The sequence below is a fragment of the Anopheles stephensi genome, chromosome 3, assembly GCF_013141755.1.
Source record: "Anopheles stephensi strain Indian chromosome 3, UCI_ANSTEP_V1.0, whole genome shotgun sequence".
Taxonomy (NCBI): domain Eukaryota; kingdom Metazoa; phylum Arthropoda; class Insecta; order Diptera; family Culicidae; genus Anopheles; species Anopheles stephensi.
Window position 1 is genome coordinate 44,649,790 of NC_050203.1, and position 121,896 is coordinate 44,771,685.

The 121,896-nt window shown below is 43.5% G+C and overlaps 13 protein-coding genes across 18 annotated transcripts; 5 read left to right on the top strand and 8 right to left on the bottom strand.

The window, feature by feature from the left end:
• The first annotated feature begins 16,501 nt into the window (after positions 1–16,501).
• Positions 16,502–18,130, top strand: LOC118511037 (proliferating cell nuclear antigen). 2 transcript variants are annotated; one of them, XM_036053628.1, is made up of 3 exons: positions 16,502–16,658; positions 16,757–17,259; positions 17,337–18,130. In XM_036053628.1, exons 2-3 carry the CDS (start codon positions 16,764–16,766, stop codon positions 17,621–17,623), a joined length of 783 nt encoding a protein of 260 aa, XP_035909521.1. In that variant the 5' UTR covers positions 16,502–16,658; positions 16,757–16,763; the 3' UTR covers positions 17,624–18,130. The 2 variants fall into 2 exon arrangements, with proteins under 2 accessions (XP_035909521.1, XP_035909522.1); XM_036053629.1 differs by having other exon boundaries at positions 16,505–16,658; positions 16,735–17,259; positions 17,337–17,670.
• A 350-nt stretch (positions 18,131–18,480) lies between these two features.
• Positions 18,481–21,473, bottom strand: LOC118511036 (DNA replication licensing factor Mcm6). The gene is made up of 4 exons (XM_036053627.1): positions 21,235–21,473; positions 20,121–21,154; positions 18,817–20,033; positions 18,481–18,727 (listed from the first exon to the last, which is right to left on the bottom strand). The coding sequence occupies exons 1-4, from the start codon at positions 21,324–21,326 to the stop codon at positions 18,620–18,622; spliced, it is 2,451 nt and encodes an 816-aa protein (XP_035909520.1). The 5' UTR covers positions 21,327–21,473; the 3' UTR covers positions 18,481–18,619.
• A 3,501-nt stretch (positions 21,474–24,974) lies between these two features.
• On the top strand, positions 24,975–43,221 carry LOC118511038 (short neuropeptide F). Its single transcript, XM_036053631.1, has 6 exons — positions 24,975–25,359; positions 39,343–39,433; positions 40,544–40,701; positions 40,780–40,965; positions 41,081–41,305; positions 41,743–43,221. The coding sequence occupies exons 2-6, from the start codon at positions 39,346–39,348 to the stop codon at positions 41,794–41,796; spliced, it is 711 nt and encodes a 236-aa protein (XP_035909524.1). The 5' UTR covers positions 24,975–25,359; positions 39,343–39,345; the 3' UTR covers positions 41,797–43,221.
• A 13,202-nt stretch (positions 43,222–56,423) lies between these two features.
• Positions 56,424–62,943, bottom strand: LOC118511039. 2 transcript variants are annotated; one of them, XM_036053632.1, is made up of 12 exons: positions 62,275–62,943; positions 61,088–62,149; positions 60,878–61,015; positions 60,315–60,788; positions 60,136–60,250; positions 59,796–60,061; positions 59,484–59,720; positions 59,008–59,049; positions 58,427–58,622; positions 57,521–58,363; positions 57,273–57,448; positions 56,424–57,202 (listed from the first exon to the last, which is right to left on the bottom strand). In XM_036053632.1, the coding sequence occupies exons 1-12, from the start codon at positions 62,414–62,416 to the stop codon at positions 56,664–56,666; spliced, it is 4,230 nt and encodes a 1,409-aa protein (XP_035909525.1). In that variant the 5' UTR covers positions 62,417–62,943; the 3' UTR covers positions 56,424–56,663. The 2 variants fall into 2 exon arrangements, with proteins under 2 accessions (XP_035909525.1, XP_035909526.1); XM_036053633.1 differs by lacking the exon at positions 59,008–59,049 and having other exon boundaries at positions 56,555–57,202.
• Positions 62,944–63,048: 105 nt separating this feature from the next.
• On the top strand, positions 63,049–65,860 carry LOC118511040 (protein disulfide-isomerase A5). The gene is given in 8 exon segments (XM_036053634.1): positions 63,049–63,224; positions 63,361–63,795; positions 63,860–64,080; positions 64,155–64,305; positions 64,307–64,594; positions 64,668–64,809; positions 64,878–65,356; positions 65,358–65,860. Coding segments are annotated over 8 exon segments (1,905 nt in total). The 5' UTR covers positions 63,049–63,197; the 3' UTR covers positions 65,520–65,860.
• A 210-nt stretch (positions 65,861–66,070) lies between these two features.
• LOC118511047 (60S ribosomal protein L24) lies at positions 66,071–67,191 on the bottom strand. The gene is made up of 4 exons (XM_036053645.1): positions 67,061–67,191; positions 66,908–66,983; positions 66,540–66,787; positions 66,071–66,393 (listed from the first exon to the last, which is right to left on the bottom strand). The coding sequence occupies exons 1-4, from the start codon at positions 67,063–67,065 to the stop codon at positions 66,258–66,260; spliced, it is 465 nt and encodes a 154-aa protein (XP_035909538.1). The 5' UTR covers positions 67,066–67,191; the 3' UTR covers positions 66,071–66,257.
• A 222-nt stretch (positions 67,192–67,413) lies between these two features.
• LOC118511046 (transmembrane protein 138) lies at positions 67,414–68,808 on the top strand. Its single transcript, XM_036053644.1, has 3 exons — positions 67,414–67,653; positions 67,764–68,011; positions 68,096–68,808. Exons 1-3 carry the CDS (start codon positions 67,520–67,522, stop codon positions 68,200–68,202), a joined length of 489 nt encoding a protein of 162 aa, XP_035909537.1. The 5' UTR covers positions 67,414–67,519; the 3' UTR covers positions 68,203–68,808.
• A 172-nt stretch (positions 68,809–68,980) lies between these two features.
• LOC118511042 (Krueppel homolog 2) lies at positions 68,981–73,475 on the bottom strand. Of its 3 annotated transcripts, none has more exons than XM_036053636.1 (5): positions 73,299–73,475; positions 71,641–71,802; positions 69,980–70,229; positions 69,775–69,908; positions 68,981–69,686 (listed from the first exon to the last, which is right to left on the bottom strand). In XM_036053636.1, exons 2-5 carry the CDS (start codon positions 71,799–71,801, stop codon positions 69,440–69,442), a joined length of 792 nt encoding a protein of 263 aa, XP_035909529.1. In that variant the 5' UTR covers position 71,802; positions 73,299–73,475; the 3' UTR covers positions 68,981–69,439. The 3 variants fall into 3 exon arrangements, with proteins under 3 accessions (XP_035909529.1, XP_035909530.1, XP_035909531.1); XM_036053637.1 differs by lacking the exon at positions 73,299–73,475 and adding an exon at positions 72,375–72,658; XM_036053638.1 differs by lacking the exon at positions 73,299–73,475 and adding an exon at positions 72,297–72,412.
• A 775-nt stretch (positions 73,476–74,250) lies between these two features.
• Positions 74,251–75,185, top strand: LOC118511044 (protein-lysine N-methyltransferase CG9154). The gene is made up of 3 exons (XM_036053641.1): positions 74,251–74,529; positions 74,596–74,749; positions 74,809–75,185. Exons 1-3 carry the CDS (start codon positions 74,323–74,325, stop codon positions 75,171–75,173), a joined length of 726 nt encoding a protein of 241 aa, XP_035909534.1. The 5' UTR covers positions 74,251–74,322; the 3' UTR covers positions 75,174–75,185.
• On the bottom strand, positions 75,166–75,874 carry LOC118511048 (prefoldin subunit 1). Its single transcript, XM_036053646.1, has 2 exons — positions 75,671–75,874; positions 75,166–75,589 (listed from the first exon to the last, which is right to left on the bottom strand). The coding sequence occupies exons 1-2, from the start codon at positions 75,689–75,691 to the stop codon at positions 75,224–75,226; spliced, it is 387 nt and encodes a 128-aa protein (XP_035909539.1). The 5' UTR covers positions 75,692–75,874; the 3' UTR covers positions 75,166–75,223.
• A 311-nt stretch (positions 75,875–76,185) lies between these two features.
• On the bottom strand, positions 76,186–77,716 carry LOC118511043. The gene is made up of 3 exons (XM_036053640.1): positions 77,577–77,716; positions 76,995–77,338; positions 76,186–76,885 (listed from the first exon to the last, which is right to left on the bottom strand). Exons 2-3 carry the CDS (start codon positions 77,324–77,326, stop codon positions 76,456–76,458), a joined length of 762 nt encoding a protein of 253 aa, XP_035909533.1. The 5' UTR covers positions 77,327–77,338; positions 77,577–77,716; the 3' UTR covers positions 76,186–76,455.
• A 151-nt stretch (positions 77,717–77,867) lies between these two features.
• On the bottom strand, positions 77,868–79,175 carry LOC118511045 (mitochondrial import inner membrane translocase subunit Tim23). 2 transcript variants are annotated; one of them, XM_036053642.1, is made up of 3 exons: positions 79,004–79,175; positions 78,673–78,925; positions 77,868–78,598 (listed from the first exon to the last, which is right to left on the bottom strand). In XM_036053642.1, the coding sequence occupies exons 1-3, from the start codon at positions 79,059–79,061 to the stop codon at positions 78,304–78,306; spliced, it is 606 nt and encodes a 201-aa protein (XP_035909535.1). In that variant the 5' UTR covers positions 79,062–79,175; the 3' UTR covers positions 77,868–78,303. The 2 variants fall into 2 exon arrangements, with proteins under 2 accessions (XP_035909535.1, XP_035909536.1); XM_036053643.1 differs by having other exon boundaries at positions 78,673–78,922; positions 79,004–79,164.
• Positions 79,176–80,199: 1,024 nt separating this feature from the next.
• Positions 80,200–110,016, bottom strand: LOC118511041 (insulin gene enhancer protein isl-1). Its single transcript, XM_036053635.1, has 8 exons — positions 109,088–110,016; positions 89,009–89,198; positions 88,772–88,902; positions 88,455–88,670; positions 85,500–85,620; positions 82,966–83,128; positions 82,655–82,867; positions 80,200–81,551 (listed from the first exon to the last, which is right to left on the bottom strand). The coding sequence occupies exons 1-8, from the start codon at positions 109,230–109,232 to the stop codon at positions 81,345–81,347; spliced, it is 1,386 nt and encodes a 461-aa protein (XP_035909528.1). The 5' UTR covers positions 109,233–110,016; the 3' UTR covers positions 80,200–81,344.
• Between the last annotated feature and the right edge of the window lie 11,880 nt (positions 110,017–121,896).

Below are 121,896 nucleotides of genomic sequence, written 5' to 3' on the forward strand. Positions count from 1 at the left end.
AATAACTGCACAATGTCTCGGCATTCCACGATCAAAGGGTTGAGCCGGGCGAGCTATTATTACAACTTAACTATTCTACTCCTCCATTCACAACGTGCACCGGTGCTGGTGAACCTACCGCGAACCATGCACAGCGAGCGTAAACAATTCATTCACATTACATTGATAGCGAGGACAAGACAACTGATTGCAGTAACTCATACCGGCAACAGTCTGCCACCGTGCCTTTCCACGCGTCGACAGCGATCGGAATTTCTGTTACGCCAAAAAAAAACGCCACTATCTGTCGGAAATAGACGGCACGGATCTGACTGCCTCCGTGTGGTGCTGGCAAACCTGGGCGACCTGCCATCACCGGAGTTTGTGTAACCTATCGCTGTTTGCTGCTTCCACCGACGGCTGCTTCCACAATGTTTGTGTTGGGTTTCGTCTGTTTTCTTCCCAAACCCTGGCCCCTATTCGGCAAACGGTGAAAACTTCTCCTCAACAGTCGACGTGCAGCAAACCATTTCCATTCGTGCCAATCCGAACCGCAGTCACTCACCCTCTGCACACACACACACACACACATACATACTCCAACCAACGTTAGCATTTTATTTCGGAATTAAATAATAATAAATCTTCCACCAGGCAACAACATTTGCGCGCTTTCTCATCGCATTCAGTGTGGAGTGAGCTCCTTTTCTTTCCCCCCTCTTCGACAGGACAACCGCAACAGAGGGAGAGGGAAAAAAACTTTGCAGTACTAATATCAATATCGGAATACTTAAGACCTTTTTGTTGGCCTGCCGCAAGGTAACATTTAGGCGATCGTCACAAAACCAGACGGGGGAACGAAGGAATTTTCCGAGAGTCACAATTGGCCCCAAAATCCGTTCACAGTTGATCCAGAACAAACCCGAGTCCGGATATTATAATAACAATTAATAGGTGGAAAGTTGATTTTGCTGTCGCCCTCGCGCCCCAGCTCCTGAAGCCATTTTGGCCAAATCTTCTCAAGCGTTGCTAATATTGGCAAGAGGGATGCAAAGTTAAGGCTCACCCGCCAGCCTGCTAGCACCACGGAGAGTAAGAAAATAAATAAATATTTTAATGTCTTAATGCCTTAAGTGGCGATTAAGTGGAGGAGTTTTCGTACTGATTTCATGAATAATGCATTTTGCATTATGAATCGCGCTTGCGGTGGAAGCAGCGATAGGATTAAGCTTCATTTTCAAAAATCCATGACCGAAATTCTTCTTTCGAGCTTCGGGTCGACCCAACTGTCTTATTACTCGCACTGACCAAGCCAACTCTGTGTTCGGCATTAGTGTCCCCAACAGCTTGCAAGATTTGAGTGAATAAGCTGACAAATCTTTCAGCATATGGATTCAATGCTAAGGATTCAACCAGCTGCCACTGGCCTCGTACTGACAATGCGATCCCCAAAACCCTAATGAATATCAAATACCCATTTACATAAATACACAGCTATCAGCAGAGGGTTCATATCACTCCGTTTTTTCGGTTCATCAAACAGTCAGCTGCATATGCTTGTTGCGATTGAAGCTTACGACAGTCTAGGGTGTCATAAAACAATGCACTGGTTGCAAAATTTACATTTTACATACATTTTGGAATAAAAACCACATTGGTTTACTAATTTTTTTTTTTGTTATTTTAAGATTATTTTGATGACACGTTACGAACGGCAAGGGAAAACCAGATTCGAAAGCTTCGGACGCTTCACCATTGAAAATCGATAATAAATCCGAATTTGAGCGCCACGCCAGCCAAAAACTGTGATTACTGAATTCCGCTTCTAAACACATCCTATGTAATTATATTCTAGTATTGTCAAATAATACCCACTCATTATTGGAAATGAGTGGGTAAGACTATTCCTCCCCGAAACGACTACGAGCAGCCGTCCACACACATACACAGGGTAATAATGTACATGTAAAATCAGCTTTTCTTCCATTTCATTTTAAATATTTATATAAAATCTAGGACATTTTATCGATTGTTTGGGAACTGTTCTTTTTTTTTGTAATCCACTTGCTACTAAATTCGTTCATGGTGAGACCGTTGCGCTACAATAAGTTAGGTTTAATAAATTGGGATTAATTATTGGAGGAGTACTTCGTACAAGCTATTTAAAGCATCGCCATCTTCCATCACACTTATTTAGTTGTACGTGTAGTGTAACATGTAACATCATAGTAAATCGAAAGCATTCCTAAGCAGTTTGGTTTTTGAAGTTTCTTTACTAACCAGGCCGTGAACCAGGCAAGCTACCGATCAATAAATACACTCACGCTAAACTACACATCACCGTTGTCGAAACACCAAACCACCGAACACCATTGCGGACAGCCAGAAATTATTGACCCCTTCTGGTACTAAACCTTCAGATTCAATGACTTCCGGATACGATTTTCCCCCTGGTGGCCTGTACTGCTCATTGCCGCGCAATCCTGCCCCAACCGACCGTGCTTAGGAATAAGCTGCACAGCTAGGCATTCTTGAAAGTTAAATCAAATGGAAAACGTTTGAACCATAGATTTGCCTGTCAATGGGGTCATACCTTTGGCAAAGAACACAGTTTTCATCAAGCTTTCACGCGGAAGCTCCGCATCGGTAAAGCTTTAGCGACACTTCATTTCCATCATGTGCGATTGACCAATGTTGCAATGCTAATTTCTCCTCCGAGCAGCATGCTACCCGGCGTTGTGTAGCTCAAGCTTCAGCCTAATCCTCACAGCCCGCGTGCAGGAAGGTTGGCAGCTCAGAACATTTTCCGTCACCAGTTTGCTTCCTGTTCTCCAGCTAAAAATGGGGAGAGGGGCGATTTAGGACGGCGGGGTACATTACCACATCGTGAACGTGAAACTATTTTTATTAGGTTCTGCTGGCAATCAACATGGCCATTTTCCGAAACGTCTTGGGAACGTCATCGTCCCCCATAGTGCACCAAACCGGTAGCCATAGCTGGTAGCCACCTTCTGACCACGGCCCGGTCGGCGTGTTCCGCGCTAGCCGATTTGATTCCCATTAAGGTTCCATTGTTTATTGTCCTTTTTCGCGATTTACGATTATTAGTGTCCAGTGTTGCTGTAATATTCATGATATTGCATATAAATCGTCCTTAATATGTTTAACTTCCCACTTTCTGCAATGAAAATCACCACACCTAGCATGGCACACAAATTCACCAAACAACTAGCCTTTGCCTCGCCGGTTGGTTGGTAACGGGTTTGTATGAAACGCTAAGACAACACACGACACCGGCGGTACGGCCTTCGGGGATTTACTCCATTATGTTCCGTGCAGCTTTAGTTTTAGTCCAAATAAAAGGAAAACAGCCATACATTTTCCGAATGCAATTGCGTTTCACAGTTTGTGCCATTAACAATGATTAGAAAATGGTGATCATTGTGGTGTACACATACTTTGTAGTTCTACTTAGTTTATAGTATTTTTAGAGTTTTTTTAATGTTATTTAAAAACTTTCCATTTTATATTCTACATCTCGATGCATTCAATAACGAATAATGAACTACGAAATAATTACATTATTGGAAGTATTTCATGCAGTATAGCATGCATCTCAATTTAGGTAACGTACACATTCAGTCATAAAAGTACCGGCAATTGTTAATTTTAAAAGCAAACGTAATATGTAAATCTTTTTTTTTCCTCTCTAGGATGTCAATACAACTGTACATCAATTAGTTTCGGGCGAAGTTCACATAAGTTACTCATACTGTAAATCATTCACATAGTGTGCGAAGTTGCCTAAAATTCGTGCCGCCCTGAACGACCGTCAATGTCTTGAACCGTTGAAAAACTTTAGAAAATCAAGAATATGTTGATTGAAACCAATCATTTGAGTTTGAGGATATTAATTTTGATCTGAGCGTATCTCAAGAAACCTTTCGCGAGATTGTAGCGGGACCATTGGGCATGAGACGTATGGTTACTCACCTCCTTCCAAGACACATGACTTCAAAACACCTTCTTCGAATAAAAAATGCAAATCAATACTGACCGTATGTTTATCCAGCACCTTGGCTTAGCCCCCTGTAACTTTTCCAAAAGAAGACAAATTTGCTGAAAGGAATTGTTATTGTTGTTGTGGACAACGTAAACTTCGATTGCTAAAAAACTATTTTAAAAATTGGGATGACCGTACGTGTAAAATATGTCAAAGAAGCCCGTAGTGGTAGGTAAAAGCAGCCCTTTTGAGGTTGTAGAGTCAAAAAAACAAATCAACACATTATTTTCCTTCTTGGAATACTCTTGGTAGACGTGTACAAGATATGGCCCAGGGTCGCATCTCTCCAACAACTACTGCATCCATTCTATAACAGGAGTCTGGCATATTATTATGCGCTCCAGCAATCAATTCCTTCCAGCTTTGACCCCCAACAGAATATCGCAAAACAGCCATTCCTTCAGCACACCCTAAAGATAGTCAGTCCTTGGCACCCACCGCTAGAAAATGACGAGTTCATTCTCGTCTTCTGTCAGCATACTACAGGACTCAATCCCGTAGATGATCACTAAAGTGTTAATTGAATCTTCTGGACTGCAGGAGTTTGTGGAGTCCATTTAAGGTACGATTTCCCTGAACAATGCGCCTTCGAATTTCGCAGCTTACGTTATCCAAAGTAACGATAGTGCAAAGGTAGTAACACCGCTCTTAGATCCCGTGACCGTCACTGTCAATTGATTCTCTGCTTCCAAGGAGGGCTTTATGCACGATCAGAGCCCCAGGCAAGCAGGTACTATGTCTTCGACGCATTGATCTTCAATCCAATCTTATTGGCCTCGCGTTTCAGTTGGGTATACGCCTCGCACACCGCCGCAGATGTCCGTCAGATGATGTCAATGTTATCCGCGAAGCCAAGGAACTAGAGAGATTGGGTGAAAATCGTGCTGCCTCAGACCATTTTTTAACCAAACCAAAACTTTAGGGTATCCAATATCGTCGTTTTACACATGTATAAATGCTAAAATTTGATCAAAGTGTCTTCGTAGTTTAAACCACAATATTATATATTATTAGTAGCCAACGTTTCTAATCAATATGGCGTTCAATATTTAGTCGAGTCTCTACACACAACGCGCCTAGTAGCAATCAATAATGGCATCCGTAATTTCCAGACTGCAAGGCTGTACAAACACTGTGCGGTAGTTTTATGTCGTGAAATTAGACACCCTGGACTTAAGGTAAAATCCACGCCACGGTCATTGATTGGAAATCAAAATGTTAATAATTCACAAACTCTCCTTCTTCCACCTGCTCCCTCATTTTTTCCTTCTCTCTCTCTCACTCTCTCTCTCTTTATTTTTCTCTCTTTCTCGGCCAGATGATAAATCAGAACCGAAGGCTATCGTGTGGCGTAGTGCACGTGGTTGCCATCTTGGCAATATACACAGTAGCATCTGGGATGCAATACGCGACACGTTTATTTCATTACGCTTCAGCTCATGCCTCTATTATTCATGGATTATGTGCTCGAGACAATCGAATTCATAACTTTATTAAATCGTTTTCTCCTCGAGCGAAGGCATACAAACATCAGGCCAGAAGGCCGGCGCCGATGCATTATAGGAAACGGCATCCCTTAAAACAATAGCAATAACAATCAACAGCTTCATTTGCAGGGAAGCGGTTGCTGCTGTAGAATGTTGCAACCACAAGCAAACAGCTCTGCTGATCTCTTATTTCATATTTTACCCCGTGCCCCTTGCAATTGTCCAGCAGCGCAACCTTTTGACATTTGTTATCTCATGTCGAAGAATGCGCTCCAGCGACGCCACTATTTGTGCAATAATCGAATTGACCCGAATCAAGTTCAATCAGCTCGAGTCTGACTCGGAATGTGAATTGATGGTAGAGCCGCCACGCAAAAGAACTTCGAGATAAGGTTGTGCCAAATATTTGCCACAACGCCAATTCGGTAACAATTATGTTGGTATCGTTCTTGGGTACGTCTGCAGGCGACGTCGAATTCAGCAGGGAAATAACCAACATTCTATTTCCAAAGGGTTCACTGAAGGGCTGAGCTCATAGCTTAGCCAGTTCAGGATGATTTTCTAAAAGCAGCTGTTCCTACTGCCACTATTATCCAACTTATCATACTTCTAGTAATAGAGCTTGAAATTTGAAATTATTTCAATAAACCAATTTACAGATAACGTGACGTACTTGAATCCACGGACTAGACAGTGCATAAAATATTACTATAATCCCCCATTTTTCTATTACTGTTCATCCTTTCGTCTCCTGAGCAATTGAATAGCTTGCAATTAACCGTACTGTAAATTCCTTAACCAGGCAAATTATGACCGTAGAGAGCGCTTTGTGGAACACATTCATTTCGAGTAGGAATTCATTCTGAATGCTGTTTTGTTCGAATACAGAACTCCATCGTTAAGTAAACATTGAAGCGTCCCCGTGCAAAGAGAGCAAAATGCTTTTAAAATAGCAACTAATGAAATAACTACAGCAAAAAACATGAAAAATTCCGTGGAACATGCTGTTGGCCAGCTTGTTTACAATTTTTTAACCTCCCATCACTACCCTGCTGCCACCCTGTCGCTTTCAATTCCGTTTAATAGTACTTTTTTGTCTTATCATAAATACGGTTTATCCTGTGCAACGCAATTATGCAGCGCTGAAGCGAACAGAGCACTCATCTTTGTCGTGCAAAGGAGATGATAGCACATCAAATCAGCTCCATCCGAAGGCTCCACGCCAACTCGTGCAGCTCGCCATGAATAGCGCGGACGATGGTAGTTTTCATCATAACGTTCTCGGCTACGATTGCCGATAAAATAGCTGTAATGCAGCCCTAATCCTGCCGCTGCACTACAAACACGGCCAGATTAACCAAAACGACTGACCACTCGCCGTTACGCAATAGCGAAAGGCCGCCTTCCTACAACCGGGCTGGCTAGTAATATCTTGATGGCGTTCCTTCGTTCATCAGCACATCTTTCTAGCTGGTGAAAGAGAATCCAAAAATCTCTCTAAAATTTGAGGCAAAACTCATCTTTCCTCTATTCTCTTTTAACTATTCCGACTGTAAGAAAGGGGAGAATCATAAGGTTTTACTAAAAAAAAAATGCATGGTCATTGCTGTACAGTAGTGCTTTTGCTAACTATAATTTTGAACAGGCTACCTTAAGTGCATAACTTTGCTCTGTGCTTCTTAATGCAATAAATCTTCCGTTCAATACTGTGATAACTGCTGTAAAAAGATGGAAGCCTTCCAACAGAGCCGGTGCTTGGAATTATTGTTTATGAAGCGTTGTGTTCCTTGTGTAACAACTATCTATCTGTAAATCAACATGATTTTGTCGCGAAGCGATATATTTTAACGAAACTTGTTCGATTTGTACACTGAATGTCTCCTAATCATGAACTCTGGGCATCAAATGAACACTGTGTTTACAGATTTAAAAGTGGTATTTGATTCCATAAAACATTTCTCGACCCGAAGTTATCGAATAGCTCACATCATGCCTAATAGGTCGGAAATATCGATTGAAAATAGAAATTACAACTTGCATCCACCATTCAGTAGTTTATTGGGTGTATCACAGGGCATTGATCTTTCTTCCCATATTATGGCGTACTTTCCCCATATTTAAAAAAAATTCAGTGTTTATACCAGACCAACCTTTGCTCATATACGCAGACAACATACAAATTTGCAGCATGATACATATTAGAAGCGCTTTCAAAAATATGAAACATTCTTTGAATAGGTTCTCTAAATGGTGAGCGTCTATTCTGTTTATGTGACGTACTGAGAAATGCAGCATAATTAGCTTTGTAATCATAAAAATAATTCAAAAATTAATTCAAATACACCCATAGGCGCGTAAAACCGAAATTCAAAACCCTGGAACCATTTTTGACTGTAAAATAACACTTACTGAACACTACAACACTGTGAGAGACCAGGCTAATCGAATGATACCAGAAATCCATAAAATGTCAAGCATCTAATGTGACTAACATCATTCTATGCCTAACTTACTCGCCCAACTGTAGAATTGAACTACTTGGCTTGGACGCTCCATTCAGCAGTCTTCAGGACTAAAAGACTGGAGTCGATTCAGCGTAGATATACTTCACTAGCGTTTTTAAATGCACCGCGATTTGGTCCTACTAATCGTGTAAGTTATCTTGGCCGCAGCTCACTCTTGGGCTAGTTTACAACCTCCATGTCACAGACGTCTTCTTCTTCTTCCTTGGGAGTACAAACTCGAGAGGTCTCGGCCTGCCATTTATGGTGCTCTGTAACTTGATTTTACTCGTAGCAAGGTAATCAGCCCTGCGTACGGGGAGGCGGTCTGGATGAGATTTGAACCTTGATCCTACCGTGTCCTTCGCCTGCTGTCACCTCGACCATCGGACCGCAAAGATTTATCATATGAAATTAACGCACCATATTTGAACCCAAATAGACCTACATGAACCTGAACGGATGCTTAAAGTAAGAGAGACCTTACGAATAACTCATGTGAATAGAGCTCATGCCAGCAACCGCTCTATTCAAGAATAACATGTTATCAGGTGAACCAATAAAACAGCAGAAGCACAAAGAATTAAAATTTAAACATGTAATGTGTAAATTTTATTATGCTAGTTAAACTAACCGGATATCCATTGACCGGAGTATTACGTATTATTATTTCTATCACGCATTTGATTATTAAGGACAGTTAGATTATTAGCATAGACAGTTAGAATTGTATACCGACCTAATCGTATAAGGATTAAATCCTACACGATTATCCATCGCGCAATAGTCAGTGCTTAGTATCGGCAAAATGGTTCTATCATTATTTGAAATTATCGGGCGTGTCGATACTCGTTCTTTAAAGACTGTACCACAAAGATACCTCAACTACTATATCAAAATCATTTGCACTCCAGTCAAGTGAAATAAGCTCAGAATCAACCACAAAGTTTAAAATTGGTCTTAATTAATATATGGAAAGAACTGCTGCTTCACACAAAGTAACAATTTAAAGGATGAAAAATATAGAAAATTCCTAGTTGAATGTTGTTATAAGGATTGCTAGGTGAATATAAAAGAAGGTAAAAAATGGATACAATCTGAAGCAAAATCACTAACTAAATTCCATTCCATCCATTCGATTGCTCCGTGTTCTACACTTTGCCTCAGAATTTGCCCTCAATATTTCTTCAAGTCCAATCAAGTTTCAAGTGCGTTCGCCACCTATTGAACTTTAACTATGATTCCTTTAAAACCCTGCCATACTTCATTTTCGACCGAAGCCTCCAAAAAGAAACCTACGGACCATTTTTTACCGTAATTTTCAATTTTCTTCATCACCTACGTTCTAAATATAATGCTTCGCTGCACATTTACACCACCCTTGCTGTATGCTACTGAACAGAACCGAGGCAACTCTACCACAACAAGTCACCAAAAACTGTGTCAGCCAGGAACAGACGGTGCAACGGTGGCCAAAAAACATCCATCGCTCAATAACTACTTAACACCGTTGAACCGTAAAAGCCTACGAAACATACTCCACGTATAGAAGCACGATCGATGTCTACACATGTGCGAATGAACTATGCTTTCGACTGTGGTCGTTTTGGGGCATGGATTATGGCTACATTATTGAATTCACTGCATCAGGCTCGTCGTTTTTTTGGAGAAACTACACGTTCCTTCCTTTACGTCCCAGGTTTTCCGTGTTACTGCCGGAATGTTTGTCAACATTTGTTAACGCCTTTTCCGATACGAAACCTGTACTCTTTGCCCTTCAATTCACTATATTTCCAATCACCTAAAGACTTTGTCAGAGAAAGCGAGAAACAGCACCGTTTGACCGCTTCAGGATTTTTCACCAATTCCAACTAACCTATGGGTTCAATCAGCAATATGATTTACGTTGTGAGTAATGTACAAGTGCATATGAAATTATTGTCAATGCTAGCAGTTATCTGATAGAGCGACCCCGATTCTCATCTGTAGTTTATGGTGCTCGATACTCGATTTCAATCAACCCTAATAGCAGGTCAGCTCGATCGGAGCTATAGGACGCGTAAAGGCCAAGATTCAGTCGACCATACACCATGCACATCACGTTGTGCTGCGCTAATGCATTGATGGTATCATGTTTTATATCTGCCTCAATGACGAAAGGACGATGAGACACCAAATACGGCAAAGAAATCAAAGCAACGTTGCATTCACTGCCCCCTTTTTTACTCCCCCTCTCATCCCGACTATCAGTGCGTGGACCGTGCGGCACACGAACGTGGCCACATTGAACGGTAGGTCGGACATGTTTGCGGCTGCCGTGTAATGAAGCAAAAAACATTAATGTATTGACTAAATCAAAGCCACACGGTTCAGCTACTTTTAACGAAATTCTACCAAATTCGCCTGACCATATCGTTATGCTCACTCCCGCCTCGCTACAAGGTTGCACAAATAACCGATTATGATAGAAAACGGGACGCTCGGCACACAAGCTGGACGGGAAGAAAAGCTTCAAAACGGAGATCACCGAGGCGAAGGAATTGTTTAGCAAAATCTGGTGCCTTGCACGTGGTGGACGCTGCACTCGCGCAAAATAAGCTCCTTCAGCAATGCCCTATAAATCAAACGGTTCATCTGTTTCTTGAGGTAAGATAGCATGCTTCTTTCAGCAAACTTTCCAAAGTGATGTATTGCTCCCAAAAGAAACAATCGAGCTAGTCGGAGAGATCGTTTGTAATATGGCCACAGTGTGTTCGGAAACACACACTGCAGCAACCGTACGATGACCAACCTTGCCGGGGTGAGTCCGGGGCGATGATAGTGCAAGTATTTTTCTTGTTGCTAGTAAACCAGCACCACCGCCAGTATCGCCCTTCGGAGTAAACCGAAACGCTCGCGGTCTGATTCCCGCTGGTCTGATGAAGTGCCGTGAATTTACAGGTTGACAGTGGCTAGATTAACAGATGATGATTATTTGCAACGTCGTTTTCTGCCACCTAAAGGGTTCAAATTGATCTTTTTTATTCTTTTCGGGTGAATACAAGACGCATGTGTTCTTAACCAATATTTCTTATCGTACTTATTGATAATGAAACGTAGTAAATAGTCTTTGGTGTTGAGGGTGTTGTTGAAGGACAATGTGTGGTAATAGTTTAAAAATTGTTTAAGAATACCTCTCAAAAATACGCTCGATTTATTCAAATCTTTACAAAAATTGAGAATTATTCCTTTCTTCTTAATAAGCATGTTTCATCCTCTGGTGGAAGACTTATCTCGAATACACAGCGCTCTTCATTAACCAAATTTTCGTAAGTAAACAGACACAAACTACTCACTTCATCGCCATAATAGATATTAGCCCAATTGAATGTCATTTTCTATCCTTTACTTTATACTCATTAATCACCATAGACAAAGCCAATCCGACAGTTCCTCCTTGTGACTATAACCGCCTTTATCATGTACACCTATATACATACGTCAACAAAAACCAAGCGGACCAAGTCCGCCAGTAACGAATCCTAAGGATTGTTCGGGAGCTCTACTGAGTAACTGGGCCATCGTTTTCCCCACACACTCAAGCTCGCTCACTCACTAACTTCCAGCGCATGCTTACAAGAAAGAAAAACACGTGTTTCCAGTGAACGTGATGACTCTTGCCACCGGCTTTGCGTGTGTTTTCAGTGCGATCCGGCGTGTAAAACATAAACCAAAACTTACCCCCAGAAGCGTTATGCTCCGGCGAGCTGCAAAAATGATTGAACGCACCGAGCTACTAGCTAGCGTCAACTAGAGGGATTACTTCATGACGCAAAATGCAACCTAGCACTAGCAAAACGGTAGCACAGTCGTAGTTGTTTTGTTTTTTTTTGCCATAAGTATAACCGATTAAGACAGCCATACTGGCATTCAGTTAGGTGCAACTACTAACGGACGATGGCGATGGAAAATGATTTAGTTCGCCATTTTCCCAACACGGTCAGAACACTTGCCTGGCACACATGTCAACGGTACAATCGTACGTCTGGTTGCAGTGTGCATAATGCACACCTCCACCTACCCAAAGGCGATGCAATCGACCAGTCTGGAAATGTAGGGCTTTAAGAAAACAATGCCTTTAGGCTATTTTCTAGGCATTTCTTGAACGTAAAACATATGCATAGAAAGGATGGATCTCTGCGTTGTATGGAGTATATAATCAGATGCAGCAAAACGATAGATTTTTAATTTCTTCTTTAATTTCTTGAGTTTGTTCCTGGGCATAACTTTAAATTGGACAATTTATAAACGAAACTCTGTGCTCTGTGCTGTTCTCTTCATACTTCTAAGTTCCTTCTTTATACTACCCTCGACTCGTATGAAGCCCACACATAAAGTTCGCACTATGCAGTGTCGAAAGCCGGACCACTCATCATTATTTACAGCGTATCCAACTCACGCCATAATGTATGGCCCAACCGCTGAAAGATTTCTGATTGTGGCGATCCTGCAAACTATCGATATATCAATTTTAATGGGCCTTCATTTAATAGTAACTCGCAATATATAGTTGTATCCGTTTCGTATTAAATTTGAATACTTTCAAATTGCTCCAGTACCATCCGTCATGGAGAGCGTTCTGTGCAGCCTACAGGCCACGCGTTTATAGCCAGATGCACCAGGCTGGACGCGCGTAGCCTTCTTTCGATGCAAAAGAGGGTACTCAACCATTTTCTGCACCACTGGTGTGTGAACAAGATTCCAGGCACCTTCACGCAAGCCATCAACACCGCCGAACCAAAAGGTTTATACATACGTTATACGCTCAATTATATGCAAATGAGACAACACCAATCAAATTTACATACATCAGACACGTACGCTGCTAGCTTTATAATTAATTTCTTGCTAAAATTTAGCTCCTTTCGCTCCTACGCTACCTGCCGCGGTTTCTAGCTGCATTCGGCAAGAAGCGTATTATCCTTTCTGCAAGTTCAGAGCCCGTGCCCCCTTACGTTTATTACGTTCGAAGGATTCATTCGTACATCCTATGAAGAATAGCCCCAACGCAAACCAACGCCATAGGAGCCCAATAATGGACATGACTACCGGCTTCACAGCGCTGTCTTGAAAATACGTCTTAAAAGTCAAAACGTCAATTATGGCTTAAAGCGAGTGATGATGACCCCAAAATCTATTGCCAATGTTTGTGGCCAGGACAATACACTTCCCAGGCAGAATGGAAAATATAGTGAATCACCATTCAACGCCAGTCTTAATTTATAAGTTTAGTGTGAGCGATAGGATTGGTAAAAAAAGTGGATAGGGCTTTAACTACATGCATATTAATCATTAAATTTATGATGTCATATTTTGCAACGATGAAACATAACTCATTTTGCTAGTTTTATAATCTTCATAAGGAAAAATCTAAGACAAAGTAAGACAAGCATTCTTCATAACACGGTAGCAAATATTAAATGATAGCTGTAATAAAATTAACAAACACTCTGAATTTTATGGAGATAGTAAACACCAAACGCTCGAAGGCTTCGTGTTAAAGAGGGAATCGCATTCTAAAAAAAAAACAAAAATCATACCAAAGAAGATCCTTTATTAAGTACTTGTCTTGGAAAGAGTTCGCCTCCTCTATGACGTTAGATCTACTTCGCATAGGAAGCTGCTTGAAATTTTGTTTGAATTTAGTTATTTGCAAGGCACACAGCAACGATTCGTAACGTACACAATCAGTACGATCGCTATCAAAACCTCTCTCTAGTGGCCTTATATATAGGCAGTAGCGGTTTAATTCCTAGGCTAAGGGCCTAGCAGAATAAGAGTTGGGGGCCTCTGTCTAATCAAATCTGATAACCCGGGAGCATTAGTGGACAAGGATTTTGGAGGACCCCGAGAGGAATGGCAGTTGAGGCCTCTCTAATTGTGACTCGTTTGTGAGTAAGACCAACAGGATTTCTCTCGCCGACGAGACCCTGAGCGGCCGATCCTTCCGCTCCCAGGTTGATCCGCCACTGCCCGGGAGACGGCCCGGGTGGTAAATGCGACAGTGGTTTACCGGTCTTCACACGACAGGACCCTCCGCAGCTGTGTAGTTCGCGTACCATTAAACCCGCCACTGTGTGAAAGAATAATGAAGAAGCCGCTACAATAATGAGCTTCAAGAGCTGTACGGTGGCCTCATCATCGTGCAGTGAATTAGACTCGCCAAACGCCGGTGGTTTGGTTATGTTATGAAAATGGCACCAGACAACTAAGCCCGTCAACTCTTTTTGACCGTCCACAAATAAAGCAAGGAATTGGTTGGCCCACGTCTGGATAGAGTAAAGGCGTTGATGCTTTCTCGAAGCAACAACGCTAGACCATGAGCAGCAACGAGGAATGCTACTTTTTGTCTTGGTCACCATAGAAGTCAAGAAAGTTAAAAAACTTTATAAACTCTCCAATTCAAAACACTCACTATAATCTCACTCACGCACTCACAACAACACTCAGGAGTATTGCTCTCCTTAACCGGATTTACTACAAAAAGCTCCTGAAAGTTATCAACAGCAGCTATCTTTTTAGTTTGGATCATCAATTTGGTCTTATACGATTTTTATACAATATTCTTATACGATTTGAATTGTAGGTAGAATTCACAGCATATGCTGTGTGTGTTTATTAGTTTTTCTTGTAAAAAAGTCGTAAAAGCAGATAATGTTACGTTATATACAATTCTTAAGGTATTTTAGATTTACATGTTGACGATACATCGGTACACGAAACGCATTTTTTTTAAATAAAAAGCGTTAAATATGTTGAAAGAGAGCAATTCTCTACCCCTCAACTGTATGACATATGTCGTGTCATATTCACATTTTGTCCAGCCCGGTAAAATATACAGGGTAACTGCTCCAGTTTTCGGCAGTGTACCTATTTTCGGCAGGTCGACAAAAATAGCAAAATTAATGGAAAATCGCAAAAGAAATGAACTATCAACTACTTTTAAAGGAATAAATCATTGTTTATTCTTAATATACGAAGTTTTGACGCATTTAGATCGATATTTACCGAAATATCGAATTATTTGTGCCGAGCTCAAAACATTTCGTCAAATTGGCTTTGTGCCGATAGTTCGGCAGTTCTGAGATTTAGCAAACTAGAGCTTAAAAAAATTGGGGTTTCGATTTTTCTGAACAATAAAATTAGTTTAAAATTTATTCGAAGCTCATTGATAATTTAAAAATCCAATAAATGATTATTTTTTCACTTTAAAGGCTGCCGAAAATAGGTACATGGAAAATGTTGATTTTTGACTGCTCAATCCAGTGCAATTTCAGAGCGATTTTCGAGAGACGTCAAAATCTGGCAGTTTCATATCCAAAATGGGCAACATAAAATTAATTATTTAACTACTTTCTATCAAGAATTTTAGCAAAGTAAGAGCAGAAAATTGTTTAAAATATTTTTCTTTAACTAATTACACCTATTCGAGTGTTTCAAATGCCGAAAATAGGAACACAACCTGCCCAAAATAGGAGTATTCTACCCAAAATAGGAAAACCAATGTTTGCATTATTGCTAATATTTCTACAAAACTGGATGTAATCAATAAATCATGAGTGCTGAAACATTCTTTGATAGTTTTACAACCAAAATAAAACCACCTTCAATCAAAATTATTGAGTTTAATGATTGTATTTATATTTTTTCTGATCAGCTACACTAACGTGCCGTAAACTGATACAGTTACCCCATGTGAATCATTACGCCAATGTTCTCTGTACAATAAACACGTGCTTAAACTGGATATCGCTTCGAGTCGTGTATTTCTCCCTTCTCCAACAAATAAACATAACAAGAAAGAATCAGAAAATATCAATGTTTATTCTTCAAAAAGGAAGTTTTGGCTCATTTGGATTTAAATATTTACCGAAATATTGAAATATTTGTGCAAGGCTGGCAGAGCACACATTCCGTCCGTTTTGCTTTTTGCCGATAGTTCGGCAGTTTCGGGATTTAACAAACTAGCGCCTTAGAAAAATGGGTTTGCAATTTTTCTGAGCAATCAAATCAAATTTGAAGCAAAGTTTTTTTAATTATTTTTCTTTAATGAATAATACTTTTAAGAGTATTTCAAATCGTATATTCGCCCTGCCGAAAATAGGAACGCAGTCATCCGAAAAAAGGCGCATTCTTCCTAAAATAGGAGCCAAACCAATGATTGAATTTTTATGAAAATACGAAAACATTAATTGATAGTTTAACAACCAAAATAGTACCACTTTCAACGAATATAATGGACATTAAATAGATGAATCTCATTTTCTGCTGATCAGCTATTTCCATATTATTTTCCACACGTAATCTAGCCAAAAACAACGCTGAATCATTATGATAAAAAGTGAATATGTTTTCCCAACCGAAAAATTAAAAAAAATGAAATGGCCTGCAAACGAAACTGTCTTCGACCACTGTGATGTATTGGCCGTCAAAATTGACACATTGCTGTTGTTGTTTCGCGCCTTTTTGTAAGCATCAACTTTGGTGCGCCAAAATTACAGAACTACACAGTTATTTGTCTTCACATCTTTGTCCTGTGCACACGCCAGCGAGTGGCTTCTAGATCCTGTTTTACATTTTCCCATTGAAGTGAGTAATTCAGTTTTATTGTTAATTTATACCCTCGATTCTGTTTTATTGTGTGTAGTTTAGCAACAAAATATAGTGTGATTTTGCACCACCTACAGCATCAACATGTTTGAGGCACGGCTGAACGCTAGCAACGTCCTGAAGAAGGTCCTGGACGCGATCAAGGATCTTCTGAATGAGGCTACATTCGATTGCAGTGATTCCGGCATTCAGCTGCAAGCGATGGACAACTCCCACGTTTCGCTCGTATCGCTATCGCTACGCTCCGACGGATTCGACAAGTACCGGTGTGACAGAAACTTGTCCATGGGCATGAACTTGGCTAATATGGCCAAGATCATGAAGTGTGCCAACAACGATGATACCCTTACCATGAAAGCACAGGATAATGCCGACACCGTCACTTTCATGTTCGAATCACAGAACCAGGAGAAAGTGTCCGATTATGAAATGAAATTGATGAACCTGGACCAGGAGCACCTGGGCATTCCGGAGACGGATTATGCGTGCGTCGTTCGTATGCCGGCAATGGAATTTGCACGCATCTGTCGCGATCTGTCCCAATTCGGTGAATCCGTCGTCATCTCGTGCACCAAAGAAGGTATGCGTTCAGAGCAACAGCTTATGAATGACCATGAGAAAGCTAATATATTTTTTATCCATTTCTTTTCCCCGCAGGTGTGAAATTCTCGGCTTCTGGTGATGCTGGTTCAGCCAACATCAAGCTGGCACAGACGGCCAGCGTAGACAAAGAGGACGAATCGGTCATTATCGAAATGCAAGAACCAGTAACGCTTACCTTTGCATGCCGCTACCTGAACTCCTTTACGAAGGCAACGCCACTGTGCAACCAAGTGCAGCTGTCCATGTCGGCAGATGTGCCGCTGGTAGTTGAATACCGAATTCCCGACCTGGGACACATCCGCTACTATCTCGCACCTAAGATTGAAGACGATGAGAATTAAGTTAAATAAAATAAATGTAAGACTATCCGTTTGTATGTCCAACCCCATTTCATGTTGTTGCTTCACTGTACAATCATACACAAAGGGTTTGGTTTGAGCTATACCAAATTGCAGATAGTATGAATCATCCTATGCTGAATAGCAGCGTCGACCGTCACACGTCAGGACCGGGTATCGAATCCCTATTCGCTATTCACATTCAGGCAATTGAGTCAAGGATGCAAGCAAAGGGTAGGCCAAGACCTTTCGAGGTTGTAGAGCGAAAACAAGATCATTCGAGTCGCAAATTACGTTTAAGCTAATCGATAAAAATCATTCAAATCAATTATGCGTCAACTGTTCCAGAAAAGTTAATTCCGTAAATTCTCATGCCTACGAAGACAATTCTGATTGAAAGGTGCTGTGTATCTTGAAATTTCATTAAGAGACACGCATTTAACAAATTACCACCCATGGCTACCATAAGTAATAAGCAGAGAATAAAAGTCGCTTATTTTGAAATTTTTATTGAGAATGTTTCGCCTAGAAATTAGAACGTTGGTGGTGCTTAAGAGAAGGTACGTAAAATTGCTTTTCCTTAGGTGAAAGCGAACAGAGAACGTTTTGAGGAAAATCCACAATATTCAACTACAAGGAAGCTAAAGCTCTAGGACACTAGCAGGAATCGGTTAGAGCCTGACAAAATGATATGTTTGATGGGTTTCCTTAGGCATACCTGCAATTGATTATTCTTTATCTTATTTGTTTGTATACTTATTTGTAGGGAAACTTTAATTTTTTCACAGTATTTGTAAAACATCTTCGTCTCTCTCGAACCCACGTCATCTCTGCATACAACATGCCTATTGTGCAGCAACTTAACTTACTGGCATAATTGTTAAGTTTTATTGTTCATATGGTATAAAAAAGCAAAATGAAACACGCTCTTACTTACTAGAAAACGCTAAACTAAGAGAGAATGTTGATGGACAAACCGATGCGTCGAGGCTCATGAAATTAGCTTTCCACAATGTAGTTAGGGTGAACCACCAGCAGCACATCTTCGTCCTCGGACGGTCCCTTTTCATCGAGTCCGGACTTCTTTAGTGGTATGATTACTTGATCCTGCCGGAATTAAAAAACACCCATTTTACTTCAAACTATGCCCGAAAGGATAAAAACAAGTCGTAAATCGGATCGTTCCCGATACTTACATGATAAATCAATCGATCGATCACCTTTTCGATCAAAATCTTGCGCTCCGTCAGTTCCTCCACCGATTCCAGCTGATCCTCAACCTGTCCAAGGTACCAGTTGATTAGCTGCGTTTTGCTGATTCCCTCCTGCTCGAGCTCTTCCGACTCAAAGCGACTCTCCTCGTTGCGCATGTGAATCACCAACATGTTGGACAGATTTTTGTACTCCTCGAAAGAAAGTGTCAGCTTCTTCTTCGTGACGTGCACTTCGTCGTGCCCGTTTTCTCCCGTTCCGTTCGTTCCTTGTGTATCTTCCTGCGTGTCTCCTGGTGTACTCTCACCAGTGTCCATAATGTTTTCGCCTTCCTCTCCTTCCTCATCGTCGAGGTGTATGTCCGGCTGCTCGACTCGGATGATCGACTTGTTCAGCAATCGGTAGGCTTCTTTCACGTGCTGTTCCGTCACCACCTCACTGCATTCCATTTTGGCCATCGCTTCACTCAGCCGAATCATACTTTCCAGCTGCCGGACAGTAATTCGCCAGGTGCTCTTGCCAGTCGTTCCAGTGTCGCGCTGTCGCAAGTGTCCGTAGTTTTCAACCAGCAGCTCCATCGCTTCCGGTTTGATTACGGGCTTGAACTGCCGAGCAAACATTATGTACCGCAGCACATCCTCACGCGAGTACACCTGCTCAACGCGGTTTTCGATATGCGAGTGAAGGTCTACAATCTTTCTTGCGATAGCATAATCGACCACCTCGTTGCATTCGTCTACCAGAATGAAAAACAGATCGAAACGCGACATAATCGGAGCCGTCAGCTGAATGTTTTGCTGCAGCGATTTCGACCGATCGTATCTGCCACCGATTGGATTGGCAGCGGCCAAAATCGAGGTACGGGCATTCAGTGTGGCTCGCACGCCCGCTTTGGCAATGGAAATCGTTTGCTGTTCCATGGCCTCGTGAATCGCAACCTGGTCGTGCGGGTCCATCTTGTCGAACTCATCGATACAGCAAATGCCATTGTCCGCCAGCATAAGTGCTCCGGCTTCGATGACAAAATCGAAACTTTCCTCATCTCGTACTACGGCCGCCGTCAAACCGGCAGCAGACGACGCTTTTCCCGACGTATAAACTGCACGCGGAGAAAAATCGGACACTTGCTTCAGGAACTGCGATTTTGCCGTACTTGGATCGCCCACAATGCACACGTTGATGTCACCACGAAGAGTCGTTTCTGTAATGTAAAATGTAAAATGTAAAGCATGGTAAATAAATGCTTATGTATTGTCAAATGTTTAAGAAACGTCGTTCGATCACTTACTCTCTTGCGTAGTTTTGGCGACCCCTCCGAACAGCATCAGCAGAATTCCCCGTTTCACCTCGTCGTTTCCGTAGATCGATGGGAACAGGCTGTTGATCAAGTGTGAGTACAGCCTGGGATCGCGCGACATTTCGTACACCTTTGACCATTCCGCATCGGTCATGTGCTTCTTCATGTCTTCCGACGTTACTTCGCTCATCGGCAAGTCGGTACCACCGAAGCGGGAGGATGTCACTTGCACCGAGCAGGCTAGGAAAGCCATCTTGTAGTTCAAGTCTCGCACACCCAGCGCCTTCAGCCCGCGCACACCTTCGGCGGCATTATCACCCTGCTTGTGCCGAGACCCAATCTCGGCCTTTGCTCCGGGCAGCTGCAGTGCTCCCACATCCGGTATGACGATCAGCGTTCCAGTAAAATCGTACCGATCTCCCGCCTGTACAGTTTCCACCATTTCTGCACGCAAAATCACCTCTACCGAACGCGGTATACACCCGCGAGGCAATTCCGCTTGCGTCTCCTGTATGCGAACCTTTTGAAAATCAATGAACAATGATTTGTCCACTTCCAGCATGAAACGGCGGCGATTGGCGCACACGGGATTGCGGCAGATAGTTGGATTCGTGAACTTAAATTGCTGCTCTACGTCGCGGATTTCCGTCTGACAATCCAGACACACGAATGTGCCTGACACCAGCTCGGGATGGACCGGGTGCGTGCGTACCACCTGGCCAGAGATGCGAATCAGCGTTCCAATCTTGGAAGTGCCGAGCTCACGAACCTTGTGGCGCGTAGGTACATCGACAAACGATACGTAGCATTCTTTGGCCTTTTTCAATTCTGTCCGATCGCGCACAAAATGTGAAACGGATTGGCACAGATAGGGAAAGATGCGATAATACTCCTCAATGATCGCAGTAGCCAATGTTTCGTTGTACTTCTCCAGATCTTCGAAACTGACCTCCAGCGTAGATCGGTCAGGATTCACCAGATCCACCACGGTTTTCAGATACTTGATCTCGCCATCCTCCTTGAACCTAAAGAACGACGAAAAATGTGTATAAGCAAACAACGAACACGCCACTACCATCAACCACCCTCACTGTGGTGTACTCACTCTTCGAGGAAATCCAGGAACAATTTCTGGCATCGCACTCCCACCTCATCGCGAACACGAAGCTGTCCAACATGCGCATCTGCTACATCCATGGTAATTGACTAAAAGTTTAATTGTTTCAGTTTAATAGCACTTTTCGTTAGCGAAGTGTCTTCTTTCACGAATCACAAACAAGCAACAAGCAAGCAGCAACAGCGCGCCAAATTTGTTGACATATTCTACCATCAGCGCCCCCTAGTGTTCATTTCACACACACACTGGGATGAGCTTGGACATTTTATTTGAATAGGTTAATTAAATAAATTTCAAACAGACCGGTATTCATGAACATCTAACCATTTTGAATTTTTTGCATTTATTTTCAATCAGATTTTTTTACTGATCGTTTAAATCAAATTTTCTTAATTTTATATTTGATTCACGCCTTGCCAATGCTATTTTCTTCAGTGAAACCACATTTTATGTCACAAATATGGTGGTGGCTAATATAGAATGAAAAGAAAATATTCCGTTAAGTCTAGCTATTCCAGGTATCACCTGGAACATGGATTAAAAAATATACAAATCCCTATACATTTCTGAACTAAACATGCATGTAAGCATCGTATGCTTACAGTCTGTGTGCATGAAAAGGGCGCCTTGTTTTAAAACCTTTGTAACAAGTAATTGTAAAACAAGAACAACAACGAATGTGGCCAAAAACCAAACACCAAAAAAACAAATAAACCAAAACCTATTCCATAATATGAGTATATGTATGAATATTGGGCTGGTAGATGTGATCCATATCGTAGGACCAGGAATCGCAGCAACGTTTCAAGGGTATAGTACCAAAGAAGAATAAATATTCCATCATGCCACGTAGCTTTAGTAGGAATATTATATTATTAAATGCACAAATATGCTGCCCTCATTTAATCTATCGACAAGTATATTAATAATAGAAATGTACAGGAATGTTCTTCAGATAATACTGGACGGGAACAAAAAGGTTAAAAATAAGGGATGGTTTCAAAAAGCCTACGATTAATACGACAAGTTGAAATCATAAATAAAAATAATATGAGCATTTTCTACGAGCCAATGCAACGGGATCTGTTACAATAAATATTACACTCACGCCGAACTCGGGAATAAACGAGTTTCCTCTACACGTTTAATAGTATCATGAAAAAAGATTGTATGCCCATTTTTTCTATTTAAGTTTTTTAATTCTAATTAATGTTCCGAGGCGGTCAGGTAGGCAGTAAAGATACAGTTACGAAGCAAACCTTTACATGACAGAACCATTTATTGAATCCCGTCCAGACCATCTTTAGTAGTATAGTGAAAAAAAATAGTATCATGAAAAAAGATTGTATGCCCATTTTTTCTATTTAAGTTTTTTAATTCTAATTAATGTTCCGGGGCGGTCAGGTAGGCAGTAAAGATACAGTTACGAAGCAAACCTTTACATGACAGAACCATTTATTGAATCCCGTCCAGACCATCTTTTCGTACGCATGACTAACTATCCAGCTTCTCAAGGCTTCTCACGACCACGAGTCAGGGCGCGACTTCTAGAGGTTATAGATGAATGAAAATGAATTGAAAAACTTTTATAACATAAATTGTACAACAAAAATGTGTGTCACAATTTTAGGAACTTTGTAGGGATTAAAATAATAACAACAATCTAGAAACATCTGTTTCGTCGATTTTCGAAAAGTGTATTGCGATAGCAAGAATATAACAAATATTGTAATGACAAGTAAAATTTCAAAACTTTTTTTTTAACTATTAAAACTTATCATTCCAAATGTTTACAATTTATTTATAGATACAAGTTTCAATATTGACCACAATTCCATCTTCAGCGAAAAGAAGGTTCCCCATTTTTGAATCTTTGTTATATGGGCAGTCCGGAGGCTATAGGCTAGGCTTATATATTTTGGGCAGTCTAGAGATCAATACATGGTTTAGGGTAGTCTAGGGGCGGCCTGGTGGTAGATGCGAAAGCGGCCCGGTCTTCATGCGGCATGTCCCGAGTTCAAATCCCATTAGTACCGTTCCCCCGTTGTGAGGAATGACTATTTATCTACGTGGTATCTTTAAGTCTAGTAAGCCAAAAATGGCAGGCATGGCCTAAGAAGAGAACGAGGAAAATCAATCAAGGGTAAGAGACACCGGTCTTTCAAATAGCAAAACTGTATATCAATCCCTATTCGAACCGTTCTAGCATAGCAGGAACTGACATAACGATTTTGTGATATAAATAGGTTCAGTAAGCCATTATTCGTCTATTATGCAAGGTAGATAGTTAGCAAGTGAACAGGTAGTTTACTCAAGAAGGCTGGTTACACATTTTCGACCATATTTAAAACAAGAAAATATAAAAAAAAACCTAAAACCCAATTATAAGTTCAAAGTTACATCATAACTCGTAAAGCGCTTGTAATATTCGACACATTAATCGACATTCGAGTTGAAGATGTCAGTCTACTAGTCGTCATGCTATTACTCATCATGTTAACCACAGCAATGCGGTGATCTGCTTAACCTCCTCTATTTTTTAACATAAAAATAAATTTTCCAAAGTACGCATATCAAACACGGCGAATAATCAATGACAAATCCAAATGACTTACAGCTTGCCAGCAATACAAAGACCCACCAATCATTTGAACATCGAATGAATTAGCTACTTACACTTCCCTATCAAACCGTATAGAATGTCAATTTAATGAGCTTTGAATGATTAACGCAATATTGAAGGTTGCCTCTTACTTCCACACCATCCGCTGCCCATCGAAGCTGCTCAAACGAATACCCTAGCATACGGCATTGAAAAGTACGATTATCCTCAATATTCAAATTCCAAACTTAATTTAAAGTTTTTATGGAAACATGGATCGACAAATGCATGATTATTCCACAATTGTACACCTCAGTTATTATTAAATTGCATCAAATCATTAAACAAAAAGTTGTTGCATACCTACGGAATCGGCATTCCTAACACTTTATACATAACAGGCATGTCAAACGTGTATAGAAAATTGTGATGTCTTACTTGCGACGTTTTACTCGTACTGTCTTACAGTAATGTTTTGCTTTTATAACATGAAATGATTTTACGTAATAAAAATATTAAAAACTTTTGCATATTGAAAGATGCAAAGTGAGGTTCAACGTTCCTGTATCAAATACGTGTTTGACACGCCTGATACATAAGATGAAATTGTTGCATGCACGAACTGTTCGAGCAACAAGTGAAAGATACACCGTTCATACCACGGCTCTAATACACAGTCCCACGTGGTTTTTGGCCGTTTTCTCCAATCGTGTAATTGCAGGTGATCCCGTAAGCATGACATTTGATTTTATTATATATCTTTTCTGGCAATAAATATGAACTAATTTACCACACTTGCACATCTTTTCAATCGTAAATCGGATTTTGGTATTGCAAAACATTGTCTATGTTAGTTTTTAGTAGAATTTTCAAAATAAATAGATAAGAGATTTTTTATTAATTCTCCCTATTGTTCCAAAAACTAGATGCCAAAGAGCACTGTTATCAGTTTGTTATCTGTAATAGTATCTCACCATGTCCCATGTCGTGACGTCATGTCTCCGCCAGCAACAGCGTGAATGTCACGTTTAGGCCTCGCAATGTAGCACACCTACCGCGTATCAGCGACGGAAAGACACAGCGCTCAGCTTCATTCAAACACGCTACGCCAGGAGCAAGCAACCGTTAAAGGACTGTAGCAAGGAATGCGCGTCCTGTAGCAAGGATCTGCGGATGCGTACGGTTTATAAATACGTGTGTACCACCGCTTGTAAGGACACTAAGTTTCCAAAGTGCGGCGGGACAACACGGATCAACCGCAGATGCTGCTAACCTGTAGTGTGGAAGTATTTAGTGACCAGTGAAACAGAGAGTGTGTTAATCATAGCTGGTGATCTTCGGCTCAGTGCTCTTGTGCCCTTTTACCACGTTGCTTCATCGAGTGATGTAGTGGTGGTTTTGAACAGTGTGCAGTAACATCATCAAGGCACTGCGTCTACTTACACGTACAGTTGCGTAAATTTGAAGTGCATTTTACATTTTAAACACAGCAGTGCTTATATATTGTTCTGGTGAGCGTTTTTTAGAATATATTATATTTAACGTGCTTTTAACGCCCTTTCAATCGTGTTTTAGAGTTCTGCAGAACAACATTTTATTCGAGACCTAGTTAAACTCACTCCAAAATAGTTACAGAAGCCTTATAATCGATTTCGCTTAAATAACACGTCGCAAAGAAATGTTCATAGAATGCAACGATCTGCGTACAGTCTCTAGCGTTTATCAGAACAAGTGCAATCATATTAATGTTGCGAGTGAATAGGCAGCAATAGCTAGAGCGCAAACAAAGTACTTGTGGAGCAAATTCCTCGGGAAAAAAGGTTGAAGAGAAGCGTTATAATGTTTCACCAATAACTACATGTAACAGTTGCACGGTGAAAATGAATTCAAAATTACCCGTCGATTTTTTGCTTTTTATTTGCTTCACGGCTATGAGTGGCACACGTGGCTGAAACTGGTGGTACACGTTTGATTTCAATCGACCAACAGGGTGGCTTAGGAACGTTTTTCTGTTACCAATAAATCTACTTGGTTTATGATTGTAGACTTTTGTTACGTGAATCTCAAAACACAATTTTAAATAACCCAAAAATGCTGAGTAGTTAGTTGAATAGTAGTGAAACAAATCAGTCTAGCTTATACGCTTATAAATTATTTAAGGGATTAGAAAGTGTGTTGCTTTGTTTGAAGTTGGTGTTTTGTTTCACATCCAAAGAAAACTCATTTATGTTTCAACTTCAATTAGACTCGTAAGACGCTTATGCCGTTTGCCGCACGCCGTTCGAAGCATCTTGCATAAGTTGTAAGGGCCAAAGTTCGGCTTACCATATTGCAACCTTCATCATCACATCTGCTACGATAATAAATATAGCATTGAGGCGTTCGAATCATTCATTCCTCAGAAGAGTTACTGCTAACTTCTAAGAAAACATCTTTTGTCACATTTTTGTCACCACGGTGAACCGTGCACCTACAGAACACGGCCGTAAGCTTCCAAAGCCTCTCAATCCACGGCTACGGCGTAGCAGCGTGGAACAAGTGAGGCGATGAGTTTAATTGGTGTAACAGGTGCTAGACCGTTTACTGGCACACATTTTACAGAACTTTATAAAAAATAATGATTTCCGATAGCGCGCTCACATGCGTTGCGTTGGCGTTGAAGATAGAACACGAACCATCACGAACCACTTCACCCTCTCAGCACTGGGTGTGCGTATGTGTGTGGTGCACAAAAATAAATAGCGTGCGAAATATTTTATTTTATCCCGAAAAGTCCCTCCGTAACTTCCCGCGTAACGACACAGAAATGCACTCACCCATTACCCAAACAAAAAAATGGAGGGGGGGGGGGGGGTTGAAAAACTGGGACGAGATAAAACATGTCCCATCAATCCGTTGACATGAACGATAATTGCTTTAAATCAAATCTGACAGGAATTCATTATACTCGCGACTGGAAACGCGCCACAATGCAACCTACGCTAAGGGGGGGGGGGGGGGGGGTGTTTTGGGTGTGAAGTGGGTTTTTGGCGGCCTTTTGGCAAATGCTAGTTCTCACGTAAAATAGGTAGTAACATCACACCACACAATGAACCCGATCGGTCCCGATTGTTGGTGAAGTATCCAGCAGAGGGACGTACGCTTCGCCGTGCCTAACCCAAATGTGCGCTCTTAAGGTGTTTTATTGTACCAATTAGCGGACCAAGGACTTATGAATTACTGAATGATTGGTTAACCGCCGGAACATTGGACGGAGTTGGGAAAGGATCCTTACTCACCCAAAACCCTTCGGTGCTGTCTACAAAGAAAATCCTTATTAATTCCCCATTTTCCCTCGATAAAGTGATGTTATGATACATATATGAAACGTAAGAAGCTTTGATTTAAAATTTGAAGTCTTGAGAATGTGGTTAGAGCTGCTCGGCGATACAGGCGATTGCGGCGGCGCCGGTCTTATTTATCGGTCGGTCGTTTTTGGTACTCATTTTTGCATTGCTTTCTTATAATTGAGGGAAAAGCATTTGCTTAAATTAGAACATTTTATTTTTCTTCTTTTTCTTCGGCATTACAACCCCAAAAGGTGTCGGCCTGCCATTTCTGGCTTTCTATGACTTGATTTTACCCAAAGCGGGTTAGTCAGTCCAGCGTACGGAGAGGCGGTCCGGATGAGTTTTGATCCCCAGTCCTGCCGTGTGAAGACCATCGCCGTTATCTATCCTAATTTTTTAGTATATAGGAGGAAGCACAGGTCTTACAGAGCGCTTGGTAAAATGAAATCAAGGTAAAGCCTTGGATAGTAGAAACAAAACCCTACACGAATAATATTCCAAAATTGACCAAAGTCCGGATTGATTTATATACATGTAGTGTAATCATCTAGTATTTGCATCCAACAGGAGGAAAAATTCTGAAAGTTTAGCTTAAAATGCGAAACAATTAAGCATTTTTTATAAGTTTTAATGAAAGCTTGGATAATTAAATCTTCGAAAACATTTACTTTAGCAAAATTACCTTGAGCGTTCATTTTTTCCATAAATTAGTACAAATTCCTTGTGACATTACATTTAAATTCACCTACTCTTACACCTATTGCCACCCAAAAGTATCACCAACTTATGTACACTATAATTATCGCTGTATCAAACTAAAAGCAAACTATTCATGTTCCGTAATCATCATACGCCACCCGATCAATGTCCCCCATACGCCGACAGGCATAATTTATTCCGACACCATCGATCGCATCAATTTCGTTGACAATCGAAATCGTTTCAAAACTCCTGTATTGGCTACGCACATTTGCGGTTGTGACAATGAGTTATGGTGGAACAGATTTAAAGTTTTATTAACGATACCCTCTTCAAAACGCCCCCAAGGACATTGCCATTGTCCCCGGGTCGGTACACGCGTTCAGCGCACCACTTCACACCGTCCCAAGTTTTGAAGGGTTCCGATGACCGGTGTATAAATCAATGGATCGGCTGCATGTATAGCAAATGAGCTACACAAATATTTTATACATTTCACATGCCGCACAGTGTAGTGCACAGAGGAACGGAGCCTTCATTAATTATTATAATATCATTCAAAGGTTACACCTGGCAGCGTTTGCCCTTTTGGCTTTGATGCCAAATTATCTTAGAATATTAGATTGACCTGTATGACGTTCGGCCGCGTGTGCACGTTTCGCACATGGCGGCAGAAGCGGATATGATAAGCCCTACTCCAGCTTCGAACTTCCACAGCTCTCTTGCGGATGTTTTATCAATATTATTTCATTTTACTTGATCGATTAGCCCTTCGCTCTTACCGATCCCGTTCTATAGTAATGTTAATAGCCTATAAAAACACTATTTTAAATAGCACGTCTTTCTCTCTCTCTCTCTCTCTCTCTCTCTCTCTCCGTGAAGGGAAGCGTGATTAGTGTCAGTTTACAATTTAACGATTCTCGATTAACGCTTTGTCCGCTTGGCCCAACCTACCGTACACATCAGCCGGGTGCTCGCGAAGGATCCGTTTAGTTAATTTTGTTATTGCTGCTTTCGATTTTCACCTAATTGGCAGCGCTTAAGCTTCACGCTTGAAACCGGAGAACGGCGAGCTTTTATATCGTACTGTGAATGCCTGATCCGTGCGTGTGTATTTCATACGCGTCAGCGAAAGTGTGCTTCCGCCGTGCAGATACACCTCAGACTGGCCATGATTTATGTTTCATGATTTTTCATCACATTCACACACTTGAAAACCCGTGGCGTGCGTATACGGCACGCTGTTTTTTATGCCTTACTCTCTCTGTCTTTCTTTCTCTCTCTCTCGCCACTCTTCACGCTTGAAACCCAGTTCCCTATTCCCTTATCGTATAATGAAGTGATAATGAATTGTGAAAACGTGCAATGATACACCATTTTGTAAACCATTAAACCATAACGTTTTTCCAGCTGGCCTGTGTGGGTAGGAAGAGTTGCTTTTTTTTCCTCTGTCGGTGCTCGTTTTAACACGCTACATCGAATTACAGCTTCTGCCGTGCTTCAACATCATGCCTTTGCCGATGCCCTTCGTCGGTTGGCAAAGATGTAGTGAAGAAGTTGGGGACTGTGTTGCAAAAACAAACTTATCTCATTTCTTACCTCTGTTCATCTAAAAGGGATAACGATGTGTCCATCATGTGTGTGAATTTGTCTTTCGGTTCCTTCCTGCAGCTTGCTCACAACCATTATCCGCTTTAAATTGATATATTTATCGACCATGAGTCAGTGGATTGCTGGCAAATAAACAACGATGAAGCAAGTGAAACAAACCCGAGTTCATTCAGGGAAACGATTTACATTGCCAGGTAGTTAACCGGGTTATGACGAAAACTAACTTCTTGCAGGATTAGCAACAGATACATCGCAGGTGGATTGCAGATTGCAACCTTCAGACTGAGCTTGCTTATCGGCCTTAAATCTCTGGACGGACTGGAGCCGCATGCATGGAGGCGTAGGAAATTTAATTTTCACCCAAAAAAACTTTTATGCACATCCGACAACCTTCCCGCCAAACACCGGCCATCCGCCGAGTGTGTTACTCATAAAACAAGCCCAAACCTCCTCCCTCGAATCCAATGCACCACCGATGAGCAATGGTTATATTTCATTCAAAGCGTACTCACGCCGGTGTACACCTGTCCAGCTTTGACTGGTCGGATGGAGGAGTTTGTTGAATAAATTATTTAAATAATTAAATTGTTTCCCTTTTCGCTCGCTAACGACGCGGCTGCTGCCTCCTTTGCTGCAGGTGACTATAACTTGCACCGTGGAATGTGTTTAACGTAAACAGCGCCCCGCTTGTGCACGATGGGAAGAACAGAGAAACCACCAAGCTCTCAGGGCAGGCAAGCAAATCTGAATCGAATGATGTCCCTGTGTGAAAATGGGAGAGAAAATTTGTTGAGCGTTGCAGGATACTTTCTGGGCCCCGTTGTGGCATTGGAATTTGAATCTGTTTTCCGAGATTTAAAAACAAACAGCAACAAAAATAACAACTAAGCGAACACTTTCCCATTTCCCATTCATTTGTTTTTTTTCCTGGTGCTGGAGAACCCGACAGCCCACGAACGGGCCCTGCCGATGCGAGATAGGATCAGGCCATCAGAATTATTTGAATATTTATTACCCGTAATGAGTGAAGCGCGGGAGCAGCAGTGGATACAAGTGCACATAATTCGTTAATGCGATGGTTAATGAATGGAATGCTGATCGATCATTGTTTTCCAACGATGGGAAAATTCCGAATTTTAAAATCCACTGCATTGCAAGTGATATGTTCATAAGATGGAAGGGTTTAAATGAAGGCGAAGTGCAATTTAAGAGCAGATGTGTTGCACTTCCCTAACCAGGCACTCCGTGAGGGTGTGAGTTTAGACAGTTTAAGGGACGAGTTCCATTGCATTCCTCTTGTAATGCGCTTCAGGAACCAACTTTCACGAAACATGAGTATCTCTCTCTTTCTCTCTCTCTCTTCGCTCTGCTACACAAACCCGTGCGGCGTTGTTCCCCGGCTCGGCAGAGTGCAAAGATAAAATTATACGCTTATCGTACACGGTTTCTGCTTATTATAAATGTCTCGTTCCCCCTTGCTGCTGTAACACGACCATTGTTGTAAAAAAGTACCTTAACAATAGGCAACACAATTGCAGCAAAGAAAGAATGCTCATTGTCCTGCACCGAGCCAAGCACTCTACAGCTCGGAATGTTGACAGGCAGCTCAAGTGTTGATGTAGCGAAATGTTACCAGCCAAGTCCTCTGACTGGAGTGACTGTTTGATGGAGAGATAGCGATGAGATGCAGCGCATCCATGCCGTCCTGGCAGCTGGCAGATCCGAATTAAGGGGTAACCTTGCGCAAGAGATGTGGAAGGTGTGAATTGCCTTCATGCCTGGTGGTACAATTGCACATGAAAGTTGTGCAAATCTGAGCTTAAACTGTAACGCACCGTTATGCGCCAGCACAGTATTGCATTGCGTAAGGCTCACGGCATTCTTGCCGTAGCGTCTGGATAGGAATGGCTGAATGGTTCCGGCCAAATATGTTCATTAAACGTGAAGCAACAATCTGCTGCACTGCAATAACGCCATTCCGATCACTCTATTGTTGAGGTTCCATCCTCCAATGCGCTCTCAATCAATGCTGCACCTGCTGGACGAGGTATCGGTTCACCGATCCTCAGGAACTACTCAAAGCTTTTACCCAAAAATTGTTATACAAATAGTTATGATTTATGGTTTTATTCCCCCAAAAAGATGCTGCCAAACTGACTGCTACTTTCGTAGGCGGCTAAGACCCTTTGCAGTGCCCAGGTACATCGCCGGGACAAAAAAAAATAATCCTTTTTACTAAACACATGTCCCGACATGCTTGTTTGCTGTCGTACCAGCTGCCCTTCGTGGGTTGCCCGCCGGCGTGTTTGTCGTAGTGCGTACCAAATGTGTCCCGGTTAATGTTCGATGGCCCCCGGTACCAGTTTACAGTGGTTTCCAAGCGATCCTTGCTCTCATGCAGCTCCTGTAGCCAAACCAAAAAAAAAAACCCCATCGTGTGTACCCTAAAAATGGTACCCTAGCTCTCAGAAACAACACGCGATGCGATTACTCTCACGATGATACCAAATTCAAACATTTGTTTTGTTTGCACAACGCGATTCATAATTTATGGAGTCGGTAAGCTTATTTTTCTGAAATTGTTGATTTTTACAAGACTGTCCTAGTGGAGCCAGCTTTCGGTAGGCTGGCCTCCGCCACCTTTTGCTGTCGTGCAGCTGGGTTTGTTTTTCCCGAGCACCCCTTCCTAGCGTGACACTCGCGGACAGTTCGATGATGATACCTGCAAATAATATAGCTTCAAAGCACTGGAGCAACAGACCGGCCGACCCACAATAATCGCCACCAGGTCGCGCGCGCTTGTGTGTGTGTGAGTATGTGTGAGTGTATCGTAAAAACGGGATAGCAAATGATAACTTTAGAGCAAAACTCGTTTCTAAATCGATTTTTTCGCGTTTTACCGCACCATCCGACCCGAGGGCGGCATTCGCCCTGTGGGACTTGAACGGATGAATGAACGGTACGGATACGTTCTAGAGTCACAGGTCGCTAGTCAACAAGTGCTATGGCTACGTACACGTTTGGTCGCGGCTATCGGTTAGGCCGGGTGTCACCAGTGGCCGGTTCGGAGTGGGTGAAATAAATTGTAATTAAAAAAAAAAAGGACGACGAGTACAGGGCCCCACATATGGTCAGCCTATGGTTTGCTGTTTGTTTAGTTACGTTGAATTTTGCAGTCCATTAACTTTTCTTCCTTATTGTGTTTCTGTGAGGTTGAACGCAGGCTAACCAAGCTTGGTATCCGCTTGGTACGCATATAAAAGCACCGGTAATATACAAATACAAAGGACATCCGATTACTTTTTTGCTTTGCATCCGTTTTCTATTAAATGTGATTTTAATTTATTTACATAGGTACATAATTAAATAAATCCCTGACACTGATCAAGCCAATTTAGAAGTCAGTATGATTTTAAACAACGCCGTATGTTTACTACATTTCTTACCTGGTTGTCCTTATACTTCTTCGAGATCATTTTGAAAATTGATTCACATTTAGTTGTATACAGTGACTCAAATGAAAATCTGGACTCCCCAAAATCGAACTATGATGCTAGACTTTGAGGACGATTTACGAAAATACAGCTATAATGTCGGTTGCCAGATGGAAAAATCGGACGAATCAGAATTCAATCATTCAACCACAAACTTTTCTTTAGCTTTTTCTAACTTTTAATAGAGTGTTGAAAGTTTTTTCTTTAATAATTGATGTACATTTTTAATGTACACTACGGCCAATCGTATCTTGTTCGAGTTGTTTGTTCCAATCTATCCGCACTTCCCCACATGATAACTTATCAATGTTATCGCTTATGGTTACAAAAAACGCGTAAAAAGAATATATCAAAATGTCCTGCAAAACATCATTTCCTTGCTCGGTCACAATCACGTATCCATTATCTCTATAATATTATGTCTTCGGTGTTGACGTCATCTGGTATCAAAGATTTATGTTTAGTAGTGTGGATCTTAAGATGGCATTATATGAGCCTCATTTCAATCGCATCGCATTTCAAACTAATAAATATCAAGTTCTGACATTTTAAAGTTAATTGATGCAATGTTATGAAAAATAACTATGATAAAAAATAGAAACGAATGATACTGGCCTGTTCTCCATTATTTGATATTTCATAACATAATAACTATATCAATCGCGTAAAGTTAAATTTGCTATACATTTCATATGATATTGTTAAAAATGCGGCTTTCTTGATTTTTGTTATATTGCTAAAAAATCTTGCTTGATTTGGTTTGCGAAATTCGTAATAGATCGGTACAACAAGAACGAAGTTTGTCCTGCCGTAGGTAAAAAAAAATCCTAGTTCCCAATTGTTCAGCAATTGTTAGAGGAGTCCGGATTTCCCTTTGAGTCGCTGTATATTGGTCACATATTATTTGCATCACATTTGTAACATCTTTCCTTATAACTGTTTTTTAAACCTTTCCTTAATCACAGCTCTTACGCACAGCTGTTGCATTCACTTCATCAATGGCCAGTTTAGCAGACCCCATGAAATTAAAGTCACATGTGTTGCCTATACCCTTAAGCAACTTGTTGCATGATCATAAGCCTAAGCCTAACAGCATAACTCCTAACACACCCAGCGCAGTAGAAACCAGAACTCAACACAAATGGAACAAAACCGATTTGTACTGGTGACTCTTTTCACGCGATAGCCTTTTCTTCTGTTGCATTAAGAGCCGCGGCCGCCATGTTTTAACTAATTGCTTAATGAGTAAACGTACCGGGAGAAGCTTTATATGCTGTAGGTGGTGCATGATACCGGCTAGCTACTGCTCGCATTTGCTGCTCGATTAATGGATCATGCTTTACTTACCATTAGCTCCACACCTTCCTAACAATGCGCACGGTCAACATTCACAGAATTTCAAACGGATAACACATTCTCTGTGTTTAATGAACGACTTTCGCTGGATATTTATTGCCCGATGATGGTAAACCCCATATCGCACGGCCTTGTTCATAAAGTAAAACTTGGGTGCTTACCGACCACCCATATGTGGACAGGATTACGCCAGGGTGTTGTACGGATTGCTGCAGTATCACATTACGCCCTCCGTTCTACGTATGCGATCTCACTGTACGTTTGAATAAGTATTTAGAAGTTTAGATTTTACTTGCTATGCTCACAGATGCTTTCCATTTGCAAATACCAACGCACCGAGCTTCTTTTTACGATTCGTTCGAGAAGCCACACCGCACTAATTTTACATTTAAATTGATATCTGCTACCAGCGCCAAGCGATAATCACGGTGTAAGTTGATAGACTTTCCTTGATACCGATCCGCTTAGCTCGGATGATTGCTTTCGAGGGTGCTGTACGCTTCCACAACACGGCGCGGTACCGGATCGGCGCGAAGAAAAGAACAACTTTACTCCTTCTAACTTTAGCCATGAATTGAATAATACCCTGCATGTGTGCCCTGCCCTATCTATTGCTGTGTGAATCACATTAACAAATCCTCTTGTACTTTTCTCGATAGACTTTTACAGTGATTACGCAAACGCTTTTATTCTTACCGAGTGGAAGTGAAATAACTGTGAAAGGAAAGGATTACTTCTCGTGTTCGGCTCGATATTTCAATGTGCGAGACTCGACTTGGAAGAAGGCTGTAAACATACAGATTGAGGTGAATCTCGATCAAATATAGCATGCATGTTGTGAGCAGACTGTTAAGTAAAGAAAAAAGTTTATTAACAATCATTATTCATTGAAACTCTTAACTTGGATTTAAAGCTTTAAAATACATAAATTAATGAATTCTCTTGATAAGATCGTTGGACAAGAAAAGAACTTATTAGCATTCGAGCACATTTTATTTTAAAGTTCTCTTAAGAAAGCAGCAAGTAAACGGTTCCTGTTGCTTAGAGAGCATTCGAAGACACAATTGTTTTGCATTTACCATAATCTATAATCGAAATTTATTACACAATATGTTATTGGGAATTATTATTGATTGAATATCAATAATAATTAATGTGTGTGTTTTTTCCGTAGGCCTGTGTAGACCTTTCATGGTCATCTGATAGAATTAGTATCCTGCCATACGTGATAATTGCCCAGAAGATTGATTGATTGTACATCGTGTTTGTGGACACTGAGGGAGAAATCATTCGAATAAAGCTGGAATTTGATACATCCCATTCGGATAGCAACTCGAAATGATTAATGTGGATTATGTTGAATAGATACACACAAACATCTTCCCTATACTGTTCATTCGAAACTGCAGAAGATGGTGATGATCATCTCACCCAAACCCCCGCATATATTTGCTCAAAATTATCCTTCAGGTATTTTTTCAACCTATGTTTAAATGAAATTTGATGTGTTTAACAATGGTTTTTTTTTAAATCCATAACAATGAATGAATGTTTGAGAACTCTAAACCAACTAGTGCCTCAGACGAAAGGTCACCTCCTGCCGAGTCCTTTTCAGTATTTAGTCTAAGTTCATGTAAAGCACGCGTGTTTTGAGGCTATTATACTCATTCTGAATATTTTTTCATTTTTACTAATTTTAGTATTATTGAAGATAAAAAAATATCTTCACCAAAAGTGATGTCGGTAATGGATTACAATTTTCTTCACAGTGTGTACAAATAATTCTTCTTAGTCTTCTTTGGCTCTACAACCTCCAAAGGCTTGCCATTTCTGGCTATCTGTGTCTTGATTTTTTCCGTAGTTGGATAGTCAGTCCTGCGAACGGAGTGGCGGTTCGCATGGAATTTTATCCCTTGCCGCTATCGCCTCGACCACCGGACCACCCCATAGAGCAGACAATTTCTTAGGCTATGATAACACATTTAGCCTTAAGGCTAAACTCAAAATCAAGGCAATTCGAATTTTCTGAATAAGTAACTCAATAAGTCAATAAAGAACACAAATAGGTTAATAGCAAAATAATAATCTAATGTATTTAATTACTTTCAAACTAGGTATAGTTTTTTATTTACTGAAACACGGCCAAACTAACATTTTTTATTTGCAATTTAAATAAAACTGTTTGGAAAATTTAAAAAATGTCATCTTTTACGACACCACTGCAAATCCATTTTGCAGCCCACTTCAATGATGAATATAACAATAAACCATAAAAGGATGATGCATCGAACATATGCTTATCAAGACACTAATCTACATGAAACTCTGGTGTGGGTTTATTCGTAGTTATTCCACACAATCGATGCACTTTTAGGAGTCAACATGAATGTTATTTTCAAGAGCTTTATTGCATTTAAATAAAATAAAAAAAAACGCTTCTCATAGATAGCACCGTTTGAGCTGTGTTTGTAAAGCAATTCTACGACATGCATGAGCGCTGGAACCTTACTTAAGCTTTACACCATTTAAAGTGAATATTACAATACAATAACACATAGTTTCTCCTTATCTCAAGATTGTTCTACCATAGAAAAAAAACCCATATGTGAGTATATTTATACTGTGTAGCTCGGCGAACCGTGGCAGTTTAACCTTCCACATGGTAGTTCTTCACCTAGCATTAAACTACCTATGCTCATTACTGTGATGAGTAGCAGCATCAGCTTACCGCGGTGTTTAGCGGCGTTTTTCTTGACTAATGGAAAACTGACTAATGATAGCACTAAACGGTACGTACGGTGTGTCGAACCACCCGAGCGTATTTGTTGCGCGGTTAGCGTTCCCCATCCCGTTGCAGCGTGCTTGCGCTTTGGCGCCAATATCACATGACAGATTCACCTGGCAAAATGAAAATTTGTGCTTAACAACTTATCCACAACAATGCGTTTGAAATATAATACAGAGTAGCGAGTCATAGGGAGGGGGGGGGGGGGAAGAACTCCCACCCAGCCAGGGAGTTTGGTATGTGAGGGCGAAGCCAGTTATGATCAATTCAATTTTCGCAACGTACACTATAACCATTTCATAACCGATACCTTCTGCTTGCTGCACGGTTAGATAGACACAAAAATTCACCATACAACAACTTTTTCTTTCATCTTCACTCCAGCGCTGGCCCGAGCGCTGCGGGAGGTTGATCAAAGTTTATGAAATAGCATCGGTAGCCTTGCTTCAAGAAACGCTTTCCCTCCCGTTATTGGCAGTACCCGCTAGTAGCGTCCTACCAACCCAACCAACCAGTGGTGTGAACGATAATTCAGTAATTTGCTTGCACGATTGCTTCACCAGCGAATCAGGGGGAAATTGTTTTGCATTGATTTAATTTGGTCTTAACGACTTACCTCTCTGTATTGCGTTTCATACATTGTGGGAGTAAATCTTTAATAAATGTGAAAACTTTTTCGTTCATTCTTCAAAGGTACATTATCCATGTCTTATGAAAGTATGTAATGTCCCTTTAAAACATTTTACAATTGCGGACAATTTGGGGTCACATAAATTAACAACAGCGATATATCCTTACAAAAATCGAAACTTTCGCACAGCTTATACCTGAACGTAGCGTTTAACGCGCTCGCTACGGGTTATTAATATTTTATTGATTTTACATCACTTCCACATTTCTGATACTGATGTTATCGGGTACGCTAAGGTTTTGCGCCTGATGTCCATATGCGCGCCTGTTCCAAGCCCGCCCAATGTGAAAGAATGTGATGCTCCGTTGCATTCGGGACGGCAGGCAGGACAGGCGGAAGGCCGTCCCGTGAACATCGACCCGTAGTGCATCGGCGGCAAGCAACGGAAGGAAGGGGCGACACAAACTTACCAGCAGCTCACCACCGTAAACGATGACAGAAGAAAGATACCTGTTGATTTTATATCCACCGGGATCGACCCGAGAGCATGTTTAGCCGGTTTCCCAGCTTCCTACACCGCACCTGGCCTCGACGATCGGGCGGTGAATTGGGTGTGTGTGGCTCGCTTTCCTATCGGAGCCGATTGTTTCTGAGTGTTTGGCATTTTGTACTGCGAAGCGGATTGCTGCAATACATAATATCAATAAAACGATTCAACAACAAACAAAAGCACACAAAAAGAAACCCCTGTGTAAGCACCTACTTACGTAGCTGAAGACTGGTGAGGGGGGGGGGGGGGGTTGGTAGAGGCAAAAATACATACAACATGCCCTGTAATCTACTCTAACACGACTATCGTTGGCATCTCGCGCCGAACACCTGCTTTGTTAACGATGGGTACGTGCCGTCCGTGAAAAATGCTGCGAATGATGATTGCAGTGGCATCGCACCTGAAAACGACGGAAAACAAAATCCCATCCAACCGGATGCACATAACTTTTCCGGCACCAATCCGACCGTACCCTGAGGTCCTTCTCGCGGAACCGACGCCACTGTGTAGGATGTAACCAATAAAAAAATAGCGCCGATCCTTACAACCTTCGTAAACCGGGCTGCAATTCAACTTTCCTAAACGTTTAATAGCCAACGCACGGGCAAAACTTCGTCTAGCAGGGCAGCGGGGAAAACCAAATGAAATGCATTGTTATTTTCCGCCTCACCCGGCCCCGTTAGGGCCATTGGGTCCATCGCAAATTTTACACCGAAACACATTTCCAGCAGCTTATGGCTGCAATTTTTATAGATAAAGCTGTGCGAAATGTGTCATTAATCTAGCGCGAAGGATAACCCTCTGGCACGGTGACAATATGCTTACCTGTTGAACGTATTTGCTTTTAAGACGCTATCGTTCGGCGTGATGAACGGATCTGAATTGTTATATTATTTTGGAACCCTTTTGCGAAATTAAATTAAGCATTAATTTCAACATAAAACACCGTTGCATTAAGCCGTTTTAAGCCCCATTTTCTGTAAAGTGCCCGAAAAGTGTTACAACTGCCTTACACCCATTCGCCTTTCTTTCGTTCCAGACTATGTATCGAATAAACCTTACCACGTTCACACTTCTTCTAGTACTAACGGTAGGAAGTTTGATGTCGGAGTCACTGCATCCATCAGACGGTAAGAAACAAATGTTTGGATTTGTTGTAGTTTTCTCTTTTTTGCTATTTACTCTAAACATGATTAGACGTCATCTTGCAACTGGACACCGCTCCCCGCAATGCTTCCGGATGTGGTCGGTAGCTTAATATGGGTCATAAACCATAAAAAAGGTACAGCCAATCATCGTGCTCCGGCCTCGGCCACGTACTGTGCCAACAATAGCTGCTAAAACATTCCCAACTACCAGCTCCAAAAACTCAAGAAGGCGAAAAGCAGATTAGGTCTTTAAGGTACCTCGCGCCACTCCGCCTCTCGTTCCGACCCACCACATCCTCCAACGTTGAAGTTAAGTTTGCAGCTTTCAAATTTTAGATCGCTCCCCAGCCGTAAGGGTAAGGGCCGGGCTTCAAAACCTCATACCCAACGGCGGTGACCGCACCAGCGCGGGCGGCACGGGAGTAAATTGCACAGCATCACCGGTTCGATCCTCTCTCTCTATCTCTCTCGCCCCTCTCCGTGAACCTTGAATACCCGGCACAGCGGGTAATGTTGCCTCAGGTGCCGTTGCGTGCGCGGGAAATGGAAGGAGAGGATGTGACGGATCCGGCCCGGCAAGGCAAGAGTCACGGTGGAACGGATCTTTTTGTTTGAGTTTTGGCAGCGTCTTTGAATTACAAATGTTGCGCGAATTTAACCCCAAACTTTACGGTGTCACCCAAGTTAAGTATTTACATCTGGCTCGGCATACCCGGCCACTCCGGGACCCGCTCTGTTGATGCGATCCTTTCCCGGGGCTGGGCGTCCGACTAGTGAAGCTGTAGGTGGTAAATACGGTGGGATTTGCAAATAAACACCAAATGGATTTTGCCCTCTCTAAAACCCCGACCACTTTCAACAAGTACAGAGCAAGTGCCCCAATCCGAGCGATACTGTTGTCACCTTTGAAAAGTTGGATCTGCCGCTAGATAGGTGTCGATTGACTTTGTGAAGGAAGAGGTAGCGGTTGCATTGAAAATTTTAAATTACGTCTCTTTGTGCTTTTTACACCCTGCAAGCCAAAGGAGCATGATACAATCGTTCAACTCAAACACGCAATTATGGCTGCACACATTAAACTGCTTGTTTCAGGTGCCATTAAAGATTTGTACGATTATCTGCTGCAACGGGAGTATGCTGCCCCCGTATCGTACGCCGATCATCAAATCAAGCGAAAGGCAGTAAGATCACCCTCGCTGAGGCTCCGGTTCGGCAGGCGAAGTGATCCGAGCGTCCCACTACGTTCCGAGGTATGATGACCATTGCCAGCAAAACAACCGAATTTTCTTATTATCGACACACATACACACTTTCCCTCCTCCCATCAGGAAGATGAGCTGATCGACCAGAAAGCAATACGTGCACCCCAGCTACGCTTGAGGTTTGGCCGTAACGACCCACTCTGGACATCGTTCAACGAAAACGCTTTGCTGGAGGAAAACTTTGAAAAGCGAGCACCGTCGCAAAGACTGCGGTGGGGCCGCTCGAACCTGTTTGGCAATCTCGTAAACCAGGTAAGATTCAAATTCAGCCAATCGGATAATGGGATAAGACGACCGTCATGAACGACGTTTTGCGCACCCGACAGCACCATAACCATTTCGTGTCGATTTCATTTCCATTTTCCAGTTCCAGCAGGACGATGTGATGCAGCAGAAAGCAATACGGGCACCCCAGCTAAGACTACGATTCGGCCGCACCGATCCATCCTGGGCGATGTACAATGAGCATCAGCTAGCACCGGCCGGTCAGCAGGCACAGCAGTTGGTTAACGATGCGAGTGAAAAACGTGCACCGACCCAGCGGCTTCGATGGGGCCGTTCCGATCCGGCACTGGCGAAAGATTCCTCCGAGGTAGGTCCCGCATTTTAGGCGTTGTTCAGCAATCGATTTAAACTTGATGACTAGGTAGACTTCCGTACCTTCGACACTACAGTTCAGAAGCTAAAAATCTCACATCTCATATCGGGGAGGACGAAGCCAATATCCAATATCCTGCCGTCTGTCTTACGTTGTTATCAACTAACATTGATTACGACAAAGCCCACATATGATTGACTGGGGACAACTAATCTAAATATGTTCCAAGATTAGCTTTAGGTTTATGCTACGCTCAGTACGCATGTGATTCAAACTGTATTATTTAAAATACCCCCAATTGACTAACAATTTACTAGATTCCAAATTATTTATATTCTGTACCGTTTGTCCCCACATCCCTGGACCTGAAGCTCCTTTCTGCACCAAATAAACTAATGAAATCACTGTAAAATGCAACATATTCCACACAGGATAAAGCGCTAGAAGCGGAGGAAAGCGAAGGCACCAACGTTGATGACAAGTAAACATCATGCTCGGTAACTACCTGAACCCCCATCCGGTCGTCGTCGTCTTCGCCGTTTGCACATTCTCGTATCCGGAACTCTCCTCGAAAAAAAGACAAAATAAAACGTGCTCCTATAGGAAGAAGAAGGAAGAATCCTAATGCCACACGGAATCTTTCACTACTCTGTTACGGGCGCGGCTATGGCTGGCACGAGATGCTGCCTGACACCAGAGGCCCCATTCATGCATACAAAATAATACCCAGTGTTGTCCGCAGTACCATATAAATGCATCCGGACATTTGTTGTTTGTTTAACCCCCGACCCCATCCCGATCAATGGCAATTGGTTTCGAGCGATCGAGATGTCGCGATCGTCTCGCAAGCAGCTAGCAAGTAGAACATTTTCATCGAACAATTACACGCAAACGCGCGCACACATACACACATACACATACATAAGAAAATCTACTAAGAGCAAGAATATATTTACCTATCGTGTTGATTAGGCGAGGGCTACCCGTTGTTACACAGTTTCCACAGCGTCGATTGTACATGATGGCAGATGACAACTTTATTGTAACCACACGCAAACACACCAGCAAACGTAAATCTGTTGGAACTTTCTTGTTTTAAAAGTGGAAAATGCAACAAAATTCCAACAGATTTCAAATCCGGTCAGCATAAAACAAGCAAGCATAGCAGAGCAACACGCTACGGCGCTTGATACAATGCGCAACCTTTAATCATGGATGACCATTACCTTACGGCTCTTGCGGTACAATTTTGCGTTTGAAAGCACCTGTCTATTGCATATCGTGCGTGAGTACGAGCTACATTCCAGAATATAGAAGAAAATTGTGCTTAAAACCGTTGCAACTGAAAGAAGCAACACAGAGTGAATCTTGTTTTTCTCCAAACATTTTCGCCTTGAGATACGCGCGTGCTAAAGCTTCCGTTGCTGAAGGTAAGGCGGATAAATAATATGCATGCCTGCAAGCACTGCTCTATCTACCACTACTGATCGCACGCACGAACTTGTCAATGGTTTGAAGCTGAATTTTCCAATGCACAGCAATGCAATAGAAGAAAAAATGCCACTTTCACTTTACTTACCTAACTAATCACACTCTGTGCTCTCAAACAAACATTTTATTCCGAACATGGGCATACAGAGAGCGCGGTATAATAGCTGTGTTTGCTGTAAGATTTCTGATAGCGGGCATGCGAATGCATTATGTGAGGGAACTTAGCTGACACACACACACACACAAATACACACACATACACACACACACACACATTATGAATAAAAGGAAAAGTCTACTTACATATTTTTAACGCATCTAACGCAGCCGATCGTGAAAGGATAAACTAAACAATGATCATGTGTATGTACATATATTATTTATAAACAAATAAAATATTACCTAGCGGAAACAACCAGTCGAGTGTTTCTGTGATTATTAAGTGTAATGCAACTAGAAAAGAGATGACATTTTTAAGAAAAAAAACTACCATTATTTTTTTTTGTTCTTAATTTAAATAATTTCTCCAGTCATTTTTTTACCCAAGTTTGAAATTCGCGTTTTCTTTTCAGAAATAATATAAAACAATTATTATTGTCAAAAAAGCATTTTTCCCTAACTGTTCGTTTTAAGTTCAGTTGCTGGTGGATTTTTTGAAATATTACAATTATGTTTAAAAATATGTAACAAAAAATAAAATATATGAGTTTTTCTAAGGTTCTTACTAGAACATCACTTTTGTCAGTCTCCTCATGTGTTTTATTGGTTTTAAAACAAGAACAAGTGTTTCGGAAAAAATTAAAACGTGTTCAACAATATTTGTGAAACATTCCAAAAAGCTCTGAAAATTCGTCAAAAACCGTGTAACAGAAGCAGAAATATACAAGAACATAATAGAAAAAGCACCAAAAGCCTTTAAATTCTCTCCATAGGCAGGATTGGCGATGTGTAGCGAGGTATTTACTTTTCACAAATGGCCAAATCAAACTCAAGGATGGCTAAGCAATTGTAGAATAAAGCATTTTTTTTATCAAACTTTGGTATATTGCTTTCACAAATTTCATTTATAAATATCTAAAATTAAACAATTGCCAATAAAATGGCAATTATAGTGCCAATGCTTTGCAATTTTGACTAAATTTTACTTCAATTCAACTGTCTAAAGGCAAACTTTTAAAAGATTTAAAATGTTTCAAATAAATATAGTGAAAAATAATGTTTTTTTTTTCAGTTAAATGGTTTTTAAAAAGATGCAAATGATTTTTTCTATTAATCAGGAACATAAAATAATGAAGCATGTTACATTTAAATTGGTATTTACAAGAGTATAATATAATATAATAATCAACTATTTCATCTAGTGTCAATTTTACACACAACCCACATGGCGGATATAACCTTCTTCGAACTGATGATGATTTTATGATGAAAAAACACGGGGGAAGTTAGACTTCACAACCCAGTTTTGTAGGTCACTCTATCGTTTTTTTTTTTTGCTTGACAATACTATTTTAAGATAATCTAAATGCCAACATATTTCTCATATTTTTACCAGTTCTGTTGCTTATTTTCTACTGCAGACCAACTTGCGTCGCATGGCAGCTTCAAAGTTTAAACATTTCGCGTTAAAACTCTTCCTACGCACGATTTACAAAACACCTACATCGATTCCCTTAACATAAGTAAGCTTTTTTCTTAAAGTCATAAACCCGTACATCGGCGTACTACATGAGAGAATGCGGTCATTACGACACACGGCAGCAGTTTATTTGTTTGCTTTGCCTGATTCTAGAAAGTATACACACGTGCAACATGCAAACCGCACGACCCGCGGACGGTTTCGAACGGTTGATGGATTGTGAAAACAGCGATAATAAAAACAGTATTTTAGAAACATGGAAAGTTCATATCGTTAGCAAACATTACTGCGTCGTGGACGTGATATAATCTTTTGCTTCTTCTTCGCACAACTTAGACTCACCCGACACGTGTAAGAGTGGAATGTGCATCATGTTAACGCAGTAGGAAAATACGAATCATCTTTAATCGCAAAAAATGAACAGGCTGTGAAGAACTTATACAACTGCAGTGAATTTCGATGTTGACCAAAACAAGTCAAACGAACTTCCCTAAATCTAATCTCAACTTATTTGCTACTTACAGCCAACGGCATTCCGTAAATAAGATAAAAGTGGCCTCAGGCTTACCATATCTAGTATTGTGATCACATCGCCAAAGGTCGAACAATACGCACGGTAAGGTAAGGTGAAACCTTCAAAAGTAAATAATTACCTTGTCATGACCAATCACTACCTATACCCCGAAGCCCAAACGGTCTCCGATGTGGCTGTGGAACCAAATCTTGTTTTTTTTTGTTTTATTCATAAAGTACGGTCTGACCGTATTGCTTAAAACTAGATTACAAAACAAAATACAATTCACATCGGACTGGAGACATTTCCTTCTACAAACGGTGAAAGGGCACTTTATTCCGGGTGAACTCGGTCCAAATTTTGTTCATGGTGTTTGCGCAAATGTCTGTAGAGTTTTCATTGCACTGCACACGAATGTCGTTTAAGACATACATTTTTGTTCATGTATCGAAGAACAGCTTGACCTTAAAACTTGATTTTAAAATTATTTTCTATATCAAACAGCACGTACACGACTTGTGTTTGTTTGTTAAGATCGAACTTTACAAATCATTAATTGTGCCTCAAGTTCAACAATTATTTTTTCCCACATAAATGAGAAGAGAGTCAACGTTTACAAAACTAGGCTATACAAGTTATGATAGGTTGTGTCCGATCAACAACCTTCATTTGCGATGTAAAGCATGCTTCAGAACATCTTGTCGAACAAAGTATAAAGAGGTACAGACTTGCACAAATGTAGGACAGCATTTAGGAAAGACGACGAGTTTTAATTCATTATATTTTATTAAGGAGATAAGAAAATTAATCAGCAACGGTCCGGTTGTCAAACGACAGGACCGGAATTCAAATCCCGTGTAGCCCGCTTCCCCGTACGCAAAACTGACTGTCAAGCTACAGGTAAAGCCAGAATTCAGGGGTGTAGTACCTCGGCAGAAGAAGCAGCCGTATTGCCATACAAATTTACAAAAAGTTAACAAATAAAACACAAACAATTACCGTTAGGCAATTTCTCCCTGATATTTTGCCTTAGGCTTAACTTAAATGCAGGAAACTTCTGCATAATAATATGCAGTACTAGACGGGACTACACTGCCAAGAAAACTCTTCTCAATGACCTTAAACGGGAGTTCTTCTCTCATGATTTTGCGGCGGATAAAATGTTCCAAGTCGTATTGAAAGGCTTGAGATTTGGCACCACCGACCTCGTCTCGGACTTATTAAAAGAGCAAAAGCTTGTTCGTGAGCTGAAAATCGATGGATCACGGTCCAAGCCTTCGAAAGCATTTGTGATTTCGTTCTCTAGAGGACACACAAACATGGAGATGCTTCAAACCATCCCACATATAAACTACACATAAATTAATTGTAGCAAATATCAGCCTAGACGCAATAAGGTCATCCAGTGTCAAAGGTTTCTGCCTGGGCTAAACCTCTCCACTGGATCAGTCAACCCACACAAATACAGGTACCCATTGTTCATCAATGCTCCTGTCCTGGGTGCCCGTGTACCATCAAACAACTACCAGTCCATCAGCCAACAATTGTACCGACGCAGCAGCAAATTCAGCATCAACTCCCTGAACATCCGAAGACATCAGCAGGCTGTTCCAACGACCAGAGCCTTCAAATACTGAAGCAGATGCAAAATCAGCAATCACAACAAAAGCAGAAATCTCTTCGGTCCCAACAAAACATTAGTTCCGAAGCAATGGATACATCCCCCCCCCCCCCCATGCGGAACCTCCAAAAACTCCTCGACAGCCAGCACAGGAAAAACTCGATCGTTTGCGATCAACCCTTGCTGAAGACTTGGTAAATGATGACAAGACAAACCATATGATGCTCTTTGGTCTCATAATTCGCCTCTGGGGTAAATTTCAACAAATCACAAAACAGCATCCCAGAGAACGGCATATTCTGATGCTAGTAAAAATGATAATCGATGAGCTCCCAAATAGCTTCTAAAGTTACTACCTGGAATGCGCGCTCCATCTTCAAGAAAAGGCTGAAGTTCTGGATCTGCGGAAAAACAAAAACGGCCAACTGCTCAAACAAGGAATTTCACTATCTCCTTTCCCTACCATCCAACCTACATCTGTGGAAGGATTGAGTCAACGCTGAACCTGTTTCTATCAAATATGTTTGATAGAATCGATACACCAAACACCATCATGGCACTCTCATCAGACCATCTTCCTGTGACATTGAACATTGGTGTGCAAGGGTCGCAGATCATGTGGCAACGGCCAAACTATCGCGAGACAGTTTGGACCACTTTTCATCGTCTAATCGAAGAAAACACCAGCTCCAACCCGCAACTTGATACTACTGACGACATTGACGCTGCCCTCTCATGCCTAGAAAACCGCATTAAAGAAACAGTAAGTACATGCGTCCCTATGGTTAAGATCCACACAAATCTTGTAAAATTAGATGAATGTACTAAAAACTCTATCAAGCAAAAGAATTCATTACGAAGACAATTCCAAAGAACCGGTGATAGGGCCTTTTATTCCGCATTGAGGCAAATGGCCTAATTGATAGAAAACAGCCTTAACAATATTAAAACTTAACAGTTTTCAGAAAAGATTAGAAATCAGGGCCCTTATGGCGCATTGCTAACGTTTTGAAAACCAAACCTAAACATATCACCCCTTTTAGAGAGAATAACACAACATATTTTACTCCAGAAGAAAAAGTACGTATGCTTGCATCACACTTTGCCCAATCCCATAGAGTTTTGAGCCCATTTGAAGAAGCTGTCTTCAACAGTGTTCAGGAAATTTCTGACTCACCTCCATCTTTGTTAGATGTAGACAGAGGGTGGTCCGGTGGCCGATTCGATACCGGCGCCAGCCTTCAAACGGCAGGACCGGCGTTCAAATCCCATCCAGACCGCCTCGCCATACGTAGGGCTGACTACTTTACTACAGGTAAAATTAAGTCACAGAAAGCCGGAAATGGCAGGCCGAGACCTCTCGATGTTGAAGTCCCAAGGAAGAAGAAGACAGAGTCACTACACAAGAGGTTCATAGGCTCATTAAATATAGTGCTGATTTTAAGGCTCCAGGCTATGACAACATGTTTAATATTACCCTCAAACATGTTGGTAATAGAACGAGCACCCTGTTAACCAATATCTTCAACAAATGCATTGTGTTAGGGCATTTTCCACAGCATTGGAAATTTGCTAAAGTGGTACCAATAAGGAAACCAGGAAAAGATCCTTGTCTCGGCACCAGCTACAGGCCAATCTCTCTCCTTTGTACTTTAAGTAAGATCTTTGAGAGAGTAATACATATCAGGATGGTGCATTATTTTATTTAATATAATACCCTGGCTGAAGTGCAGTTTGGATTTAAAAAGGGCCACCCCACCGGTTACAAAGGGTAGTGAACCTTATAAAAAAGCAAAAGAGAGTGAAAATGGCGCTATTGGACATTCAGAAAGCTTTTGACAATGTATGGCATCATGGTCTACTACATAAACACAGGATACAAGTGTTTCCTATGTAAATAGTGAAGATTGTACAAAGCTACTTGTGCAACAGAACATCGACGGTATATCTAGGACCGATACACTCAGATCCCTGCAGCAATTGTGCTGGAGTACCACTGGGAAGTGTTTTAAGCCCTCTCCTGTACTTTCGCTGGATAGAAACACTCATCTCTCACTCTATGCTGATGATAGTGCCTTATTTTTCTCACATATATTCCTTTCACGACTGTATCTGGGCTTGCAAAAAGGACTAGACAAATACACAAAATATCTTAGGGACTGGAAAATTATAGATAATAGCTCTAAGACTCAAGCCACTTTTTTCCCCTTTATAATCTTTGACAGAAAATTGTCCTTCAAAGAACATACTCACACAATAAAAACAAAAACATTAGGTCTACTGATGAGTCTCTACCCACTAATAAAACGTAGACCCTCTCTCTCTTTGTTCAGTAAGATGGTAATTTTCAAACAGATAATACTTCCAACAATTACCTATGGGTCAAATGTATGGGGCTTTTGCTTTCCCAATAACCTAAAATCAATACAAAGAGTGCAAAACAAATTTCTAAAAATGATAAATAACCTCCCAAATAGATTCCCTGCGTTAATTAAAAACAGAATCAGGCAAGACTTAGTTCGTCTACGCTCATCGTGTCTGACATCCTGTTCACCAATAATACAGCAATTGTTTGTATAATTTATTCACTCTCTTCCCTCACCATCATATGCCTTTTCTTATTCCAGTTTTCCTTTCCTTTAAAAACCTCCCACCCTGTAAATAGTATCCTACATAATCCAATAAATCCTTAAGTTAGATAGAAATGAACTAAAAGAACTGATTCATTCTTTATGTTAGTTTAAAGTTTTAGTTTATGGTTTTATGTCAAATAAGTTAGCATAGGAAACTTTCCTTACATGAAGGATATCCTCCCACCTTATGGTTGTATTCCAATCAAGAAAATTGTTTAGTAACAACACGCTCAAATGATTATGACCTTACGTCAAACCCATAGTGTAAACTTTTAGTGAAAGAAGGAAACCTATAAATAAGTACAAATGTATTTCACAAAATAATTATAAATATGAATAAATTCAAATAATGTTTAATTCTTACAAAAAAAAATCTGCAAAAGTACGTACTAGTATTAATATACTAGTTAATATGTTTTACTAGCACGTTTTAGTTAAGAATCGGTTGCCCTGTATGGAGCTGGATAGTCAATCGGCTGTGTATTGTTTGACTCTTTGTTTTTTTTTAATTATTCTATAGCACTTCAACCTCAGCAATGACGTATTGTAAATAAAGATTTGCATTTATAACTAGTTTGTCTTTCTGATAAGCATCAACAGGGAGAAGCTTTCTCCTCGCTATGAACCAACAGGATCTAATCAAAGTTTATACCTCTCAGGTGGCAGATAATCTCGGGCTGTGAATTGTCTTAGCTTATTGGGTTTGCTAAACTCATGTTATATTTAATTGTCACTATGTTCCGTATGTCTGACACAGTGCTTGGAGTCATCGCACAGTTTTTCCATTCCAGTCGGCAGAAGCCCACTGCACTGTCCTCTCCCCCTCCCATTGCACCTTTAATGGTGACGATTGGCCAACAAACCACCATTACAATGTGGTCGTCTAGCATACAACACTTTGGGGAGTCCTGTGTCTTCCATCACGGTCCGAACCGAAACCAAATCCTCCTGTCTGTGGACGATGCTATTTATTATTTTATTATGCTCGAGCGCTTCCTGCGTTGCTGATGAGACCAATGTGACACTGCAGCACCATAGCCGGCAGCAAATAGCACACATGTGCCGCTGCCTGAACTGAAAACTGAAGTTACCGAACTTCGAGTCCATGCAACGACTCGCTGTGGTCCGGACATCGTCCCCACCTCAGTTTCTAACCGTTCCCCTTGATTTTTCTGGCGATGATCGTTTGGTCTCGGATCATTTGGTCTGGTTTCCGTTACCGTACCGAGAAGCTGCGGCTAAATAACACATCGTCTCATATCCCTCCGGCTGGTCGACACCGGAAGCAAAGGTGACTTAGTCGGGAACTGCACTTATGCACACCTTTTAGTGATAATGCCTTACAGCGGGCACACAGGCCAGCCAGCAAGCGAGCAGTATGATGTGCGCCCACTGTCGGCCGCAGTCAACTTTTAATTACTATTTAAAATCTAATTATCACTCTTAACCTGATTTTTCGTGCACAGTTTTAGTATCAGATGGAAAGCAATGCTGTCGATGCAGATGTTCTAATTTATGTGTTAATAATTTTCTAACAAGTAATTTCAAAAAATAATTTTAAAATTTTTGCATTCACTCAGAAAAACTGATTTTAAACAGATTTTCTAGAAAAAGTCGTATCTTATTTGGAAGGCACTGTCCACTACAAAAATGGTCAGGAATGCTATCGATTACAGCTTGACGTCATCGTACTATCGTACCTTGTATTGTCGCTTTCATCGAATGCAGATTTCAAACACCCTACTTCCGGTTCAAAATCACATCATGAGTTCCTACAGTTCCATTTCTCATTGAACACGGTATCGCCAATCAAACCAGGTAGCACACACTATCTCGAACGGTAATTTGAACCAGTGATACATCTGCTGAAACAAGCCTTTCTAGGCAAGAGACACGTTTGGTGTTCGTCCGATGTCTACACACGATGGACTACACACGTTTTAGTGCCAAAGTTACGCGTGTAATAGTGCCGCCAGCTACAGCCATAGTCTAGAAGCAATTTCCGGAGAGGTAATCATTCACATTTCACTGACAAACTTGTATGGCAAACCGTGTCGTGTAGTGCTCTCGCCTCTGTCTAATTTCACAACTCTTTGAAATTTGAAATCACACACGCAGATCTAGCAAAATTAATTACAAAAAAAAGCATTTTCAGAAATTAGAAAGATCATAGTGCCGAGTTTCAAGGAGGCGCCTGGTACTTTGTACCATAAGCATGGAGCTGCCTGGTACTTCACAGTAATGTTAGTTTATTGTACCGAGTGCCGTAAAAATTGTTCGACCGCCTTGTGATGTGATGAATCATCATCAAGTTGGCCTACTCTTTTAAAGAGCACGTCGTCGTGACATGGCCTGGTCAACAATAGATTTCCAGGAAACTCGATCCCTGGCTGCAGCTTCCCATCCGTGTAGGCATCCAATCTCCGACAGGTCTCCCTTCACCTGATCCAGCCAACGACCTCGCTGTGCTCCCCGACGCCTCGTGCGGAACTGCGGGTCGCTGACGAATATCTTCTTGGCGGGGCATGAGTCCGGCATCCTCATAACATGCCCCAGCCATCGTGTCCTGCCAGTCTTCGCCACCGTCAGGATGTCCGGTTCGCCTATAGCTTAGCAAGCTCGTGGTTCATCCTTTTCCTCCACACTCCATGCTCGAACACACCGCCAAAGATGGTCCGTAGGAAGTGTCGCTCGAACACGCCCAGAGCGTTTGCATCCTCCGCTCGGATGGTCCAAGACTCGTGGCCGTATAGGACCACCGGGCGAATCGGTGTGCGATAGATCTCACATTTCGTGCGGTCTCGAAGTCTTTTGGATCTCAGCAGACGGTGAAGGCCGTAGTAGGCACGATTCCCCAGCACAATGTGTCTCCGGATTTCGCTGCTGACATCGTTATCCCAAGTAACGACAGTCCCAAGATAGCAGAACTCCTCTACCACCTCGAGGTTGTCGCCGTAGACTAACACGCTGCTTCCCACTCGGGCTCTATTACGATCAGAGCCCCCGGCAAGTAGGTATTTCGTCTTCGTCGCATTGATCGTCAGTCCAATTCTTGCTGCTTCACGTTTCAGTCGGGTGTACGCCTCACACATCTTCGCTGTCGTCTTGCCAACGATGTCTATGTCGTCCGCGAAGCCTAGAAATTGGAGAAACCGATAGAGAATCGTGCCACGGATGTCGTTGTCTAGTCCCGCGCCTCGTATGACACCTTCCTAGGCTATATTGAACAGTAGGCAGGAGAATCCGTCCCCTTGCCTCAGGCCTTTGTGAGTTTCGAACGACTCCGACTTTCATGGTGGCCCTTAACAACCGGATCAACTTTCCAGGAAAGTGGTGCCGCTGCATGATGTTCCATAGCTCATTTCTATCTATGGTATCGTAGGCCGCCTTGAAGTCGATAAAGAGGTGATGCGTAGGGATCTGGCGCTCTCGGCACATCTGGAGGTAGCACTTTCACGTTTCGATCACCTTTCGCTCGTCTGTCAGGAGATTTCCGTCTGCGTCCCGGCACATCGCAGTTTTAGGAGCAAATCCACTCCGTGCCTCTTTCAACCTCCTGTAAAACGAGCGAATGTCCCCCGACTGAGAGAGCTCCTCCAGCAGCTGTTCATCTAACTCTTCGAAGCGGCGCTTCTTTTCGTGGAAGAGCAAGGTCTGCTGTCTTTTCAGTCGTTTGTAGTTTTCCACGATCTGACGGGTTTCATGCTGTAGCATGAGGGCGCGTGCTGCATTTTTCTCGGATAATGCAGGAGTGCATTTTTCGTTGAACCATTCCTTCCGTTGTCTGCGTGGTAAGTGGCCACATTTTTAGTTCGGCTGCGGTGCTGATGGCTCGTTCCACCTTACGCCATTGTTCTTCCAGGGGCATTGCGGTGTTGTCGTCCGAAAGCGCTTCCCTGAGCGCTGCCGCATACCCCTCCGCCACATCAGCACGTTTCAGCCGATCCAGATTGAGCCTTGGGGTAGGCTTGCTCCGTTGGTTGTTGACCACGGAGAGTTTCTGGCGCAGCTTTACCATTACCAGGAAATGGTCCGAGTCGACGTTTGCGCCTCTGTATGTTTTCACGTCGATAATATCCGAGAAGTGCCTTCCGTCTATTAGAATGTGGTCGATTTGGGAATAGGTTTAAAGTGGTGATCTCCAGGTATATCTGAACCGAGGTGCGTGCTGGAAAAAGGTGCTGCGAATGCTCATGTGCTTGGAGGAGACAAAATTGATAAGCCTGAGACCGTTGTCGTCTGTCCGCTGGTGGGCGCTGAAACTTCCTAACATCGATTTAAATGCCTCCTCCCGTACGACCTGAGCATTAAAGTCCCCGATGACAATTTTGACGTCGTGTTGTGGGCATTTGTGGTCGTATTCCCTCTCCAGCTGCGTAAAGAAGAGCTCCTTCTCGTCATCGGTGCTCCCAAGGTGCGGACTGTACACATTTTTGATGCTCAGATTGGAGAACCTGCCACAAATCCTCAACCTGCACATTCGTTCGTTGACAGGCCACAATCCAATCACTCGCTGTTGCATAGCACCTAGCACCATGAACGTGGTACCGAGCTCACCACTTTGGTAGACCGTTTCTCCACCACTTTGGTAGATTGTGCAGTTGCTACGGTACTAGCGCTCATGGCTAGTTGAAGGGTACAATGCCTTCCAGCGCACCTCCTGAAGTGTTACTATCTCGAAGCCGCGGGTCTGGACCTCATCTAACAGGATTCGGGTGCTTCCGTCACATATAAGGGATCTGCAATTCCAGGTTCTGAGCCTCCAATCGTAAGTCCTTTTTCCATGCGGGGGTCTGTATCGATTGGTCCAGTGCGGTATTATCTGTTGTTGGCTGTTCGTTGTTTTTTGTTTTTCCTGGGGTGGCTCCTGTTTCGTCGGAGGGCCTACACATTCTTGCTTAATGTCCCTTGGGATGCCAAGACAGAAAGGGACAACCAGCCACCTCTAACATGGAGTACAGACGCTAGCCATCCCCCATCCCCCTCTCAATTTAGCCATATGACCCATCCTTCCAAGGGGTCGGGTTTCCCCGTGTACCCAAGCTCAGATTATTGGAGAAATATGTTACCGTTCTGTACGCCGTGGACGCATTGAGTCGGAGTAGGGAATGGAGATCCTATATTATCATTCAAGAGGCGTCGAACCATACCCGTATCAGTGCGGTTTTGCTACCAACACTGACAATAGAACAACATTGATCTGCAGAACATTCATCTGATCAGTTGAATACTTATCAACATTAAATTTATCGAAACAGTACAATTAATAAGATTTTGTATTATTAAATATACAAGAAACTTTATAACCTTTATAACCCATTGAAGAATTCGCGGAGTTTCGGATCGAGGTGTGTTGCAATATTTACCAAGCGTCGTGTTCAGATTCCAAATTCGAAGAGAGATATAATTGTGTTTTCTGCCCTATTTATAAACTTTCTGAGTGCCCCCCACGCGAGCGACACTCATCCTTACTCACTGTATCCTTGAAATATTTCGTTTATCAAAAACTTGACGAAACTAGCTTTCGTCAAGTATGGTGTGACGTCTAAGCGTAAACAAAACATCTAAACGTAAACATACTCCCCCCCATGACAGAATGTCATAACAAAATAACTAACACGCGGTACTAACATGTACACGCGAGTAGTTTTCGATGGTTCGGCAAAAACGTCGACTGGTTATTCGCTGAATGAAACGTTGCGGGTTGGACCCATAGTTCAGGATGAACTAATAGACATCGTTCTACGTTTTTGCACATTTAAAATCGCTGTTGTTGCTGATATAGCAAAAATGTATCGGCAAATCGTCCTGCACCCTGATGATCGACGTTTAGTTCGCATCTTTTTTCGATTCTCACCGGAATCGCCTATGGAATTGTACGAGCTGAATACCGTGACATACGGTTTGTCTCCATCATCGTTCTTGGCCACTCGTACTCTGTTGCAGCTTGCGGAAGATGAAGGTGCAGCTTATCCACTTGCCACACCTGCGCTTAAGCACAATTTCTACGTTGACGACTTCATTGGTGGAGCAAACAGCGTGGATGAAGCTCGGAGCCTTCGGCAGCAACTATCGGATCTGCTCTCCAAGGGCGGGTTCGAACTCCGAAAGTGGACTTCAAATTGTTTGGAAGTGCTCTCCGGTTTACCAGCGGAGCATATCGGTACACAATCCTCGCTGCAGTTTGTGCCAAACGAGAAGGTAAAGGCTCTTGGCATCATATGGAAACCCGAACTCGACGTGTTGTGTTTCGAATCACCAGCTGCAGTCGATACAACCACCATCACCATGAGATCAATATTATCGAATATTGCCCGAATGTTCGATCCCCTTGGATTGATCGCTCCGGTCATTATACGTGCGAAGCTGCTCATGCAGGAATTGTGGCTGCAGAAGATCGGATGGGACGATCCGGTTCCCGTTCACATCTATAACAAATGGAAGGCTGTTAATGATGATTGGAAAGATTTGGCTGACTTCAAACGTGATAGGTATGTGCTCTTACCAAACTCCAAAATACAATTCCATACATTTGCAGACGCGTCAGAGGTAGCGTATGGTGCCTGTATTTACGCACGTTGTGAAGACCAGCAGGGGCACGTTCGAGTTAGTTTGCTCGCATCAAAATCTCGAGTGGCCCCACTGAAACGCGTCACGCTGCCAAGACTGGAACTGTGCGCAGCCGTGTTAGGAGCTCATCTGCATCATCGTGTTCGACAAGCAATGCAAATCGAAGTCACCGATTCGTTCTTCTGGTCGGATCCTGGTCACGGCACCATGAAGAATTCGCGGAGTTTCGGATCGAGGTGTGTTGCAATATTTACCAAGCGTCGTGTTCAGATTCCAAATTCGAAGAGAGATATAATTGTGTTTTCTGCCCTATTTATAAACTTTCTGAGTGCCCCCCACGCGAGCGACACTCATCCTTACTCACTGTATCCTTGAAATATTTCGTTTATCAAAAACTTGACGAAACTAGCTTTCGTCAAGTATGGTGTGACGTCTAAGCGTAAACAAAACATCTAAACGTAAACACCCATGAACTACCTACCTGCAGGCCGCCTTAAGTAACAAATTTTATCATTGCAAATTTGTTAGCATTTTTTGTGTTTACAAATTGCTTGTCGTTAGTCCGTAATAATTAATTAATAAATAAATAATAAAATTGATTGTCGTATCAAATTAAGTCACCCAGGCATGAAAATTCCAGAATATTTGCTATTCAACAATTCTCGCTTTATTGTTCAGTATTTAAACCCGAAAGTCAAATCAATAGTTATAAAACAATAAATAAGAAATAGTTATAATAAGTGATAATGAGTAACAAAATGTAGTGAACAGACTATTTACGAGCCGTATCGCTAATATCACTTTTATTTTATTACTCTCCGTCATATCGTCAATTGCTACACTCCTTCAGCTCACGTACATTCAATACACTATAGTAAACATACTTAGCGAATATTGCTACTATTGTTGACACCGTACTTGTTACTCTTCGTATTGCCGTTGTTTTTGTCACTGTTACTGTCGCCTGCTGCCGTAACATCGTTCACCAAAGGCACGCCGAAGATTTTTTCCCACAAATGACAAATGGTATTCACGGTGCTTTCTTTCGCCGTCGGTGTAGCAAAGTCCAGACGCCACGTTTCATACTTGTCCTCTTGCTCGTCCATATAGTTCAGTCGACACGACAGCTCGTTCAAATCCTCCAGCTCGACAACGTTTGTCATGAGTTGAGAAAATTTGGGCTCCACTGGATAGGCCGAGCTTTCGTTCAACCACCTGATGTCGGGCGTCAGCATCAAGCGGCTCTCTGTTACTATCAGCGTGGACAGCTGCACGCTCTCCAGCTCATCGTGCACTAGCACGTCGCAAAAGTTGATTATCATTACCATCTTCACCTGCTCGTCCTTCGCTGCTTTCTTCAACTTTCCGTTCAACAAATCCGATGGTTGGTAATCGACGGTGCAATACTGCGGCAGAGGGTTTTCTGTAAAGCAGGCAACGATATTTTACAGTAAAATGTGACAAAGAAAACGAATTAACTGCTACCGACTTACCGTTAAAAAACAACATCAGCTTATCCGTGCGAAGGATGTCCTGCAGTATGATGTGAACTCCCCCGATTGCACTTATAATGAATTTTATTCCAATCTTCCATGGCAGTGATTGAGCTATTCCAACGCGATCTATCGTCCCGGAAAGGTGTTTCTTCAGCCACGTTGAAGGATCATCGCTGCAGATGGATCGAAAGACAAAAACATAACATTATTCACATTCGAAATGTCTTACAGCAACAGGCACTTACTTTTCAGCGGCAATTTTCTTCATAATGTAGAACTTGGTGGTCGACATGATGAACAATCCATCAAAACCTGATGGCCACTCTTCGACACGATTATCGTCGAAAATCACACACGAGACGAGCCATTTCAGCGATTCGTGAACATCCTCAAACAGATTCTGATACAGGTACAGCTTTAACCGATGATCGACGTTGGCAAAATCGTTGTAGCTGTACCGTATCGGTTCGTAAAACTTTTTCAGCAAACTGTCCTCAGATTTCCCTTTGGGATTTTTCGCCATGAGCATGTTGGTGGACTGGAACAAGCCCCCTAGCACGCTGGTAAGCACGGAACTGTCGGCCTTCGATGTACCACCACTATTTGCCGGTACAGCTTCATTCGCCACCTTACGATCGTCCACCGATCGGTCTTGCGATTGAGCGTGTTCTCCCAGCGCCGATTCCTTCGCGGCTTGTTTCAAAACCGAACCATCCGATGATATTCCTTGGCTGGATTCATAGGCCGTGCACACACTATCGGTTACCGAGCCGGAACTGGAGCTTTCCGTCAAATTTACGTTCGCCAAGAACGCTTTTTTGTTCGCGTGAGATGTCTGAAGCTTTGCTGCGTATGCACTTTTTGCCATCGTTCCATCATCCTTGACGCTCTCTTTAGCAGTGCCGCCGAACGCTTGCTTCAAGGTTTCATCCAAACTTGCATCCAGCTTAGTTCGTAAGCTGGCACCCACGTCTTCGTCGTCCTTACTATCGCTCGGATTTTGTCGCACGGCATCCACACTGCTAATATTTATTGCTTCCAGGCCAGAAATGACTCGTTCTTCTGAAGCCTTCCTGCTGGGGTGGTACCTGGCAATGGTATCGATCCGCTCAAATCGTTTGCTCATTATATGCCGCTAAACCAAGACTTACCCTCGATCGAGCACTTCAATGCTGCTTTGGCTAGGATTGCTCAGAACTTCTATATCACTTTCGTTGCCCAGCAAATCGGCATCTCGGTCACGTTCCGAATTGGTGCTTCCCGCCACGCTTTGGTTCGAATCGCACGAGCTTCCCGGAGGGGATATACGCGAAACCGACGAAGAATCATTGAATGATTCACTGGATTCTGAGCAAATTTAGACATAATAAATGATGTTAAAGGCTGATTCAACACTCGGAAAAGGCAATTTCATAACTAGATTTTTAATTAATTTCCTAACACTACAATTCAAATGCCAGTCTACATACAAATGATTATGATTTTGAATACTACTATTTGAGGTCAAGCAATACAACACTCTAGTTTTACTGAACAGGTCGATAAAATGTTAAAACATCTGTGTCTAATAAATGGTTACTTTTGGAAATATAATTATCTGTGCTGCAATTCCCAGTTTTGTTGAACTGAATTGAACCAAACATGCTTAATAGAGAGCACTATCGTGTTGCGGAATCTCAAAAATGATTATTCAACTATATGAAGTGATAGCATTTATTAATCGTGTGCTTACTCTGATCAGTTTTCACCGGTGATTTCCATACTTCCGGGTGCACTAGATTTGCATACACACAAGCACAAACACCGCATTTCAAATGTTCGGTCAGTATCATTAAACAGCGCACAGAAAATGTTGTTACAGTTGTTAATTTCAACCAAATTCCATTTGTTTTAATGTTGAAAGTTGTTCATCAAGTCGTGCAATTAAAAATAAAAACAACAGACAAATAAGACATTAGATAACTTATCGTACGTTGAACTACATTTTGTTGTAAGCCAATCTGGTTAGAGATATGCAACAGAATTTGTGAGTTTAAAGAGATTGCTAATAGAAGAAAAAGTACATCTGATACCAACAGTTGTTAGCAAAACGAATTAACAATAAGGTAAATCAAATTCTACAAAATGCTACCAAAGCAAAAACAAAGGGACACGAAATGCAATAAAGATTCGAACGCTAACCATGAAGTATTCAGCGTGCTTACATACCTAGGCTATTTTTTGAAGAACTGTTATGCATCATCGCAGAATCGAGTATGTGTGTACCAGATGGTCCGGGTACGGCGCTGGAGACGTCGCTGCTGGAACCTAACGTAGGTTGGGCAAATGATGTTTTGCTGCTCTCACCAACGCCTGAACCAGCGGCGGGTACTGCTGCATCCTTCTCTAGCTGCTGCTCCTTTATTTCAATACAATAGCCACCGAAACATTCCGGACATTGTAGATCTGCAAATGGAAACAAGGTACATTAGGCTACTGTATCGTAATTTTGCTACAAACAATCTCAACTCGATAGCGTACCATCGAACAGACGCTTGGCGTTCACTTCACGTGAAAATTTGGCATTGCATACTACACATTTGTAAAGGCGCTGGTTCATTTCAGACAGCGGACGCTGTGACAACATGTTGCGAAGTCGGTTCTCCAACAGTTGGCAATCGTGAGCATCCATCTCGTATACGCGTTCCCTTTTATCACGTTTCATTGTGTCGAACGTTAGTGTTATCTGTGAGGAAGTGGATCGTTCGCAAGCTTCCAACGTTTTGATACCCCAGCGCGTTTTTGTTCTGTGGAATAGGAAGCGTACGGTCATGTTAAAATCCAACGACGTAAGACAATACTCCAGCAACGTAACACCTACTTTCCAACCACATCCTTCTCCTTGATACTCTTGTCCGAGACTACGATCGACAAATCTGACCCATTGCCGCGTGTTGATACATGATACAATACTTCGTTATCTTCAACCTCAGATTCTAGAACAAACGGGGTTTAATTTTACACAGTCGGATCTACAACACTAATCACAAATGGTCTCACCTTCATCAACGTCCTCTTGATTCTTGTAGATATCCGTTAAATTCAACGATCCCTTTGTGCTCGTGCCTACCGTGTTCTGGTCCACGGATTCGTACTTCGTATCCCCGATGTTACTGGGAACACTTTTGTAGTCAGAGCTCGTGTTCCCGGTGTCCGACAAACAATCCTTTTGAACGGGCGATTCTTTTAAGTTTTGTATATGAAACAGCGCACGTTCGTCACCAATCGGTGTGCTGGTACGCTCTTGTTCTACATGCACTTCTATTTTATGTGTGTCCGTTTGCCTCTGTGGGCTGAGCTGACTATTTGTCCGCTGGTAGTGCGCCACACTTTCATACTCCTTGTCCATTCCAGGATCGAAGCCAATCACGTTCTTAACTATGTGACCGGCTTGACTTTGCAGCCATTCGCTTCCATATTGTTTCCGAAGCTCTTCCAACGTTTTTTTCGTCTCCAAATGTTCACGATTGCTCTCTAGCCACGCGAAATAAGCCAAACAGGTTATTAAATAACAAATTCTTTTTAATGGGATCTTCAACTGGAATTTGTTACACGATACTGACCTGTTATCATAGAATCAATCACTTTGCCAGCGTCCACTGAATATTTTCTTGTGTTTGAATCCTCGTTCTCGCTTTCCGATATGACCGCTCGTCGTACTCGCAATTTCTTTTGGCTGATTACGGATTGATTCATTTGGTCTAGTTAAAATGCAACACAAATAATCAATGTTCATTCATTGTAACACACACATTCTCAACCACAAAACTTACCTCTTTCATCATTGGGCCCCTTATAGCTTCCCCCGGGCAGATCATAATCCCCATCGGCAGCTATTGTAGTGGCGCTAGAGGCCGGTGTGTTTCGTCCACTAAGGTTTAAATTCGAGCCCGTCACTGCATTCGGTACGAGTATTGCTTTGTAACTGTCGTAATTACCGGTGAGGGTCTTTTCGTATCGTGACAGTGGTTCGTTATCCAGCGTAAACTTCACCTGGGACGTTGCTTTATTGAGATACCGTGCTGTGGCCTGTCGGTGCTTCGGATGGCATGCAAGCGGATTCTCCAGCAGATTTACACTGCGCAGCGCAACCAGTGTGCTCAGCGGCAGTAGGATGCCGTGATCTACGATGAAGTTCCCGGACAAATCCAGCTCACTTAAGCTGCACGACAAACAGGCCAGCCCATCCAGATCTTCTAGAAAGTTGTTCGACAGCAGCAGAACCTTGATTTTTCTCATTGCATCGATGTGAAAGGCGGGGATTTGATTGAGACGATTGTAGCTAAGATTCACCACCCGCAAATTTGGAAGACTTCGTAAAGCGAACACATTTACCAGCTGGTTGTGGCTTAAGTTTAACTCCTCAAGCCACGAAGCGTACTCCAGCGAACAGTCCACGTAGTCCAACATATTGTAAGCAAAGTTTATGCTTCTCAGTGAACGCCATGGTTTTTTGTCGGTGGCTTTGTCCCCTCCGCAGCCGACCAGTACATCCGCCACCTCGGAAATGCTTCTCATGCAGGTCAAATCCTGCAGCTGGCTGCGGAGATACTGCAGCCCGACGATTTGATTGATGGGAATCTTTTGCACCTCGAGCGTGCGTAAGCTACGAAACTTGCTAATATCCACCGCAAATTCATACGGATCATCGTTGACGAACTGGTTCAGGCTCAGGATGACGGTTTTCTGGACGAAATCGTACACGAACTGCAGCTCCCGAAACACGTCCGACTTGGCGTTGTTCGGTTTCACCACCTGAAAGCTCTGGGGAGGAAGCATCTCATTTTTGTCCACGATCAAACTGAACGAGTCGTTCAGTGCGCGGAGCAACGATCCTGTGAAGAGAGGCGGAGAGTTTGCGTGAGAAAAAAAGCTCCAACGCGATCGCTTGACCGCTGCTAGCACGATCGCTGGTCGATCTTCTTATCAACTGCTGCCGAACAAATCGTTCAACCCTTACCTGATAGGGATAGTTTGAACTGCGAGTTCAACACTTTATCACCGCTTTCCTTCAGCAGCTTTGCCAGCGCCGTGATCTGCGTCGGATCCATTTTTATCTTCTGATCTCGGCTCGCAGGCTCGTTGTAATTGTTGTTGTTCATGCATAAACACACAAGGGCAACCAAATTTCTGTTCGATATGATTCATTCACCCACAGTACGCTTTATGAGACCACTAGCGAGCATAGTATGCATACAGACACACACTACTCATGATTCACTCTTGCCCATCCAAGCAAGTTGCGTTTATGTAATTCCTAAACGTATACTCACTAAACACTGAATCAATTTACGAGGCCAGGCAGTAAAGCGTGAACATCACTCTACAATTCGCAAGCGATCGGTACGGACGGAACTTTCTGCCCAATATTTTCACTGCACAATTGCCTTCATTCGAATTGCAAAACAAAGAAAGAAGGCCACCAAGTGCTGATTAACTCATACGCTAATAACGTTTACCTTTATTCTACACACATATAAGCAAAGGCGAAACGAACTGGCACAGCAAAAGGGTTTAGGGAACTGTGCACAGATGAGCAATTAAATGTTTATGTTTCATTAAAAATAGACAGCGAGTGAAAAATATGGACGATGATGATTCCAAAACAAAACTACCACCACACACACACACACACAAACGCTTCGGTTGATTAGTGCAGTCAGCTGGCTGTCAACTCACGGCTGTCAGATGCTTCCAGGAAAGTTTGCCGTTGGCAAACAAAGATGGCCACCGTTGACGTTTTGCGTCAAGCAACAACAGCAAAACCGGCTCTATGTGGTATTTCATCAGGAAAAGTGTTTCCCTAGGTTAAGGTTCTGCTGATAAACACACAGGTGTTGGCTTGTTTGTTAAGTTTAGCCAGAAGCGCGCAGCATCTTCAACATGAAGCTGTCTGTTTCTATATTTATTGTAAGTACAGCATTCTAGTGCTGAAAATGTGCAGCTCGTTCTGTTTCTTTCTCGTCAAACGCGATGACGCCTACGGTCTCGCCCACGGAGCAAAGAAACGAATCCAACTCACTTTGTTGCTTTTATGTATTTCCAGATTGCCGCTATTGGCACCTGCTTAGTGCATTCCAAAACGCAAAAAAGCCCCGTTATCGACAACATAACGGACATGAAAGAGTTGAAGAAGCTGTTTCGCACCAAAACCAATGTGTTGATACTGTTCGTGGCAGGAATGAAGGAAAACAACGCTGTGCTTGCGTCCTTCCGGGAGGCTGCCCACACTGTCAAGGGTCAGGGTACGATGGTGCTGTTGGATTGCAACAATTCGGAGGTGAAAAAGATTTGCAAAAAACTCAAAGCCGCACCTGCCCCTTTTGCGCTGAAGCATTTCAAGGATGGCGATTTCCACAAGGACTACGATCGACAGCTATCGGCGACCAGTATGGTGAACTTCATGCGCGATCCTACCGGGGATCTTCCCTGGGAGGAAGATCCAATCGGGGTCGACGTGCTGCACGTTCCGGATGCGGTGGTATGTTATCTTGGCCTTCCCGCCTAGCAATTTTCAGCACACCAATGAGCAATTTTTGTTCTAGACGTTGGGTAAATTTTTGAAAAAGGAAGTAAAACCGACCCTGGTGATGTTTTACGCTCCGTGGTGTGGTTTCTGCAAGACGCTGAAGCCGGAGTTTTCGGCAGCCGCTACGGAACTGAAAGGGCGATATGTACTGGCAGCGATCGATGTGAATCGGCCCGAAAATTCCATCATTCGCAAGCAGTACAATATAACCGGCTTCCCAACATTGCTGTACTACGAGTGAGTACCTAGCCAACGGCAGATTTCACCTTGCATCGATTTTTGCAAGTAACGGTGCTTTATTCCCCTTTTAGAAATGGTCGCATGAAGTACACGTTCGAGGGCGAAAACAACAAAGCCGGAATTGTAGCGTTCATGAAAAACCCGACCGCTCCTCCGCCGGCGAAACAGAAGGAACCGGATTGGGCATCGGAAAGCTCGTCTGAAATCGTGCACCTGACGGTAGGGAAATTTCGAACCCGCGCTGAAGGATGAGAAATCCGTGCTGGTAATGTTTTACGCGCCGTGGTGTGGCCATTGCAAGAAGATGAAGCCCGAATACGAGAAGGCAGCCGAAATCATGAAAGCCAAAAACATTCCCGGCGTTCTAGCGGCGCTCGATGCGACCAAGGAAGCACCTATTGGCCACCAGTACGGTGTGAAAGGGTACCCGACCGTAAAGTATTTTAGCAATGGCGAATTCAAGTTTGACGTCAACGTGCGCGAAGCCGACAAGATTGTTAAATTTATGCAGGTAAAAGTGGGAAGGCAACTTACTGCCTTTTGTTGTTCCAACGCGTCATGATGCTAATCTTTGGTTGTTACAGAATCCAACAGAACCGCCACCACCCCCAGCGCCGGAAGCACCGTGGGAAGATGAACCGTCTGAGGTCGTGCACCTGAATGAGGAAACATTTAAACCGTTCCTGAAGAAAAAGAAGCATGTGCTTGTGATGTTTTATGCACCATGTAAGAAGTCATCGAATAATCGCATCTGCCTTGTCTGATTTGAAGCTAATGCTCTTGCGCTTTTACAGGGTGTGGTCACTGTAAGCGAGCGAAGCCGGAGTTTGCTCGAGCGGCCGACCATTTCCGAGATGATCCAAAAACCGAGCTGGCAGCGGTCGACTGTACACGGCACAGTGCCGTATGCTCAAGCTACGAAGTGCGCGGATATCCTACGATTAAGTATTTCAGCTATCTTAAAACCGTGCAGGAGTATAACGGTGGCCGGACGGAGACTGATTTTATTGCCTACCTTAAGGATCCCACCGCCGCCCCCTCAAAGACTGACAAAGTAGCTGAACCGTACGGCGACTTTCCCGGCGTGGACCAGATGCTCGTTCTGACGGACGCCAACTTCGACGAAGTGACCAAACAGCAACCAAATCTTTTAATTATGTTCTACGCCCCTTGGTGTGGCCACTGTAAGCACATGAAGCCCGACTTTGCGATGGTGGCACAGCTGTTGGCTGATGAAAAGGTGGCCGCCAAGGTGGCTGCTCTAGACTGCACCGGTGCACACGAAAACGGCAGAACGATTCCAGATTCGAGGCTATCCGACGCTTAAATTTTTCACCAATGGGCAGTTTCAGAAAAACTACGAAGGTAAACGAACTGCCCAAGACATGCTGCAGTTTCTGCGGTCTGGCGGTGCGTTAGCAAAGGATGAGCTGTAAGTTGTAATGAGTCTGCATTGCCTCCTTTTGGCTCAGTACTTCTGTTCACTGTAATCGATCAACTTTTCTTTCGTCCGGCTCTTGGCATCAGATTGTGAGCGATGGTGAAAGTAGCCATTATTGTGTCCTGTGTACTCATACTCAGTTTGGGCCTATCGTTATCGATATCGGATGGGCCACACGCATTTCTACCTCTTGTCTTACATTTCGCAATATTGTCTTTTTGTCTAAGTGTATATATTTAATCGTCTTCGTGTCACGTAGCGTGGAAGTCCATGTAACAAGCTGTACGACCGTTACTTCTTGAACAAAATAAAGTCCTCACTACATCCATTTCTAAATCTGGTTGTTATCGGTTGTCTGAAACAGTTCCGCTGCAGATATCGAGGATATTGGATCGGCTGATGAAGGCACTATGTCGTGCGCGATATCGGGGATTTGTAGAGCACCCGGAGCGACACTCAGCCCTCAGAATTTCTTTCCTTCCAAGCTACTCTGTTAAATGCAACCCGATGGATCACCAAATCCCCAAATAAGTCCAACACAACACCTTTGGAACCACCATTGCCGACGAGTGGCGCTTTCTTATTTTACACTCCCAATATTACATATCGACCTGTTCGCCTGCCGTCACCAAACTTAGATGGTACAAGCATATTGGGGACACGCAAACATCGACCATCACGTCGGGAAAATGTTCCGAGGTAAGAGAAAAAAATGAAAGCACATTCCCATTTCTTATCGCTTGCCTCCAACGCGTGGCGCAGCCTTCTGTGCAACCTTGGCGGCCTTCGTCTTCTGCTGCTTAGGGTTGGTCTGAGCGGCGGCTTTCGGCTTCTTATCCGTCTGCTTGGCCTTCTTCTCCTTGGCAGCCCTGAGATAAAAAAAAAAAACAAAAAACCATTAAACGTTGAGTTATTGAAATCACTAATCCACTTGCATACGCTTGGGAGGTTCTGCAGAGTGGCTGTATCTCTGTTCGGAACCAGCGAATCGTATATCCATAACAACGATACTTACTTAATAGCCTGTTCGCGCTGGGCCTTGCGTACTTCGGGCTTCATGTTCCTCTTGGCCATGATCTCCGACAGCGACGCGCCGACGATGGCACGCTGGAATTTCTGCGTGCGGCGAGTGCGCTTCTTGGCGGCTTCCTCCACAATGCCCTTCTTGTGCTTGCGGCGGTACAGCACCGTCCACTTCACCTTGCGCGGGTTGCGCTTCATCAGGAACGAACGCTCACATTTTTTGTTCAGGAAAGTGAACGTCTGAAAACAACACCATCAGACCGGCGTAAGGACAACGATCGCAAATCTTGCTGATGAAAACATCCGACGAAGCCATCTCCCTGCGGCAGGTGATGGATTCCTCCCTCCCATCACACTTACCTTTCCATCGGCTTTGACAAGAGTCTTGCCGCTGGCGGGGTAGATTTTGAACCCGCTGAATGCACACAATCCGATCCTGGAAGATGAAAGGAAGCGTTAGTACCGCAAACCACACAATGCGACATGGAAAGCCATGTTTTGGACGATAATTACTTCATTTTTACAGGCCGACAACTAGCTTAGATTCACAAGCAGCTTGTTTCCCTTCGAAAACGTGTGCAGAAAAGAACCTTCGAATGACAGGGCTGTCACGGTGCTGCCAACCTAGCGAACGTAAACTCAGCGTAACGCTTGGGAAACGCTTCCAGCTGTATCAAACATTTCCAATTTTCTACATTGCATTTTTTTAAATTCAGATTTTCTAAATACTTGTATCAAATAATGTGAATCATTTTCATTTTCATCCATCAGTTTGCGATGGAATGTTGAAACCTAATAAAGCTGAATATTTTCAGTCGATTTGCTTTTCCTAGGATTTCCCGAAGCTGGTCACCTTGCCCTGCCGGAAATATTCGTACGAAGCGTTTGGCCGTTCGCTAAACGTCATTTCAGTGTTGTTTTCATGTTGGAAAAATCGAACGCCAGCGTTTTTGCTAATAAGCATTTTTCATAATGCTAAAGTTGTCGCTCAAACGATTTGCCTCGGTTCTATTCTTTCAAATGCTTTTTCTCATGGTGGATTTGGGAATAAACAGCTTTTCGTACCTCGCCCGCGGTCATCATTCGGCTGTGATTTTCCTTTTCATGTACGGTATTCGCGAGCATCTGTTGGGTAGTGGTGCTGCTCCCTGCCACTCACATGTGTTCACAGGATAACAGAACGCAGATGAAAAACATCCTTTCTCTTCCCTTTTAGCGCTCAGGATGTGTGCTTGATGCTATCGTTCACGGCATTCGTGTTCAGCCTGTACTCGACCTACGTCTATCAGGCGGGAATGGCCAACCTGCTGTACGAAAAGTTCCGCACACCGCTGCTGATCAGCATGGTCTACTTTTTCCTCAGCATCGCCCTGCACCTGTGGCAGGTAGTGGGACACTCCAGCGAACCGTACCAGTTTCAATGGCCAAAAGCACTGACCGCACTGTTCATCATACATCGACTGTGTAAGTGAAACTGTAGCAATCGTGCATGTGAAGCCGACTGACTCTGACTGACTGGTATCGATATAACATCTATCATTTCTTCAGTTTCGCCCATCTATTATTACCTCTACAAGAAATCCGCTCTGAAGATGAGTGATCCGCGATTCTACGAAAATCTGGATTGGATTGCTTCGCAGCTGTCGATTAAATAAGTGCGCAAATGCGAACCGGAATCGTTCAAAGCGCACTAAATATGCCATATTTAAGAGAGTTGCAGTTGGCATACATATAACGCTAGTCAGAAAGCATTAACTTGTTCCGTGGCAGTATAGTTTCGGTACGGATAATTTTAACTTTTGAGACTGAGTTTTCATGAACAAGTAAGATCGTTTGCATTAGCTAACGGCCATTCAACACTAACCAAAGCACAACAAGCACAGCAATCAAGAGCGAAGTAATCTCATTCCTCGTTTTGAATACATCTAAGTGTAGTACGTTAATCTAAATGTACGCCCTTTAAAGGCCGGCACCGATACAGTTCCAAACTGTTATCGATACATATTTCTAGTCGTCTTTCAACAGACACCACTTAGGTTTAGATGTAGTGAATGCACGTAACTGTATTATTTGTTCCACATATCAGAATAAACAGTTCAGATTGAATGTGTGTATGAGGTCTTAGCAGACCTTGAGAAGTTTAATATCAGAAGAGAAACCCTTCAAGAATGTTGTCCTTTACCAACCTAGTCGACTATTAACGAAACATACTAATCCACAATAAAGCTTGAAGTGTTGTAACTCACAAGAGTCACAGTGAATAACGGCGAGCTGCCGGTAAGGCTAACTGTACTTAACTGTTCATGATCTGATGCACAAACGTGGAGGGATTAAAAAAATATTTTAAATTGTCCTAAATAGCTAAGCGATGTCCAAAATCTTATCTTACCTTCTTTATCGCATCGCAATGGAATCAACTAACACAAAGGCTGACCGCATTTTGTGACAATGTTTATTTCCATTTCCGTATTATTTACGCTTTCATTCACCCTAAAAATATAGTAATCAACAAACGGGTTTTTGATTGTGTACAAAAATGTTGTAAAGTATGGGGAACATAAAATGAAAACAATACCACGATTCAAAATGAACTACACGTACGGTGTTGTAGATGATTGTTTTTAAACCCCCGCTTTCTCTGACATCGTCGAGAAACATGATCAAACGTGACACCGACGTGGCCACAAGTTGAAAGTGAAACCCCTTTAGAATCTTTCCCAGTGCAGCAAAGCACACCCACGGGTGAGCGTAGGCCTGCGTCCACCGTTGATACGGAGAGAATGCTATCCAGGAGCTTACCGGTATGATGGTTCAATATGCGTGCGTACTGATGCATATGCGCGGGTGTTATGTGCAAAACAACATAAAATGATTAAGCATGCTTTGTTCGCACTATTGCTGCTGCTGCTGCTGCTGTTGTGGCGGCACCGGTGTAGGTGGTGCTAACCGGCTGATGAAACCGATCGACGCATGTAGAGCTTTGCGCACGACCGGTGGAGTGCCCAAGCCGTTGGCAAAGTTATCTGCCACTAATCGCAACTCGTAGAACACGTTGCGCGTGTACGGATTGCGGCGCGATGAGTAGCGCATCACCAAGAATTGGTAGTACACCAACGGCGTCATGATACCGGCTTTGCCCCTGAAAAAATGCATGTGAAAGGTAACGTTCAAGACAAATGTAACTGCATACATAGCATACATTTTCTATGCCCATACACCATACTTACAAAAACACGAGCAATACCGTCAATGGCATAATGATAATTTCACAAAAGGCCGCAAATCTCAGTATGTTACGCGTCTGGAATTCAACGACCGAAATCAACAAACGTGCACCCCACCACGAGTTTTGTCCGAGAGTCTGCAAAAATCAAGAAGATAAGGATGCAATTTGAATCAGGATCGCTAACACACACGAAATGAAATACTTACATCAAGCAGAGTCAGGGAATAGCTGGTGGAATGCAGCACGGAGAAAAGCACGACGGGCAGAATGATCGCCAGCATCGGGTACACGTAAAGGAATATTAAAGAAAACAATAGATAGTGGAACGAGTCCTCCAACATCGTCTGCTGCAGGTAGTCACGGGACAGTTTAAAAGGAGGTAGACGTTGGTGTAACCGTATGGCGCTGGTGGCCGCATTGGCCATCAGCACTTTGTAATAAGCATTTACGGAGTTTCTGTAAGCAGAAAACGGAAACGGAAGCAGTCTATAGTCATCGTCGTACTGTTTGTTTTCATAAACTTAATTAATCGGGGTCAGATTTTATATTTTCTGTAGAACGTTCGCAAATCTCCAACTTAAGTCCTTCACACTATGAATCAATACCATACCATCAAATCGTTTCCGGGAAAAAACTGTTCATGGCTAACTTCCGGACATCTTGGGGTGTAACATAGCGTGCATTTCCTGTGTTGCTGGAGTTTTCTGGATTGAAAGAGTTTGGGTAGCCCATAGTAGGCACGATTCCCATATAAAATACGTCCCCGGATTTCGTTGCTTAGGTTATCATCTAAAATTACAATCGTACCAAGGTAGCGGACCTCGCTTTTGTCGACGTCAATCGATACTCCTCCGAGTCTTCCGAGTCGGGCTCTGTTCCGTTGAAACTAGGGAATTCGCGAGATTTGATAAAACGAATGTCGGAGTAAACTTCACATGACATTTTTTTTCCAGAGCAATATTGATCGTCTAAAAATGTTTGTGATCTACCTTGATCATAGATTAAAAAAAAACCTTCGATCCAAGCAATCGATTGTTTGGCCTCCTGGATTACATTCAACTTGACAATGAAAAATATCAAGTTTGCGGACCATTGTTAAGTGACATAGTAAGGTAAATCGGAGCGTAAATCATAGATGAAATAAAATAAATCATAGAGCGCAAATCATAGCAATAAATTCTATACTAATCGTATGATAATTCTTATCACACATAGTTTTTTTTTTATAATTTGTTTCCATAAGGCTGTTGGTGGAGACGTTCCGTTCCAAATAAAATGCACAGCAGCCAGAAGCTGTAGCTTTTACCACACACCTACTCGCGGTTTTGTGAGGAAATCAACAGGCAACGGCTGGAACTCGCTCGTAACTTTGCGTGTGTGTGTGTTTTTTTTTCTTCACTCCCTCTCTCGCTCTTGTCTTGGACACATCATTACGTAAGTAGATACTGCCCGTCATCACACGCTGACGATACTGGCATGTAAGTGGTGGGTATGGAATGGAGGTGTAAATGTTGCGCATTGGTTGTGTGTGTTGTGAAAACGCGTAAATCGTTTAGACGATCCTGAGCTGACGGCATGCCTCCGGTGGGGTGTTGCACTTTTTTGTTGTGCCAGTTGCATGCATCTTTGCTTGTTCAACCGCTCGCGCCAAGTTATCCACATAACATAAGTGGCTGCTGCCTTTGCCGCGAAATCAACGTACAGGGGTTTAGTTTCTTTTTTGCCCATCATTCCTCTCCTTTGCTTGCTCTGCACCATGTATGGCGCCGATGGGAGGGAGGCTGGCGGGAAGGTTTGTACGCCGCCATCCGAGGGACGCGTGTATCGCAAGGGGTTGACGAGATGTAATGATATCCATAGCACTTACCCGTAGAGGAACGGTAAAACGTATCCTAGCGCAAAGTAGATGGTTAGCACGCGGGACACCCATTGCGTCGTTTCCAGTTTGTTTGCCAAAACATGCTCCTTCAGCGCGGCAAAACCAGTTTGCCTCTGTTGCGACTGTTGATCTCGCTGTTGATCGCTCATCCTGCAACGATGTGGGTTAAGGAAAGAAGAATGTTTACTTAGCAAGTGTCTATTAAGAGTGTACAGAAAGCGACCATGAAAAGCACATTAAGACAGCGCTAAGCTATCTGGGGTCGGTACGAAACGAAACGCGGCGCTGATAAGCGGTAACTCTTTCGTTATTGAAGGTGTCCAATTTTTGCTTTTTTATCACTATTATCAGCAGGTTATACGGATCACTATTGAACATGTGCGGGGTTGGAAACCACGACGCCCTTTACGTTTTACTGTCATCATCGCCAGCAGCACACCGCTTCCATTTACCATGATGTAGTGTAACGAAAAAATAAGATGGAATTTAATCAAGGAAAACCCCAATCTACCGAGATTTATCTACAATCGACACACAAAAAGTCGTTGATAACCATCAACTCCTTCGATCGACCGCCGTTGCTACTTTTCCTTCTGCGATGGCACGAATTGGAGTAGAAATTTAAAATTGAAATGCGTGCTTACTTTGCCTAAATCTCACGAAAACTTTTTCCAGCGGAAAATGAATTGAAAGCACAAAGGAAAAACAAAATAGAAAGTCACCGTTAGATTGTTGCAATTGAATGAGCATCACCGTTGTGTTTATGGCGCACGGAGGCGTAGTAGGCTTTAAAGAAACAAAAGGTCTGGCCACTCATTACGAGAATCGCCATGAAACATGAAATCGTCGTGTTTATTTCACCGCCAGGCTCGTACGCGATTAGAGATAAAATGATAGATAAACTGATAAACTAATGGGTGCTGGTGCCCCTGCTGGTCCTGCCAGTATTGAATGGGATCGCAGACCCTGGCATAGGCACAGTGTCGTAGAGAAGGCAGACACGACTTAACTGTCGATGATAACTATACGACGTGTACCCTCTCTGCGCACCTTCCGCGAATAATGATGTTCTTGCAAAACGCACATTTTATATACGCAGCACAATAATGTTGCTAAAAATAAAACATATTTCCCATCCAAGAAAGAATGTCCGAAAGATTGCATATCGAATGCGTCTCGAACGAAACAGCGCCGAGTTGACGTTGTGATGATTTGAATATTTTATGCTTATTAAAAAGTAACGAATGGCCTGCGCGAATACCGAATCATTTAGCCCCTGGCATAAACGGATCATCGCGTATTTCGAAAGTTTTGTTTGTGAATCCCAGTGCCCCTGGTCCCAGAGGGTGGAAGTTAACTTCAATTAGGATGCGCCATGTGAGCCTGCCAGTACATTCGTCAAGATCATAGGAAATGTGTTAATAGGGAATCCACTTTAACGAGTCATCGCACGGTAGAGCACCCGTGTCCTCTTTTCATCTCGTTACCCCTTTCGTCAGACGATTTCACCTGTGCTTGGACGCACACCCTCGGCGACCAATCGATTGGAAGCCAGTTAATTGCTATCTTGGCACACAACACACACACATACACACACATACACATGGATAAACACCGATTTCTTGAGTACGCGGATAGAACATTACCTGCCGCTGGAGAACTGGTGCCAAAAGAAATGCAACAAATGTAGCACGCTTGCCTGGGGTCAGGTTCCCTGCGAAATAAAAATTTGACTGATTTATCAAAATGAGAACCAATCAAATTCCACGCACTTTCGTTTCGCTTTGGCTGTGTTTGACGTTTGCGTGAATGGTAAGCAAGGTCCTTTGAGAGGAGGTCGATGCATTCAATGTATTTTGACATTTAGCCGTGGGAAAAAGCATTTAACCAAACTGTCACATTTTGTTCATGCTTACATCATGAAAATGATTATTCATTAAAATTAAACGAAAATTGTTACCTAGAAACTGCATTTCATAGGTTACCAAAAATGTAAAAAACGTGAAATTTTTTTTATTATCAACAGACGGTGGCAGATCTGGCCCCTTGAAGGTACAGTCGAAATAGGTACCTGTTGCCAGGGTTCGGTCAAGGCCCCTTATAAAAAGCTCCTAACACGGGTCCCCTCGTACGGGAACCCACATAGGAGGCCTTCTACTCTGCCAGCAGTAAATTATGTTTGCATAATCGAATATCAATAGATACAGTGTTCTTTCTGAATTTGGTGCCTCGTACCGCCGCTTTGTTCGTGCACCTTCAAACTCGTAATACGCAAACAAAGCAGACGCTCAAGCATTGAAGGGGATATACCTGCACATATCGGCAAAGGCGGATCTTCCTATACGCGAACTTTGTGGAGCATTGAACATTGGAAGCATTGAACATTTAAAGAGATCTGAAATCCATAAGAAGGACTGGACATAATGGGCTCCTTTTCCGCTACCATCCGTTTTTAATTGCCCAGATATTCGAACCAAAGCAACACCTACTTTGTTTATAAACAACTTTTGGACAAACTGTCAAAATTACAAGACCAACAAAACCAAGCTATGCGGCAACCTGGTCCTTAAATAACCTTGATTTCGAAAGAGCTACTGTCAAATCGATCAACATTGTGGAACCGCTTCTTGCTGGTTCGCACAGGTTGCGATACATTCAAGTTAAATATTTATGTTTACCAATAGAATTGGCCGCAATATGGATCTTCTGGAAACGAAATCATCGTCCGTACCGGGTGAAGATGTAAGCGACGATGAGGCGTGCGTTTTACCGGCAGACACGATGCTCATCTTGCAGCAGTTTTTACAAGAGAAAGAATTGAAGGAACGGTCTGAAAAAGCCGGAGCTGAGCCGGAAGGATGCTTTGAGGAAAACTGGGTATGGAACATTCACGCAACTTTGTATCCCTTGCTTTACAAGAAATATGTCGTATCGTCCTTACAGCAATTGAGTCAATTTTGGTATAACGAAGAAACGAAACAAAAGCTCTCTCTTCTAGTGAGAAGAGTGCAAGAGGAAACGATTTCAGAACCGTTTCGAGTCGCGTTGCTTTCGGCGCCTTCGGCATTCAAGCACGTGGTCAATGAAAATAAGCAAGGTAAGCCAGCTTTTTCACCAGCCACGGAGAGAGTATTCAACGATCATTTCCCCTTTAAGCAATGCTGTTTGAGTTTGATGAAAGATTCGCATCGTATGGGGATAATTTTCAACAGTATGACTACAACAGGGCTTATGATACGGGTTATATGGACGCGTTTGCCGATCAATTCGACCTCATCATTGCTGATCCACCGTTCCTGTCCGAGGAGTGCATTGAAAAGATCGGAGTAATTGTGAAAAAAATCTCAAAGAAAGACGCAAAAATTGTTCTTTGCTCGGGGGCTGTAGTACAGGAATGGGCCAAGAAATATCTTGGAGTTAGCTTGTGCCAATTCCGACCAGAACATGAACGAAATTTGGGCAACGAATTTCGTTCGTACGCGAATTTCGATTTAGATTCTATGCTGAATAAAGGATGTTGAGTGGATTGTTAATTTATTGTTCGTTGAGGTTAAATCGTAACGTTGTGCGACTATTCCGCTGGTTTCCCGTTCGTTTCGGTCGTCTCCGCCTTCTTCTGTTGCACCAGCTCGCGTAGACTTTCTTCCTGCTCCTTGAGATTTTTAATCAAGAAGTCTTTGTTCTTCTCGCACTGTGCGATCATTTCTTCGTAGGAAGCTTGGGTCGTTTTAAGCTGCTCGGTCAACGTTGGGACATCGTTCAGCACGTACATACGCCCAACCGAGGCATACACTCTGGTATCGGGAGCAAGGCTGGAGATGTGTCGGTTCGTCACTTCGAGTCGCTGCTTCGAAAGCTTCAGACTATCCGTTTTCATGTGAAGCAGGCGAATCTTCTTTGTCGATTCGATCTTATTCACCTGCATTTCAGTAAATGCCTAAAATGGATGTGGAAGCCGACAGAGCGATGAGTGGAGTGGAACACCCGGTTAATACCAATCAACTAACTTTACGCGTACCTTCTTCAGTTCTGGATCCATCTTCACAGTTAGCGAAATGCACGAACAGCTTTCCTTATAGCGTATGGACTATTAAATGCCGCTTTTTCGTGCTTTGTTTTCGCATGTGCACGTACGGGCAAATTAGTTTTTGGAATCAATTTTATTGACAAGGAAAAGGAATTGTCAAATTTGACGTTCCTGCTGATTGCGGTGGCACTGTGGGAAAACCGCGGTCATCAAGTAAACATTTGATGAAATTAATCCAAACCAACATGGATCGCAGAGCTATCCGTTGTGCAGGCATTGGAAAAGCGAAGCAGGGGAAAAATCTTTCTTTTGGTACATTTGTTTTTAGTTATGTTTCGTCGTTGAAAAAGAACCGACCAAACCAATCAATAAAGGTAAATGGCGAAGAAGTCAAATGCAAGAGCAATTAGTGCGCCTGTACTATCAGATGCTATTCACCATTCCTCCTGCACAACTGTCAAGAAACTTGTAGGAACCACGATCGGAAAACTAAAACAAGGCAACCGTTTGCTAAAAAATACGCTTTATTTATAAAAGTAGACGTTTGTGAATGAGAAGATGAGCTAACTCATGCATTTTGATTGTTGGTGTCGTCAATTCTAACTATTTGTGCGCTTTAAAATGTATACAAGTTGTAAATATTATATCGCTTTAAAATGCAGGCACAATCGGTGTAAATGGCATGTAAAACCGGGAATAATTAAATCGATGCCTAATACTATTGGTTCACGATAATGCTGCAATCTTTACGGGCTGCTGTACTTGCGGCTGCACGTTTAAATGCGCATGTTTTTGCTGGCACGTGCGCGTCTTGCGTTAATAACCACCGTCCAAATCCACAGTCCAACACACGCCCACGAGCAAACTAAGCCAATTATAAGTGCCGCTGCCGTGTTGATCCTTCCCTCGCGACGTCTATCGAATGCAACGTCTTGATGCAAATAGTCCATAAAATCGAACACAGATGAACACGAAATGCGACTCTGGATGATGGGCACCAAGCTACCGTTAGCCTGCATGTACTTGATCAGTTCGTTGCGTTGCTGCTTGCATGTGTTCAAGAATCCATCCAAATACATTGCGGCATGCACAAGCGTGAGAACTGCCATCAAACTTCCAATGATGCTGGCCGGTATCCAATAGTATGGATTTATGTCGTCCTGTTCCACATCGGTTTTGGTAGTCATTACGATTAGGTCACCGGATCTACGGGTAGCATTTTAAGGAATAGATTATTTGTTTCATTGATTAAACAAAGGTATACTGTATTGGTATTTGTGTTACCATTATCGGTACATTCCATGGCGTTCCTTACCTTTGCCTAACAGTGGCTGTTTCCGGGTAACGTCGGCGTCGCCCAAAACACACCCGGAAGACATGAAATATTCCAAATATGAAGCAGAATATAATGGGCAGTACCAGCCCGTATGCTGCCCAATGGCAGTACGCGACATGACCCCCGGTGAAGTGAGTGGGTGTTGATCGGCCGTGCAAAATGCATCCACAGTTTGTTTCCACGCAGGTATCCAGAACATAGCGCCAGTGATGCCATGCTACCGTTGTCGATATGCAGCACACGAAAGATAAGGTTGCGATAATCGGATACAGATACGCCAGCTGCTTTTCGCTCCGGTACTGATTCATCATACTTGACGGTAGCTAGGAAGAAAAACATAAGTACAGTCGCAATCTGATTGTTCCATACGACTCTGACAACGGTCAGAAGTGAAAACTGGGCGTGGGGATGGTATCAATTGGCCCCAAAGCTTTCCATCTGGTCACTTTCATTTTCTGTACGGACGCGCCAAAATTGACCGACTTCCAGTGGCAAGTAGAAGCGCTCAGCGATACGACACGGACAGTTGGGCTAATGTTCCACTAATTTTGCTATACTTACACGGTTGTTTTTAAATTTCCAATTGGATTTTATAAATAAACTGAAGAGCTGCAAATAAAAACACAATGAAACGTAAACAGCACGCCAAGCGTTTGACGTTTCTAAGCGTCGCTTAGGTCGTGGTTACACTCTACGTCAGAAATGTACTGTCAAAAGAGATGTTGGTGCATTTATTCAACCGATGCATTTTTGAATGCACGCAAAATAGTTTTATCCAAGACGCTTAGAAAAATAAAAAAACATGTTTTTTTTAAATGCTGCCATCCACTAACAAAAAATCCAGATCAATGATTCAATTTTTAAACATCAGTTGTAATGGCAGGTATATTCTAGCAAGATGAAACAAAGGCCACTAATATTAAAATTAATTGTAAATGATAGCATATCATAAGCAATAGAATGTGCCAATTACAAGTTTTTGTCACTACAGTTGTCTGTTTGACCCAGGAGCCATTTAAAAGTTTATTAACTGATTACGGTTGCTCTTTGCACAATGACACTGGAGTTATGTAGTAGCACGATGTTCCAACATTCAGAGACCGGTCCACTACCAGTTTGAGCCTATATTAGTACACACTTAGTTGAATTCTCGTAGCTGGACTAAGCTTTCTCACGAATGTTTTCTACATTTGTCCGCGCATAAGGTTCTGTGCGATTCACGGTACTGTCGGTACAGCTAGGATGTTTACTTTAAGTTAAGAGTAGATTCTATAGCTGACAAGGGAAATTACAAGTACTGTGATTTAAGATCGCTTAATTTTTTCGATCCACCACCAGCCACACTCCAGAGCACGTACAAGGACGTTAGCGCCAACCCGATTCCGCCACCGATTGCACATTTCCGTAGTCCAGCTGTGGATTTGTACAGCAACCCAGTGGCACCACCAGCCGCGATAGTATTGATTTCGTCGTCTTCACCGCGCGCGTATTGCAGCAGCACACCAAAGGCGGAATACATTACCGCTATCGTACCAAACGTGTTGGCCGTCGCTGCTCCTTGCTTCATGACGTGATTCAACAGTCTGTAAAAGAAAAACAATATTGATTTCTGGCTGGAAATTGGCATCGATCGGCTGTAGCACAATGGGATACTTACTGTGTTCGACGTAATTTTCCACTTTGGTTAGCCAATCGTGTTGCATTGATACCATTGTACAAACCACCGGCCCCGCCAATGCAGGCGCCGATCATCGCTGAGGAACCGATCTGTGAGAAAGCGAGTTCGAATCTGCCCCGCTGCTTGGAAGCACCTTCGGGGAAAATGAATTCTGGTTGGGCTTGCAGGTATCGGGAATCATAGTTTAGGTACGGCGACAAAGGCTGCAGCTGTGGACTTGATACGATGCCTGCTGACAGAACGAAGCACCACGATGTATTGAAGTTTGTTGCGTAATTTCAGTTCCAAAAAATGGATAGCGAATATCTACCTGATGATGACTGTCCTGATCCAAAGGATAGCGGTTTACTTAAGTAATCGTCGCTCATTTCGCTGTGTGTTGTAGATTTGATTGGAAAATGTGAAAATGTGAAAAGTAGTTTCGGAAGCGTGCGAAACGCCGAAAGAAAATATTGTTATGATAAACCCTTGGTTTGACGCTAATGACAGATGGTAATCAATGTGGAAAGCTCATGGTCATGACAAATGACAAATCAAACAATTTCGTGAGCTTTTACAGTAGCGAAAGCACAATCTCTCACACCAATGCAGCTTTAGGAGAAATGGAATTGTGCAACTAAAGAACGTCATGATGGTGAGGTGCAAATAAAGGACGTCAAAAATGCAAGAAACTAAAGGTGTTTCCCGTTATGCATCGGACCCCACCGTGTGAAAATCCGGAAAATAGGATGGGCTTGGTATGGCACATGCGAAATATCCCAGAGGATCCTGAACAAAGACAACACAGGGAACCGAAAAAGTAGGGTGCTGGAAGATCATTTGCAACATACTACTTGCAATATATATAACACATGCACAATACAACGAGGAACACAAGAATAACACACTCCACTGATACAGATCTGAATCTGTATATGATAAAGACACTCGCTAAAAACAAGACTACGATTTCTGGATGACGGAACTACATTTAACGAATTGTTCGAGCTCATCCGGGATAAGGTGTCCTTTCACGGGTTGAATAAAGAAATGCCTCCAAACCAACGTGAATTGCATCTTATTCTGTAACTATATTTTGTAACCTGATCATAAGCAATACGGCCTGATCGTTCCTATTGAATAACAACAAAAAAATTGAAGAAAAATATTACGAACAGTGGCAGGCTTAACGGTAGGCGGGCCACGTGACAATAGGACGCCCTGAGTTTGTAATCGGCCCAAACTATCGAACAATAGATTCGAAATGTCGAGTCCCCCAACATCCATTCCGCGTAGGTCCTCGAAGAGACTTAATCCGCCATTGATTAGGATAACATTTGTAAAAATGCCAATCTCCAAACTGGAGGAGCTGGTATCAAATTTGGTGCAAAAGTATTCCATTCGGCTACCCCGGCTATAACCAGCTATCCTTGTCATGATCGTCCACGATCGACGTTTTCGCTATAGGTGCTGTCCGTTAGATACACTTTCCAAAAACTACTTCGTAAAAAATCTATCTCCACCATGTTATGCGTTATGTTTGTATTTTGTTTTATTTTCTGTTCTGTTTTTTATGCTTATCTTTTCAATGTTTTCTTTAAATACCGATAGTTCTTATATGATTAGATTATTTAAACCTACAGCTCCTACCCCAGACGTCGTGATCCGCTTCACCTCGCCGCATTCGATTCACTCGGCCCTTACATAATGGCTTCACTTGCGCACAGAAGCAAATATTTTCCTTTTTATGATCGTTTTTCCGACGCAACGCATTATCATTTGTGACATCTTGTCCGTGAGAAGAAAAACAAAAAAAAAAAACCTTTTACACATTACCTCAACTCTGGCCTAAGGATAAATATGTGTATGGGTTTTGTTCCGGTGCCAGCTGGTTTTCCTTTGCATTCGTTCCATCTTTGCGGTTATTAGTTTTGTATTTCTTCCGATGTTTGTCTATAGACATATACAAACTGTAACTTTGCTTATCGTATCAATTGCTGAATTGGCGCGTTGTCTAGTTGCAAATTTTGCTTCCCTTAAATCCATTGTTCCGTTTGCTCAGTGTGCCAGAGGCGAGAGTGGTGTGGCGCGTGATTGAGTGATTCGGTAGGTAGAAGTGTTCAGTGGACGTTTGCTAAGTGGTAATTTGTTTTTGTTTTTACACTATGTACAATGAACCTTCCGGATCGGCCCTCGGTTTTGCTATTTGCTATTACTTGCGCACTAGTGTTGTTGCAACATGTAACATGTTAACCAATGTATAACTTTATCTCTGTAACATTAGTTCGCCCCGCAAGCACTTCGTTTGCCCCGATGATTCCACCCTTAATGCATAATTAAATTAAAATCCCAAAAATGCCAACCAAATGTAAAGACGAAACACAAGCAATCTTCGTGTGTGGGTCACAACATTGAGTCGAGTTGAGTAGTTAATCGATTTGTCTAAGGAAAAAAAAAATACATGTACGGTCCCGCGTCGATAAGCTGCGCTTGAGATACGACGGCCACAGGATCCAAAAGCTTACTGGTACACTTTGAAATATCATTCTCTGGTGCGTTTCCGTATGAAGGACATTATGGTTGCTTCAAAAAAAGCGTTGCTTGTGTGTTTGTGTGTGTGTGCCGTATATTGCCATTAGATTGTGTTGTGTGTGAGATTGTGAGCAAACTTCTTATGGGCTGCCCTGCATGCTATCGTCGCTTTCGAGATAGGTTACGTATGAGTCCGTACTATCCGGATGATGATGCCCGCTGAGATCCATGTGTGACCCGATGGGAGGAACCTGCCCAACCTGCCCCGGCATCGGTGGCATACCGCCCGGACCGCCGCCAGGACCTCCACCAGCTCCACCACCATTGCCGACGTCGTATCCATGCATCTGCAAAATGGAAGAAAATCAAAGAGAAAAACATTAACTTTGCTGTGCTGGCTTAATTTAATGTAAAACTAGTTCCTATCGTGTTTAGCCGTAGAGACACACTGCAACATTGAAGCAAAATGCTGAGGAACAGCATCCATTACTAAAGTCCGCTAAGCTTAATAAACAGCGGACAGTGTAGAATGAGACGGACCCGAAACGGAACCAATGCAAACAATTCAGCACATATTTCATGGATTGTTATAGCTGCCGTACGGGTACGGGTCGGGTCGTTCCGCGTGTTTCTTGATTGGTTTGGCTCGATTCCTGCTGCGTCCACGGCATTCTTTTGCCATCGTCTTTCGACATAATCAACGGATTAGTGTGGCGGCAGAGTGTATTTTTTGTTGTTGTTATATTCATCTCATCCTCTATCTGCTCTTTGTTCGTCGCGTTCAACTGACAAAACTTCCATTTTGTAAGTTCCACCGCGTTTTCGTCCGTCCGTGACCGTTTGATTGCGTAGCGCAACGCTTGTGACGTTAATATAGCCTAGCGTACGATAATTTTGCAAGAAGTATCTTGTTACTCATATGCATGTTGATGCAGAGCGTCGTGAAGTGTTTTGAGTTTTATTTTAATAATTTGTTACCCTGTCATTGTTAGTTGCCCTCCGGATGCACTTCGATCGTCGAGAATGGATCGACTGGGAACTCACACTGGTAACAAACTTCCCTTAAGAAAATAAGCCTACTTTGATTCACAGTCACCGGGTAGAAGGAATCATGGCGCTTTAGAATCGAAGCACGAGCGATTTGAAGAGTAAGTGAGCTAGTATTCATCGATCGCTGCAATCGAATCCTTTCGGAAAAGTCCGTGCCAAGTCTCGACTTTCTTCTTTGGCTCTACAATCTTAAGGGACTTTAAGAGACAAGACCTTACGAGACCTCCAGCATTAATGCCTTCGTTGACTGAGTGTAGGCGTAGCTGGTAATGCTCCGCGAATTCGATTCCCGGTCTTGCCCTTTTGTATATTCATATTATTGTTAATATTTTGTATTTTTTTAAATATTCTATACTAAGAATTTTACACCCTGCATAGCAAAATTTTAAACATAACGTACCTGATTGACTAAATGCTGGAACGCGGGTGTGTGCGTGTTGATCGATCCGTTGCTATCGAGATCGGAATGGAGTGCGAAATCGGACAGCGCCTTCCACGGTGGTTGATAGGCGGTCACCTCTAGCCCGTGCAGATTAAGCGGCGAGTCGTGCCGCACAGGTGAGCTGGCCACCATCGGTATACCCTGCATTCCGTAGCCCAGCTTTCGCCCTTCCTGCCGCACGTAAACGAACCGAACAGAAGAGAACTTGGTTTGAATCTTGCTTCCCACTTGCCCGCTTCGCGTAGTTGCCCGCTACCGCTCGTACTTACCTTCTCTTGCTGCATCTGCAGTTTCATCTGGATGGTCTTTTTCTTATCCTTGCAGCGCTTGTTCTGGAACCAAACCCGTATGACCCGCGGTGACAGACCGGTCATCTCCACTAGCTGCTCCTTCATGAGGGCGTCGGGTCGCGGGTTGGCGTTGTAGCACGTACTGCAAACGGAAGAAAGTGTACGTAGAGAAAATGTATTATTGGCAGTGCAAAACAACTCGATGATAGTGATGCATCTCAAATTGCACATGCGCATTATGTGTTTCGCGCCGTTAAGCGCTGTGCAAACATCGCTCAGTACTGCGGACCGCGATTGCACGGCACCGATAGACGCGTGCTTCGCTGACGCACACGTTGCCTTTCAACCCCGGCTGGCCAGTGCAACTGCATTATGGTAATAATTTGCACAATTTGTATTTTGCTTGCAGTCAATATTAATGATGAGCGCCACCATTCACGGCCATGCGTGCGTTTGGCTGCGATCGCGTGCATGTGTGCGCTTCTAATTAGAGATAATTCATGGGCCGCCTAGGGGTAGGGTTCGGTAGGTCACCACCGGCTGGCAGCTTACGGCGTCACGCGCTGACTGCAAGTGTCTCAAGTGACACTGGAGACGCGGTGGCGCTTCTACCGTCTGACGGATCATCCCGTTTGCTGGCCGACGGCAATAAAACCGCTCAACTGCGCCAGCGTAAGTACAAAAAATAACTGTGGCTTGTGTAAAATTGCTATTTGTGTTTGCCACACAAAGCAAGCAAATACCGATCAGGACAAAAGTTTACATTTCGGCCGGAATGGTTGAGTTGTTCCGAACCGATCTTTCCAATTAAATCTTTTTCAACTCGTGTTTCTTTTTAATACAATTGGTATCATTTGCATTAAAAGCAGCAAAAATGGTTCTAAGTTTTTTTTGTTACTCAATAATGTACAATAAACAATGGCTGATTTTAAAGAGATTTGAGTGGAGACCTAACATATCAGTGTTATACAATGGGCAAAAAAGCATCAGAGTGTGTGAATTCCAATCAGTAGGATCCCATGGACACTGTTATACACAATCCCCAGTGGAGGCTATTCATTTTTGAGGAGTAAAGAATTTTTGAAGTACATCCTCAAGCTTATCATGGATGATGAGACGAACTTGATGCTGAATCGGTCCTTCACATCAAGCACTCGTTCCACGTTTCATTTTTCCAGAGCTTTGCGTGAATTGAAATATATTGACTGCGAAGTTTTTTTCGTTGTAACCTGGATACCTCGGTCCGACCGTATGAATAATCCCGAAGTACTTTGGACGATTTGAGTTTTTATATTAAAAGGTCGCCAGGGTGGATGGACCTACTCAAGAACATCGTACTATTAAAGAATCGACCCTAAGGACAGTTACGGATCAAACGGAGGGCGAGGTAGCCGGCCGACTAAGAGGGCCCATCGGCTAGCTATTATTGGGGCCTTGGACCTGTAGCAGGATTGTAGGGGCCTCGAATCGTAGGGTTATTATAAGTGGTCTCATATCTGGGGCCGCGAGTAAGGGACCTCATACGCGAGATTGCCCTGACAATACGGTGTCGAGCCGTCTTAATTCAATATAAATAAAATAACAAGGGGCCTTGCTGAAAGATTCCCTTTGATTCTTGACAAAATTTGCAAGGGTATTTCCCCATTTGCATGGGGCGGTCCGGTGGCCGAGGCGACAGCGGCGCCGGTCTCCACACGGCAGGGCCGGAGTTCAAATCCCATCCTGACCGCCTCCCCGTACTTACGGCTGACTACTTTTCTGCGGGTAAAATTAAGTCACAGAAAGCCAGAAATGGCAGGCCGCGAGACCTCTCGAGGTTGTAATGCCAAAGAAGAAGAAGAAGAAGTTTCCTCATTACATGACCAAAAAGCACCTCCAAAAGGTTTTATCACTGGCACACTCAGAGTCTACCACCTCCCGTCAAGCATAAACTCGAGTTGATGGATGCTTCTGAGGATAATCTACTCCAATAAAATTACGCCCTAAATGGAGGAGACTCAGACCGCCGCGATCCTCGAAGAGCTCCAAACAATAACGATCATGCCAGGTCCGGTCAGATATGTTTTAACATAATTCTTCTTCCTTGGCACTACAAGCACTTCCTTGGCTCGAGAGGACTCGGCCTGCCAATTCGGGCTTTCTGTGACTTTATTTCACCCGTAGTAAAATAGTCAGCCCTACGTAAGGGGAGGCGGTCTGGATGGGATATGAACCCTGGTCCTTCCGTGTGAAGATCGGCGTAATTATTGTGAATGCGTGAATGAAGTAACGTGTGAAGACCCCCCCAAAAAAAAAAAAAGTTCCGTAAATATTACGAAATTCATCATAAAGTGCATGATTGTCCTAACATAAAAATTTACGAAGTACGTCGATAGTTAGTTGACTCTCATCTCAGCCCGATAGTTTTGATCTACACGCAGGGGATCACCTTCATGTCCATTCTATACATGTTTTAAGCAGATGTGAGATTGGGCATCATTACTCGTGATTAGTCATAGTGCTATGATACTTACCGAAGCGTGTGTAGCTGCTTTTCGTTTAGCACCGTCCGCACCCGCGTCGGTTTACCGTCCGATGGTCCGGTGGGTCCTTTGCCTCGCAAACTTTTGTGAGATCCCGATTCACTGCCCGAATCTGCCCGAGTGCGAAGAAAAAAAGCAATGATAACAATCAGTTAATTGCATATCGTACAAGTTTAGTGACTTTTGCCTCTGAAACAAAGGGTTCCGCTTCCTAACTGCCTAATGTTGTAGTGCAAACGCACGCTGCAAACAAAGCCCCAAAACAAACAAAAAAAAAACAACCCATCCCCCAGTACCGAAAAAGGAAATGAATCCGCAATGATTGAATTCATGTCAAACTTCGGTTCACATGAACTACATTTGCGGCGGTCGGCGAAGATTGCTTCTTGCTTCGTTCGTTCGGTTCCGACCTACTGCTTGTATCTTCTACATCAACCCGCAAGCGAACCGCGATTACATCTATTATTATTATTTCTCGTGTTTTATTGATTTGCCGCCCGCACCACAAAGTCCGGTATTGAATTGTACCAAAACGCAATTGGGTACGAAACAACGAATGCAGTACGGCCGCCCCGAAGTGAGTCAATTATTTCGTGTAAGACGCGCACCGTCTTGTGTGTGTGTATATGGGAGGTCTGGGACTGGGAAAAGGCCATGGCCACGTCGACGTGCAAAAGGGGTGAAGGTGTAGGGTTAAACAAGATACGCCGAACCAACCCGATATACACCTTCAGCTGGACTGCATAGACCGAGCGATACAGATAGATAGGGAAACAGAGAAACAAAGACCGAAAGAGAGAGAGAGAAAGAGAGAGAGAGAGAGAGTGGCAAAGCAAAAGACCACCAAAGGCAAAAGCACGCACAAACACGGTACCGCCAAATTCGGCAGAATGGTAGAGATCCACGATCAGTACCGATAATTATCAATACACGTCTAATTACGAGCGGGAAAATCGTTACCGAAATCGGAAACTCGAGCCAAATGCTTGCCTCGTCCACCCTCCGCCCTTCTCCCTCCCCACAGCATCACAGGCTCAAGCAGGCTAAAGGCAGGAAAAGACAGCGCAGCCAAGCCAGTCCGACGGGAACGCATTTTCTCCGATATTAAGTACTACGGTGCGCGATCGCGATTGCAATTATCGGTACTGCGATACCCCCGTATGAGCATGCCGGCACGTTACAAACGTACATACTCCGTGGGACATGCGTGCAAGACGCGGTGGTGGTGCTGATGTGTAAATGATGTATGGGGTGTGTGTGTGTGTGTGAGGTGAGGGTGAACATGTTGGGTGAAAATTGGAACATTTGTACTGTATGTAGCACTGGTTTATGCTTCGGCTTTATGTTTTATGTTGCTTTTACTCCATTTTCCTCCGGCGTTCCTTGCATCGTTTTACCAATATCGGTGGAGACGGTTGAACAAGACAATACGAAAACCGCCTTTCTTCGCTGATGGATCACGATACGTTAGCTGGCAAAATATAGAAGAATGGTTTTTCAAATACGACAAACAGATTCTGCCATCGGACCGGCAGAATCGGCATCGCTGGAACCGAGGTCCAACACGAGCATGGTGTGGTAGAGTACCGGGAGTCCAGGAAAAAAAAGAAATTAAACTACAAACAAACAAACCAGAACTAACAAAACGAAAAAAAAGCGCACATACACATACAAAAAGTAAAAAAGACATTTTCGTAGATAATACGCCAACACAAGCTAGAGGAAAAACAGCGACCCACACTCGTTTGAAGTTGTTCCGCCGCTTGTAGAGTATAGTCTTCAGAAGGCAAACCCGAAAAACCGATTCCGATCGGGCATGCACTCCCGCTAACTCCGCCTCTCCCGCTTGTCACCCCTTTTTCGCATGTTCGGACCGGTGCCGGAACACGGCCGGTGACAAGTTTTGGCCGATGTAGACCGTGTGTCTGGAGTATTTACACAACCGAACATAAGTGGGTACAAGCGCTGATCAAGGCAACAGAGAAACGGCCGCTGCAAGGAAAGGTAAAATATAAATACCGAAACCGGACATTTTGCGGTGTAGTGTGTGGGAGTGAGTAACCCAGTGGAGGTAGGACAGAGGGAGGGCATACCGAGACCGAGACCGAGACGAGGAAAGGCGTCGACGACTCATCATCGATATCATCGTCATCATCGTCATCGGGCGAAAAAAGGGCACCCCCGAACGTCCTCAAGTGGATCGTTACTGGATCGTCGTACTCACTGTCAACCCGGACGTAAGTTGCCATACGGTACCTCATACTGGCGTGGTAGTGCGGAACGGTGGGAAAGGAGGCTCCAGCATGACAATATTTGTCCATGAAGCACTTGACCATAAGCATAAAAGGGATGCCGATCATTGTTACCGTTTGAGTTACCTTTCGAGCCGCCCTCGACCCACGATTGACTAATGCCGCCCCTGGCTGGCGCAGGTTGATATGTAACGTATTTGGAATGCGTGTGTTTTTTGTGCTTTGCTTTGTTGCGCTGCTCGTGGCTTCTATCAATGCAGTCGGCCACCTGTCGCCTAAACGCGACAATGCCGGGCATGAGCACACGGCACAGGAATGCTTTCGCGCGAATAAAGCGTGCTTGATGCAGTCAGTTAGTTCAGTTGGTCGGTAGAGATAAGAGCTGATTAGCTATTCAATCGATAGGATCGATAACTGCCAAAGGGTTGGGCGGCCATGCATAGAGCTCATTTGAATGAACCTTATTGGTTCCGTTGGTTAATCGATTGGATAGTTCTAAGACAACAAAAGGATCTACTTTACAAGGCTCCACAATTCCAAAAGCGTTCGTCTTACTTTCGGTACACATTCGGAACACATGACAGCCAAATCTCAGTTATGCTAGCTACATTTCGTTAATTTATTACTGGTGTGTGTTGAGTAAGTCTTGCAGATAGATATTGAAACGAACCCGCAAACATTTTCCCTTACTCACCTGACATCGATCCCAGCTCACTCGAGTGGTTATTATTGCTTAAACTATTATTGTTGTTGTTGGTACTGTTGATGTTGTTGTTGTTGTTGGCATTGCCGCTGATATTGTTGTTGGGCTCCACGCCCTGTATGAGGCCATTTTGGGACGTTTTCTCTAGATGGTCGTGGTCCTCCTTGCAGTAAAGCGAACCACCATCACGGAGCGCAAACTCATCACCTGCAGAAAAATAATGCAAGACCGTTTAGGATTCACTTTGAGGAGGAAACTCATTTAGGAGATGTAGGAAATTGAACTACCAGAAATCGATCGCAACTCACCTGGTATTAGTTGGCGGGCGCAGGCCGAACATCGAAAGCATTCTATGTGGTAGATTTTCGTTTTGGCTCGCATCACGAAATCGTTTTTGCTAAAGGAGCTGCCGCACTTATCACATTTGGTACCGAATAATCTGTGTGGTGTAGAAATTGGGAGATTGAGAGAAAGAGAGATATGGTTGTTGAAGAAGGACTTGGTTTCGTGCGTGCGACCGTGTGTGTGTGCCAAGCCAACCTTACCTCACGTAATCTCGCTTGCAATAGGTTTTGCCGTCACGCACGAAACAGGTACAGCTCTCGTCCAGAAATTGACGACATTCCTGGCACTTGAGGCAGGCTGCGTGCCATTCGAGGTCGGGTGCGACACGCAGGATGTACTGGTCATGGATTTGACCACCGCATCCAACGCACAGGGAAAGGCGTTCTTTTTCTGTAATGAAGATGGGAGAAGCAATTCATAAATCAGTGCGCGTTAACAGAGAATCGTGTGTAGCATCACATCACTTGATAAGGTCAATTTTTGTTCAAACATTCCTATAACATTCTGAACTCATAAATTTGTAAGGCAAATTTCTTCAGTTGTTGGTTTTAATGAAACATGTTTATCACACTTTGATGTGAAATAAAATTCACTCATGTTAGTGGAATTTTACTTATAGATAATAAGATCTAATCTGCTCTCTTTAACAAACAGATCATTGCAGGTTAGTCTTTTTTTTAATACAGTCACTTCCTGACTCGCGTGGATTACAGGGACTAGATAAATCTGCGTTTCTCGAACTTCCGCGTAAATTGAATATTGTATGACACAGATCGAATTCTAACTTAAATGTTTTAATGATCATTCAAAAATGACAATTTAATCGATAATTTGAAAGAATCGAAGGATTCGGATTTAAAATCTAGAATAAACTATTTAACTTTTCGTACGATAATCACACTTAATTCAATTAGGTGAAATTTTTAATCGATGTACTACGCAGATTTTAACTTTTTGTTTCGTTCAAAATTTTAATCGAAATTATTAACTCTGATCGAATTCAAATCAAATTGTATTATCAATGATACCGACTTCATGTTGAATCGATAAATCGCGTAATTCGGGAACTGACTGTAGAATTCTTTCGACTGTTTGATCGAGCCACAATAAGCAAGGATATTGTTTCATTTGATCCTTAAGATATAGAACGTTAAATATTTTTGCTTGAACGTGCCCGTTATTTTTAAAGCTTTCTGTAAGGTAAAACTTTAATAATTGTTCTCTGAATTTTAAAGTTAAATAAATCGACAAACTGAATGTTGAAGCCGATTGCACGAATAAAATCGTACATGACGTTTTTTTTAAATTAACAAAATCATGAACAGGGAATGCTTAAGTATAAACACCTACTTCCTTAAAGTTCCTCGTCCATTTGAGTATTACAATTGTAGCGTAATGTTTATTGTGGTTTTTCATTTCACTACAGTCAAAATTTTTGGAACAATTTCCTGCATTAAAGCGTGAAACCATTCTTTACCCAACAGCGTCAGAGTATATAGACTCGTTTGCACACTCGCGACTCGCGTTTGTAGTTTGTAGGCGGAGCTTGCGCAGTATATGTCACGCACACTAGCGCACATTATACGTTCGTGCTTACACACACACACAGGCACAGCCGCACGCATCGCTACGGTTGCTTATGTACAACGCTACACACCGTATATAACCCAGTGTTGTTACTACACACGATATTGGTTTTTAAACCCTTGTAATTCGCACAATTTTGTTCGCAAAGTTTTATTTGTTCTAGTTGTTCTAAAATATGGAATGTTGTTCTAAAATTGAGAATAGCTTATTGGAGACATTTTCAAGCAGTTTTCTGGTGACTGGAATTTTCATGATACTTTTCAACTCGCATATCCTTTTCTAATATAAAAAATAAAATAAGTAAACTTTTGTTTAAATTATGATATTTCTTATGGCATCGAACCCACAGCATGAATTGTCATCAACGCCACATTTTAGTTCCCGTTCAAGCATTGTCGTCCAGTGCGAGAACACGCAATTGTACCATTTTTTATGCCATGCCTAGTACCCTCGAACCCTCGTGGAGAAAGCATGCTAATTTCTGTCAGGCGATGCGAATGCACGGAACCCCACGGATGGTTTATGCTTCCCCATGAACAAAGCCGGGCCACGGCGACAGTGAATGAGAATTCAGTGGAATCACGGAAAAGTATGTGACCACTGCTGCTAATAATCGACGAAAGTGTTCTCATCGGGACCGTTTTCTTATGGCCGAGAGCCGGCAATATCAGGGGTAGCTTTGGTATCGTTCGACATACATTTCCGAATTTTCCAACGTTCGAACGACCAACCCGCCCCACCGGTTGGTCGTTTTTCCCTTTTATCTTTATGGCGGAAAACACTTAAGTCGGCAAGGACCGACCAAGGGGCCTGCGCTCAAAACTCAAACTCACCCGTCAGTGGTCCCCCGAACACCATCGCTTCCAGGCGTCACGGCACACAGAGGAATCATTCCGCTGGGAGATTGTTTTCCCCCTTTAACCACCTAAGAGATGCACTGGATGGAAAGCAAATCTTTTCAGCCATCCATTTATTGCTGCGGTCGTTTTCAAGTAGAATGAGAAGATTTTCCCTCTAAAACCAGGGAAACCATCTTGCCGATGCCTGTCCATCAAGTTCAGGCGTCTACTTCTGCGATAGAATCGAAGAGCGGCTCGTAAGCGGCTTTCAAGTATTGAGTCATGAATTTTTAACAATTAAATTTTTCACATTGACAATGGGTAAGCAACGGGGCGGCTGATTTCTGGTCGATGTGAAGATTTGTGACACAAGCCAGGAACAAATTGTTTAAAAAATTTTAATTCACCAAAAAGCCAACCAATCTGTTGATGCCAAGCCCAGTGAACCGTATGCCCAAACGCTGATAGGAAGACGGGACGATATCGAGAGCGACAGAAAAAGCTGTTTTTTGTCCTTTGAAAATTGTCTTCAGATACTGTCCCAGAGAATGCAAAACAAAACTGCAGCCATAAAGTAGCCGCTAAACTTCTTGATAAATCTTTTTGTATAAAAACACACGCACACACATACAATTTTGCTCGGAATAAAGAATGTAGAGCCTCTTAAAAAACTTCGTTCCTCCAAGTTTTATGATAAGATAAATGGACAGCGCGATCGTTTAGGATAGGCTGCGTTGAACCAGCGCCAACAAACGGTCAAACATTGAGGTGAAGCTGTTGCATCCGTGTCCTAAGGAAAGTCTTCGGCAGCGGCAAACACGCAAAACAATCTCGTGTGCGTGCATTTTTTTACATGCAAAGTTGAACAAAAAAATCATCTTACTTTAAAACATAAAGTAGCACAACATGGCTGATGGTGTAAGTTCCAACACTCATAGGCAGATGGTGTTGTTGTAGCTTTGGGCTTTGGAGCAACTGACTCTGCGCGTACACATTACTCAATAAAGTGAAACACCTGCTTGAACCGACAAACGTTTTAATTATCGTGGTCCACACGGTCCACATTTAACAACTTAATACGCTCAAATTATTCGTTCAATTAGTGACAGCGCTAAAACCGACACTGACAGACAACAAAAAACCCGCGGTGGCACACATCAAATACACACGCACACGCAGCATCATATCGGGCGAGTAGTTGCCTCTTTTTTTTCGCCCGTCTGTAAATTTGGCTACAATTTAATTACATACATGCATACATACATTTGTAGATTGCCATTTGGCCGAGTATAGTATTTGTCCATTTACTTGAAACCATTTTTTTTCTACAAAGCTCAACTAACGCATTCTGGGATTTCCTTCTTGGTGCGAGATGATCGTTAATTGTATTGCGGGTGATCGTCGTTTTGTTTAGTACAATTCATGAACTGTGAGCCATGTCCACTAGAATAATTGCAAATTCAAACGATTTTCCGTCACTTTTCCCGTAATAAATGATTCAATCAAACAAAGTCCCGACAAAGTGGTGCGTACGAGAACTCCCCAAATAAACAGCAATCGAAACAGGATTCAAAGCTACAACACACACACACACACACACACACACACACACACGATCTTCATCTCGCTACCGAACTGGCTTGAAGATGTTGGCTGGAGTGCTGACAGCATGCTCTTCCAGGATACGGCGTGGAAAGCTGCAACAAGCAGCCAGGAACCATCGTCATACCGGTTTCTCTGCAGCAACTACACAACTGGACCATCCCGTACCCGCACCATCCGTTCCATCCGCGGATGGTTCGCGGTGCGACTTCAAAGTTTCGCCGACACGTCCACCAAAAATATCCATTTTAAATATATTCCACTCTTCAATTGGCTCTTTAGTTTCGACGGGGCGTGTGCATTTTTCGCGAAGCGCAGCTGTAAAAAGGTTTCAAAGGTGTTTTGCGTGCTCGTCAGGGGTTCCCTGCCGAAAGGATCTAACATTCTACCACAGAACGCCACAAGTGATGATGGCTGTTGGTCAAATCGGTTTGAAGCTTTAGGAGCATACGTACTCTAGTACTGCTAGAGCATTACTTTTTGAGGTCTGGCAAAATAACATTAAAGCGAATTATTCATGAACAAAAAAAAAAGCTCCACCACCAATATGTATCTCCCACATCATATCATGAACGTTTACAAAATGAGACAGCCTAACAACTGATAAACGAGCCGGCCGGGTTTTTTGGTTGCGTTTCTCTTGGACGTTCCTAATCGGGCAGTTGCCGCACGCGCCCGCTCCTAATGGGTTAGAGAAAAGTTTTATGGTGATTAATTTTATATTCCCACCTCCGCGGCATTCGACCTGATCCGTGGGGAGAGCGGGCGGTTTGAAAACGAGCCAAAAATGTCAAAATGACCAAAGTCTTCTCGATCGGTACTTTCAACAAACGGCAAGCAAAGCAAACGAGGATCAGTTGTTCAAAGTTGATCAAAGAAGGAAATCAAACGCGTTGCACAAAAACTGGCAAAAAGGTGCACACCACAAACGTTGAGGTAAGCCACACAGGTGGAGGCTAATCTGGACTAGTTAGTGCGAGCTAGTGCGAGCCAGCAATACCGCCAATAGCCTCTCTGTCGAAAAAGCTCGATTGTGTTGCACCGCGGAAATGTTTTTGCTATCCTCCGTCGATACCGGGTGGAGATAGATAGCAACACAAAGGCAATCTCCGGACGGGAAGATAAAGTCCACCGAAAAACAGGTATCGTGTTTGGTTAATTTGAAAATGTTTTGTTACTTTCGGGTTGGCTTGGGTGGCAGCGTTGGTTTGCCGTGTGTATTGTTTTATTGTGCTTAAATTTGCCGTGCTTTTGTGGCCGTGCCACCCAAAAACTGCTTGGGCCCCGTAGTTCGTCCCGTACCTGGGATCCTTGATGAATCGCCGCTTGCATCGTCAGTTCCGAAAGGTCTCGACGTTGTTCTTTTTGTTCTGCCCGTTGCGCCTCTATCTCTGCACCAAGTCGTCGTCGTCGTCGTCGTCGTCATCGTCGTCGTGGTTGTCTCGTTTTTATTACATCTTTATGATCACTTTTTTATAGTTTTAGGTGCGTGTTGCTTCAAATGAGAGGTTCGGCGTGATGATCGCGCGTGTGCGGACTTTTTGTTCTTCTTCTCTTTTCTTCTTATACCTGCTATCACCCCGAATCTTTGGTTTAACAGATTCCGTGTTTATGGAGCGCACTACTAGCACTCTTTTGCAGTATAACTACTAGTCACTCTACGGCACACCAATACGCCAGCTGTTGGCCTTTTTGCGGGCTGACTGACAGTTAGTCAAACGATCTTCAGCGTCGCGTCAGACTGACGACCGAAACGTCAAGTGATGATGTAAAACTGGCCAGTCGGAACCGTTCATGTGTCTGTCTGTGCGAGTGTGTGTGTGAGACAAAATAATTAAAAAACAAAACGGGAGAACTGCGCCCCGATAGTCCAGTCTACCGGTAATGCGATGGATTGGTACGAGATAAGTCCCACTCGCAGTACGGCGGACGGCCAGGGCCCGTTTCTGACAGCATATAGTCACCACCGTTGGACGGTGCCGGCTTTTCAAACCCATCCTAGCACCCGAGACGGCTGACCTGGGTAGACAGTAGTGTTTATCTAGTTTATTACGGACGCTTGTCCGTCGACGGGTCGCGCTAAGCAATCACGCGGTTTTGTCCTCGGTATGAAGCGAGAATCCGTACAGCAACAACAACAACCAAAAATGACTATGATTTGTTACGATAGAACGGAACCCAGCATCCCGCTCGTCCCGGCATCATCCCGGCGGCAAAGGTCAACGAGGAAAGCTGCCGCTGGTCGGGTTGATGGTGGTCGGTGCCCGAACCATCGTAAATATGTTGTTTGGTTTGGCTTCCAACCCAGGCGCCGTCATGATCATCGATAACTAGCTGTGGCTGCACCTTCCGCTTGGCTATGCATCGATGCATTTCTTTGCTATGTTGGTGCGTGCATGAGTGTGTTTTTTTTTGGTTTTTTGTTTTGTTTCCTCATTTGATTCCCTAGGACATGAACCGGCCACGGCGAAGACAGTCCAACACGCGCTGGTCGCCGTTCCAACGTTTAGATGCTAATGATGACGATGATGAAGACGATCGATTACCGTAATGACGCTGAACACCTACAAAATGTGTCACCTTAGAAAACCGTTTATTGGCTGGAATTGATTTGAATATGGTTATCTAGCGTCCCGTAACTTGTTCCCTTGTTCGCGTCGTTTCGGTGTTTTTCAAAGAGCTCTCTTGTAACCTTCGGCGACATTCTATGTCACATTCCTGTCCGTGTGTGATCGTGAGGATAGTCGTATCTTTCGTTGATAGTCGGTTTGATTGATAATGACACGATTAATGCAGTACTATCAATCCACCAATGTGCATCTAAACAAATCGTTATTGACTGTTAAACACACAGTTTATGGTATTATGTAGTGCAGTGTCAGGAAATATTTTCAAACAAACAGTATCCGTAAAACATTAGCAAACTTATGATCATACTATTCCAAGATAAGATTACTTAAACTTACAAGACTGTAGGCTTCAGTAGGTCGAAACTTCATAATCTTAAAATTATTCAGTCAGTTTCCAAAGACGTGCTCGTTTTTCATGATCATAGCTCGAAGATCAAGAAGCAGACTAATATAACTTAATTACGTTAGATTGTTAAGTTGGCGCCAAATAATGCACCATCAGTACACCAGTATGTCCATCGTTAAGCGCTGATTATTGTTCTTTATTTCAAAATTTGAAAATCAAGGCAACATTGTACATACAAGTGCGTTACGTTACGAAAATGTTTGGCCGAAAACGAAGACGCTGATCGTACTGCGATCGTACAATGTGTTTAACCGAACCAATCGAAACGGAGCATTCGGAGATGCTGGCAAATTTTTAGGGAACGAGTGAGTAATCGCTATTAATGACCCAATCAACCCCAACCATGGTGACACATTGAAAATGAATGTCTGTCATCAAGTGGTTGTGAAATGACGAAAGCAGCGCGGTTTTTTTCCCTTTTCCTTCTCCCAATCAATTATCCTCACCGTTGAGGGCACTCCGAGACTGTGCGGCAGTGCTGAATGAGACGAATTGCCGAAGGAAGAAGAAAAAAATTAACCACTCGAAAGGTAAATGATTAAAATTGTAAACAATCTTTCTGACAATCGGAACGGCGCCATCCGTCCGTCCGTCCGGAAAGGACCGGACCGGAAAGTTCACGCTCGAGCAAGAATCTTCTCCACCAGCGAAAGGAACGCACGGCATGGGTGAGAAGGATTCCCGGGACAAATATAACAAAACAATCGAAGTGTCTAAACAAGGCAGGGAGGGAGTCGAGGGAAAATAGACGACCCGACGAGAGAAGGCCAACGCGGGATCCGATGATTAGAAACCAGAACATCCATCCATCCGCGCAACCAGCGCCAGTTTTCCAAGCAGGATGGCAATAATTCTCGTTTAATGGATTAATAATTTGTTATAAATTATGCTGATTTGCCGGTAGTTTGGCTCGGTTTTATGACCATCCATAAATCATAAGAGTCGTCTCGAGGAGCTTTCGAACCGTACGCATAAGCGCTAAGCGAATTTCGGGAGCACTTTGGTTATGAAGCGGATAGTCCGGAATGCGTTCTAGGCGAGAAAACAACAGGATTCAACAAATCTAGTTTCTGACGGTTATGAGAGTAGCTCATTACGCACGATTTATGAGGTTTTCGTGTTGGTATATTTTTTTTACATCATCCCTACGCGACTCCGAGATTTGCAACGAAATGTAGAACGCGTACACACTTTGAAGGAATCGTTTTTTCTTCTGTTTTTAAGTAAGTTACAATAAAAACACGTACAACTCTTCAAACCTAGATGGTGGAGAATTTTCCACCGATCGTGTAGGTGATCCATTACAAGATCAAAGAAAAATGCAGTCGTACAGTGGTGCTTGATGCAATCGTCGACAAACACTGACCTTAGCGTGACCATGCTAGAAGCCTTCTTGGCTAGTCGGCAATTTTTCGCCACACTCGGTTGGGAAAAAGTGCGCTCCCGCTCCTGCCCGAATCTTGCCATTGCGTCTCGGCTGCCCTCTTGACTGAATGGCAGCCGTCGAGACCGATGCCGATTCTCAGCCGTGGCTACAACACTTCAACGATCATCAAAGCGCATCGGCCGAGTGGCAATGAGTTTCGATCGTAAGTTGGCGTTAAAATATTGTTCAACTTCGAGAGGAGAGCACATCACCAGAAGATGGGGGCCTGATGTGATGTGTTGTGGCACGATACTCGCCAGTAATATGCTTGCGCTGCAGCTCAAGCGTATCTGGCTCGCAGCTAATACAGTGCGTCCGCAGCGCTTTTGGAATCGATTTTTCGCGTGAGTCTGTCGGACGTCCCAATCGATTGGTGCCCTGAGCCTTTTTAAAACAATCACCGAGGCATGGATGCTTGTGGGATACTGAATTGAACAAATAGTTGGTTGTTCTGCGCTATGTTCTTTGGTAAACTGCCATTTAAACTTATCCTTACACGGGACGTGGGACATTGCACTCGCTTGGGCACGGTAACTGAGGCATGGTGCTGTCTGATTCGGTCTCAAACGTGGGACGCAACTCTTCCTGCTTGTTTATTTTGTAGATTTTTTGTTACGTTGAAAAGACTTTCATAGTTTAAGTTTTTTCTTCACACCTATCGGTGCTATAAAATTATAAATTTTATAGCAGCAATCTTTACCTTTCCATATTTAAGCCCCAGCAATACTACGTGTGAATGATTGTTCGTTTTCTCCAGCAACGCACCTCGTTGGTGAATGGTGATGAATGGTTTCAATTGTCAGCGGTGGCCTGCACGGCTACATATCCACACAAACCGCGAAATCCGCTACTCGGCGGCAGCTCTTTCGCCATCAGTTTTATTCTGCCAACCACCGCTATCATATCACCATCAACTTCACGCAAGGTGTTGTGTGGCCTTGGGAACTGATGACACTCCCGGCCGGCACGCATCCCGACGCTGTCACCAGTATGTCACCGACACTCTTCCGGCAACCGTGCGCTGTGCCCGAATAATGTTTGCCTTTCCGATTAGCGAGTATTAGTCCGTGTGTGGAGGGCCAATTAGCACGTGCGATCATTACCGAACCGCAAGCTATCAACCGCTATATGCACCTGTGAGTCCTTGCGGGTCGGTCGGTCGAAGCCAACCGGCCCAACCCGCACCCGTCCCGGTCCAACCCTGGCCAGCGACGGTTGTCGGGTCGGAGCACCGGGCGGGCCATAGGTAGCGAAGATAAATTAGCGAATATCACCGTGTCGGGTGATCGTGTCGCGATCGTCTCGCGTAAGCGCTTTCGTCACCGGTCACCGATCCTCACACTGTCCTTTGCACACTACTGTCATGTCGCCCTGGCTTGAGCCAAAGCTATAAGTCAGCACGGCTTCTTCTACCGCTCAAAGAAGCGCAGAAGCGGCTACGGCAGCCACACTTCAAACCGCTGAGAGGTGGTTTGCTCACCGGCAAGGTTCGGTCGTTTGTGTTTTTGGGTTTTGTTTTGCTGTTCCGTTCTCAGCCCGGCGGTATCTCTTGCTGGTCGGTATCTCGAGGTTGCTGGTTTGCTGGCATGCAGCACGCTACAAACCCGAACCGAACCGGTGCCTAGCTTTATTTATCGCGCTGGCGGACCGGCATCGCGCATAGCTGGAAATGCAAAGCAGGGAAGTGATCGCGTTGGGAAAGGGCAGGCAACCACGAACAACCACGACTGATAAGGCAGGCATAAAACAGGACGAACCGAACCGAAACCGCGTCTTTGATCTTGCCAACGGTCAGAATTTTGCGGCCTGCCAAGCCCGGGATGCTGGGAATAAAGCGGAGATGCGCGCGTACACAAAAAAGAAATCGAACGAAATCGACGAAAGCGAAACGGCGATGATGAAAAGCGGAGTAAAGAACGGCATGAATAATGTCTTCCATCATGATGGTACCGCGCGCGCACAGCAGAACGCAACGGGCTGCGCGGGATGAAAACTGATGAAGTACCGACAACACTACCCAAAAAAAAAACCGACTGACACTGTCGGCCCTCGAGAAACGATGTTTCGTGTGAGCCGACCGCGGGGGAAAGCGACCCAGGGGTGGATTTTCCTGTCCGGTGGAAAAAGATGGCGAGAAACGGTGTCAAAAGCATCATCTGGCCTGAAACTGTATCTAGCAAAGGACGGATTACCGCTTGGAATTAAATCTTACGCCTTTTCGGTCAAAACCGGGAAGAGGAAACGGAACAGCTTGATGATGCACAGCACAACATCGCCAAACAACGGCACGAATGGGCCGCAGATAGTTTAAGACAAAGCCAAAGGTTTACGTACAGGTGCTATTAAGCATTATTTTGCAATCAATTGTTCTGAGGATCGAATGCACCTAGACATCTTTTCTCGAATGTCGGTAAAAATAAAACGCAAAAAGGTTACAAAAAATTGAGCAACTACCAACAATTGTCAATATCGCAATACCTAACGTAACTACAGTAGCACTTGTTGTTTGAATCGATCAAATATGTTTTTCTCTTTCTCTCTCTACCTCATACAGAAGTGTGAAAGCCGAGCTCCCACCCGATGCCTTGTTAGCAAATGTGCACCCTCGAATGGGAGTATCGGCTATGGGAAAACGGTCAACCACGAACCATAGGCACTGGAGAAGATTACCAACGGCGATTTGACAGAGGTTCGTCCTAAAGCAACGTCGTCGTCGTCGTCGTCGTACTAAAGGTCGACACGATGGTCGCGTAAGGTTTTTTGTTTCATCGTTTGCTCGCTGCGCTTTATACTGCTTTCACACTTCCACATGCTAATTTATGAAAAATGTGACTCTAATAAGAAAAGCATACATAATTTGTTTATAAATCTATAAAACCCGACCACACACAACGTAGCGTGGTGGTGGCACTTGTTGGATCTCGTCTCGTCATCCCGAGGGGGATGAGATCCAGCGTTGGTCAGCGTTGGTGATCGTTCCGTCGTTCACCATCGTCGTCACTCCGTCACCATCCGTTCCGTCGTTCACCATCGTCGTCACTCCGTCGTGGTCGTCCCGTTCAACGACTTCTTCATCAACAGTTGATGAACGCGCGAGCGAGCTGACATTCAGCGTCGGAAGCTGCGCGCCCGTTTGGCAGAAAGTCACACGCACATGCGATCACGGTGCGGCGATCGCATGATACCGAAACCGATCGAGCATCCCAGTTGAGATTTATTGCACTAGATTTCGGTAGGTGGTTGGTAGACAGTGTAGAGAGTAGCGCGAAACGAATATTTACCTACCAGGTAAGGTACCTCTTTCTTATTGATCTGTTAGATGTCTGTAGAATCGTATTCCACGTTTTGGCAATGTAGAATACACTTCCGACACAGCAGTAGCGAGCCGGGGGCCTCAAATGGGGGCCGCCACCGTGCTGCTTATCGCACACCGCTTATCGCATTTCCGATTGATAGATTTCCGATTCGAATACATTTTCCCTGGCCCTGGTGCCCTTTAAAGCCCATCAAAGGAAACAAAAACAGTCCTCCGCTCCGATTTGCGGCAATATCAGACGAACAGCGACAAACGGTTCTCCCAATCGATGCTGGGATACTCTCCGGTGGTAACTCTGAATCCGTGAAGGTGAAGCCAAATCCGTGTTGTTCTTTTTATCATCGCTTTTTTTTTGTTTTGTTTTTGTGTGCTGCTTTTATTCCTGACAACATTGCCTTCTTTTCGTTGCCGCCGCCGTTTGCTGGAGCTTAATTTGCATTAACATGGCGGCAATTCCTTTGCGCCGGTACGATCGCGGATGATTGTGGTTTTCGTGATGGCTAAAAGTCGCCGGCAATGATCAGAGGCAAGAAAAAGTCGCGTACAAGGGAGGAGAATAAAAAGCAAAACACCACACACACACACACACACACACACACACACGCACGCGCACATGTGGTGTGCATTTGCTGGCCAAAAGAGTACAAATGCCGAATTAAAAAATCATACCCAGCATGGCAAGAATACTTGTGAGGTATTATCGGTCGTCGTGTCGTCATCTAGGACGTTACTTGCCAGGAACGACATTCCCTAGTAAATATTCGTTAACGTTTACTTGAAAAGTATGGCTGGTGCCGGTGGCATGGAAAATCATACAACATAAAATGGTGTCAAAACGGCTGCCAATCTTGGCGAAGCGCAGCAACACGATAGCAATCTTCAGCCAATGCAAGCTAACCCACCATTCGTGGAGCATGGACATTTTTGTTCCGCTGCCTTCCGTGCAAGGACTAACTGGGAGCTAAGGAAAAAAAGGGCCGGTTAAAAGAAACAAGGTATTTCGCATCGTTTGCCAGTTGATATCGTTTCGTGATGTTGCTTACATTCTCTTTCTTCGCGGCACACGAATGCCGACAAAAAACATCTTTCCAGCGAGCTAAACTGGCCCACAACACAGCCCTTGGGGTTGTTAGCGTGTTACGTGCTTTTTATTTTTGGTTTTTGCCCGCTGGTGCTGTTCTTTCCTCCCAATCAAGTAAACCCCCAATCCGCGAGAAGGACAATCCCGACCGTGACTTATAAGTGCTGAAAGGCTGGTTGACCGAAATGGTCAGAGGCAGACCGCAAAGAACGGAACCGAACCGAAATGGTAATCAAATTTGCATAAAACTTGGTGGCTGGTGTCGTCATGAGCGCGCCGTGAGGTTGGCCGCCCCTCCCTCCCTCTCCCATCTCCACCCCCTTTATCGGTTGGCCGTGTGTATTGGTTTTTAATAAATTATTTTGCAAATTTATTTTGAAGTTAATAGAGGAATTTGGTAAATTTTGTTTTGTTTTATTATTCTGCCGTGCAGTGTCCGCACGGCACAGCGGTGGTGTTGATTTTTGCAGTGTCTTAAAGATGGCAACTGAACAAAGAAATAAGCCGGCTGCCACAGCTTAAAGAGTGCCGGCATATATCGGCCTCCCTAACATCTGACTTGTTAGCGGACGGACGGTGCTGGATCCTCCCGGTGTGGTAAGGTGCTTTAAGCTTTGGGTGGCATTCCTACGGGAGCGAGGGCCGGCGGAAGCTGTGAAATGGTTTTTTTTCTTGTGTGTTTTATTTTGACTTTTTCAATCGATCTTCCCGACCGATCTATCCTTCTGCAGAGAGTTCTGTCGCTTCTGTGTGTTAGGATCGTCTACGCTGTCTCCTTGCTCTTGTTAGCGTGCATGTGTTTGTATGTGTATAAATATGGAAAGTGAATCGATCGAGATTAACGCTACTGTTACACAACAACGCCAACGTGACCACCAATATGGACAGTCCGTCATCACGCAGGTAAACGAGATAAAACTCCAAAGCTCACCCGCAACTGCTGCCGCGGACGTGGACAATATCAGGAGCAGGAACCGGATCGCGGAGCCGCATCCATCGGATTCACGTCACGTCAGATTGACCAGCTGATTAATTCTTCTTCTAATATCGCTACTAATGCCCCAAAGTCGCATGAGCGGGTTTAGCTGCAATAGAATTTGTGTCAATCTGTTGTCTCACGTGTTCGCCCTATGCGACGCCGCCTGTTAGACGGTTAGTTGATGGGATCTGTCGCTGCCGATCGAGCCGTTGAGCTTGATTGGTGGTTCACGCCGTCTGGGTACGCGTTACTGCACCCGGTAGCTAGCTAATTAATGTTATCCAATTAGCGGAGGTCATGTGCCATCAAGCCGGTTCGGTTGTTGCTCTCGTAGCTTTTGCACCAATTTGGACCATTTTTTAACAAATAAAAATCACATTTTGAACTCAGTACTTTGTTTTGTTTTGTTGGGTTTGGCACAAATCGCCAATGTCCAACGTAGGCTCTGCTAGATATCGTCCAGCTTAAATTCCAACGTAAATAGGAAACGGAAGCTGCGCCAACAAACACCAGGCAAAATATCTCACCGTCGTCACATTTCATTCCCATACTTCCATTTAAAAAATGACAACATCAGGATGTGGCACTGTAAACAAAAGAACCCGTGGGAGAAAAACATCGTTATTTGTTCCGGTTCTGGAGTAGCAAATGTGCATTTCCCCGAACGTGAATATCAAATTCCTTTTCCAGCCCGATTCCAATATGTGTGTGTGTGTGTGTTGTAAATAAAATCCGTCCATTAGTGAATTGGTCAGTTGGACGATGCACCTGCATCTTTTCATGATCCTAATGATCGACGATGTAAACCGGGAAACTTGGTCGGAAGAACTTCCTGCGACAGGAAGCAGGCATAATTCACGTCACATTGCCGAGACTCGCCGGCAATAATGAATAATCCGAGTGGCTGAGATCGCATCGATCGAACAATCGATAGTGATGAATATGGTGGGGCAAAATAATGTAATCAATTTGGCTTCGTATGATTTTCGGGCATTGGGATGTGAGCATGTGGGATGTGGTTCGATCGAAACCAATTAGTAAAGGCTAGTGATATGTTCCCACATTCAAAAAACATTCCATCCCCATCCAACTCAGCTTACCGCTGGACGAGATCCCCGATCTGTGTGATCCAATTGTTTGTTTACACTTCGCCGATGGAAAACACCGAAACGGTCGTTTTGTGCCGTTTTGGCCGTTCCATCGGATCGGATCGGGGCATCCGTCAACAGTGGTGTTGTTCGAGCAGGTCCCGCGAGACTATGGACGATCGAATCGCTCCAACTCGCTGGGAACTTTCTTCCGTCTATGCGCTGGGTCAGTTTGGGACACATACACACGTACACACCCGGGGGATGCCTATGCTTGGGTGGTTCAGCTGGCTGTGCTTAGATGAATAATTTCTACTCGAATTGTAATTGAATAAACAACACAACGACTTGTCTGCGATCACGAACTGCTAAACGCTCGTTCAAAGTGTTGCTGCCGTCCTGCGGGCCCTCAGCGGGTAAAACAGATGGTTGGAACAATAATTGGAATATGATTGGGTGTGGAGCAGCTCTTCTGTGGGGATTTCTGTGCCAGCTGCAACACTTGTGATGCGCAATGTAACATGCAATGTCGGGGCAAGTGCAAAACAAGACTAAACGAAACGGATCCGTCGTGCGTTCGAGCGTTCGTGTGGGAACGTGACGGCAATTGAATGTTTATGGAATATGTAGCAATTATAGAATTTAATTAGCAAAAGCGAGTGTGTGAGAACGGGGCAGCGAGCTCGAGCCTCACGAAACCATATCCAAGAACTGCAGGTTCGAGCGTTGCGAACGGATTACGCCTCCCCAAGCATTGTGACAGTTTGTCGGAGCATCCCCACCGGGTATACAAAGTAAAGAAATTATTTCGTTACAGCGAGATTAACATAATTTCATAAAAGACGATCTCGCCCAGGTGCTAAGGGAGCTGCTGAGCAACGAGTCGACACTTCACTCGGCCAGGATGGTGATCAAGATAGCGGCCGCTCGCTAAACTTCGGCCGGCAATCATGTTGCCCAGTTGACTTAACGGATCTCTTATTAAAAACCGTGCTGACCAACGGCGTTCTTTTAACTGCCAACGAGACAGATGCCGGCCCTAGCGGGGTAGTGAGGGTTAGTAAAATGGAAGTTTAAGATGACGATCAACTGAGCAACTGTTGCTACTGCGCTACTGGTTGTACACAGAACCTAACGAGGTTTGAGAGTGAGGTGCATTTGAGTGGAAAATAGATACAGTGGACGACGAGTGGCCAACGATGGGCTTCCAACGATGCCAGATACGTTCGCTAGCCAGTGAATCCCTCCATTTTCGGAGGATCATCAGCAAATGGTTGCGCGGTTTGTAGAAATGGCCTTCATCATTCCTCGGCGCGTTTGGCCGTGGACGGGAAAATGGATGTGGAAACCAGTCACTGTCGCTGCTTATCCATGCAAAGGAAGTATTATAAGCCTTATTTATGATAATCCATATTCATATCTCTGGCTAATTCTACATTTTACTGATTATTAATCATGCGTATGAATAATTCGTACACGTTTCAAGCTGTTGCCCACATCGCTTCGCTCCTTCCGAGCTCCTAACAACGGGAAGGCACACATCCACATGGCATCGCAGCTAACCCGCAGTAACGTTACAGGAACAGTGAAGGTTTACTGCCCATTTCCAAAACGAGAATTCGCGGAAATTAATTTCTACACGATCACAAGACCGATGTAGATGCTTCACAGAGAAACAACTCCCAAAAAAAAAGATCTACACCAACTGTGAGTCGAACAGTTATATGGGGCGCGAAGAAACGGCTTTTGCGAGGTGTGCTACAGTTTTATGACATTCCGCAGAAACCTTTACCTTGAGAAAACAGGGACAAGAAGGTTTGAGCTGGCCACCACCACCAAACTGCTCCTCAACCAGGCTCAAGAATTGCCATTTCCACTGGAGCACATTTCCCCAACGGATTGGATAACGATTGGATTGTAAATGCGCTGGGGCAAAACGGAACGCAAGGGACAAGGAGCGATGGCTTCTCCTTCTCGGTAATTAAATAATTTTCACTATCGTATCGCTACAACAGCAAATCTTGCCCCTTAATGGCTTTCCTCGGCCCGGCGATGTGATGACGCGCAAAAAGCGTTAAAGAGCAGAGCCGTTCAACACGCCTCGTCGCGCGTCAGGATCATCCACCACAGCACGCGGATACGGTTGATCCTAGTCTCCTGCTAGCGTTAGCCCAAACATTCCTAGTGGCCGCATGTGTCTTTCGCTCTTTTCCGTAACGGTCACCACAGAATCTTCCGAAACGACATCTCCCTGACCGGAGGCTGAAGAAAACTGTGTGCGCGCACAGACACACGAGATAGGCAGAGCAGGGACGTGGTCCGTGCTCGATCGTAAAATAGTGTGAACTTTATATTCTCCTTAAATTATCTGGTCGTTTATCGGTTTTTATGGAGGTTCCTGTTTAGAGGTTTCCATTTCTTCTATGACGCCGCGCTGCCGACACAAGACAGGCGGCCGGGCTGGGCAAATACCTTTTTTACTTTGTGGTCGCCTTGGGTGTACTGCGAGGTCAACTGTGTGTGTGTGTGTGCGTTTTATTTTATTTTCAACTGATCGCCCAGTCAGGTGAGATTGTACCGGGATTCCTTTCGGAAACTGGATGCATGTAGTTTTGGGTTTTTTTTGTTCTGTTGTTTTGTTTTGACACATGAACGTAAAGATTGTGGATCCAGTTGGAATGTCTTCGTCGTCTGGCCAATTATGATGTAACGCGTTGCCGCGATACTAACTGGCCATCAAGGCCGCAACGAGTCTACCAACCAAAAAAAAAAAAAAAACCCATTCCAACTATGGTAACGATGTTGTTTGCTTCTGAAAGGCAGCTGAGATTTGAAAGCCAGCGTTCCACTAAATTAGGGGAAGAAATTCCGGAATAACAAACGTCTCCGGCCACCTTTCAAAATTCCCGTCGGAGGACGTTTTAATGCAACATTACATCATACACCTCTCCATAAGGATGACAATGGCTTTCAACTCGATGCATATTCTGCCAAATCGATTTTCTATGTGCAGCCGCCAGAACCGCAAAACGGTAAAAAACAGACACACACACACGCGCCCGACACCCGATTGATTGACGTGCACAAACAATCAAAGACAGACAGATGGAATAAATACTAGCCAATATTCCATTTGCGGCCTATGCCGACACAAGCCTTACAGTACAGTAACACTAGCCTAGGTGCTGTATATTTATAAAGGCAGGCAAGGTTCGACACCCAAACACGTGAGTACACATGTTTTACTTTTCAAATGCGTTCAGCACATCGCGGCACTTTCCTTTGCACTCCCCCATGGGTTTTTCCGACGGCCGGCGTACAATATTGGAGGTAAACGAAAAGCATGAGACACAAACGCTCTGTTCCCTTTTTCCACCACGAACGACTAAAATGCTAGTTTTCGTTCCACTTTTTTTGTCTCGGCTAAGATGGAAAATGTGTTGGCTGCTGGCCGACGTAAAATAACGGATCTTTGGTGTAATGAAGAGCTGAAGTGCATTATGTTGGAGTCATATGCCTTTGCGGGCAGGGAGATTTGGGCCTCGGGAGTCAGACCAAGTCAGCGCACCCAAAATGCCATTAAACGAGGAAGTGAACTATCGAAAACTGTGTTTGTGTGTGTGTGTGGGTGTGTGGTGGACCTCCTTCACCCGGCCAATGAGCCGTTCCATTACTGGCACGGAGGCTAATGGAGCCGGATGGATGAACCGAAAATCGCTTCGATCGTCAATAAAACACTTGCTAGCTCGCTGGCTTGCTGGCTTGCTTGCCACGATGATGGATGACGCGTTGAATTGTATAACAGCCCATTTGCGGGGCGGGGCGAACGTGGAACCTTTGCACTCTCCGCACAGTTTTGTTTTGACGAGTCGTCTGCGATGCACCAAAGATTGACACTTTTCGGTGCGCCTAATGTGCGCGTAATGTGTTTATTGAAGATCCACACCAGCTGTTCCCGGATCCCGGGCGAAGCCGGGGGAACTCGGGTGGCCGTAGGTGGTATAGCGGGAGCATAAGAATGCCATCTTAAAAGCCATCGTGGAAAGCAGATGAGTAGAAATGTTATTTCGATCGGGTAAACTGACGGTTTAGTGTCAGCGCGCTCGAAAGCATATTGATCGTTGGTGGTCGTCGCGTTCGAACATCAAAGCGTAAATGTGTCGGATGAAGCTTCCTGGTTTCAACAAATCACACTTCAAGCGAGATTTGAAGTTTGAAGCGTGCATAGATTTCATCAATATCTGCTGTCTCTACACGCTAGCCGTCGGATAACAATTGCAACAGAACCGAATTTGCGGCGCAGAACATTTGCATATCAACCGGGACCGGGAGCACTGCAGAGCTAAACGCTAAACATCATACCGGTTTCAAACATTTTTGGCATTATTGAGAGACAGGCCTCCCGGGGGGTACGGTAGAAAGTGTGGGAATTCCGTGCTACCGGTTAAGAAACAACTGGTACTGAAAAATGTGTTGACCGGCATTTGGTGGGTTTCCCAACCGAAAGGTGTCATTACTGGAAATCACTCCCTTTTTGGGACGGTGCATAATGTTACACAAAACATATGTAAACAATTTAAAACTGGTTCATCTAATCTCAAACCCACATCTTGTGTTACATAAAATTTGCATAAGGTTTTCGTACTCATTGTTTGTACAAAATTATGTTGAACTAGTTCGCTGGAAGCTGTATGGTAAAGGTATTCAATCCTACGTTCAAAAAGGACAAAAACTGTTATTTGTGCAATAATAATGCCTTTCTGGTTTAAAAACAAAATAATTTCACTAAACTTATTAATCTAAGCTAATGAATTTCAAAACTACGTATTACTTGAAGCAATGATCATAAATCATTGCGCTTACTTTAAAGCATAAGACTATCACATTTTTTGTAATATATGTAAATTTCTTAAAAATAACGATAAACAAAAATGAAAAGGAAAAAATACATAAAATTTGAACATAAATATAAATTCCATCTTTACACGGCAGGGCCGTGGATTAAACCCCATCCCATTAGATCCGTTCTTCCGTAGTGAGAGTTGACTATGCCGCAATAATCTAGTAGGTCATAACGCCTAGAAGAACAATTCAAATTTAATGTTCAAACATAAAGACTCGTAATGTTTTTTATGAAAAGAATTTTCCAATTAGAATCATCACTCAAATTAAGTTATTCGTAAGTCTCTTTTTTTGCTAAATCATAGATCCATTACTTTGTGACACTTTCTGAACTAACAGTCAACTGTGTGAGCTAATGATTGTAGTTGCCTTATGAATGCCATGCTAGATGTTGGATTGCGCCAGCCGTACAGTGTAACTTACTTGGGTGAATGTTTGGTCCATGGCAACTGCTGTCCAGAGAGTCCAGGTGATGGTTCATTACCAGCGACGGTTGCACCAGTCCACCTCTATGGTTGTGTAAGGGTAGTTGGTGTGCCAATGGGCCACCGATCTCTGCCATTACCATATAGGATGATTTTGGTGGGAATGATGTTGATCAGGACTTGGTGTGGTAGTGCGATGCCAATCAAGGTACCGCTTGATGATCCGCTTCGTTCGCGTATATCTGCACTAGTTTCCCTAAGGCACACACTGAATGCTTCTGGGGCGTTATCCCGCTCTTCGGCGAACTGTGCGTTGGTTCTGTTAGATTCCTGTTTGATGCTGCTTTTGAGCCTGTAGCATTTTCTAGCCCAGTTGATAAACCACTATCGTATGCACGGTTTAGAATTCGCAACCTGATTGCAATACTGCATTACAAAGCACTAACACACACATACATTTACGAAACACACACACACACACACACTCAGAATAAATCTACGCAATCCAGGACGATAGCTCTAATTGCACGGCATTTTCCAGCAAGTAGTAGCACACACGCACACGCAATCTCAAGAATTGCTCAGAATTTCATTTGAATGAAAATTTCGGATTGCTTTCGATAGCACTTATTCAGCCCACCTTCAGGACGACAGGAAACAACAAAACTTCCGAACAAAATATTTAACATAAATAAACTTATCGTAATTGTCACTAAAGTCACAGCACTGATTTCGGATTGTGAATAAAACAAAAGTAAAGCTCCGGTGCTTGATTATTGCTCCTGTTGCAACTTTTCTGACAGTGCCTTAAACTCACGATCACGTAAATCCTTGGTTGGCGCTGCCGAGAATACGGAAAATGTACGACGTGGAAAAACTGGTCGCACGCGGAGAACACGCACGCACGAACGCTCAACTAGAACTGAAAAGATATTTACAAGGTATGTATCTACGCACCTATATGTACGCAGCCTATGTATGCACAGTAGGCGATGAAGGACACAATTTTGAGAACCAAAAATTTTCTCGCGCTGCTCGTTGCTTGGATGCCGTAAACGCAATTTTGTTTTGTGCTAATTTTTGTACAATTTGTTACAATTGTAAATTTATGAAACTTTCACTTTAAAAAGCTTTTTGATACATTTTAGGCAAATATTTTACAGAAAAGAAATATTCCACGAATGTATTTACATTTTGCTTTATTTTATATTTTTCTAAATTATTTATTAAAATAAAATAAATTACATTAACATAAAATTTTATGTTAAACATCTGTCAAACTCTGAGCCATTTACCCACTGTGCAGATAGTCATTTTTCAATTCCTTTTTGTGAGCGCGTTCGGCGTGGAACAGTTTGACTCCGCCCATTTTTTGCCACGAACACAATCCAACACTATGCGGTGCAATGGACAAATTTTCGTGAATAAACACACTCATTCATTCCAACCGATGAACGCGTGCGCAGGTTCATGCGCATTGCATGTAAACAGCGTTCAGGGTTGCAAATGTCGCCATTTCAGAAGGAGTTTCAACAAATCAAAACATCTACTCAAACTGAACTTCATATTTTTGAGTTCGTTCAGTTTTGATGGCATTAAAAATGCTGAATAAATATTCTGAAATTTTAAACAGACGGAGGTTTTGAGTTTGTTTGTTCCCCGCTATTGTTGACAGTTTGCGAAGGAATACAGTCCTGCGGTTAGACCTCCCGAGAAAGCACGACATTATCCTTGCGTCAGACTCGGACGAACGAACCGTCGTGGCTCAATTGATTATTAAATAATAATTCGAAAATACCTTTCAACCAAACGCACGCGGAAAATATAAGAACGTCGGCCATGTTTAAACAGCGTTTGCTAAATGCAGCGGTTGATGTGAAGTTTTCCCCCGCAAGATACACACGAACCCACACACACACATTTCCACCGATGACTCCGCCATTGAGGCGAAACTTAGCCCGATCTCCTCGTCCTGGCTTGTAGGGCACCCCATCCTCTGGGGAGGTCATTGTACGTGATTTCACGTGTCCTCACGGCGAAGCAGTTGTTGAAAACGGTATTTTGTCGCTTGGATTCGTTTGCGCAAGACTGCGTTCTTCGTAGTACCCCCCAGACCATGGCTACCACAGCCAGCTCGCCGAGGCACCGCTCCCTGGTGCGGATACGGATTCTTAAAGGATCACCTCCACCGTGCGCCTTTACTGCACGCCTTCCACAAAGCGTTTTTTTTTAATTTTCCTAATGGATATCGATTAGAGAAAACTCAACTGGCCCGGTCGGTCATGGACGATGAAATACGGAGGTTGCGTATTCCTAGTGTCGGTCGTTTCGACGCGTCTTAACCCCTTTTTCCACTAATACAGGTCGCCTTCTGCTATCCGTTTTTCGATTTTTATCCTCGAAGCAGCGTGTTTTTAAGCCTTCGGTCCTGTTTCTGTTACGTTCAGAATGAACAAATATTTTTACTCCTCGCAACAGCGAATGTTGCAATGAGGGTGGGGTTTGGTAGTGCGAGCTCCAGCCCGGGATCTATTTCACCGTGCGTCAACTACAGGCAACCATCGGGAATGGACGGAAAACGTGATGTAAACGCTTGTACTAAAACTACTCACTGTGGGCAGTGGGTGGCTTAAAGCTGAACATGGTGTTTTCGTCTTAAAGCGCAGATATTTACTGCAGTGCATCGAATTCTTTTATCCTTTCCTAATTTCTAGATAGTAGCAAAAAATACAGGAAGAATAACACTTTCAATGAGAAGAATAGAAACATATACACATTGTCAAACCAAACCTAATGGAAATGTATTAAATATGGCTTTTCTAGTCTAAAATCTTTCATTTCAATTGTTTTCCACATGGCAGGACTGTTTTCAAATTCCTTCCAGATCGTTCAACAGTACGCTAAACAGACTATGCACATTTTACACGTCTAATTTTGGCTAACATATTAAATTAAATCTTAGCAATACGGCCAGGCCGTTTTTTATGAATAAAAAAAATCAAATCTTATCGCAACTTGACTGTTGAAAAATTACGTTTTATAGTCAAGGATTTTAAATATGTTTTTAAGCAATGGCTACAAGCACCGTATCGATAGGAGTCTGGTGAGTAAAGGACTATTAAATGTAATTATTATTTATCACACCCGTCGAATGTCGTCTTACTATGCCAAGGACCGAATATCTAGCTGCGTCAAGTCGTTCAACCATGTCAACTAATTTTTAATTATTTATTATTCAAGTTATTCATCAAATCAAATTGTGAAAATATAAAATTGTTTTAGTTAGGATTGCTAATATTTAACATTATGCCTTATGATCAACCTTCAACAGGTGGATTTTAAAAAAATATTTATATCATCAGAACTCTACAACATTTTAGCCATTTGAGCGTAATTGAGTAAATTTAAGAAATGAAATTAATGGACAAATCTTAACGTCTGATAACTTAAAAATATTGATTTTTCGAAAGTGTAATAAAAATTAAAGGCAGAAATAAAGGATTTTGAATCCATTCCTATTTATAAGTGTAATGTTTCAACTGGATAGTGGCAGTCTGAAGTCCCATTGTGCAGAGCTACAATCAATTCAGGGAACTTTACAATGAGCTATGTATTTTCTGCCAAATGTTGGACCAAAACATTATCAAACTATACATTTTTTAAGTTTCATTGTTTGTTTGTGTACGACACCACGTCCCATCATTCACATTCGGACGGGGTTAACGCGACAATTCGTCGGCTTATTCTGTAATCCACAGCGGATTGCAAAGTTTCAAAGTTTAGTTGCAAATTTCTCCTAATCGAATGCCACAATCCATTGTAACTTTCCACAAAAAAGCACCACCGAGTACCATTTCACCGAGTGACTAAAAAAATCTAACAATTGATTCGAAACTTTACAACTCATATTTAGTGACGAAATAGGAAATATTCATAAAGAACCTCATGTGTCACACTGCAAAGATAAACATCGTCTGAGCTGTTTCCCAGTTATACTGCTGACAGTGGTTTTCTAAAGGCTCTCTCTTTGCTTCTTCTTAAATTAAGAGCTTCAAATGGGAATTTCCCGATGGCATAGTTACAACAGTATCTTTAGGAAAGCAAAATGCAATCGCTCATCCACACAAAACATTATGTTTCCCAGTGCTCGGAGCTCAGCATAGAAAACGCTCATAACTAAGGAAGTTATAAAAGTGACTTTGAATTGGTTGTTTCCTTCCGCAGTAGGGATTTTTTAGCCAAAAATATAAGAAATGGAACGTTTTTCCCGTGCTGGCGTTTCCCGGTGATGGAGCAAAAGTGCTAGAATGAAGAAAAGTTAGAACTGCTCCGGAACCGTAATCGCATTTTGGTGACAGAAAGCAGATTCAGTATATAATACAGTAAAGGGAAGAAAAGAGAACAAAAAAAAAACACACCGACACACACACTCACTCATTCGCTTTCCTTCGCTCATCTTTCTGGCGAGCGTTCGGTGGTGGGCCAGAAGAAAAAGAAAATTGTTTCACCAGTGTCCTGTTGTGAACGGTTGTGGAAATACAGTTTCCCAGGACCACACACATACACAACGAATGCAGCCTCTTCAAACCGTGGCTGAGCGCGGCATGCTGAAAGTACTTGGGGAAAAATGGAAAGTAGTTTTAAATTTGATTTATGTGGCCGCTGGTTTGTTTGTGGGCTGTTTCGCGATGGAGTGGAAAGCGGCAGAATAAAAAAAAGAAAAGAAAAGCATTACACACTTCACATTGGGAAAAAATGTCTTTCACTCGTTCTTACACATCAGCAGAAATGCCCGATGATACCTTTGTCTGCCTGAAGTACTAGAATGAGGATCTTTTTTTAGGTAAAGATAGTACAAACAAGACTGTTTAGATTAGTAACTGAACTGATCGAAGTTTCTATTTACGTGCGTAATTAAAGCAACTACTTAAAAGGCTATTATCTAGAACGGCGAACAGTGCTGCCAAACGGTACGTCAACTAGTGCCGCAGTCTGTCGGGACACGTTGAAATAAACAAACAATCCTTCACCTCGCACCGGCGCTTCAAGTTATGGACTGGTAAAGAAATTATGAAATTATAAACACTAAACAGAGCGTCGTGTGTGGCACGACCGGGCCGTTACCGATTCAGATGCGATCCGATGCAAGGGTTTAAAGTGCTTTCACTAGCTGAGTTGTGTTTATCGGAGATGAACTGGATGTAAGGTGGGCGGTCGCATCAAAGGCCCTTTTAGTCGTGGAGCCAAATTGTTCTTTAAGTTCCTTCCCGTCATTTTAACGGAGAGATGAAGACACTTTTCAATCTTGTAACAACAGTCGGCAAGGATTGTGTCCTTCCTGTGCCAAAACAAGGGGATGTAAATCAAATCTAATTAAAGCTCTCAGATTCTGCACTCAGCCTGCCAATGCCAGTTTGAAACAATGGTGTTTGTATTGATTTGCCACCGAGACAGCTGCAATGAATTATCGAACAACAATGAGGCACTGAGTGATAGCTGGGATATACGCCGTTGGGGGAAAAGTGACACAATCGGTAATCGGCTGCCGAACCATTCAATAAAAAAAACTGATCGAGCGGCCGCTGGTGAAGGTGTCGGTCGGTTGGACCGATCTCCTGACCCCAATACCGGCGCTCCGAACCGTGCCATACGCAGGTCCTGCCACCGCTACGGCACATTTCTTTCAACGCCACTTTCCTGTTGCACACGACCACGAGGAAAAACTCCACGCCCGGAACAAGGGGTGCCAGCGGTTCCGCTCGCCGACCGGAACTGCAATAAGCGAGCGAGCGCGCGCGTACTCGATGTGCACCTTTAATGCGACGCCTTTAAAAAAGCATTAATGATTTGATTTATTGTTATGACCGTTCCATTTCGGTATGTTTTCATACGGTTTTCCTCGATGAGTTTTCCGGCATCGATCAGCGATAGATGGTTGAGTGTGAGCGTTTTTTTTTGCTTCTTTTCGCCGTTAGTTTGTCCCTTCACTCAGTTGGCTACGGTACAGAACAATAAAAACAGTACCTCCGTGCAGTCGTCGTCCCGAGGTCAAATTAGGGGTTGACGGGGGTTGATTGTGCCGCCTGGCAAACGGGAAACACTGCTAGACTACTGGAGGTCCTTCAGCTATTCGCTCACTCGCGCAGTCTTTCGTTACGGTTGAGCGTTAACAATGGGCAATGTTTGTTGTCGCTACATATGTCCAGATTTGTGGAACAAAACCAATGTCAAAGCTGGGACAACAAAAATTCGTGTAAAAATATGCCATTGTCACTTCCGACTTATGGAAACCAATCGAGTGAGGTGCAACGTGCCGACCTTTATTGTCGACCATAATTAATCAAAGTGTAGCCGTAACGCATCTGCGCGTCCGTGTGTGCAGTATGGAAGTGTTTTTTTGTTGTTTTGTTCCTAATTTTATTACGTGTATCGAAGGGTTGCTTATCTGAGAGAAAACCGTTATCGATGGTCTCGGTGTAACTGCAACAGTCGGAAGAGAGACACTTGAAAAAGGAAAACACACGCTAAATTACGGAAAAAAGCACGAGCGAGGTACATTAGAACCTGATAAAATATAAATCATTTCGATGAAACTCAGCTAAATGGTACTTGATCATATCCTGTCATACTTTGGTGCACACAGCCGAGAAAGATAATCTATGAGATAACTATCGATAACCGTTCGAACAATTTCCACTAAGGATAACGATTCGTTTCTTCCGACTCACGAACCGCACCGGCAGCGACCCGTTTCCTGTTCTACCTGTTCCGGGGCAAAGGCCGGGAAGTAGTATGTTTAGGTTAAAAGTAAATATTATCATCGCATTACGTTGACGCTGCCCCCTAGACGTCGATGACCCTGAACTGGCGGCGGCGGCGACAATGGCCAGGTTCGAGCGCAATTTGACTATCGAGCAGAATCCCAGCACTTGCAGACCGACCGAACCTGCACCTAGACACTTGGCTGCGGACTACAGCGGGACAGGCGCCAACCTGGGGACATCAAACCGTGGTCAATACGGGCACGGGACGGCAGGATATCACATGCTGAGCCCAATACCCCGCAAGTCGTAAAGGTAAAGAGGCAACCGAAAATGAATGCCAAAACATATTATTGCCTTTATGGCTCCCGGCAGCACTGACACTGTTAAGCCATCTTTATGGCATCCTTTCTGCTCAACGCGGCTTATCCTTCGGTGCCGTGTTTTGTTGTCCGTACTTTTGTTTGCTTGTGTTTGGGTCAATGTTTTAGCCGGGATTTCACGATTACTCGTCTACGAGTTGCGGTCCCAGCCGGATCTATCGGTAAGGGCCAACGGTTCCGCCTGATAAAGATGTCCCATCCCCTGTTCCAATTTTACTTCCTTCCTTCTCCTAGCGACTGTTGCGTCGGGAAGTCAAACCAATTTGCCCCAGTCCGGGTCTGAGCGTATTAGGGTCTTTATGACTTCATTTCGGAGTGCCTATTTCCTGCTCCGTTTGTAGTGAGTTCCTGTGCCTTTGGAAGTAGTTGGTACAAAGGTTTTTTTTTTATTACATGTTTTATCAAACGCTCGTTCGGCACTTTTAGCCAAGTAACTGATAGCAAACACTATCGGCAGAACTCTCGGTGTCGGTCGGAATCGTTCGCATGTACACATTACAACGAGCGCACGATGTCATGACCTTTTCAGTATTTGATGTTTCGAGTGGCTTGGCTGTCGATTCTGTAGCGTGACAATTTTAGGGTGCATCCGCCATCGGGAAGCCAACCACCGGGTCCCTGCTAGGATGCACATTGCGGGCCCCGTCCACGGTGGGCGTCTGTCTGACGGTTGAACATGACAACGTTTGACACTGACTCCTGCTTACGCATGAAGTGTGCTTCTCATGTATTCCTCCGGGAGCCAATATGGTGCGGTGCATTAGATTTTGACATACGTCAGCTTCTGTCCGCCGTTGGTGCCATGTTGGGAATCCCGTTCTTGGTTTTACTTTACTCCCATCGACGCACTATATTGGACCGTATCGTATGACGGTGGACGCATACAGGATAGTGCAGGGTTGGCATTCTGGAACAATTTATTACTTTCTTTGATTTTATGTCCCTAGAATGAAGTTGAGGAAACAATTTCAGCTATACTATACTATTTAATACTCATCTGACATACATGTGCCTTAATGAAAGTGCTATCCATTGCCAAATTATATACAAATACTTCATGAGACAAATTTTACAATCATGGACTCAAACATTGACTGTGACATGCCAAATTCGAGCATGGAATGGTTTTGTTAAATAATTAACGAATGACATTAAAGGGATCCAACGGTCCTATTACTGTTCCATAGTGTCTTATACGATTTTTTTGCAGTGGCATTTAGCTCCTGGACGGTGCAAAAAATTCGCGTAGCTGAGGAGAGCTGATGTGTCAATTTCGTTGCTTCTCAACACAGCCACAAACAGGCGCTGTGCTGTCGATCTTCGTGCTGCTAGTGACTGCAATCCCAGAACAGGCATCGAAGGGCATAACCTGAACGAACGCCATGCACATGACTCCATGGAAGAAGTCTAATTGCATATTGCGTAGCCTTTCGCTGAGTTGTTTCTATCCGATGAATTCTGGTCTGGGCTGACGGGCACCAAACACTACTTTCATATTCAAACCCTGATTGAGCTAGCGAAGAAAAAAGTGTGTTTTTTTTAACGGACATCGACAATTGGTTAGGACAACACAAAGAGCTAAATATGTCAACCACGCGTTGTACATGAACACAATCACTAACATGTTTTATAATAATTTCGGAAAGTTCTTTATAAGTAAATCGTCCTCGTCCCAACAAAACAACAACAAATATTCCAAAAAAGTGTCTTCAAAGTAAAGCAGCCACAACTATAAACTTCCTTAGCTCGGTGAGTCATGCAGCGAGAATGGACGACAAAATGTTTGTCTTTTATCTACCTCAGACCGAAGCAATCCGTCTGCGCGTTGGCGACAATTTAGATTCCTGCAGGAACAAAGGAAGCAACGGAACGGACCGAACGAGGTTGACTTTTTTTGTTTCGGTTTCTTGGCTGTTGTCCGTGCACGTCCATTGCCTGTTGGGAGCTATCCATGCATTTGGACATTTGAAGGAGATATCAAAAGGCGCTCGTAAAACTTTCGCTTTTGATGGTCCCTTAAGCCATTTGCTGCTACGTACACGGATGGCTGGGTCTGATGCGCTGTTTTAATCCGCCGCGATCCACACACACACACAGCCGAAACACACCAAAGTACAAAACGAAAACGACCACCGCCGAAATTGCTGTCAAAAAACCGTTCCTACAACCTGTAGGAAGCGGTGCGGGATCCTCCCATGCTCGTGAGGGTCGGCCCGGTATTTCGGCATTTCGACCGCGTGTGTCGTAGTTGATAAGCTGACGACGCTTGGATGCCGGTCCTATGGCGGGCGCCACGGTGTGCTCCGGTCGGTCGCAGTAAAACGCGTGGTCGGATGCACGGGAATGGCCACCAGAAGAACAATCGACACGGGTTAAGAAGCGGTGCGGCAAGTGTAGAAAGCGAATGGGTTGAGTTGATATTACCGTGATTACGATTATTTTGGGCGCCAGCGCCTTTATCTAAGCTCAAAGGCGAGCGTACGGACGGAACACACGCCTGTCCACCTTACAACCAGCCGGTAGTATGCGAAGAATGTGGCTGATAGTTCTGGCTGGTGGTGATGCTACGGTCGAGGAATGTCTGACCGTGTGTTCAATGCGGCCTCGAACGTTAAGTCCGATTTATTGCTTATACGGGGAGTAAGTTACTTAAACTGTCATTCTTTGAGCGGACAAATTGAATACGATAGTTTTGATGGACCAACCAGCCAACCAAGCACTATGGGGAGGTGAAGTAAAACTTTTTGCAGCAAGTTTGCCGTTAAATTACATGCTTTTGCAAAGAACTTATCAAATGCTTTTGCTCAAGAATCATCTTGACAGTCCCAAAACTGTCCCAGGACACAACGCCACTGTCGCCGGTGGTGGCGCCGGCAACGTGAAAACAACTGCACTTCAAAGTCAAAGGCACAGGCACTTGAGAACATGTCGCGAACGCATGGCACAATGCGCGTCTGCTGCTTTGACAGTGGCAATTGGTTTGTTGGGACCTTGTTCTACAGGCAACCAGCAGGCCGGGACCATTCACCGAACCGTAACATTGATCTAGCCACCAAAAAGGACATGCTCGTCCGAACGTACATGTTGGGCGGTATCGATTGCCTGCCTGATGTTTGAATAATCGGCAACTGGCTTCAGCTGGTGCAGCTGTACGTACAATCCTACCGGATCGCGGGTTGATCGGGACTACTTAACCGATCAGACCCGCGTAGCCTCATAACTCGCGTCGCTATCTTTCGTACCGCAGTGCTTGAACATGTTAAGTGGCTGCACTTCCGCGCCGTACTCTTTGTCCGATCCTTTTTTTTACGATGCTATCGGCACCGTTTGTTCGGTTTGTGAGTTCAAACATCAAGGACAAGACATTTGCTGTTTCGGGAACACATTTTGTATGCTGCGTGTAGGTCTAAGTGTGTGGTAGCTTGTCGTAAAAGTGATAGAATGTGTGGGAAAGTTTTAATTGCTGGAAAAACATGAGAAACTTCTTTCGTATAAACATTTATCAAAATGTTCAGTTAAATTCAGTAGCACCATATTGGTCTTAAAACCAGTAAAGCTCACTTATTTTACCTTCCAAGCACATTAAGCACATTAGCGCTTTGTTTCCGCACAATCGATACGAAAGCTATCCAATTTCAATTGGCTTTTGGATCGTGTTACAGTTTGCCGATTTTCCTTCCCGATCGGGTCCGCTTGTTTGATGTTTCCCTTTCTTCCCTCCCGATTATCAGTTTATCACCTATCGAACTACTCACATCGTACACTTTTGTACCAAACAAACACATCCCTCACACTCACACACTGTCCGTGAAGTGGTCAGAACTGATGCCATCAGTCCCGTATTTACTTCGAGTTCATTAAACGCTCATCTGCTACGGTTAGAACCCTCGGACAGTAGCACACATTTCACGCATTATCCCAGTGGAACAACCGAACATCGGTCTGACCGGATCTGAAGGACCGTTCTGATGACCCCTTTGGCAGTGCACATTGCAGCTTGCAACTGCACCTTTTCTTCGTGGATTCGTCGTTGCTTAACGCTAATGCTTGTGATGGGCGCAGTTTTGACCTGACTGACCGGGCCGCATCCTGAGCGCAGTGTTTTGTGTTCTAACCTGAAAGCTGATTTATTTTACGACTATGACCGACAAGCGTCGGGGGAATACAGCCGTGCACCATTTACACGACACACTTTAAAGCGCATCTATCGTTCAGCTGTACATTAGAAGGCTCGTGCCGTCTACTGAAGGAAAACCTCATGTCACTTATCAGCTACACGAAACGCGGTGCGTTTCGGGGTTTGGGGCGATCATGTTTAAGTTTAACATGTTTATCCGGAAAGCTGAAGCTGCTGGTTGACCATTTATCGGTTAGTTTTTATTCCAACATTAAAGGACCTCGTGCTAACACGAGACCATCGTTTCACGGTGCTCATAACTTACATTCTTTTAATTTAATATCGTCATTTCGTTGTATTTAGGATTTTTAAGACATATCATATAATTTTTGGACTTTATGGAAGACAAAAGTATTAAAGTTGCCCCAGGACTTTGACTCTACCTAGTCATAAATCAAGGACGTGCTTCCCTCTGCTTGTCCGGTCGAATGAAAACACGCTCACTATCAAAAGTCATGATCGCATCGTTATTAGTTGTGGCCCGAACATGGGATTGCCACACCGTCCCCAAAACTTCAACCCCCTGCTAACGTAGGGACTGATTGAGTCCGTCCCATCCGATAGCCTGCATTCAAATGATGACTGCACGCGTGCAGGGTGTGTTTTTGCCACCCCCCCTAAGAGAGACTCCCGCCACCCGATCTGCCCGATAGATAGATGACTTTCAGCTCGTGCTAACTAATGCCACCCTCTACCATGCGGATCCTAATGGTGGTTTGGAGGAGAGGGTTTGTTGCGTGCCATGTTTCCGGAACCTTTTTGTGTGACCTTACCTTACCGTAGTCGTGTTCTTGCCCTTGCGCAACTGACGCGGCCGCACTGGGCTTGGCCAGGACATCACGTCATCAGGACGGAATCGGACACTACCCTTCCGTCCAGTCGGTCTCCATCTCCGATTTTCTGTCTTCCTGGCGCCCTCGCTCAACGATCACCCCCTGGAATTGGTGACGTGATGGTAGGAAATCAGACAGACTCGGATCATCTACGATGACCAACGACGAGGACGACGACGTGAAGCGTTCGCGATGGTATGTTCCGTGCTGATGTTGACGATGATTCATGTTTACGACGTATTGATTTCAAACACGCGAATCGGCACTCTGCCAGCTGACCACATAATTTATGATAATCGGACAGCGCTCCGGGCCGAGCCCCGAACCGGAAGCGCACTAGAACTGACGAACGAGAGAGTGAGAGAGAGAAAATAAAACCAAACGGATGGAAGAAACCACCAAACGGGCCGATTTGAATGAAACGCTTCCGTCGCCATTCGGTTAAAGCATATTTGGACAGTGGTTCCGGACCGCAGCCGTCTTCAAATGTGAGTATGTCGTTCAGCGGATGGACGATTGCGAAGCGAGCCGTACGCAGATATTGAATAAATGTCTTCTTGACGTTCGTACGGAAACTGCTATCATTAGTCAATCAATTAAGAAAATGTGTTGCTAGACAAGCGACCGGCTTGTGACGGGCCGGGGATATGATA

Excerpts from the sequence above, each read along its gene's own strand:
- LOC118511037 (XM_036053628.1), top strand. The coding sequence starts at position 16,764 with ATGTTTGAGGCACGGCTGAACGCTAGCAACGTCCTGAAGAAGGTCCTG. Across the intron at positions 17,260-17,336 it reads CATCTCGTGCACCAAAGAAG|GTGTGAAATTCTCGGCTTCT; the intron begins GTATGCGTTCAG and ends TTTTCCCCGCAG.
- LOC118511036 (XM_036053627.1), bottom strand. The coding sequence starts at position 21,326 with ATGGATGTAGCAGATGCGCATGTTGGACAGCTTCGTGTTCGCGATGAG. Across the intron at positions 21,155-21,234 it reads TTCCTGGATTTCCTCGAAGA|GTTCAAGGAGGATGGCGAGA; the intron begins GTGAGTACACCA and ends GTCGTTCTTTAG. Across the intron at positions 20,034-20,120 it reads CGCCAAAACTACGCAAGAGA|AAACGACTCTTCGTGGTGAC; the intron begins GTAAGTGATCGA and ends TTTACATTACAG.
- LOC118511038 (XM_036053631.1), top strand. The coding sequence starts at position 39,346 with ATGTATCGAATAAACCTTACCACGTTCACACTTCTTCTAGTACTAACG. Across the intron at positions 40,702-40,779 it reads GCGTCCCACTACGTTCCGAG|GAAGATGAGCTGATCGACCA; the intron begins GTATGATGACCA and ends TCCTCCCATCAG. Across the intron at positions 40,966-41,080 it reads TTGGCAATCTCGTAAACCAG|TTCCAGCAGGACGATGTGAT; the intron begins GTAAGATTCAAA and ends TCCATTTTCCAG.
- LOC118511039 (XM_036053632.1), bottom strand. The coding sequence starts at position 62,416 with ATGAACAACAACAATTACAACGAGCCTGCGAGCCGAGATCAGAAGATA. Across the intron at positions 61,016-61,087 it reads GGGGCCCAATGATGAAAGAG|ACCAAATGAATCAATCCGTA; the intron begins GTAAGTTTTGTG and ends CATTTTAACTAG. Across the intron at positions 60,062-60,135 it reads GAGAAGGATGTGGTTGGAAA|AACAAAAACGCGCTGGGGTA; the intron begins GTAGGTGTTACG and ends CCTATTCCACAG.
- LOC118511047 (XM_036053645.1), bottom strand. Across the intron at positions 66,788-66,907 it reads TTGTCAAAGCCGATGGAAAG|ACGTTCACTTTCCTGAACAA; the intron begins GTAAGTGTGATG and ends TGTTGTTTTCAG. Across the intron at positions 66,394-66,539 it reads CAGCGCGAACAGGCTATTAA|GGCTGCCAAGGAGAAGAAGG; the intron begins GTAAGTATCGTT and ends TTTTTATCTCAG.
- LOC118511046 (XM_036053644.1), top strand. The coding sequence starts at position 67,520 with ATGCTAAAGTTGTCGCTCAAACGATTTGCCTCGGTTCTATTCTTTCAA. Across the intron at positions 67,654-67,763 it reads GCTGTGATTTTCCTTTTCAT|CGCTCAGGATGTGTGCTTGA; the intron begins GTACGGTATTCG and ends CTTCCCTTTTAG. Across the intron at positions 68,012-68,095 it reads GTTCATCATACATCGACTGT|TTTCGCCCATCTATTATTAC; the intron begins GTAAGTGAAACT and ends TCATTTCTTCAG.
- LOC118511042 (XM_036053636.1), bottom strand. The coding sequence starts at position 71,801 with ATGAGCGATCAACAGCGAGATCAACAGTCGCAACAGAGGCAAACTGGT. Across the intron at positions 70,230-71,640 it reads GTTTTACCGTTCCTCTACGG|AAACTCCGTAAATGCTTATT; the intron begins GTAAGTGCTATG and ends TTCTGCTTACAG. Across the intron at positions 69,909-69,979 it reads ATTCCCTGACTCTGCTTGAT|ACTCTCGGACAAAACTCGTG; the intron begins GTAAGTATTTCA and ends TGATTTTTGCAG.
- LOC118511044 (XM_036053641.1), top strand. The coding sequence starts at position 74,323 with ATGTTTACCAATAGAATTGGCCGCAATATGGATCTTCTGGAAACGAAA. Across the intron at positions 74,530-74,595 it reads GATGCTTTGAGGAAAACTGG|CAATTGAGTCAATTTTGGTA; the intron begins GTATGGAACATT and ends TCGTCCTTACAG. Across the intron at positions 74,750-74,808 it reads GGTCAATGAAAATAAGCAAG|CAATGCTGTTTGAGTTTGAT; the intron begins GTAAGCCAGCTT and ends TTCCCCTTTAAG.
- LOC118511048 (XM_036053646.1), bottom strand. The coding sequence starts at position 75,691 with ATGGATCCAGAACTGAAGAAG. Across the intron at positions 75,590-75,670 it reads TGGATCCAGAACTGAAGAAG|GCATTTACTGAAATGCAGGT; the intron begins GTACGCGTAAAG and ends CATCCATTTTAG.
- LOC118511043 (XM_036053640.1), bottom strand. The coding sequence starts at position 77,326 with ATGATGAATCAGTACCGGAGCGAAAAGCAGCTGGCGTATCTGTATCCG. Across the intron at positions 76,886-76,994 it reads ACAGCCACTGTTAGGCAAAG|ATCCGGTGACCTAATCGTAA; the intron begins GTAAGGAACGCC and ends TGCTACCCGTAG.
- LOC118511045 (XM_036053642.1), bottom strand. The coding sequence starts at position 79,061 with ATGAGCGACGATTACTTAAGTAAACCGCTATCCTTTGGATCAGGACAG. Across the intron at positions 78,926-79,003 it reads ATCAGGACAGTCATCATCAG|CAGGCATCGTATCAAGTCCA; the intron begins GTAGATATTCGC and ends TCGTTCTGTCAG. Across the intron at positions 78,599-78,672 it reads GGAAAATTACGTCGAACACA|ACTGTTGAATCACGTCATGA; the intron begins GTAAGTATCCCA and ends TTTCTTTTACAG.
- LOC118511041 (XM_036053635.1), bottom strand. The coding sequence starts at position 109,232 with ATGGTAATGGCAGAGATCGGTGGCCCATTGGCACACCAACTACCCTTA. Across the intron at positions 88,903-89,008 it reads TGCAAGCGAGATTACGTGAG|ATTATTCGGTACCAAATGTG; the intron begins GTAAGGTTGGCT and ends TACACCACACAG. Across the intron at positions 88,671-88,771 it reads CGCCCGCCAACTAATACCAG|GTGATGAGTTTGCGCTCCGT; the intron begins GTGAGTTGCGAT and ends ATTTTTCTGCAG.